Here is a 144,179-nt window from a genome sequence, read left to right as displayed (position 1 = left end):
AGACATCTCTACATTTCCTATTACAAGCAGTATTCCGTGTCAATTTTCCAAGCATCGAACACTATCTCAGCACCACAGATAGGAAATGAAATACAGGACACATCCAGAAACATCTGCCAGTCTCCAGAGAATACGTTGCAATCAATCTGTGCTATCGTAAAATAGGAACTGAGGTCTTTGCTCAGAATTACTTGTGCACACTCCCTCATTAACTAACCCAGCCAGTCCGTTAAAGCCACTGAAAGGGGCAGAGCAGGACTTTGGGGGAAGATCACCATGTTCCTCATTAGGAACTAACAAGCGTGGCTGGAAAGTGAGTGTCGGTGACATGACCTGCATGGAAACTGGAACAATGACAAGGTGCATTACTGAGGTCAGGACGTGTCCCACCTATGACAACATTCCTGGTGTGTGGCGGCTGGTGGGCATAGCGAAGGTACGGTCAATTTGCATGAGATAATTGGACGGGAGCTGCCCTGTGAACGAGTGGAGGGCACTGTGTTTACACGCGGACTCTAATGATGTCTACGCCAGTGCTGAGAACTTGTCTCAGTTTCAACAATGGGACATAAAAAAGCTGTGGCAGAAATACCTTGCACAGTGGAAGTGGGAATGCACAGTAATTAAAGGGCTTGCTATCAAGAATGCTTTTCTTAAATTAGTGATTTTTTTTTAAAGCAATTTAGTTGACAGAGGAAAAGTATGTGTGTTGAGTCTGTGAATGGAGCATATAACGCTGCATGCGAACATGCATTTTTTTAGGCAGATTTGCTTCCTCCCTCCCTAACTTTCTGCTCCTCTAACACACCTGCCTCTCCCAATTTAAAGATGTGTGCTGAAGTTTCACAAGTAGTTAGGAACACTGTAGATGGTCTTCAGGGTGCCTGAATTCTTCCATAGGGGACAAGGTTCCTATATGAGCATTCCTAAAAAAATGTGCCCAACTTGTTTTACAAAGAGGAAGTGCAACCTGAACTGGTCATTTTTGTTTCCTTTTCTTTTTTTCTTTTTTAAAATATATTTTATTGATTTTTTACAGAATGGAAGGGAGAGGGAGAGAGACTTAGAAACATCAATGAGAGAAATACGTTGATCAGCTGCCTCCTGCACACTCCCCACTGGGTATGTGCCCACAACCAAGGTACATGCCCTTGACTGGAATCAAACCTGGGACCCTTCAGTCTGCAGGCCAATGCTCTATCCACTGAGCCAAACCTGTTAGGGCTGTTTGCTTTTCTTTTATCAGTCTTCTAACTTACATAAAATTAGCTTTTTGCTTACTATTTCTCTAAAGTACAAGAAAGTGTTAGGGAAGTTAAATATTAGTTGATCTCTCATATCATGTTACTCTCAGTGCCCTTGGCTGGGTAGCATCTGGATGAGTCAATTTGTTTTCCTTATCATTTTGAAAGTCACAGTCAAGTATCCTTATAGCTCACAGAAGGGCCGTCCAGTGTCTAGACAACATGGAAAGTGGTCATTTGGTCAGAATTATCTAAATAGTTTCCATCACTTCCTGGATTTATTATAGACATCTTCTCCACACAAACCCAGTAAATGATGGCCACTGATACTAAATAATACACAGTAAGTGACTAATAAGTAATATCCCATGAGTGGTTTTGCATGAATTTAAATAGCTAGTACATTATCATTTAACAAAATTTACTATTTAGCATGTTTACAAAGTATAGTTATCACACATAAAACAGAAAGAATATACATCGCACTAATAACTTCAAAGATTTATCATCGAGATACAAAATATTTATCAGGAGCAACCTGTTTCCAAATAACAGAATTCTTTAAATAGTGGTTACCTTGTACAGTGACAACAATATCAGTAAGTGAAAGTTTTACTTACTTATATATTCAAGTCATATAAAGTGACAAAGATAATATTTAATATAATGCCCTCCAGGTTCATCCATGCTGTTGCAAATGGTAGGAGTTCCTTCCTTTTTATAGCAGCTTAGTATTCCATTGTGTAGATGTACCACAGTTTTCTAATCCACTCAACTGCTGATGGGCAGTTAGGCTGTTTCCAAATCTTAGCTATGGTGAATTGTGCTGCTATGAGCATAGGGGTGCATATATCCTTTCTGCTTGGTGTTCTGTTTTCTTGGGACACATGACTTTTGAAGGCAGTGTGCATATTTATCTTATGCCGTTATCTGTATTCACACAGCAGCTCTTTCTCCTTCTTTCCCTTTCTACAATCTCTAGCTCATTTCCTTCATTTCCTTCCCCACTTAGTAGATTGTAGACTGTGGAATGGAGAGAAGTTTGCTCTGCCTGTTCCATGGTAAGGGCTTAATAAATATTTGGTTAATTGAATTACATTTTTAAAATTTATTTATCTAAGATACGAGTGAGATGCCTGTGCTTTTCATTATTTTCTAGCCTTCAGCATTCATGCCAACTGTTGCCTTAAATCATACGGAGAGCTGAGCATGGTAGTGGTTGTTTACTGCGAAGCACTCCTTTCTGATTGTTACAGATGAGGAGGGGAAGTAATTTACATTTGATGTATAGCTTCCTTATCTCAACTGGAGTGACAGCTGCCAGAGAGACAACTTGTTAATATAAACTGTGTAGTTACGTGTTGCTTGCACAATATGCTTGTTTAACACACTGGGATGTAAATATAGGCCTGTAATTACTTTTTGTATGCTTAGCTGAATTTATGGTACTGAACATATACAAGTGTTAGAACAAACAAATGACTGCATAGTTTTCTGCCTCCAATTTGGTGACACAAAAACATTTATTAGGGGTTTAAGATGCCTCCACAAGTAAGGTGACTTCAGGAATCTTCTAGCTAATGTATTCCCATCATTAGCTTACAGGCAAATGAACTTTCATCATGAAATGTCTGACTGGCCATGGGAATTCAGCTCAATAATGATTCTATAGCTGTGAAGATATTTAATGGCTCTAAAATGATTTGAGACATGGGCCACAAAAAAATCTATTTGCAAATTCAGAAACCTGAAATGCTGTTTAAAAAGCAAAGTTAATTGCTTCTCAGCCTTTTGGCTAAGATCAAGTGTAAAAAGCAAAGTGAAATTTTTGCACATTTCAATTATGAACATATTTATTGGTATTCCTCAATATATTGCTCTCCTTAGGGTCTTGAATGTGAACATGATATGCCTGTGGCATAGGATTAGATATATTATACTTAAGCAAACTGGATTGAATGACTTTCAACTAGAAATTTAGTAGATGAGGAGGCATTTCCTATTATACAGAGAAGTTAGGATTCCCATGATTTCCTAAATGAAGTATTTTGAAGCACAGAGGCAAAGGGTATCTCAAGCATAGTATTACTGTTTAATATATGAAAAATTCTAAAATACCCTCTCCATCTGGCTTATCTCTGACTGTATACCAGTGTCAAGCCTTCTGAGCACAAAAGATATACTACTAGAGATTTTAGTGACAAAGGCTGGATAGTTTATAGGAGATAATGCTTTGAGAACTTCATTTAAGTCTTCCAGGTTAATTAAAAAAATTTTTTTATTGATTTCAGAGAGGAAAGGATGGGGATAGAGAGACAGAAACATCAATGATGAGAGAGAAAAATCATTGACTGTCTGCCTCTTGCATGTCTCTCACTGAAGATCAAGCCCACAACCTGGGTATGTGCCCTGACTGGGAATGGAACCATGACCTCCTGGTTCATAGATAGATGCTCAACCACTGAACCACACGGGCCACACCCAGGTATTGTTTATGTTACCTTATTTAGAATTACAGAAATTAAAAAGAAGGACAACGTAGTATGTCCTCTCAGTCGTTGCTTTATAAAGAGGTTAGTTAATCTTTTGTAGGAAAATTTCTTACAATAGTACTTTTGAAAAACATTTATATTTCCTACATTTTAGTAATAAAAAATTTTGTTTCTGGACAGGTTTTCAGCTGTTTAGTATAGAGACATTGACTGTAACGGATGACTGGGTAACAGACACAACTCAGCTGAAGGTGGAAAATCGAGGGAACAGACTTAGCATTTTGTCTTTTCCAAATAATGACTCTAGGCTTAAAGTAGTTATCAAATCTGAGTTTGGAAGGCAACCAGCCATACTAAAAAATCTGAACATGCAGGAAGAAAAGCTTACACTTGCATTCAGCTACAGTTTAGCCTGCACTTGGGCCAACTTTGAGAGCCAGACTTGCCTTGAACAAAATTGGTTTGCCTTTTTACTCTGCTTTATCAGTTCAGTGTAACTTTGCTTAGGATAGTCATAAATTTGTGTGTGTGTGTGTGTGTTTCCATGTGAATGTGTTTAGATAGCTTGATGACAAAGCATTCTTCTACATATTGACTTCGCTATTATTATATAAAAATTGTATACAATATCTTTGTGCCAGAATTAGCATGGTTCAAGATTTATCTCTGTAACCCAAAGCCAGGGATAATGTTTCATGTGCAAAGAGAAGCCTAACCTATTTTGGTTTCCATGGTCATAAAGCAATTTATTTTATTTTCTGCTTATATTTTCATGATTTCTCCATTATAGGTAAAAGAAACCCATCTTGTGGATATGTACACTTAAGTATAGCATAGCCTCCATGCCAGCACTTAGATTTTGTATTTATACTGAGTGAAATATGCAGGGATGTCCCTGTACTAATTTCAAGGATACTCTCCGTAAAGTCCTCATAAAGGTGGGCCCTGTCTTTTTATTACAATCTCCCTTCATTGTGCTAGCTTATTAAGCTATAGCTGTTGAATGAATGATATCAAACTCTTTAATTTAATTGTAAATGCAAACTATCATGAAAGGAATCAGCTCCTTGAAATTTTGGTGATGTGAATAATTTTTGAACTGTGTTAACAATGAATACCATGGCAGATAATTCTATATAATAAAAGCCCAATATGCTAAGTGTCCAACTGTTCATTCAACCTTTCGACCAGTCGCTATGACACACACTGACCACCAGGGTGCAGTCGCTCCAACTGGTAGGTTACCTTGCTGCTGGGGTCTGGCTGATGGGGACTGGGCAAGATGAGCTGGAGCCCTGTATACCTCCCGTGGCCCCTCCCCGGCCCCGGTTGTGCATCGGTGGGATCCCTTGGCCTGGGCTGTGCACTCTTGTAATCCAGAACCCCTCTGGGGATGTTGGAGAGCCAGTTTCAGCCTGATCACTGCAGGCCAGGCCGAGGGACCCCACCGGTCTATAAATCCGTGCACCAGGCCTCTAGTTAATAGTATTACTAGGAAACACATTGCATAGAATGGTTTGACCACTGCAATGCTTTTGATGAGTATTAATACATTTCATTATCATGGGGACAAAAATATAATGATTTTATTCTCATTTACAGGTGAAGAAACTGAGGCTCAGAGAGGTTGAGACACTGGGCAAATCTCATAGCTGGTGACAGAACTGGGATTCACATTTCAAGTGGTTGACTCAGGAATCCATGTATCTCCAAAAAACCATCTTGCTTTAATAATAGGAATAATAGTAATATACTGTATTTTTAAAAGATTGTCCCTTTCTATTTGTAAACTATATTAAAGTAGAAACATCAGTTGTCTGTTAACATAACTTTAATGGAATACACTCAGTAGCTCAGCGATTCAATTACTTGGTGACCTTAACTTGGTTGAGAAGTTTATATGTTGGTAAATTCAGTTATTATTGAGGAACTTTTATACTTTTTAAATAGCAGCAATTTATATTCTTCTATTCTCTATAATGCAAATGTATGACACTTAGAACAGGGGTTGTCAGAAAGCTTTTTTTGTAAAGACACAGATCTACTTTCGTCTCTGTGGCCTACATATAGCCACTGTCCCATAATCCCCTGTGTTTGTCAGTTGATAATTATACCATAAGTTTTCTTTTCAGAGCCTGACTTTCATGATAAATTTCTTTATATCTTCAAGCATGTATACAATAAACATACACACATGCCAATATTTCTTCCATTTCTTAATGGTTTAATATTAAGAAATAACTTAAAATTAAACCATGTTGTTTTGTTTTGTTTTGTTTTTCTCATGAGATTCTTAGAGACCCTTTTAGAAAATCCCTTGTCTAGCTATCAGTTATGTCACGGATATATTCAAGCAGCGTATTATCAGTTTTGCGAGTGATGTCTCATCAGGATGCCTTGCTTGGTGACACTCCATAGTGATTTATGAGTGGGACGTCAGATGCCCACAGCAAGCATTCTAAAGGTAGTACCTAGACTAGTGCATTTAAAAAAAAAATCACAAGCATGTTGATCTTCAAGTTTCAGGTTGATTTAAGAAGTGAAAAGATGCTTTTGATATCGAAGTTTCAAAGATTTTCAGAGTCTTATCATCAGATGTACCAGTAAGCAGGAGGAATAACTCAGCAATGAATCAAAAACATATTTTCTGCTAAGACTCTAGTTTCAGTATTATTTAGAAAGTTCAATTTTCTCTGAAATCTAATCTTGAAATGACTACACATTTTTAAAAATTTCCCTGAACTGCCAATTCTAAAGCTAAATGATGTCCAGATTAGTTTATCTTTTATCACTTGTTTTCTGATTAGAAAGGGAATATACACATAGCAGTAAATACATACGAGGTTAAAGAAAGAGGAGAAAAATTTTATTTTAGATAAGAAATCAACTTTAATATTTTCATGTATTTTTTCAAGTATTCATCTCAGAATATTTTTCATACTGTAAAAATTATAATACATATAACATTTTATGTGAATTTTTAATTAATATTATAATACTGGCATATTTCTGTTATGAAATGTTATTTATTGTATCAATGAATATGATTACTTTTAAGGCTCATGATCATGATGCCAATTTTCTTTTAATATTGCCCAAAGAGCTGAAAGGGCAGTTAATCCTATATAATAAAGGGGTAATATGCAAATTGACCATCAGTCAGACATCCCAGGAGGGCTCTAGGACTTCGACTGTAAGAGGTCATCGGAGCTAAGGGACCCTCTAACCAGCCCCCCTATCCCAAGCACATGGATTTTGTGCATTGAGCCTCTAGTTTCAGTATAACGACGGTTCAACTCTAATCAGTGTTAGTAACAGTATAATACAGTATAAGTAACTAGGATAATATAGTAAAAAAGAATGGACCTCAGATTCCGTATTATTATTTTAGAGTCACCACAAGGGACTCCTCTCAGCTTCCATATTATTACATTTATGAAAATCCAGTGGAAACATACAAATTAAGTATTAGTGTTAGAGATAAAGCCCCCCCCCCCAAGTACTAATTCTACATAATATAATTTTCACCAATGCAGCATTTCTCAAAAAACATTTTGATAGCACTGTTTTTATGTCACCATCTGCTTTGGTTTAAGCCAGTGGTAGGCAAACTCATTAGTCAACAGAGCCAAATATCAACAGTACAATGATTGAATTTCTTTTGAGAGCCACATTTTTTAAACTTAAACTTCTTGTAACACCATTTCTTCAAAATAGACTCGCCCAGGCTGTGGTATTTTGTGGAAGAGCCACACTCAAGGAGCCAGAGTCGCATGTGGCTCTCGAGCCGGTTTGCCCATGAGCCGCAGTTTGCCAACCATGTGTCTAGGCCAATGAACCATCTCACACAATCACCATGGAAGCTCATAACCTGACTGCAAAAACACTTGCTCAATCAGGTCAAGTGCGAGAGTAAATAATAAGTTTGTTCCCTTCAGTAGAGCAAAATTAGAGCTCAAAATTAGAGGTTAGCAAGGGATTATTGATCATTTGATTAAATGGGTCATAATAGCTACTAAAGCCAACTTTTCCTATCTCGTATTTATCTATTACCAGAGTTATCTTCCTGATTAATGCCATACATTATCTGATAACACAAATTTTTCTTTAAAAATTTGACCAAGATGTCATCATCACTTTTAATAGGAATGATATGATAGGTGGTGCTTTCAAGGACTGAAGGGACACAACTGGTTCCTAATTTTTTGACCTGTCTTTCTACTACCCTTCTCCTTATTTTGATGTGGGCAAACTGAAAGTCACTATTTGATTGTATACAAAGATTTAACGTATTAGCATTGGTGTATGCTATCCACAAAAAATTCAGTTAGGTTGTACAACAAATTGCTAACATTTCTTAACCTCTCTATTGGATGACTACATTTTCTATAGCAATTATTTTTTTTAACAACCTACATTATTTTATTTTCATTTTTATCTGGGGAAGGAGATGTTCATAGAGGTACTATACTTCCTCCAAGGTCATTTATGAAGGATGAGTAGGGCTAGTCTAGCAAACTTACTGATTTTATATATGGTCTTTTCAATACACTATACCAATGGTTGGTAAACTGCGGCTCGCGACTGCAGTTTGCAGCTCTGTTGACTAATGCGTTTGCTGACCACTGGGATAGGGGCTTAATCACAAGGAACAACAACAGCCTGCAATTATTGGAATCGAGAGTCTAGGTCAGTGGTTGGCAAACTCATTAGTCAACAGAGAGGCAAACCACAGCTCGCGAGCCACAGTTTGCCGACCACTGCACTATACCAGTGATAGTTTCTGAACTCTCCATTATTGGTCTCTTAAAATTTTTAATAAGTTGACATCTTGAGAAGTGTTAGACGGGTCTGTGTTGAAGAGGAGTTGACAAAAATGAACGAATGAAATGAGAGCCCATGGGGGAAAAGTCATAGAGTGTTACAAATAAGCAGAATGTCATATTTGTTGTTTACAGTCAGAATCTTTTCAGATTGATCATGGTGTCTACAGGTTCTGATCATTTGGTGATTATTATGTTTTCCTAATATTTTGAGTTTCTAAAAAATATATGCCTAGGAACATTGAGAAAGAATAGGCATGGAGAAAGTCCAACTATTGACTTAACCCAGATAATAAAATACTTATTATTTTGGTTTCTTTCCTGAACTTGCTTTTTCTCTACCAATACTGAAATGACCATTCAAGATTAAAAAAAAAAAAGGTCAACGTGACACACAGCATCTGCTATTACAATATGACCTGAACAATGGAGTTATCTATTTGTTCCTCAATTTTGATTTATGTTCCTGAGGTCATATTCATTCACACACATTAAACAGAAAGCCAGTTATTTTCTTAGATTTTGTTGTATTTACCTCTTTCTGCCTGACACCCATTGTCATCCTTGGTAACAACTTCACTGACAAACCCACAGCTCACCGAGTGACCAGACTGCGCCCACCTCCTGGGCAGACTGTACGCTGCCAGTTACCAATCAGTGCCTGTGGATTCATAAAGAGCTACCGCCTCCTGAGCGGTAAATTGAATACAATATATTCAATTTAAAAAGAGATGTATCCCAGCTGGCATGGCTCAGTTGACCTATGAACCAGGAGATCACAGTTCGCTTGCCTATCAGGGCACATGCCCTAGTTGTGGGCTCGATCCCCAGTACAGGGCATGCAGGAGGCAGCAGGTCGATGGTTCTCTCTCATCATTGATATTTCTTTCTCTCTCTCCCTCTTCCTCCCTCTCTTTGAAATCAATGAAAAATAAAAATAACTAAAAATGAGTTGTAGGAACAGAAGTGGAAGAAAGTGTGAATAGGTCAGTTAACCAATTCGCCAGTTTAATCCTGTGATCAAGCAAGTTCAGAAAACATTCCACAAGAGAAGAATGCCTGCCAGATTAGTAAGTAGTGGTTTCAGATGAAAGTGCTATTACTTTTGTAAACAAAAATGTCCTTTCTTTTTGATGCCAATGCCACTTAGCATCCTATTACCTTCTGGTACATTACTTTGTGGGGTAATTATAGCCAAATGGGTAGTTAGACAGCATTTTACTTCAGAGCAGTAACACAGTCATGTCAATTACTTCACAATAAGGTGTTGATGGCTTTATTGAGCTAATAATCATGTAATGAAGACTCAGTAATATTATTTTGTATCTCAATGGAATTGTTCCCCTTCATCCACTGATGTGATATGCTGTGTTGTGCAGTCGGACAAACACAGAACATTAATAGATCTTTAGAAAGAGAAGCTTATGCGACTTTCCTGATTTTGCTTCATAACAATCTCTTGTTGATTGCCTACCAGTCACTAGAATAACTGAACTTTGAACTAATTTAAAAATTCACATCATGCTTTCTTGGCTGTTAGTCTCTAGCACTCCATAGATTCGTGTAGAAATTGTTTTACCATTATTTCAAACATTAATCACACAAAAAGGATGTCTTCAAGGGAGAAAAAAGCAGCTATTTAAATTGAGGTAGTTCATTAAATCATGCGAAACATATTTTAGTGGAAATATCTAAATAATAAAACACCTATAACAAAGAATTTTATTTCTCTACAAAGCCCTAGTGTGAAATTGGTTATGCAAAAATAAATTTTCCACCTTCCCCCTGCTTTTTAAATAGCATATAAATTTTTATTTTAAATATCAAATCACTTTCTTTTTCAAGTGCTTTTTTTTTTTTTTTAATCATCATGTCTGGAATATAAATGATGCAATTTTTTTTTCCCATTTGAGGACATTTTCCTGCATTTCTTAATCCTTAACCAGGTATTTTATCATGCTATTTTCTTAGATCTTTTAGCCTTGTTTGGTAGAACTAAAAAATGGCTGCCATTGCAGAATTCCCTACAGTAACCAGGTTGACAATGGTCTCACCTTTCTGTATTCAAACATCCTTGGTGCTCTAATTTGGGGATCCAGATGGGGTCTCTTCATTTGCAAATTGATGCATTCAGCAGTAAATCACTTTTAATTCGTGATCACATTATTAATATGTAGGACCTATACTTGGAGTTAAAATAGTGTTTCAACTCCAAGTATATAATCAGAGAAATAAAACATAAGTACAAAGAACTAGGTTTTTTCACCACAGAACCTGTTTGCTTTTATTTTAGGAGATCAAGAGGTGATGTATTCAGGAAAAAAACGAAACAAAACACAGATAAATGATACTAGTTTGAGAATCCTAAATGTCATGAAGACAGTATGGGATCATGGGTAAGAACAAGCGGATGCTGGGGTGGTGTTAGCAATGGGCAACCATTCCAGATAGGAGGGCCAGGGTGACTTGAGACACAATGGCTGGGATTTTAATAATATAACTGAACTATAAAAGTCAATTACTAGTCGAAACCAGTTTGGCTCAGTGGATAGAGCATCAGCCTGTGGACTGAAAGGTCCCAGGTTTGATTCCGGTCAAGGGCATTGGTTGTGGACACATCCCCAGTAGGGAGTGTGCAAGAGGCAGCTGATCAATGATTCTCTCTCATTGATGTTTCTAACTCTCTATCCTCTCTTCCTCTCTGTAAGAATATCAATAAAATATATATTGTTTAAAAGTCAATTACTAAATTGAACTATTTTTAAATTAAATTATATATATATTTCACTGTTTGGAGGAAATCGAAAGGGTGTCCAGAACCTACACTTTCTAATTGATTTTTGAGACTCAAGTGAATCTTGTGCTCGAATATATGTGAGCAATGACTTTTCATTAAACTGCTATGCATTGGGTGGAAAAAAGTTCCAGTCAAAGAGAATACCAATTGCACAGGACCCAATGTAAGAAATGGCTTTGAGTGTTCTGTGGGGAAATGATACTGGTCAAGATAGTATTGTTATATTCAACTCGATAGGTGCCTCCTACAATCTTGGCAGTTTTTCTTACTGAAAGCAAATAGTCTTCCATACTGAATAAGAGACACAGCCAAACTGTTCTAATCCACCCGTGAAATGATAAGGAATCCTTACATAAACATTAGGACATTTATTTGTATAATTATCACAGAGCAAAATTTGCTTTAAAAAATCAAATTATTTATACAGGAAAACTGTCTTGGAATCTGAACATTTGAGTGTGATTGTTGGCTTGAAATCTTGTTCCTAAAATAGTAAAAATATTCTGATTTGTTGCAAAATGTGTTAAAAGGAAGCATATTTTTCTTGGCGATTAAATATTACCTATTCAATCTCTTGATGAACTGAATAAAAATGTTTAGTAATGCTATGACCATTTCAAGATAGAGGCAAGAAGCAACATTTGAAAAAAACATGATGTTTGTGGCAAAATAACTAAAATAGAATGAATATTAAAAGCCAAAGATATTGAACATTTAAAGAAAAAATTAAGATATTTCATTTCCTTTTAGAACCATCAAAATGCCTGAAAAAAACAGGTTATTATTGCCCATATTTTATAGATGAGAAAACATGGATTTTTTTTTTAATAAAAACTAACAATATAATGCAAAAGCAAGGTCAAAGGTAAATAACAAGACACTATTAACATTCTGTTTAAAGGCTCTAGAGTAGGCACAGGTCAACTAAAGAGACTTGAATCTTCTTAAATCTTATGAAATTTAATTTCATAGAAAATAAATTTATCTGACTAAAAATGATAAATGCTGAGATGCTTTGTTTTTACAAATACTCACTCTTTTAATTCAATTTATTAAAACAAAACAGATCTGCTTAAAGAAAACAAAACATGCATTGTATTATCACACTCAGAGGCAGCCACTGTTCACTGTAAAGTATATATTTAACAAATATTCCTATAGGTGCACAAATATTTCTACTACTATCTTCTTTTGAAAAAGGATTATATTCCATTTGTTTTTACTTAGCCTTTTTCACTCAAAATATATCATAAATATACTTCTGTGGCATGCAGTGTTATTCTACAATATTACATTTAGGAGCTGTGGTTTCATATTGCATAGATGTGTCATGTACTATTTGACAATTTTCCTCATTGAAACCTATGTGGTATTTAGTACATATTTCTATGAGAGATACAGCGGCACAAGTTTCCTTTTTAGAAACTATTAGTGTCATCTGTGCATCTTCTCATTAGATACATTTCTAGAAGGGGTATTTTAGAATAAAAAAATATATCTTCACTTTTAAGACTTGATATATATTGACGCATTATCTTCCAGAAAAGTTTTATATTCTCAGCCACAGCATATGGCAATTCCTTCCTTGTCAAAATGTATCTGTATGTATTTGACTGTTACTGTCGGCTCAGAACAAAAGAAAAAGAAAACTCTAAATGAAAGCAAATCATAGGTGTGAGTTGGGGAACAAGTCAGCTTACCTTTTCTTACTAAGAATCGTCTAACAACAGCTTCTCAAGGGAATGAATGCCTTTCAGACTTGCTGTGTTACATTTATTTTTTGAAAAGTCAATTTATGATTCTCAGCCATTTCAGAGTTCCAAGGCAAGACCCTGGAAGCTAGTAGACACTGGGTCCTCGCCCGGCCCCGCCCCCCACCCTCTCATCGCACACTGAGAGAGCTTTGTGCACAATCCCGTCTACGTGTTGGTGTTCCTAATTCCATTCCCACCCCTCCATCAACAGCTTCTCCTTGGCCATCCTCTCCCCAGGATGCAGGAACCAGTGATGTGGCTCAGAGAGTGGGGGTAAGAAATGTTTGGGTTCCTGGTGTTTGGATCTTGGTCTCAAAGGGAAGGCCAGTCCCTTCCTGGTCGCCATTGCAGAAGGGCAGTGCCAGGAGGGAGCTGGGGGCATTATGGAGTGTGACTCTGCCATTTACTTTCCCAGAACGTGTGTGGGGTTTTTACGATTTCCTGGGGGTCAGTTTTGCTTCTGCTGACAATGAGTCTTATTGTGCCTTGCAGAAAACAGCTTAACTACTAAATTTACTTAGCTCATTCTGAAAATAAAAAGTTTGCATTCCTGTGAATTAAAAATATTCAACTGCAAAGTTCTCTTCTCTTGGTGGCATTATGCTCTGTAGTTCCACACACAGTACTTTCTGGGTCCAATACAATGGAAGGAAAGGCAGTCACTAGAGGTGGCTGTTGATTCTATTATGTTCTGCTCCCTTTTATTTAGAATTATTACTTACGGGATGGTGACCAAGCTCAGAAAGCAGGTCCATCAATGTAGACAGTGCTCAGACTCCTTCTAAGGATATACAGTTAATCAAAAGGCCCGAGGCTCAGGGGTGCTCCCCTAACCTCCCCTGCAGCTCAAGCAGAACACGGAACACACAGAAGCATAGAGACAATGACCCTTCAACATTTCCACACACGTTCCAGTTATTCCTGGATTTCCTGTATCCACTTAAACCTGGATAGACAGGGGACAAATCCTGAAAGATAGAATGAGAAGTTGAGATCGCTTTGAATTACCTGGAAAGGAAATGCCAGAATAGGCAACTTGGTGCCTTCAGTAAGACAGTGGCTTCTTGAAGAATTGGAATTCAGAAGGCATGATGATAAGCAGTAAATTCCAAAGAAAGGGACCTGGCCATGTTTGGCCTCTTTCCTCCTGAGTCTCATCTCCTCAGAAATAGCCCGTTTGGGCAGCGAGGACAAATTGGAAATTAGCAATGCTTTCTCTTCAAAAGAGATTGGTTCTCTTCTTTCTCTCTCTCTCTTTTTTTTCTTCCTTTCTTCCAGGAAACTAGAAGTTAGAAAGCAATTTCTTTCAGATAGGAGAAAGAAAAGGAGTGTGGGGTGTGTGTGTATGTGTGTGTGTGTGTGTGTGTGTGTGTGTGTGTGTGTGGTGTGTACCCACTACCAAAGTAGTGCTTCTTATGTTTGGCCCCTTACCGCAGGTTTCATGTTTGCTGGACTTCAGAACCCATCTACATACTTAAACTGGGGAGAAGGTTCAGAGTGGGAGTGATTCACACACCGCTTTCTGTTCCACACTCCTTGTACCGCCAGGCCCATCAATGTAGACAGAGAGCTCAGACTATTTCTAAGAAGATGCATTTAATCAAAAGGCCTGAGGTTCTGGGTGGCCGAGGTTCTGGTGTGCCCCAAGAAGATATGTCCCGTGGTTGTGCCGAGTTCACGATGGCTTTCTGGTAAGTTCATCCTGTGACAAAATGCTTTCTCATTGTTTTTCTGCCCAGTCATTTTTACTATGTATGCTGCTAGAAGAATTCCCTCAGCTTTCTACCACTGTCCAAATCCCTGAACTTCCTATATTATCACCACCACCCCAAGAGCAAGTCTATCAAGAGGTCTCTCTCGCTCTGCTTCAGCTCTACTCATTTATTTTTTTTTAAGATGAAGAAATCTTATTTTACAAATATCCCCCAGCAAGCCCCTGGAGCTGCTCTGGGGTCAGTTTCAATCATGTTGGCTCCAAAATTCTGCATTTTCCATTTCTCTTTCAATAAGGAAGCAAACGTGGCTCGTGAAACCATACTGAGAAATGAGAAATGTCCTCTTTCCTCCTGCAGCCCCTACCTGGTTTGGCTTTAAGAGCTTTTGCTCTAAATAAGTAAATGCATGACTCCCGAGGAAGTAAAAACCCTGCATAGACATGCCAGGTCTGTTGGAGCAGGAAGAAAAAAGTCTTTGGAATAGCCTGAGGTGAGCAGCACAGCCTGCGTCTTCACCGATGAAGAAAGACCTTATTCTATCCACATTTAATTTTTATCATCCAGGAAATAGGACTAATACACATACTCATAAGTTAGTTATGGAAGATAAATACACAAATATACATGGGACATTGCATATGGTACCTAACACAGAGCATGCTCAGGCAATGTTTTATTCTCTTATGTTAGTATCCCACCTCCTCAACGTCCTCACATCACTTACACTGAGTTCAAAATAGAAAATGTACAAGCAATTGTAACACAACGGACGGATGGGAGTCCCAGTATCTGATCATAAACCATGAAACCATACCAGTGTTGATATGAATCATCTTCTTCCAAATATACTCTGGTGATCAATGCTATGACTTCTGCCCCCCAATCAACTCAATTGATCTGCTTTTATCAAAGAAAAATATACTAATATGTTTTAAAATTATACATAAATACTTATTCCAAAGAGATGCCCTTTAAAAAGTTCTGAACAGCACAGGTCTTATCTCCAAGAAAACTGGAGATTGCTTAAAATTTGCTTCCCATTTTGGACACTTATGAGAACTGACAGAAAATCTTTGCAATAACCAAAGTGCAATTCTCCCTTGATATTTTCATTTTCTCTACTATTTATTGAGAGTAATCTGGCATAAGTTAGAAAAGTAGTTGGCAATCAGCAAGCATGTTGGTTCAGGATGTTATAAACTGTCAAAAACCAAACTTTCCAATGTGATTACAAATTTCTCCTCTTTGGCCCTATTACATCGCATAATTGAACAGTCACCTATTTGTTTTATTAATTACGATAATGGATGCAGCTGGTAAAGGTATGCAAAGTGTAGCAAGCAAGGTTAGGGACTGTTAGGAAGACAATTTGATATGTCCTGCCTTTCAGCCATTGGAAGACATGAGTCAAAATCTGAGTTCTGTGTAAACAGACATCTGAGCTCTGATGGGAATGACCAGCCATTTACCATCTCTGCCATGATCCAAGTGCTACTTTACCTCCAGATGCTTGTGGCGTTAACAATGTGTACTTCTACAACCACTGAAGATAACTACTTTTCCTTCTTCATCCATCTTCTTTCTATTTCCTGTTTCCTACTCTTCCTCCTCCCCTTCCAACTCTCCCTCTTTCTTTTTCTCCTTTGCCCCAGAATTGTGTAGAAAAGACTACCTGCCAACTGCCTATATATTTTCACTCCTCCCTTAGTTGCACAATCCAAATTTTATTTGGGGTTATACCATACTCCTCTGAAGTAGAAATCATTTTCAAGTAGTTCTGGCTGATTATTAACAAATGAATTGTGTGAGCTTTCTGGAAATGCTGCTGGAAAACAAACAACCACAAAAAAGTGCTGCCTCAATTGCTTCCTGGACTGGGACCAAAATGGAATAAACAGTGGCACCAAATTTGGTCTATGAACTGACCTTCAGCATAGAAGCCACAGGTGAGGAGGTAGAACAGAAAGACGGAAGGAGCATGAGTCCTGAGGACTCTGGAACCTCACAGTTTTGACGCTATCTTCCGTTTTCCTTTGCCTGAGAGAAAAATAAAATCCTATATTGTGTAAGCCTCTTTTATTTATTTTTCTTTAATGGGGAGCACATAAAAATCTAAGTGATACAAATAGCATTGTACGCTCTTCCATGAAATACTATTATTGTGTTTTGATATAAAAAAAATAATAAACAACCCCAAACCACTACTAAACAAACATGTAAAAAAAAAAAAAAAAAGGATAAAACACTAAGCTTGTGGAAGTCAATTAAGTTTGAAAAACAATTCATTCTAATACATACATGGCCCATGTGCATGCCCACAGTCTACAGGAGCAAGTTCAAGTCCCTGTAGCTGCCATAGAAAACTAGTACACTTTGATCCAGCCCTTCCCCGAATTGATTATTTGTCCATGGATCCTTTTCTTGCAAAACCCTTGTTAGTACACTATAGAAGAGTACGTTGGGATCCTTGTAGGGAACATCACTTTTGTGATGGTACAGAATACTGGCATGATGAGGTCTCTCTCTAGGTGAGTCTGTCCTCTGAATTCCACTGGCCAGGTGCTTTCAGCACTGACATTCTGTACAGCTGACAGATGACGCCTGGGTAACTAGCTATCTTTCGGGTGTCCCTGGACCTAAGCATCTGCAGATAACCTCCCTCATATATACAAAAGCAGAGAACGAAGTCTCAAATTTTAAATTCTTCTCTAGTTTCAAACACACCTCACCCAAGAATTAAGATACTGCAATTTTCTCATGGTTCTGTTTTCTGACTTCTTTTACATTTAACCATATGTGTGTTCTGTCATGGGTATGTGTCTAGTGATTACATTCATGATTGAATTAGAAACTGGAGTGGATCATTTATTCAGATGAATATTTTGAGATTATTATCTTTTAACTAATTTAAAACCATCCACATTCAGAGCTGAAGTGGTTAACTAACACAATTGCAAACTATCACTCCTAATAACACAGGTTAGTTTAGGGTTGTTGCAATCAGTGGGACTATGATTTTTTAATACTAAAGAGAAAAGCCTTCTATCTAATCACTCTGAACTAAGCAACTTAAAAAACATGAGGAGAAAGAATATCCAAGTGCATTTGCACTTTTTGCTGACCTTCTTATATATAAAATTGCAGTTTTGCTTTATAAATGGAAAAAGTAAAAATATACATTAATTTTTCATAAAAATCTACTTTATGGATATGTAGACCCACAGATTAATGTGGACTTCAAAAATTTAATTGAATTTTCAAATGTTTTCATTATTTTTATCTTTAGAGTTTAACTTTATACAGATGATAGCAGGTTATTTTATTTTATTTTTAATATATTTTATTTATTTTTCACAGAGAGGAAGGGAGAGGAATAGAGAGCTAGAAACATCAAAGAGAGAGATACATTGACCAGCTGCTTCCTGCACACTCTCTACTGGGGATGTGCCCGCAACCAAGGTACATGCCCTTGACCAGAATCGAACCTGGGACTTTTCAGTCCGTAGACCAACACTCTATCCACTGAGCCCATACCGGTTTTGGCTGATAGCAGGTTATTTTACATGTGAAATTATTTTAACACTAGAGACCCAATGCACAAAATTTGTGCAAGAGTAGGCCTTCTCAGCCATGGTGGCTGCCTCGATTCATCCTTGAAGGCAAGATGGCTGCCTAGATCCCTCCCTCACAGCTGTGGTGGCTGCCTTGATCCCCAGGCTGCAGCCCTGGCTTCGTCCCAGAAGGTTGTCCAGAAGGACTTCTGGTCTAATCAGCATATTATAATTTTATTATTATAGATGCAGCAATCTAATCACTCTGAACTAAGCAACTTAAAAAAAATATTAGGATAAAGACTATTCGGTCTACAATAATAAAAGTGTAATATGCTACTTAGGCTAGACATCCTTCTGGATGACCTTTTGGACAAAGCTGGTGGCTGGAGGGAAGCCCAGGTCCCGGATTCCCACCAGCAGCTGGAGGAAAGCCTGCGTCCAGGAGGGAAACGGAAGGGAAGGAAGGAACTGGGGGAAGGAAGGCCTATTTTTGCATGAATGACATATGCAAAATGGCATAATGACCATGTACACAGACTCTTTACACTGTACAGAACAGCAAAATTCTATCTAACTGAACATAAAAAAAGTTTAAAATAGACAAATCTAAATTAGGACAAAAGAGGAATTAAGAAGAGATTCTGTAGTTCACGGGGATTTTCTTCATTTACCAGTTTCTCCTACAGTAGGGGTGTCGAACTCAATCAGAGAAGGGGCCAAAATCTAAAATCCAGCCTAAATCGCAGGCCAAATGGTTTACTGAACAGTCATAAACTGACAATGTCATAAACTGACAGCGGAGTGCAGTGATGACAGCGCGGTGCAGGCCACATGGCAAGGCCTGGCGGGCTGGATTTGGCCCGCGGGCCTTGTGTTTGACACATGTGTCCTACAGTTTTACTCTAGACAGTAACTCAACAATCCACTGGAAATGTATTTTGACTAACAAAACATAGTTTCATTGATCTCTTTTATAAGCATGAAGCAAGATAGACTGAAGTGCCTACATGAATAGTCAATTTTTAAAGGTGTCTGTGTATACTAAAAATCTGGTATGAATGCAAGCCTATCAAATCCAGCTCTACAGAAGTGTTTCTAAACCCCTTGAAGATCTCATGGGACTGATGAAGAGTGTTACAGATGCAGGTAATACACCAAACATATTTGCTATGGCCACCAGCACAGAACAAGGCTGCTTGTTCTCACTGTTATTTATCATGTTTTTGGTCATGTTCCTGGTTGCCTTCAGAGACTGTAAGTCCAGATATGAACATTGAGTTTCGGTTACATAAAGCTCTGGTCATTCTATGACACTTTAATTGCCGAAATAAAGTGCCTCTCATTTAAAAAAAATTTTTTTTTTTTTTTTTTTTTGGTGGGCCACAGTGGGAATGATGGATGAATTTGTGGATTTATTCTAGCTGTAATGAGAAATTAGTGGAGGTGTCTGAGCAGGGGGGTGGCCTGATCCAATAACACTGCACCATGACCAGAATGTTCTTCTCTGCACTGCCCAGTGTGGTTGCCAACGTGGACACAACATGTAGCTACTGGGCACTTGAAATGTGGCCGGTGTGCCTAAGTTATTGAATCTTTTATTTTATTTCATTTTAATGTATTTTAATTTAAGTAGCCACCCATGGCTTGCTGCTACCATATTGGGCAGCAGAGCTTCAGAAAGACCTTTTTGGCTGATAGGTGAGGAATAAATAGTGGGCAGAGGGAAAGGCACAAAAATGGATACAGAGATGTCACTTAGGAAACTACTGACATGGTCTCGGCAAAAAACAATGGCTGCCTGGGCCCTGGCGTTAGCACCCATGGAGAGAGGTAGATAGTTGTAGGGTGTTTGGAAGTAGCAGGTAGGACTTGTTGGTGAATTAATGTGGGGGAAGAATGAAAGACCACACTGACCCAAAAATGACTCTTAGTTTTCCAGTTTGTGCAAATGAGAGGGGAGTGTCGATTATTCAAGAGTATAAGACCAAAGAAGAAAAGATTTAGGGCTGGAAGAAAGTGTCTTTTCAGACATGTTAAGTTTGAGATGCTTATTTTTATTTTCTCAAGATATCTATATGTTTTTTAACTCTCCTTGTTCTCAGTTGTTCAATGATTTCAATAAATGAGACAACTCATGACCTGTGTAGCCCAACCTGTCTGTGCTTTAAAACATTACCTGTTTGAAATACCTCATCTTTTATCTGATTATATACTTCCTATTGGTAATACCCTCTGACATTTTATATTCTTTCAATTTGATTTGATTCTTTAAAATACTGCACATACTCCATTAATTGATTTCTCTCCCATAAAAGGGTCATGACCTAGAGTTTGAAATTCACTTAAAACGGAGTGCAAATCTTGCCTTCTTTCATTCTTCTCAAACTGCTGGGATTCTCTCTGCAGAAGCACATGCTGTCTCTCTTAGGGTACTTACCATCCTCTGCCTTTTTCTTAACAAAGCGCCTTTATTTTTCTTATCGATCTAATTTACTACAAGTTCTGTTGTGGCAAATAACAATTATCTTTCACACTGTACAGAATAAAGCTGGTCTTCAAAAGGGCGTGGAGTTGCGTATAACGGGAAGATGCTTCTATTGCACTGTGTGTGGTCCCATGACACCTAAACCCCAACACTTCCTGTTTCAGAACTCATAGCTGGTCCCTGACCATGACTCTGTGTGAGACTCCCATTCAACCAGCACTTGGCAAGAACAACTTCCCTAACCTACTCTTTTTCTAAATGCAGAGCTCTGGAGAAGGCCATTCAGAACAACCAAACAGGGCTCAATGGTTTTTAACTTCTGAGTCATGTTTACCCTGTGATCACATTTCGTAACACGAATGCAACAGGGTGATTCATTAGAGGAAGCCACATCTCCCCGGCTTACCCTTCTTCCCTAGGACACTTCATTTTGAAACTCTCTAATTCCAAGAGTAGGGAGTGAAGGCGTGTGTGTGTGTGGGGGGGAGGGAGGATTGAAAAAGGTGAATGGGGGAGGGGGAGGGGACATATGCAATACTTGCAACAATAAAGATTTTTAAAAACAAATTATGTAGTTTACACACACGTGCACACACATGTCTTTTTGTGCATTTGTCAGAAAAGAGAAAGTTCAGATTTCCCAGAAGAAACCCTCTTTGGAGGCTTTGTTGTTTTGGAACTGAGTAAGCTGAACTCTTACAAAGTGAGAGGAGATGTGGTCATGGGGAGACACTGAGGGGGCTGCATTGAAGCGCCCAGACTGGGAAGGACACAAAGGCTTGTCTGAGCGCCACAGAGAGTCCTACCTGCCCAAGCAGGTCCTTTGAGAGGGATGAATTCTGAAGGCTGCAAAACACTCGATTGCTTCGTGCATTTGTAAAATACAGGACCTACTACATGTTCCTGAGGGCTATTTGGCATTGTCTGTTCTCTCCTCTCTTTTCCCACCCATACAAAATTAGGCCAAAGTATCCAGCAAGTCTATCCATGGAAGGACCATGGTTTAAGGAAGGTTATATCATTTACATGCTCTCTTCCTCTTGCTTTTCTGTATTAAAAGAAATCTGGCATGTGTCTAGGTGAGAGTGGGAACACACAGTGCCAGCACAAGGCACTTAATGGGGGCATCAATCACACCCAGCGCGATGGTCTGTGAACGCACAGCACTGGAGAAGAGGAGCACACACGAGGCTAGTTTCTGTTTCAGTGAAAAGTTCAGCACAAGATGTTTTCTTGAAGGTGGCACATTTTTCATATTGTGTTTATGACCACAGAAATGGGTTTGGACAGGTTCCTGCTTTTCTTTCTCTTTTCCAGGACAATTTACATAAACTTAAATCACAATCTCTCCCTATGTCTTTCCCTCTCATTACATGACTTTTTAAAAATATATTAAATATATTTTATTGATTTTTTTTTACAGAGAGGAAGAGAGAGGGATAGAGAGTTAGAAACATTAATGAGAGAGAATCATCGGTCAGCTGCCTCTTGCACACCTCCCCCACTGGGGATGTGCCTGCAACCAAGGTTTATGCCCTTGACTGGAATCGAACCCGGGACCTTTCAGTCCGCAGGCCGATGCTCTATCCACTGAGCCTACAGGTTTCGGCTACAAGTCGTATTTAATTATTTAATTCTGAGTTTCATTCTCCAGCAAGAATTTTCTTAGTGTTGAAATCTCATCGCACTGTTCGCTGGTTACTTTGGGTGTTTGGAGATTATGACTGAAGGGACATTAGCTATAGCACCCTGCTTCAAAAGGCTGTCCTGTCTTTCCGGACAGCTCATTTTCCTAGACGAAGAAGAAGAAAAAGGTAACTCAGGACAGAGAGCACAACAGAAGGTGAAAACTTCTTTGCCAGGGAGTCAGGATGGCCAAATCACGATAAGCAATCAATGGACTGAAACATGGTGGAGACATATAATCCAGTCTCCTACATTAATAGTTTTTAGAAGAGTTTCTATCCTCAAGAAGATAGGCTAATTCAAATAAAAGAGTTGAACTACTTGTTTATATGTAGAGCCTCTGTTTCTTAAAGTACTGGCATGACTGTTGTAAATGGCTCTGGCTACTTTTTTGATTCCTTATTTCTTGTTTATCTCACATCTAAATAAAAATAATCTGTATATTACTTCTTTATGCCACAAATATTTAAAAAAATCAATGCTACTAATATTTCTTTATATACCATCTATTAAGTTATTAAAACAGCTCTCAGTTCCCTGTAGTGATGATTATTTATTTCCCCATTTTATATGTTAAAAAGTAATTCTTAAGACTATCCAGTAGATGCCTGTTGATAAATAATACTTTAAAACAAATAGAAGGTAAATGTATGTTTTAGTAAGGTAACATTGAGCATATTGAGTTTATCTACCTAGGTCCTCCAGTCCAGAACTTCTTATAAACCCTGACTCACAAACAACAACAAAACAAGTGTTGCCTATATATTTATGTGTTATTATGGACGAATCAATAGTTTCATGTGCAACTCCTTCCTGGGTTCTAAATCCACAGGGTGTACAGTGCCAGGTCATAAACTCGGAAATATTTGTTTTATATTTAGCTCATTAAAATTCTATTTTAATTAATTGGTTATTTACCAAAAATAGTTATGTTGTATTTATAAATAATAATTTGAAGCATTTCATTCTTCCTCTACCAAACTACCTACTTTCAACTGGATCCATATAATCTGTCCTTCCTCAAGCTTAAATAAGAAGAAAAAGACAAAATTATTAAGTCATATAGTACTGTTCCAGATGTTTTCCTCAATTATCTGTTCAAAAGGCTTCTGGCCTTTTCTGGCAGTTTCCTACCTTTCATGAGAAATGTTGGCAGTTTTTTCCCCATTGCTCTTTTTAATTAGACAGCCCCTCTCTTCCTTCCTCCACCTTTAAATGTTGGCGTGCCATAGGGTCATGCTTTCATGTGACACCTTTGGGTAATCTCAGTTCTTACAGCTCCTTAATGTGTAATTATTCACTGATGACTCCCCACACTTAGAGTGTGCGAGCTCCTGACTAAAAACTCCATCTGCTTATTTGACACCAGACGACCGGCTTGTGAGATCGTATGGCCCCACCCACCCGCGTGCTCTGCTCACCCACGCCAGTCTTTGGTCAGCGTTAAGGCCACAGGCTTTTTATATAATAGATATGTAGTAGGATGTCCAATAAGTAGCTTAAATATGATACACCTAAAATAGAACTCTTGATTTCTCATCTCTACAAGTATCACTACACAAAATGTGGAATCCTTCTCCATGCTTGACTTGAAGGTTCTAGGTAGTTTCAGATTTTTAGACCTAGAATAGTATCAGAATTTCCTATACAGTGCATCGTGTTCACTTAAGGATTTCTTATTCAGAAATGTATTGTACTTTCATCCTTTGCTTTATAAGACTGAACGATTCTTTCGGTGATAGGAGACAACACCATGACACTCAGAAGGCAGGCAGGACCCTTTGTTACCCGCAGCTCCAACTGGGAGAAAGCTAGGAGGCAGTGCCACTCAGGGGGTTGCATCAGGACCAGGGGAATGGAACAGTACGCAGAAGTCTATATATGGCAAGTGGTGGCCTAGATTTTGCTGTATCTGTGGAGCCTGGCCACTTAGAATCATTTATCTGGGCTCCGGGGCATAGGGGCTGTCCCTAGTTGTCTAGCACTGGCCCTGGGGAAATTAGGGCAGGTGTGTACAGTGGTCCAGACTGTGAGAGCCAGACAAGGGAAGTGTTTGGCTTATAGACTTAATCAGCTGCTGAAGAAGAGGAACTAGCTAGGCCCTCAACACTAGGTACAAGATACCATTAAAAAGAGGAAAATAACTGTATCACACATTTGACCTAGTATCATTCACATCGCACGTATTTGTATGTGTATGTGTCTATGTCTACACATAGAGCATCCTAATTATTTTCCACTGACTTCCTGTTCTGTCATCTTTAGGTTTCTATTCTGATGTGTTTAGTTAAAACACTTTAACGAAAGTTAAAAACTAAAGTGTTTTTTGTTTGTTTGTTTGTTTGTTTTTTTTGTGATTGTTGTTTGTTTGTTTTTCAGATAGAGTACTTGGATGTTGGTTTCCCATGTGGTTTCTCAAATATTTTTCTGTAACCCTGAAATGAAATAAAATCCTCACGGAGCACAGGATTCTTGAACTGCACCATTTTTGCTCAGTGGTTGGTAGCTGCTCTTCCGGCTTCCACTACTGTAGATGAGCATCCTGACTCTTTGTCCCTTTGCCTTTTTGTTTGCCCTGAATCCTACTTTTTAATTTTTTCCCCTTTTTTTCTCCCTGAGAGTCAGAAATTTACAGGGTGTCTTTAGGTGCCTTTTCTCATAACTCTGGCCTGGAGCTCTAAAAGCCCATTTAATCTGTGGCATCAGGTTTTAGTTTCCGGGAAAAAATTCCCACCATTTGTCTTTTTATTGACTCCCCACCATTTGTCTTTTTTCTCTTCCTGGTACTTCTTTTAATCGTATATTCAGTCTCCTATTAGATCCTTCAAGATTCTGTTATTTTTCTCATGATTTTGTTTTTACTTCTTTGTTAGTTTTTCTCTGTGCTTTGGACTATTTCTTGCACTTCATTTTTTAGAACACACATTTGAGTAATAAACATCTTCTCTTTCATGTCATCTCCTGCATTGTTTGGTTGATAAATTACTAGTATGCTGTTAATTTATTTTTTTAAAAAAAACCTTTTATAAGGTGTTTGTTATACTGGACTCTCTTTACATATTCTTGCTGTTTGACATCAAATTATCATCTTATCTCTCAGTAGCTTTATTCTCCGGATATGCGTTCTGCTTATTCTGGCCATTCTTTCTTTGAACGTTATTCTTTTTCTGATAGGTTGTTATTTCTTTTGTTGGATGCTGAGGTTGAGGACACTAATGGAAACAATCCCACAAGTAGAAGAAATCCATACTGTCTCTACCCTAGAAAGGACAGTACATAAGCAGATGACGGTCAAGTCCTGCAAAGGCCCCTGGGGGTAAATCACCAAGAATGTGGCTTTCCCGGTATCTCCAGGCCTTCAGAACAGCCTAATTAGCAATCACCTCTCTAGCTTCTTCTTGACAATTTTAGGGTGAGGAAGATCAGTTCTCTACAAAGGTAAGAGAGTTCTCATTATTTGAACCCCAAAAGACCTCTCCTAGACCTCAGAAGTAATTTGGCTCACTAATTACTCTACAATCTTGTATTTTGCTTTATTTTTATTAGGTCACTTATTTAGATGTATATTATCTTATCCCCTCACCAGAATAAAAGGCCCCTGAGAGCCAAGACTCTTGTGGTTCAGGGCCCTCTGACTAGTGCTTGGCACATAGATAGTATGTATTCCATAAATATTTTGGAAAGTTTGATGAACTACGGAATAAGGAGAGTTTGGAAAGAGAGGGGCAGAGCGGATATGGGAGACTGAGAGACATGGAAAGAGTAACTAAGGGCTGCTGCTGTGGGGAATGTGTAAGGAAGAAATGTCAAAAAGTGCCTGAACCATGTGGAGATTTCTGGAGGTTGCTTGTTTCTTTGTCTCTACAACATTCCTCATGGATTTCAGCTTCAGGAGGCCATCGATGCAACTGAACTGATTTGACTGTTTTATGTAGTTTGTATATTATTTTAAGTGTAAAAATAAAAAGCATTTTATTTATATATGTAATCAACTAGGGCTAATAAGAAACTTTCATACAGTCACATCGTTAAATCACAGATTTGATTTTGAAAAGTTAAAACCATTTGAGACAGACGCAGACAACCTCAGTTAAATTAGGGGGCACATATCTGTAGTTATATACATCTACTATGGTATTTAGGGGACAAAAACATGATCCTAGAGATTGGGCATTACATGGACAGAGTCAGAAGGATGAAAGGGACAGAAAGACTAGAAGAAAGTTTTGAAAGAGGTTCAAAGGCAATTTCTAGTAGATTATGACTTTAAAGAAGACCCTAGATAAGATGATGCAGCACTGACTTTCTCAAGGGGAAATACACACACACACACATACACACACACACACACACACACACACACACACACACGTACATAATGAGTGGCCAGATTATTATGATCTCTGATGCATAATAATCTGGCCACTCAGTGTATATCCTATATAATAAAAGGCTAATATGCACATTGTCCCCTTAACCAGGAATTTGACCAGCAGGCAGACTGGCCAACCGCCCATGTCCCCTCTCCCTGGCCAGACTAGCTGGACGCCACCATAATAATCTGGCCACTTAGTGTATATAGGTAGATAGATGAATGCCTATTGTTTGAAGCAACTGAAAGAATCTGGTGAGAATTTATGATTTTGACACCAAGGATGTCAGAACGTTTACATGTTGGTTTGACATCTTTCATCACAGTGCTATGATTAGAATTGTCTAGCTTATTGCCTGAAATACGCAATCAATGAACTATGTTGGCAAACTTCAGCAAATAAAATGAGCCATATTTACTATATTACCCACATCAATAATGCTCATAAGCATTATCTTTCCCAAGAATTATATGCCTATGAATGTTAAGCAGGCAAAAAAGGTATGATGTTTTGAAGTAAATCAGAGTCATTTGTAATTTTGTCAATTTAAACTTTTTCAGTCTTCAATAGCTGTTAGAGTACTATAATACATACATTTATAAGGCGAAAGTAATTTGTTCTTAAAATGCATGTTTCCCCCCCATAAATTTATTTCTTTCCTATAGAGTAAATTGATAACAAATGTGTTGTGTTTTTCCTTTCTTGTATAAAATAGAACTTGAAGATTATATTTTAATGAGGACTGTGGTTTCAACACGTGAGGCAAGTAATTGCTCAGAAACCCTTTTGCAGTCTTATTCAGATCAGATTAAATATCTGAAAAGTATAACAGAAAAATAAGAGACCAATTTTCAACCATTCTCTGTCACTGAAAAAATAAAAATAAAAAACAAAAATGCTCACATAACCCCTTATAGTTATATCTCCCCTGCTGAGGTATAGCAAAAGGGGCAATTAAAAGATAACTATACAGAAATAAAGGCTTAAATTTAGTGTTGAAATAAAAACCCAATGATTCTGAGATTCAGAAAGAATGTTTTTCTTGCTTCTCCCTCATGGCCATCTTCCCCTGCATAAATTCGTCTTTCTCTTCCTTGAACTAAAGTGGTATTAATGAGGAATAACCTTCAGATGGCATTCTGTGGTCTCCTTTGAACCCAGTATTCAGAGAACATCAAAGGTTATATCAGAGATATGCTAGGACTCTTTCTTTTCTGTATTCTTTTTCTCTTTAGAGCATATGTGGTCTTTTTGTTTTTGTTTTTTGTTTTTTACTTTTAAATATATATATTTTATTGATTTTTTACAGAGAGGAAGGGAGAGGGATAGAGAGTTAGAAACATCAATGAGAGAGAAACATCGACCAGATGCCTCCTGCACACCCCCTACTGGGGATATGCCCACAACCAAGGTACATGCCCTTGACCAGAATCGATCCTGGGACCCTGGAGTCTGCAGGCCAATGCTCTATCCACTAAGCCAAACCAGTTTTGGCTGTTTTTTACTTTTAGGGATGAGGTCAAAATAGTAAATGCATTTAGTTAGGCTAGTATATTAGTTTTCTATTGCTGCTATTAAAAGTTGCTACAAATTTAGTGACTTCAAAAAACACACATTATTAGGTTCCATTTCTTTGTGTCAGGAGTTTGGAATGAACATTGCCGGATTAAAATCATGTGTTGACAGACTTGTGTTCCTTCTGGAGTTCTAGGAAAGGATCCTTTTTCTTCTCTCTCCTGTATCCCTTGGCCAATGTGTATTCCCTTCCTGTGCCTTCAAAGTCAGCAACAACAGGGGGAGTCTTTCCATGTGGCCTATTTCTCAATTTGATGTTTGTGGTTTTTTTTTAATCTTACTTATAATGTTTTAAATGCACGGAAACATAGTCACCTACTGTCCACTGCCTTTACCAAGTATTAACCCATATACACATTTTGCAGAAAGAATAAATAGTGACAACTGTGAGGTGTATGAGTGAAGTTAGCAATCACTGTTTCTCTGCACAGGCTTCTCAAGGGAGCTAAGTACAGGAAGAGACACAGCAACACTGCTGGGCAAAAAACAGCCATCCCATTATTAGCTGGGCTAGTGTGGCATACCTCAAGTTCAGAGTCTCATAAAATACACTCGAAGTATACAGACTTCAGAGGCATTGCTTGGAGTATACAAACTTCAGAGGGAACAGGTCATCTTTCCATAAGCAGCAATGCTAGTCCTATGGATTTACTTCCTTCTGCTTGGCTGCACAATCCAAAGTGATAACCAGCCTGAGTTAGCTACGGGTACAAAAGAAAGCGTGCATGACGGAAAAAATGGTTGGCTTACCAACTTCACCTGGAGGTGAGAGGAAGCTGGAATGAGGGTACAACAATGTTGGGCACTTCAGTGACTCCACCCATTAATAAATACAAGCCAAACAATGCCTTTGAATATAATCAGGGGATGAAAGAAGTGATAGGAAAAAGGAACAGAGAGCATCTCACCCTACAAAAAGATCAAGATTTCACAACAGCTCAATCAGAACATATACTAGTAGGAATCATAGTCTAAACTCTATGGGTAAAATTTCAAATACATTTACTTGTTAAATGTCTGAAAAAAAAATTCCCAATTATGAGATAACTAGAGGCTTATTGCAGGAAGATTCCTGCAAGAACAGGGCTTCCAGTGGGCTTCCCTCCCACCACTGCCACCCTCCCCCCCATGCTTTCCCTGCTGCCTCTGTCCCCCAACCTGTCCTGTGCTTTCCCTCTCACTGCCACTGCTGCCCCATGCTTTCCCTTCTGCTTTGCCCTGCTCTTTTCCTCCGTGGATTCCTCCCTTCCCACCTGTTCCCTCCTGCAACCACCACAGCTGCCTTGCTTTCCACTTTCCCTCACTCTTTCTTCTATGTTGTCTTCAGTCTTCACTCCTCATTCGGCTGCATATGCAAATTAACTGCCATCTTTGTTGGGTTAATTTGCATACTTGCTCTGATTGGCTGGTGGTGTAGCGGAGTGATAGTTAATTTGCATGTTTCTCTTTTATTAGTGTAGTCATGGAAATCATAAACTATCACAACAGACGGAATTAATGGAGGATAAACTTATTTGGAGATGCTTCAAAAGTAAACATAACATTGCACTCTGTGGAAAAGACTTTTTACTTATATCCACTGATCTTACATCTTAAATTTTTTACATGCAATATATTAAAGATACAAGTAAACACACAAAATAACCCACAAAGTATTAACTCAGGAAAACTATATAAGAAAACAAAATTGTGCCTGAAGAATACTATACTTAACTCCAAGATGAATATAACTATATAAATAAGTAATAAAACAAAGTTGGCCTTCATTTATATGTTCAGAGAAAACAGCTCCAGGCCATTACAATTCATGTACCTTCAACCATATTCTTATTTTTCATATCCCTAATATATCTGGCAGTTCTCTGAGTTGGGACTTGGAAATGAGCACATTGTCTAGGAATCTCTCCAGCAATTATCTCATTGTATATGAGAGTGCACACTTAATTGATTTTCTATTTGTAGGCTATTTTATAATTTTGTGGGTTAGAAATTAATTTGTATAGAACAATAGGTAATGCAAGCAATATTTGTCCATAGTAATACACATGAATTTTGTTCAGCAAGATACAAATAATTTCTGCTGTAGAAGATAACCACAAATATCTAATTTTATTGCCCTAAAGGATAAGAATCTGTTTAGTATCAATTAACATTCATTTCAGCATAATACACAGGTGCATATATGTTCTTCAAATTATCTTTAGTCAATTTTTGCATATTGCTAGTTTGCTCATTAACTTCTGAATTGAATGAAATTGCTGACTTCTGTTTATTCTGTATTTGCACGAGACTCAAAATTTTAACTTTCTGAAAGTTATAAATAGCTATACACATAAATATAAATAAAGCTCATATTGATTTGAATGAATGAATAATGATAATTAGTGTTCCTAGAAAGTGCTTCGGAGCAGTCATAATGGGCACTGAATTTCTTTGTGATCAAAACAATGAGAATATGTTTTTCATCTCTACAAAAACAAAAAATTTTTTGATAGTTTTTTTGCCAGATCCATTAAAGCCCAGAGCCAATCTTGCAGCCATAGCCTGTGTACTACTATGTAACCATGGGGATGCCATTTTTACCATGCTCCCCCAGGAGTCTGGTGACATTGTGGCTCTATGAAAGTAGGATAATAACATTTTTAAAACTCTTATTATGCTACAGACATTGTTTAAATGTCTTACATATATATTAGTTTATTGTTTTGATTGGTAAGAAAGACAGTTTAGTAGTATGGGAGAAAGTAGGCTGATGTGAATTACTTATGAACCTAAGGATTACAAGAAATCTGGGGAGGTGATGGTAGAAATGCTTCCTGGAAGCAAGCATTTGGACAAACAGAAGTAGCTTTTGTTCTTCCTGATTATTTAATAGTTCATTTATATCATCCCAACTGTTTTATTTTTTTTTATTTTTTATTTTTGGTATCTTTTTTTTCAAGGACTCAAAAGTCAAGAATTAAAAAATAAAGTTACACATCAATAAATGTAAGCTGTAGCCAAAGAGAAAATATTTCTTTCTTTAATATGTGCTTTTAAGATGATTAAAACTTCACAAGAATACGGAGGCAATTTATATTATAAAAGTCTAAGCAATCATTACAGCAGAACGACCAGTTTCTATGATGCGCACTGACCACCGGGGGGCAGACACTCAATGCAGGAGCTTCTGGGAGCGCTGCTCAGCCAGAAGCCAGGCTCATGGCTGGCAAGTGCAACTGCGATGGCGGGAGCTTCTCTCCCCTCCATGGCAGCACTAAGGAGCAGCGAGCAGGCGGGCTGTAAGGAGCAAGGGCTCGCGGACTGCGAGAGGGCACAGGCCAGCTAAGGGACCCTATCCCGCATCCAGTGCACAAATTCCATGCACCAGGCCTTTGTCTAAAATAATTCGGACAGGTAACTTACTACTCATGCTGACATTAACCCATGCTGACTGAACATCAAGGTCAACTGTCTAGCACATTTTAAGTTAATTTCAGGATTCTGGAAAAAAATGGCAAGCTATACCCTTTTTGTAGAAATTACTGTGGAATTTAGGTTTACAATACTGCATTTAATAACCCTTGAGGCATTATATGTAAAATTATTTAAATGTTACTTCTTTGAAATAATAATAGAACTTCAAAATTTGGAATAAATTAAAGATCATCTTAAAAATTCACCCTGATCATATTTAAATATCATTAAGAAGAAATTCTTCATGCATACCCAGACTCCACACAAACATTTTCAGTAATAAAAATAAAATCCTCACTATTTCCTTAAGGCAATGTAGGATATTTTAGAAATATCTAATTTTTAATCAGTTCTTTGTTGGTCAAGAAAAATCTATACCCAGTTACCTCCCAAAAAATTGAAGGGAGAAGGTTGAGTGAGTATGAGCCCACCTGGAATTGCAGAAAGAGATAGTAGAGGTGGAAAAAGAAAAATCCCCAGATTTTTGTAGGAGAAATAAATGCCCAGATTCAGACATACGAGCAAACCTCAGTTAGTAAAATAAATCAAATCAGCACCTTGGCACATCGTAGTGAAACTGCAGCATACCAAAGACAATAACCTTAAAAGCAACCAGAAAGAAAATAATTTACTTGAAAATAGAGAATTAGATGAAAAGCTTACTTCTTGCTACAAAATAAAAGCCAGAAAACTATGCAATATTTTCAAAGGACTGAGAAGTAGTATCTGTTGATAGAGTCCTATTACACAGTGAATATACTTAAAGCATGAACGTGAAATAAAGATTCTTGCAGATAAAAATCTGTGAGAGTTTTCAACCAATATATAACTACTAGAGCTTAGTGCACAAAATTCATGCACTCGAAGATGGGGGGTGGGGGGAATAGGCCTCAGCCTGGCCTGCACCCTCTCACAGTCCAGGAGCCCTCAGGGCATATCCTACTGCTGTGGAGGCAGAAGAGGCTCTAGCCACCACTGCTGTGCCCACCAATTAGGATAGAGAGCTAGAAACATCGATGAGAGAAACATTGATCAGCTGTCTCCTGCACACTTTCTACTGGGGATGTGGCCGCAACCAAGGTACATGCCCTTGACTGGAATTGATCTTGGGATCTTTCAGTCTGCAGGCTGTTGCTCTATTCACTGAGCCAAACCAGTTAGAGTGAGCAAGGAATCTTGATGGGATTTCTTAATGGATCAATTTCCTGGGATATTTCTTTTCTTAGATATATTTCTTATTGGATTCAGAACTGAAATGGAGTAAGGGGTAATATTAGTAGAGCCACCCTGAATCTGTCACATCAAGTACAATGCTGTGCATCACAGATAATCAAGATTGAATGAATAAGTTCAAATCTGCCCTTTCTGTCAAGGTTGATAATTGTAACACACAACTTCTAATACCAGAGATTTAATCTACATTAACAAATACTGATGTTTTCAGACAGAAGACGATTCTATTACTTTTTTTCACCAATCATTCACAGAAAAGGGGAGGATTTTGCCAGTTGCCTTTTTTTATTTTTGAGACTCTTATGTAGCCAACCACCTTGGGAAAATGCTATATACATTTGACTTTTTCAGTGAAATAAAACCTCTTTTCCTAATTAGGTAATATCTGCTGTCAAAAAGGAAACCATTGAGACATAATATTGTGCACTTTGGGAGACCTTGCACTGATAGGTCTCTTGTTGCAAGACTGCTGATCCATGCAGATGCATCAGAAAAGAGAATTGTGTTTAAAGAAAAAAGCATGGATTATTTCCTTGTCCCATTCCATTCTGCACATTTTCTTCAGTCCCACTTTGTAATTTCATTCTCATTAACATGGAAAGTGTTCTTAAAGCTTCCAGAGGTTTTCAATCTATATCCTCCTTTATAACACAGCCTTCTTTGTGGGGCTCTGTTGTAAAGGTGGCATCACATGGTCCTTCTGAGCTCAGGTCAGCCAGGAGGGTGCTCTCTGCCACCCTCTCTTTCCATGATGTTGGCATCTGACTGAGTCCTCAGCCTTCTCTTTACATTTCATTCCCTCTTCAGGTCTTTGTGTTTCCCTTTGAGGTGAGAAAGCTTGACATTCAAGTGGGGCTGGAGTGTTTACGACCCAAGTTGCTGAGTCTCTCCTATAAAAATGGGCTTTGCTTTCCTTTTTGTTTTCTCCTGTTTTCAGTTTAAAACTTTCCCATGAGTATAGCCAGATAAAACAGCCTGTCTTCAAATCCAGGAGCAGAGTGGTCAAACCTATGGAGACTTAGAAGACACTACCATGGTCATGTAGAGGATTTCCTAATATAAGGGGAACAATTATGCAAATATATAATTTGTAACATATGGTAAATAAATGGTTTTAAATAAAGATCCCAATTTTGATGGAGTTGGAAAATTTGGAGGAGTGGCCAGGGATTCCTCACATGGATCTCTACCTGTGAGCCTATGCAGACTCAGCTTAGTCTGAGCTGACTCAGCATACTTCATAACTCATGTCCAACAAACAAATGAAAATTAAACTATATCTAGGCAGGGACTATTTTTAATTTTTAACTGGCTATCTGGGTCTTTAAAAATGTATAAATCTGGAGGTTGAGAATATTTCTAATGGAGACAAATATTTTAGTGACTAAAAGTAAAACTTTCATCAAGATGAAATATGGGGAACATGTCTAATTATGCATGTAGTTGCATAACTTTCAGTTTTAGAGGGCAATAACGTTAGATAGTACCTCAATAAATCATCCAAACCAGCTTCATTTTAAGTATCAGACAACTGAGATTGGAACTGGTTAAATAGCTAGGAGGCACACATTTAGACTATTTTCACAGACCTGAAGTAAGAGTCAAATCTCTTGTTTCTCAGGGCAGGGAATTTTATCATATACTTTCAGGATACTTTTCTTTATTGCTTAAAATAGCAAAATAAATAAATGTATGTTATTGGAGCTAAGTATATCTCATTTAGATCAGGCCCAGTGATAGGCCCAGAGATGCCTACTGGCATAGAAACGGACTAATCAGAACCAAATCAGGGTAAATTGTGAGCAGCCAATGGCTGCCTAGGAGGTGGGAGCTTTTGACACTGACTGGCATATAAACTGACCAATCAGAACCAAATCTGGGTGAAGTGCGTGGAGCCACTGGCTGCTTAGGAGGCAGAGCTTTTGATGCTGACTGGCATAGACACTGACAAATCAGAACATAGTCTGAGTGAAATGGGAAGGCAGAACCTAAGGTGGGGGCTGAGGAGGGATTTTATGGGCAATAGCTATTTGGTGTAAGATGTAAGAAAGCAGTTCAATTTTTTAATGACTGGTTTGGCAGTACTGGCTATCAGTCCAGATATAGGGATTATGTGTTTTTGTCTGCCAAGAGCATCTCCTCCTGTTGAAAGATGCCTCTCCTCCCCCCCATTTAAGCAATCCTATTCTATACAATCTATCTATACTAATAAAAGGGCAATATGCTAATTAGACCGGGCCAACCAGTCATTTTCCAGATGTCCAACTTCCTTCCAGACAAAGCCATGGTGGTGGGGGCCAAGGCAGAGAGGGCATTTGGGAGCAACATGCCAGCAGGGGAGGGAAGTTGGAAGTGAGATCAGGCCTGCAGGGGAGGGCAGTTGGGGGTGAGATCAGACAGGCAGGGGATGGCAATTAGGGTGACTAGGCAGATAGAGGCAGTTAGGCATGATCAGGCCAGCAGTGGGGCAAGGTAGGGGCAATCAGGTCAGCAGGAGGGCAAGGTAGAGGTGGTCAGGTTAGCAGGCAGAGTGGCTAGGGGCCATCAGGCAGGTGGGCAGGCAAGTGATTAGGAGCCAGTCATCCCGGATTGCGAGAGGGCTGTCCAACTACTGAGTTAGGCCCAATACTTGTGGGATCAGGCTTAAACAGGCAGTCAGACATTCCTCAGGGGGTCCCAAATTGAAGAGGGTGCAGGCAGGGCTGAGGAATCCCCCTCCATGCACAAATTTCATGCACTGGACCTCTAGTGAGTTAACATTTTTCCCAGTAAACAAATAAAATAAAGATTAAAAAAAAACTCGTTTCCTCTTTGAGATCTCAATGAAAAAATGGCTGAAATTCAGATTAAATGTTTCCACCAGCAGTGTGCCCAGCAGGTGAGATAGTTCCAAAGCAGAGCATGAAAGAGATGGTAGACAGAAACAACAGAAATTGCAAAGCTTACAAAAATTAATAGTATGGTCTGTGGGAGAGGAGCAGAAATTACTTTTAGGCGAATTATTGGAAAACTGTGTCTAAGGACAAATTAGCCTTACTTTTAAGAGCTAAACGACTTGGAAGCATTCGTTTAATACTTCTTTATTTGGGCGAGGCCTAAGTTAGCAAAATTTAGTGGACAATTAAGGCTTGTCCTACCATGCATCCATTATCCACTAGGCCTTGTCTGAAATGTCTTTTGCTATGCTTTCAGGCACTCTATTTCCTCCTTCGGAAACACAGCTCAGTAGTACAGCTGGTACTTTAAGAAGTTTCACTGTTAATTCATGTAACTACGGTGATTTCTTGATTTGATGACACTCTTTACAGGGTGGGGCCAAAGTAGGTTTTCACTTGTGAGTACACAAAATAGAGTTTATTCTTGTATTATTAGATATTAACTAGAGGCCCATGGCATGAAGAGATTCGTGCAATAGGCCTTCCTTCCCTTGGCTTCCAGCGCTGGTTTTCCTCCAGTGCCTGGCCCCCAGGCCTTCGCTCTGGCCAGAGACTGCCATCTTCATCTTCTGTCTTCACTGCGGCATCCTGCTCCTATAGATCCCTTCACCCCCGACTCTCCCTCTTATAGCAGGTGTCCTGTCCCGCCTGAGCACTCTGCACCTGGAGCAGCTGGGCGGCTGCCATGTTTGCCCTTCTAATTTGCATACTCACTCTGATTGCCTGTGGGCGTAGCGGAGGGATGGTCAATTTACATGTTTGACTATTATTAGGTAAGATTATTGACTTAGTGTCCATACAAACAACTATAGATCTAGTTTTACCCAACCCTGTATATCAATAATATGTGTATGTTTTCCATTTGTTATTAGGCTATTATAACTATCTCTGAATATAGCAGAAAAAAAGATAATCATCTACTTCATTACATTGATAAATCAGGCCAACCAATATTTTCTCACAAAATGCAAAGGTGATGTTTTGGGTTAAATTATTGTGATTACAGTGTTAGCTCTATTATTTGTTATTTTATATCTTTGCAATGATAGATTTTGTTTTAGACAAATATACTGGGAGAGAAAAGATAATTTGTTAAGAGAAATATTATTTCTTTAAAGCTTGCTAAATCTGTTTTTAAATTTGATGCTTATAGCTTAAGGATATAATTGAAAACAAAAATAAATCAAAATTTTGAAATTTGAAAATATTTAATAATACACAATTTTATTTTCTGTTCTTTTAGGGAAAAAGCATGAAAAGCCACAGAAATTACATTACAAATAACAGAAATAATATTTCTTTAGATTATATTGCCATCCAGGGTTAGCCAATAGTGAGCATATTAACCTTGGCCCTAATTTCTATTGGAATATTTAATATTGTTTTCTACTCAAGAAAAATATGCAAAAAAAAAAAAGCTATTTCATCATTAGTACTATTAAACATGAAATCTATCATTTCTCCAGATCTTATCATGTTAATTTTTATTTCATCCATTCCATTTCAAAAACATTGAATGCCTACTGTACTCAGTAGCAGAGGTCTGCAAACTATGGCCTGCCATTCACTAGCACTTGTAAAGTATATTTTATTGAAACACAGTCACACCCATTCATTCACACTCAAGTTGAGTTGTTGTGGATGTTTTCATACCATCACACTGGAGTTGCATTATTGAGACAGAGACCTTATGCCTGCAAAGCCTACAATATTTATTATCTAACCTTATACAAAAAAGGTTCACTCTCCCCTTCTCTAAAGGAACATGAAAACTGATAGTGAACAAGGTAGCTGGAGTTCCTGCCATCGCTAGACTAGATGTAGTAGGTATTATATAATCACAGGAGAGAGCATGACTGCAGTAAGAGCGATGTAGAAAACTGCAAGTGTAAATTCTTACTTATGTAGGTTTTCAGATTAGTAATTTATTGAGAGATGAGACCATTATTCATAATACAAAATATATAAAAGTGTTCTGTGAAAATCATGTAGAATTTTCAGACATATTAATAGATTGAAGGAAAATGATACTATTTGCTAATTTAAATGCTTCTATTCTATAGTATATGATAAAGCTAAGGAGAAGAGGGCTATCATAGATTTTTCTCTTATTAATAATTATTTTATTCATAGGATCATTTCCAAAATAAAAGATTAATAAATATTATTCGAATGACTGAAATTTTATGTTTTATTATATATTACAGAGGCCCAATGCACAAAATTCATTCAAGGGGCTCAGCCCCCCGCTGCTGTGGCAGTTCCTCTGCCTCAGCCCAGCCCCCAGTGGCAGCTTTGTCCAGAAGGTCGTCCAGAAGGACATATGATCTAATTAGCATATTACACTTTTATTATTATAGATATATATAAATACATCTTCACATAATTACAACATTTTTAGTTGTTCAAAGAAATTATTTTTATACAAGAGGCTAAATGCACAAATCCATGCACCAATGGGGTCCCTCATCCTGGCTTGTGGGATCAGGCTGAAACTGGCTCTCTCACATCCCCTGAGAGGTCTCAGATTATGAGAGGCCACAAGCCAGGCCAAGGATCCCCAACAGTGTACAATCAGGGCCTATAAGAGACAGGAGAGGTTGGCCAGCTGGGGAGGGACTGCCTGAGGGCTCCAAGGCATGTCCAGCCCATTTCTCCCAGTCCTGATCAGCCAGACCACAGCAGGAAGCTAACCTACCAGTCAGAGCATGTGCCTCCTGGTGGCCAGTGCATGTTATAGTGAGTGATCGACTGGTCAACCCCCTCCTGATGGTAAGTTCATGTCACAGTGAGCAATTGAGCAGCCTTAGCATATCATTAGCATACTACACTTTGATTGGTTGAATGGCCTACCAGTTGACTGGACACTTAGCACATTAGGCTTTTATTATATATGATTCCAATTTTTTATTACAAAGTTCTATTATAAATGGCTTATAATAGAAGATAAATACAAGTAATAATGCTATAGAAATAGAAAATCAGGACCTAAGACAATGGGGATACCATGAAATTCAATATAATTTTAAATTTGGCTCTGAGCTTCTTCAAAATTATTACGCAAAGGGAAACCAGATTTGTTTTAAAGTTCTCAATTAGGGAGAGAAAAAGCAAACCAAATCCTTAGAGAAATGTTAAACGTTCCTAGAGTAAAATTATTTTAAAACGTTATATCTTCCTTGGTAAAAATTAAACAGTTTAAAATGTTAATTTATATAATTGATCTTCACTATCTTTTAATATAGAAAAATAAGATATTTTGTGCATAATTATGTACATAATGCTTACAAAAATATTATTACACTTATTTTATATTATAAAAATACTTTTCAATTGTCCATACATTTATAGTTTGAAAACCTATTATGTAAGAATTGGTAATTCAAGTTTTCTACATTGCTCTTTTGCAATCATACTTATGTCTGTGAATATCTGCCTCTAATGTGGGCAGGACACACACACACACACACACATTATATTGTATTTCAACTTTCCACACCGAAGAAAGTAGTTTTATATCAGTCAATTATAGTAAGATAGAAGATCCCTGAAGTAACTAGTGAACTCTTTTCAGTGATTTTTGTAAAGGTGTTTAGGGTGGTGACAATTTTGTGGATATAAACAGAGCGTATGGATCCCTTATTCTTTCAATCCTTAAGATTCTCCAAGATTTTAATGTTTATGTTCTCTAAGAGGGTGAATTCTCTGGTAGTTTTAGAAAGATCATCTTTTCCTTGAACCTTTTTTAGTTCAGAAAATAATTGCTTCTGGGAATCTGGTCTCCTGTTTTATTAAAACAAGGATCACGAAATTCTGCTGCTGGTTTGCAGTAAATATCTATAGATGGTTTAGTTGTCACGCTTCAAATAAAATTTGTCAGTGAATCCATCATGTTTTCTGATACTTTCTCAGCTGTACTTAGGGGGGAAAAGGCTTCTTAAAAATACAAAGCTTTCCCTTTGTCCATACTGAAGATATTCAACTTGTAAATATTTTTTTTCTAATGACACTTTTTGAATTATCTGTTCTTGCTTATAGTAAACCAAATGAGCTGATTTTTTAGCTTAAATGTAAAAGAGATGTAAAAGAGCTAAATGTAAATCAAAGTGTCTTTGCATGTGAAAATTATAATTATGAGGCCATTATTTTCCATAGCATTGCTTATAGCAATTTAGAATTAAAAGAAAAATAAGTGTGCAAAAATTGAGTATTTGTTAACTAAATTAAGAAACAGAGATATAGTGGAATTTACAGTGAAAAGATGTATTTTTTCAAAAAATTCCAAAATATAATAGCTAATGCTGATTGGTGAGATTTTTATTAATACTTTCTTCATTGTGCTTTTCTGCAGATAATAAATAAATGTATTTTCTACCTATAAAAGAAGATTAATATTTTTTTTAATTTAAGGGGTGAATTGACTTTGGAATATGCTGTGTTGAGAATACGTGTTGATCATGGTTGTCACATAAGAGAACAAAATGACTTGGTTTAAGAAAAGGACAGTCACTTGATTGCCGGCAGGAGTAGGAGGAAAGGTAGAAAAAGGCTGCAGTGGGAGTAAAGGAAGAGAAGGAATTGGTTTGCATTGTGTCAGAAGACTGCATACGCCACAGTAGAAAGCTCCTTGTGAATTCTCGGAAGTTGAAACAGGCTATCAAGTTGTTAGAATTCTTTGTGTGTTTAAAAGTGTGTAGACACTGGTGAAGAAGGAAAAGTGCATTTGGACTTCCATGGGGTGAACCTGAAGCAACATAGGAGGGTTCTGGGGCCAAGGCAAAAGGAGACCCTCAAGAACTTAAGACCGAGCAGAATGGTGGGAAAGATTAGAATCTCCCCACATTATAGAATTTGAGGCACTCTCTTCTGCCTGAAATTGGAAGGGCCTTAGCCATCCCTACATGTGCTTGGAAGCTCTTTCAGGAAATATAAACTTCAAGTACACTTTCCTGATTTGCATCAGATGAAATCCCCAGCCCAGCCCAGCAGAAGAACATTGTCAACACGACTCCAAAACAGTGGATATCTGTGCTTAATAGGCAGTTATGGCTCTGAGAATACTGCCTTGTAAGTATTGGATGTGCAGGCTTTGAGATGGATTTATTTGAGATATAGGTCAGTATTACACATGCTTACAAGAGTGATAAAATTCATGAAGCTCTCCCATGAAGAAGCAAGTAAAGAAGCATTGTGCATCAAGAGAGACATAATTATTTTACTGGAAAATATGTGTTTATTGGTCAAGAAAGACAGCCTATAGCTGTTATATAAGACTAGAGGCCCAGTGCAATGGTTCCTAGGCTTGGCCTGCAATCAGAGTCATTTTCCCCCACCACCCCCCACCACTGTTCCCCATTTGCCATTGGACAATCAGAGCTGCTGGCCAGGAAGGGGCAGGGGAGGGACAGAGAGGTCAGCCATTCCCGCCTGCTCGCTAGCCCTGCCCCTGCCATGGGTTGCCCTCTGTGTGTGGGGCAACAAGTGGGGCAGAGGCCTTGGCCTGGTGCTTCCCACATCCCCCACCATCCACCCCCTGTTCCCTGTTCACCATCAGGCAATGGGAGCCTGCCAGCCTGGGAAAAGGACTGGAGGTGCTCAGTGCACCTCACAGTGACTGGTCCAGTGGTCATTCTGGTCATTCTGCCTTAGGGTTAATTTGCATTATTACCCTATTATTATTATCTAGGACACTCAAATGGTCCCTTTTCAGCTTTAAAGACAAGAAAGAATCCCCTGGAATACTGTTATCTATCATGGCTTTGTTTATTCAGCCTCCTTTACAACATTTCTTCATGAGAAACCAGGGACATTCACTATATGTCAAAGATTGGAGAGAGGGATTTTGAATTGGGAAGAATAGATCACTAAAATATTATAGGATTGTCGGGCTTCAGAGTTAGAGAAAGTATGCTTTTAGAGTCATTATGTGATCATTCACAAGTTAGAAATGTGTCCAGCTTTTTCTGAGCAGAATGTCTGGCCAGCTAACACTGGCATTAATTAGAGAAGCTCTCAGAGATTTAGGCACCTAGGTTTAAACCACTTTCTCTCTTCTGTGCATGGCTAAATTAAACTTTTGCAATAAATCATATGCAGAGTCACTATTAGTGAAATTAGCTTAGGAGGCAGAAGGAAGAAAAGCAACATTAACTTCTACACAGAAAAAGACCCCAAGTAAAGCTGGGACTGCAGTGACTTCACTCAGACACGGGAGTTGGATATGATGGAACATTCATCCTCTTGAGGTTCAACTGACAACCAGCAAGATCCAGGTAGCGAAAGTAAGGCACTCTCCACGTCCAACCAGAGAACTCTCTAGAATGAGGCCCATGGCCTGGTCTGCGATTATGCCTATTGATTAGCCTTCTTTATGGAGAACACCACAAGGCACAGGATCATCAGGAACAATAGACACACATGTCCTGGCATCCAGCAGGCTGCAGTCCATACGTGGCAGATGTAAGGAAAAGCACAGACCAGTGGCCCTGGTTACAGAGAGGAGGGGCTCCTGGGTAAATCTTCATGGTGATCTAGATGGCAGGATTGGAGTCAGAAGATGGGTCAGGGAAAGTTGGTCTTTGCTGCTCTTATTAGCTGAAGGATCCCATTCCTGATACAATTTCTTCACATCTTGGGGCTGGACACGGGTGTGGGCCTTGTTTTATGAATAAAGACTCTTATTATGGGAATTTATCTTTTTCTCTCTCTTAATTACATCTAAAGGCTCTCTCTTGTTTGAACGAAAAATATCTGAACAATTCTCAGCCACTCTCATGGCCTACAGGGCACGAGGCTGCTGCAGAGGGAGAGGGGAACCCGTTGTGGGGCTTGAATAAAGAGGAGATTTGTTACGGGTAATGAATGCCCAAGGAGGAAGATAGTGAGCAATAGTAAAATGCAGGCCCTCAAAGAAGAGCCCTACAGAAACCTAGATTAGAAAGAAACAGGAAAGGCTGGATTAAGACAGAGGGACTGTTTCTCACTGTACTTTTCTTTTACTCACCTCAGGTTTGCAGAGAGAACTTATGAAATACATTTGTAAGGAGCTATAACTGTTTTGCTCACAGGAGAATGTAATGAGGGAGAAAATTGAGTTTTCATAGCTGGTAGGAAAAAACGACTAAGGGATCAAGCTGCCTTGGTTTGGAGCAAGCCTCGATTAGAGCACTCGGGTAAATGAGTGTCTGCAAGGCATGGGCATGACCTGGCATTAGGACTTCGGAGATGGAGGATCTAGGGGAGCAGTAGCACAAGGCAAAGGATAACCTGCTGTGTCATGTGACCGCCTCTGACCTCTACCCTACAAAATGCTAGGCGTGGGTGTGCGTGTGTACTGATAAACAGGACTAACCTTTGTGGAAGGATCAGCAAAAGATAAAACAGAAAAGGTGGATATAAAAATTGAGACAGGAATTGAAGGGAACTATGGACATGCTTTTATAAATTAGCATAGTTTAAGGAGAAAATGAGTTTAGAGCTTTGCCATACTGTGAAATTGGGGTTTGAGGCAATCCTATCTAGATTTAATGAACTGAGAAGACCCCATATTACATCTTGGTTAAATCTAACTAGCAAGTGTACAATCTATTTTAGAAAAAAATGTCAGGCAAAAAAAATATGTAAAGCCTCTGAGAGCACTGATGTTTATTTTCTGGGTAAAGGCTTTTAGTTTACTCATTCATTTCTTACACAAGAGTTTATTGAGCATCTACCATGTGTCAGCATTGTCCTAGGTGCTGGGGATATAGCTGAGGATGCAAACAATGGAATTTAAAGCAGCCTGAAATGTTTTCCATGTGATATTTATACCTTAGCAGATAGGAAGTCTAGAGGTCAAATATTATTGATTGTATTGTTTTTTTACTTCAAAACTATTAGAAAAAGAAAAGTTAAGATTGTCACCTTTGATGCTGTATTCCAACACCAATTCTCTGATATCAACTGGACATTTTACAGTTCAATTAAATTCTGACACTACCCAGAAATAGCTAAGACTCCCCACAAGTTAAAGTCACAGTACTTCACAAGACTCTTCAGGTTGCCATAACAAAATAACATAGATTGAGTAGTTCAAACAACAGAAATTTATTTTCTCACAGTTCTGGAAGTTGAAGAGTACAAGATACATATGCTAGCTGGTTTTGTTGCTGATGAGAGCTCTCTTCCTGGCTTGTAAATGTAGATGGTGGTAGCCCAGATGGTGGTAGTATGAGGTAACCCACATAGAGGAAATTATAAAAAGTTTTCTAAGTTTCATATCAAGCAGCATAAGATTGAGTTAACCAGATAAACATAGTAAGCAGTTTTGAGAGCTAATAATTATGCATTTATAGTGGTATCAGTTCATCTTTTATAATTTTTTGTAGTTGTATTTAGATACCCAGAAACTGGCAACCAAGATGTACACAATGATTTATACAATAACTAGAAGCCCGATGCACAAAAATTGTGCAAGGGGGTTGGCCCTCACAGTCCTGGCTTTATCCGGAAGGTTTTCTGGAAGGATGTCCGGAAAATCATTTGGGTATCTGGTCTAATTAGCATATTATACTTTTATTATTATAGATGTGTATTTATGGCCAGATCTGAATAAAGGATTATGCATTGGGGGACTTTAAATTATTGGGAATAAAGTATCATATTTGTCAATAAAGATTTGATTTCCCAGTAATACTAAGTGTTAAGGTTCCACCAGCAATTCTGTTTGCTATTCACCTTCTATGATCTGGAGGTTTATCAATAAAAAATTGACACAGGGGTGGTCAATAATTTTTTAAAAATTTAATACTAAAAAATGGCCCCAAACCTTTGAATTACCCTGAACTCTGCTTTTTCTCTCACATCCCATTTTTAATCCATTATCTTGGTTTTCCACCTACCAGTTGTAATTCCCTCCACTGGTTTTTCTTAAAGGAAAAATACAATCACAAAACAACTGTGTCTTAAAACTCATGATTTTAACATTATGTAATATAACCTCTTCTCCAAAGGCCAAGTTTATGACCTGCATTTTCCGGGCTCAGTATGAGGTTAGGTTATGTTTTAGATGATAAAGGAAAAAGAGAATACAGCTCTTAAGCAGTGAAGAATGTTTATACCACATTTCTGCTTTGGGCTTTTAAAACTAATGAGATGGAGTTAATTCAAGCTGTAATCTCCATGGAAACATTTCATTAAGAAGCAACATGATGGGCAATATCCTTCTATGCAAAATTATCTAAGAAGCCATATATTTCTATACCTCTTATTCTATGTGAAAGTTATCCTTCCAAATTTAGTGCTCATTAAGTCGAATAGCTTTTATAGTGAACTTATTGGTCTCAAAGCACTTTGGCAGATATTTGGAAACATGCAATAATCAATCATATATGACCTCAATTTTTAAGAGGCATATGTGTTTGAATTATTTATAAAATAGAAATGCAGACTTAGAGATTTTAAAAAAATATGTTCTACCATGATTTCAAGGCAGATACTGTGAAGTTCATTGCAAACTGCTATATGCATTTATTAGGAAGGGTGGGAGGAGACGAAAAGTCCACTTCAGGATGAGGGCGAACCAACAGTTGCTGATTACCTCCCCCAAACATGACGTGCTGGTATCTAGAACAAGAAAACACTTGGTTTATCTCAGAACCTAACATGAAAATGATAAGAAACTGCTGATCAGCTAGTCCGAATGTGAGTTAATGAAACAATGGGTAGAAAGGAATGGGCACCAAATAGAATCCCTTGGCAGCTCTTCTGATTGCACCTGATTGGGCCTTTTACTGTCCCAGCTCTGTATGGGGGGGGGGGGGACCATAAGGAGCACTGACTAGAGTCACTGAGGTAGCATCAGAAACATGCTGACTAATGAGTGGATTGTAAGTGAACTCCACATGGTGTTCATAGGTGGGCAACTATGAATTCATCTTCATCTACCACACCGAGGTGAATCAATCCTTTGCAAAAGCATTGCTTAGAACTGAGATGTTAACAGATGCCCTGAAATACAAGATTGGTCAGTGGAAGAGAACGTCAGGAGAAGTGATAGGAATGGTATCTAATAAGAGAGTAATATGCAAATTGACCACCACTCCAAGACACAAGATGGCCACCAAAGATGTCAGGGGAGGGCAGATGTGGGCAGTTGGAAGTGACCAGGTTGGCAGAGGATGGCAGTTTGGGGGGGACCAGGTAAGCAGGGGATTGCAGTTGAGGGGAAATAGGACTGCAGGGTAGGACAGTTGTGTGGGGGACACTCAGGCCTGCAGTGGAGGGTAGTTGGGGGGACCAAGCCTGCAGGGGAGAAGAGTTGGGGAGGGACCCAGGCATGCAGGGGAGGGCAGTTGGGGGGAACCAGGCCTGCAGGGGAGGACAGTTGGGGGGACGCAGGCCTGTAAGGGGGGGCAGTTGGGGGGACCAGGCCAGCATGGAGGGCAGTTAGGGGTGACCAGACTGGTAAGGAAGGGCAGTTAGATGCAATTGGGCTGGCCAGGGAGCAGTTAGGCATTGACCAGGCTGGCAGTGGAGTGGTTAGGAGGTGATCAGGCTGGCAGACAGAAGTGGTTATGGGCAGTCAGACAGAGGAAGGTGAACATTGGGAGCCAGCAGTTCTGGATTGTGAGGGATGTCTGACCACCCATTTAGGTCCAATCCAGGTGGAATTGGGCCTAAACAGGGGGTCAGGGTCCCAGATTGGTGAGGGTACAGCTTGGCTAGAGGGCACCCCCCGCACCTCTCCCCTGGGGGGCATAATTTTGTGCACCGGGCCTTTAGTATATTAAATATTAAAAACTTTCTGCCCTAAAACAAATTATACTACAATCTCCAAATACTCAGAAAGAGCAGTAGGTAGGACCTGGGTTTTCACCTCATCCTATCTCTCTATTTCCCTCCCTCCAATAACACATTACAAAATATGAATTCAGGGGACTAAATAACTAAAAGTCCCTGAGCAGTATAAGGACCATAAGAGAAAGACCCCAAAATAAACAATTTAAACAAATAATTTAAAGGCAAGCAGAAAAGAAAAATCACCTTTTCCTACTACCCCAGCTACGCCGCTGTCTCAGTGGGGAGCTCCTGGACCTCCTGACACAGAGATGACACCAGGATCCATTCTCATGCTAGAGTGGATGTTGTCCTGACTCTTTCGAGTCCTTGTGCATGTATGCGGACATTTATATGAAAAGCAAATACAAACAAAAAGAAACTATAGCAGCTGTTTTAGTAGCCAGTGAAACTAATTGAAAAAATTATAAGGAATAAAAAGGAAAGCTACATAGTGAAAAAAGTGATATTCTATGAAGAAGAAATTAGTCAAACATTTGCAGCAGAAAATACAGTCTGATAACATAAAAAGGAACACCTGACCAAATTACAGAAGGAAATAAATCCCAATGTATTTTGAGATTTTTAAGTCCTACTTTTCAGAAACTGATGGATTAGTTGAAAAAAGTTTGGGAAGTTTTTTATGTATCGGTGGATATATGCTAATAGGAATGCCTTGTTGAGTGAAAATTCATGGGGAAGAAAAGTTAAGAGTACATGACATGATGACTTTCATGTCAGAATGTGGGGGAAATAAGAATATGTGTTGGATCTTCATATTTGCTTGTATTTGAGTAGAGACAGTGGAAAGGTAAATAAACAAAAATATTTATAAGGGACAGAGGACGATTGTGGGTGTGAAGCATAAAATTAGATTTTTGTGTGCATATTTTAATGCAGTTTTGACTTTGTAGATACCTACGCAAAAAATAAATTTTTTGTGTGTTTTTGTTGTTGTTGTTGTTTTGTTTTGTTTTGTTTTTGTTTTTTCTTAAAGAAGAGGCAGCCCAGGGCTTTCCAAGTCAACTATTTCAGATCCAATGGGAATGGCTCCTGGGATCTGAAGTTTCCCCACTGCAACGGGATTACTATAGGAAGGCTCTGAGACCCAGGTTCTGGAGGCCCTGTTTGTGGGCACTAATGCCCAGCCCAAGATTATAGGTATGAAAAGAAGTCAGAGACGTGAGTCAGATTTGAGGGCAAAGATATAGGGAAGATCCTCAGATAGAGCAGCTCTAGGGCAGGTCCCCAAAGCTACTTGTCAGAGATTTGCTCAGAGGTTGGGGCCCATTTAAGGTTGCAACTATCAGAGCAGAGAGGAATGAGATACATGGATCAAAACACTGATCAATTAGCGTATCACACCATGTGTAACAGACCCACACAGATTAGGAGGAGGTAAGGGCGTTCTAAGACTGGCTTTGCAGGACTTCACTGTGTCTTCAATAAGGGCCACGCCAGTCCTGCTTGACTGCTGGGCTCAAGGTCAATGAGAGGATTATGGAGAGAAAACTATGTATGTAAATCATGTAAGCAGGTCCTAAGGAAAAAGGTGCATCTATTTTTACATTCTGATAGTAATGGTGGGGTTAAAAAGTGTTTATATTGATACATCCATGATGTCATGTGATGCTCAGAAGAACTCATATGTCTGCTACTATTTCTTAGATGAGGAGACTGATATCAAGTAAGTGAAATGGCAGGTACATGTTCACAGGGCGAATCCAAGGTTGTTCAGAAAAAGTACAATTCCTAGTGCTGCTCATTACCTAGTCCAGTGGTCTGCAAACTGCTGCTCCCAAGCCACATGCGGCTCTTTGGCCCCTTGAGTTTCTAGCAAAGGCCAGCTTAGGAGCACCCTAATTAAGTTAATAACAATGTACCTACCTATATAGTTTAAGTTTAAAAAATTTGCTCTCAAAAGAAATTTCAATCGTTGTACTGTTGAAATTTGGCTCTGTTGACTAATGAGTTTGCCAACCACTCACTGCCCTAGTCAATCATTTATTCACTTATCAGTTAGCAAGAAGCAGTCTTTTCCTTCAGCAGCTCACAGACCATTCCTTTTAAAAGGCATTTACTTCTCGAGCCTTTAACTGCCACTGGCAAAATGAGATTCCCTCACCTGTACAACCCCCCCCCCCCCCCCCCCCCCCCCCCGCCCTGCCGTTTGTTCCTTAGAACCTTCTCACTGGTTATTAGCAGCAGCATCAAGGAGAGGACAGGGGAATTAAAAAAGGTAAAAAAGGGAAACTCAAGTCCCTCAATGTTTCTACTTTTTAGTAGCTCATGAGTAAGAGTGGTGAGGAAGTAGCTGGCCTACTGAAAAATGAGGTGATTGAGTCATTTGATGATCATTCAATCCAACTTCTCTTCTCCCAGCATCCCGTTGTCCTGGGTAATAAAGTTGGAGGTTACTCATGGGCACATGACAACTTGCCTTGGATTTATGTTTTTTCTATTCTTTTATGTTAAAACTTATAAAGCCTTCTCAAATATATTGAATTGTTTCCATGTGAAAATCATTGTTTGTTTGTTTGTTTGTTTGGCACTAAGTTAATGGCATAGTGAATGGTAGAGATAAAGTAAAAAATTCTGAAAAAGATAGACATGCCATCAATCTGAGGTCTGCTTACTCAGATTTTTTAAGATGGAAAAAAAAGATTATCAGAATTGAATGAGTAGATTATTTTTTTAAACCATAAATGAAGGCATCAAACTAAAATGAATTCAAGAGCATACTGCTTATAACAGGCTTCTAATATAATACTCTGCAAGTTCATTCTAAAATACAACTTAAAAAATGAAACTGTTGTTAAAATAATTAATTCCCAGGAGACTTTGCTGGTGTGGAACATATTTCCACAGTATAATTTGATGAAACTCTGCAGCGTCTGTCACAAAGAACAGAATATTGAATTTAGAGATATCCACAGAAACGTTATAAATAATACTTAAAGTATTATTTTGTTTGGTCCCTGGAAATTGTCTAAAACCTGCCATCAACGGTCCACTAACAGTGATTCCAGTGACGGCCATAAGCTATTAAAGTTTCCAGAACTGGTTGTTAGCGATTGGCTTCTTTAAAGAAGAAGACAGATGTTTGAAAATGTTGGAAACAGAATATGGTTCCCTAAATAGGCTTCTAAACAGAAGTTTGTGTTGGCCGGGCAGAAAATTGCAGCAAGGTGTTTTAGAAGCTATTCCCTCTCCTGGACTGCCTGTCAAACTGTTCTTCCAGCTGGCTCAGTCTTGCCTATTCCCAACCCAACCCACTGAAAGGCTGCAGAACTGAATGAGAAGAACAGGAGGAAAACAAGCATGATCACTCATCTTTCGTTGTTTTCCTTTCTTAGATCTGACCACAGCTAAGCAAAAATGTCTTTGAACTTTGATAGAGTGGACAAACATGACCAGATTCATTGCAGGCAGGTGGACTAAGATACCAGCATTAACCACAGACAAAAGGTTAAAGATATACACACCCTGGAGAACCAAGCTCTATGAAGTGTGTCCCTTTGGCAATAAGGTAAAGACTGAGAAGGGGCTGGAGTTCTGATAATGGTTTTTTGGATTTTTTCATCTTAAAAAAGTATGGGTTAGCAGACCTCAGATTGATGGTAGGTCCATCATTTTCAGAATTTTTACTTTGTCTCTACCACTAACTATCCCATTAACTTAAAGCCAAACTAACAAACATATTCAACCACTAATCACCAGAGAGATGCAAATCAAAACAACAATGCAGTACCATCTCACACCTGTCAGAATGGCCAACATCAACAAATCACCAAATGACAAGTGTTGGTGAGGATGCAGAGAAAAAGGAACCCCTGTGCATGGCTGGTGGGAATGCAGACTGGTGCAGCCATTGTAGAGAACAGTATGGAGTTTACTCAAAAAATTAAAAATGGAACTCCCATTTGACCCAATAATCCCACTTCTAGGAATATATCCCAAGAAATCAGAAACACCAATCAGAAAGAATGTATGCACCTCTATGTTCATAGCAGCACAATTCACCATAGCTAAGATTTGGAAACAGCCTAAGTGCCCATCAGCAGATGAATGGATTAAAGAACTATGGTATATCTACACAATCCAATACTATGCTGCTATAAAAAAAGAAAGAAGTCTTACCATGTACAACAGCATGGAGAGCATTATGCTAAGTGAAAGATAAATATCACATGATCTCACTCATTTGTGAAATATAATCAACAACATAAACTAATGAACTAAAATAGATCCAGAAACATAGAAGCATTGAACAAACCATTGAACCTGGGAGGGAAGATGGGGGAAGAGGAGGGAGGGAGGGTAAGAGATCAACCAAAGGACTTGTATGCATGCATATAAGGATAACCAAATGACACAGACAGTAAGAGGGTGGGGACATGTGCTGGGGGTGAGGGTGGGGAGCAGACAGGGAGAGATTGATGGGAAAAAAGGAGACTTATGTAATACTTTCAACAATAAAAAATTTAAATTAAAAAACAATGCCATTTTACACACATATTTTGTGATTATTTTGTCTTCAATTAAATTGCAAACATTTCAAACTTTTATTGCAAACATTCCAATCTCCCTTTGCATCAGATGGCTTGTTTTTAATAATCAACAAGAGCAATTGGCTCCAAAATTACATAAAATTTTTTAACTTATAGGTCAGTTGGCACTATTATGTTAAGAGAGTTTTTAAAATATATTAATGCAATAGTATCAAGGCTATAATCTTTGTAATAAAACTCCATTTTCCCCTCTGGACTTAGAATTATGATAATTTATTTATCTCTTAATAAAATACGACCTTGCATTATATCTTATATTCTTGTGCAATTATTTGTGTTGTAAGTTTTCTCACAAGTAAACTGTAAGCACTCAGGAAGCATGAAATGTATGCTGTTCTTTTCTAGTTCCCCGAGCCCTCAGATATTACATGGCATATTCTTTATTAAAAATTTCCCATCAAGACTAAGTATTTTGATAAGAAATTTGTTTCTACTCATTTAATGTATAACCCATAAAAGTAGATTTTCTTATAAATTTATCTATCTTATTTCCTATTTCTCTTGTAATTTCTATTCTCATTTGCTATGAAACTTTTCACTTTTCTGTGACAGGAGGAGCTAAATAGCTTCCTGAAACAGTGAGAGAATAAAATAAAACATAAATCATATTTTCCAGCATGTAAATGGTGATCTGCCCCAAAGTGAGCTATATTTCAAATAGTCATTATAATGCAATATAGGAAAATACACAGAAACATAGGTGAGAGAAGATATGAATGCTGTTAAAATGGAGCAAAGGAGCAAAGAAAGGAAGAAGGAGAGAGAGGAAAACAATCCATTCTGATGAGAAGTTGGGAAAAATTTAAGGATTGACTCTTATAGGAAAGGAGTAAGTTCAGAAACAAATTAGAGGAAATCTAAAAGTGAACTTTGATCATGCAGAGATAGAAATCAACAAATATGTTCCTCCTAAAGATCAAAAATTTTTACCTCCTTAACACTTAGAACTAAAAAATTGTACTTGTAAATTATAAACTCTTATAAGTCAATCAGGGATACTAGAGAAATAAGAAAAGCATATAGGTTAAACAAAAATATATATTGAGCCCAGCTGGGTGGCTCAATGGTTGAGCATTGACCCATGAACCAGGAAATCATGGTTTGATTCCCAGTCAGCGCACATGCCTCCCGGGTTGTGGGCTTGATTCCCAGTAGGGGGTGTGCAAGAGGCAGCTGATCAATGATTTTCTTTCATTGATATTTCTGTCTCTTTCTCCTCCCTTTGAAATCAATAAAAACACATTTAAGAATATATATTGAAAAGGAACTGATGTTATTTGAGAGAAATACCTTTAAATTTTTCTTCTAAATAATGTCAATATTTTTCAACTATAACAAGTTGAAAACATGCTTTCCATGTTACAGAAGAACAAGGAAGTGATTCAATATTATACAAACCAGTCAGGTAAATTTTAGCTCTTTCAATAGCTAGTATTCTCAAGCTTTATAAAATTTGCAGAACATGGTCCATTATTCTGGACCTTATTTCCAGGTAAAATATTAGCATAACTAAAGGGAGGGAAATTGATTTTCTTAAAGAATAAATTAGAGTTTAGGGGAGCAATATGCTTGTAAAATTTAAGAAACTGCTAGCAAAGATACTAATTCGCATCCAAAATTATACGCTCATATAAATTGACATTGTGTTAGAAGTTGAATTCCAGAAATAACTCTCACTCATGGTTTTCATTTAATTGCCAAGCATTGATTGCATTCTTCCCATGTACCAACCAGTATACAAAGATTTATAAGTTGACAAGACTCCCTAGAAATGAGACATTGGGCCCTACCATTGTTTTTTGCATCTGGGGCAACAGCTAATATTGGCACTAATCGAATAATACATCAGAAGAGTATATCAAGGTGATGCTTTAAGATTTCATTGAGCTGAAGATTTTAATATTCTTCCCAAGTACTGAGGAGATGTTGTTTATATTGTCCTTAGAGATAGTAGTATAGAAACTCTTTAGTCTGAGCTGTTAGGAGTGCAGGTGGCTGATATGGATTCTCATCCTCCCTTAGGGCACACATAAATAGAACACAGCCTTTGATACAGATTTATACTCAAGGGAATTTAGCCAAAGGGATCTCTGATTGTCTTTATGGGGTGGTGAATATAAATTGATTACCTATGTCATACCTTACATTTCATTTGTTATTCCATAAAACTCATATAGAGTACTCATGAGCCAAATTCATGAAGAACACTCAATCTTATATTCTCCTTTTTTTCCTAGTTTTTTAAAATTATAATACTAAAACAGAGGATTATGTTAATTAGACAGGACAGCCAAACGACCTTTTGGACATCCTTCTGGATGAAGCCACCAGGGCAGGGGCCAAGGCAAAGGCGGTTAGGGGTGATCAGGCAGGAAAGAGAGCAGTTAGGAGCAATCAGGCAGGCAGGCAGAATATTACAAATGACAAAAAATCAAGTTTTCTCTATTTTACAACTTTTTTTAAATTCCCAGTTTCTTCTATTTGCAGTCTATAAAAGCGATTGAATCAGAGATGCCATCATTCTTATTTGAGAGAATACTTAGCTATAGAAAATGTTTTATAACTATATTATATTTTTCTCTCAACTATTTAAGTTGGAAATTCTTTTCCACTAGCTTTAATTTTTAAGAAGTTCCTTGAAAAGTCAGAAAATGTCCAGAGAGCTCGGTTGACCTGCCCTGGCATCAAGACTCAGGGAAGGTTCTGCCTCCTCAGCTAAGCAGATACGCAAGTCATTTAAAGACTTCTTTTAAAGTTCAAAAATGAAATTATTACTGCACAGGGTTATCAACATGGTACTTAACAGGTACAATAGGAACAAATACCTCTTTATGGCCTATTGACAATTCTGTGAATGAGCTAGTAGTTATTTACATTACCTTCTAAACGGAGCATTGTTCGGAAGCACTGGGCTGTAGTATTATGCCTCCCATTACCAATGAAATAAAGTGATAAAGGAATTGAACTATTTTGGAATGATAGCTGGAGAGATGGTATGGGATGGATGAGTTGGCTGCGTAAGAGAGACAGGTAATGGATAAAGAGAGCTCCATCCCATCTGATTGCTGACTGGAGCACGTAAGCAGGGCTGCTACTTTCATTGGGTAAAAAAATAAGTCACAACACCAGAAGGGGGTATGGTTTGTCCCAGTCTCTCTTGATATGAGCAGGAATATATTGGGGTTTACTGGACCCGAGAACCCAGCTGGCTTGGACTACTTGGGACCATAAGACCCTAGCTGCTGGGGGCAAGCTGGGCAGAGTCTCAGGAAGTCCTGTCACTGATGCAAACATTGGGTGCTTTGGCTACCTCTGCAGCAAGAGTAATAAGAAGACAGCTTTGTAAGGCGCAGGGACACAGCATTCTCAGGAAACAGGATGGATACCAGGACGACAGCTGTGCTCATGATTTTGAGATCACACCTGCTTGGTGCGGATTGCGTCTCTTACACGTGTTCGCTCTTATTTCAAGAACTGGCCAGAATGAGTCATTCAGTGACAGAGACTTGCCAGAGCCTTCTGCAGATTATGAATCATAAATTCAATAGCTCTTTATCCATGGTGATTCTTCCTGTTCATTTCTTACTTACCAGTTATATCTTATTCACTTTTGTTTTTCCCACAGTATGTAGCTATATGCCTGCCTATTTTGACTTTTCAAGTGAATGTATGATAATGCTCTCCTTTTGAAGCCAGCCCATAAAATGGGGGGAATATTGTTTTAGTTGCATATAACAGATCTTCTGAAAGAGAATGGTAACTATCATAATAGGCTGAGGAGGAGGAAAGGGAGACTCCTTAGTCATGAACATAGGGAAAAGCATGAAATGAACACCTGTGATGCTCAAGCAATGACTAGGTATTGGGTGCTAATTGACATCCTGAGAGGACAGAAAAGGGGTTGAGGGGAGGTAGGGAACTGAGAAGCGAAGGGGAAGTAAAATCAACCAATGAGACTGTTCCATTGGTGGACAACAGGACATTTAGTATTTGGTCCTGAGATGCTCATGTTATTGGGCATCATCTCATGATTCTCTGAATTCTCAGGGTTTGTGTCTGACATTTTGGGCATAATGGAATTTGAGCAGTGCCCATGAGGCCATGCAGAAAAAGAAACTGACATTTAGGATTTGTGCTTGGGGCACGAATAGGAACCCTAAATGTAACTAACTTAGAGGAGGAGGAAGAACAGGAGTCTCAGATGGAACTCGTTAAACCCTCTATTCTGACTGTTCACTTCGGTGAAGTTCCTGGAGAGTCTGAAAGGGACGTAGGCCTCCTTTGCTGGAGGGGAGACAGAAATCAATCTGTTTAATGTAAATTTAAGGAATCTGTTAATTTTATAAGACTTCCCTGTTCTAGACCATAAGGGAAGACAATTCTCTAATTTCCTGTACAGCTTATCTTCCCAGTTAGTATGTTTCTGGCATTAAATATATCTGGATCTTTTAAAACTACTGATTACCACAAAGATACATTTATAATCCTTCAAAGTGATGAACTTCTTAAATGAGCCTTCTGCTGTGTTATAAAAGTACTTTTTTGCTTGTTTTTATTTTTAATTCTCACCAGAGGATATTTTCTCCATTGCTTTTTTTTTTTTTTTTTTTTTTTTTTTTTTTTAAAAAGAGTGTATAGAAGGGAGTGGAGGGAGGGAGAGCAGAGAGAAGCATTGATGTGAGAGAGACACATTTACTAGTTGCTTCCCCCATGTGCCCCGACCCAGAATTGACCAGGAATTAAACTGAGATCCTTCAGTGCACGAGGCATGCTCTAAGTACTGAACCACACCAGCCAGGGCTAAAAGTATATTTTTAAGACTTTAGGGGTGGGAGCTAGAATTTCAACACCCCAAGAGTTAAAGAGGACATGCAGAACTCTGCACATTGTCTCCATCCCTAAAGCTTATAACAAAGCTCCCCTAGGTATTATTATTCAATGTTGAGGAAAACCTCCCTTCTGAATGAATCTTACGTAACACCGGCACACCGCCAATGGTCCTCAAATTATTTTATTAAATTTAGTAACAGACCTGCAAGTACTTTTGTTATTCCCACATGCACAGATGAGAAAATGGATGTTCATCGTCTGATGCTTATGGAGTTTAAATTTCCAGCACCAGACTCACACCTCACCATGAGACCTAAGAACAGGGGTGACTGGTAAGTGAGGGAGGAGTCCAGCCTGTGCCCCAAATTCCTTCCCTAAAGCGTTCCTCAGAACACGGTGCCTCTTATACGCCAAGGTGCCCCTTGCATAAACCTTTTAAGGAAAACGTGGAAATGAAAGCAGAAGACTCATTACTATCTATGCTGGCACCTGGCAATGTCATAACATGAATTATACAATAAAGCGAGGCAATTATGCCAACATGATTAATCAAAACGACTAAGAATCTTATAATATTGTCATATATTAAAATTCACCCTACACGTGTCTAATTCCATACTCAACATTACACCAAGCCAGGCTCATTCCTTGAGTATAAACTAGAAACATTTCCCCAGCCCCTCTCTCTCATCTTTTCTTCCTAGGTAGCAATCACAGGAAGGCTAATTTACACATTAGATTATGCAGTTTACACAGATTTTCAGATCAATCTAATTTTATCACAACAGTGACACTGAGAACGAAGAGAGTCGAGACGGAAATATCTTATTTTGAAGATGACACTGTTAAGCACAGAGAGTGTCCGTGGCTTGCTCAGTCTCATTAGGGGCATCCTGACCCTTCAATCCACGTTCTGTGACCTGCTCCAAGTTGCTATAGAGCAAGAAAGGTATCTCTTTCAGCTGAAAGAGGCTCTTTATTAAAAATATATTTTTTATTGATTTCAGAGAGGAAAGGAAAGAGATAGAAATACCAACGATGAGAGGGAATCATTGATTGGCTGCCTCCTGCACGCCCCCCCCCCCCCCACTGGGAACCAAGCCTGCTACCTGAGCATGTGCCCTTGACAGGAATTGAACTCAGGACCCTTGAGTCCACAGGCCGAGGCTCTAACCACTGAGCCAAACCAGCTAGGGCTGAAAGAGGCTCTTGATCCAGCTAAATGGCTGCCTGGTATTAGGCATGCCAGTCCCTCAAGTCTGGAGATGACCACCTTTTCTCTAGCCACCCTCCTTGCTAGGTACCTTCCCTTCTGCAGTGTTAGGGTGCCTCTTACATCCAATTAAACCCTCCTAAACTGGAGTGTCTGTTCTTCTAGCAAACTGTTGGTTTGTTCTCAGCTTAGTGTGCTAATCAGGCTGCTCAAGCTTTATCCTACTGTGGCACCAACATAAAAATGCCCTCTGTGCCAAGCGTTCTTTCTGTTTGGATCAGAACCACTTCCCAAGAAGGGCCCAGGAGTCTTCTCTTTCTTTCTGGTCTCCTACTTGTCAGGAACACCCGACCCACTGGGATGGCTGCTGAGTCAGGTGTGGCTGACCAGCTGCACCAGCAAGTGGTTTGGACCGGGGTCTTGGCTGGCATTCTCCAGGACCAGCCGGTTTTACCTAACAGCGTCTAAATGAAACCCCAGGCCTTTTGGGAAGTGAGAGGGGAAAGAAAACAAAACAAAAATCAGAGGAGACAGGAGAGCACTGATGGGGAGAGAGAGAGAGAGAGAGAGAGAGAGAGAGAGAGAGAGAGAGAGAGAGAGAGAGAGAGAGAGAGAGAGAGAGAGAGAGAGAAAAGCACCCAGCCTCTCTCTCTCAGCCATTTCCCCAGCCTCTCTCTCTCACCTTTTCTTCCTAGGTAGCAATCACAGTAAGGCTAATTTACACATTAGATTATGCAGTTTACACAGATTTTCAGATCAATCTAATTTTATCACAACAGTGACACTAAGAACGAAGAGAGTCGAGATGGAAATATCTTATTTTGAAGATGACACTGTTAAGCACAGAGAGTGTCCGTGGCTTGCTCAGTTTCATTAGGGGCATCCTGACCCTTCAATCCACGTTCTGTGACCTGCTCCAAGTTGCTATAGAGCAAGAAAGGTATCTCTTTCAGCTGAAAGAGGCTCTTTATTAAAAAAATATATTTTTTTATTGATTTCAGAGAGGAAGGGAGAGAAAGAGATAGAAATACCAATGATGAGAAGGAATCATTGATTGGCTGCCCTGCACTGGAGGACTGGAGCTTTGGAAGGCAGAGGGGAAGCTGCTTCTGGACCTGATCCATTAGGATCCGCCTGTGAACATTCCTCTGGTCTTTCTCCGAGTGCCCATGGAGGCCGGGGGCTGGCTGTTCGCACTGCACAAGCCACGTGCCCAGGGCAGCCTTGGGAATGCCCCCCTTACTGTTTTATTTTTATTTTATTTTATTTTTTTAATGTTTTTTGCTTACCAGCTAATCATCTCTTCACCGACATAGACCATGCTGATTTGCACAGCATTCTCCCTAAGGACCCAAGTCAATGAGAAGTTCTAGATACACAATTAACTTTCCTTTGTAATTTAGAGAGCACTATCCCATTTTTAGCCCCAATAAAGCTATCATGTGTGAGGGCCTCAAAGTCACATAAAAATGAAGAGAACACGGACTGGAAAACAAAAACAACTTCAACATAATCCTGTTTCTTTACTTGCATTAACACTATCACCTGTGTATGTGTGGACGGGGGTGGCCGGTAAATATTACGGGGATGAGAAAATGAATGACTTCTGTTTGGCTCTTTACGTTGACCTCTGGTCCTCGCCATCACACGGAGTGACTGAGACACCCTCCTCTTGTGTTTGCCAGGGTTTGAGGATCCGAGGTGAAAGGACTTCCCTAAAGAACACGCAGCAAGCAAGCGGCGCACCCAGAACAGAAACCTGGGTCTCCTGCTGCCTGCGCAGGACACTGACTGCTTCTCAGGGCTTTCTGATAAATATGAGCCTTTTTGTGAAATGATGCTGCTCTCCTGTTCACAAGAAGATCACTTAGAAAATAAGATGGAATTACTTAAGTTTTTTTTTCCTTTTTTTTTATCTCTACAGAAAAAGCATAATCCACAGACAGAATGTTATGCGTTTGCTTTATCTTAATATAACTTTTCTCAATGTAAATGATTAGTTATAATATTGTGATTCTATTTGAAAATGAAAAACAGAGCAGACGGTGTTCTAGCATAGGAAGTGTTTGGTCTGTTGTCTCTAAGTACACATAAGTCAAGTCTACAGGCCATGATTTCCTTCAGTTATAATCCGAGTACACAGCCACCGGTCAGAGCTAAACAATAAATTGGTTCTCTTGAATGCCTTGATTCCCTTACTACCTGTGATACAAAATAAAACTCGGCTTTGCTTAGGAAGTTAACTTTAGAATTTGAATTATTAACATAGAAAGAACTATCTAACTCTACTACAATCCCAAGAGTCACTTTCCCCCAATTAATTAATTTGCTACCTCACTTCCTCTATATAAGATGTTGAAAAATATCACAAACTGGCCTACCTTTTAATTCGGAACTTCGACACATGATGAAGTGACAATCAGCAAATTTGTTATTCCTTGAATCTTCTTTCTTCCGTTTTTCTTGTCCTTCTTTCTTCCTCTCCTTCCTGCTGCCTGCCTCCTCTCCCTTCTCTCCTCCTTCCTGTTTTTTGTGGTTTTTGTTGTTGTTGTTTTTAATTTATCTGAACTCTCTCAGGTTATTCCTTTTCGCCCTCTGATCACTCTGGCAGGTGGTCTGGAGATCAGACAAATTGCTTCTCTGAAAGCCAGCTTGCCTTCCCTAATGCAGTGTTTCCCAACCTTCTCTCATGATGAGAATCACCTGGTGGAGTTGTTAAAACAGATTCCTGAATCCCAACTAAGAAGTGCTAAACTAGAATTTTTGGGAACATATAGGTAAAATTGTATACTTAACTAGTGCTCTAAGACAGATGTTATATACAGAGCACTAAGTTAGGTATGCAATTTTACCTATATGTTCTCAAAAATTCTAGTTTAGCACTTCTTAGTTGGGATTCAGGAATCTGTGTTTTAACAACTCCACCAGGTGATTCTCATCATGAGAGAAGGTTGGGAAACACTGCCCCAATGAGCCCTAATTCAGAATAGTTGCTGTTTTCACTTTATTCTCATTGAACCTTCAGAACAGGACTGTTTTATGAATTTAACAAAAGAAAACATAAGAGCAATTTATGTCATTAATTGCATCAGCCTTTTTAGGGAAATAGCGTAAGTATAAAGCATCAAAGACTTTTCTGAAAGTAATTGGAATGTTTCACAGGTTTGATTGAACTTACTTGGCCCCTAGGGAGATTCTTAATGGGTGATTAACAAATGTATTGCAGTTTGCTTTTCCTCCATTACCTAAAATTACTCTAGCGAGGAGTGTAATAAGAGTTTTTCATTCAGGGAACCTCAAAGAGCTTTAACGGTCTCATTCAATTCTAGTTATTAACAATGATATAGTATATTCCCTTCTTTAAAATCACTTGCGTACTTGATATTTTTATAGAAAAACCTGCAGTGGGAGAGTTTGATACTTGATGTAATGCTAAAAGCCTATGTTTAAAATCTCAGAAAGCACAGTTAAACAGCCAAAATAATTAAAAAACAATCTCATTTCTCTACAAACTAGGATAGTGGTCGGCAAACTGCGGCTCTGTTGACTAATGAGTTTGCTGACCACTGAACTAGAAGATTCTAAATATCAGGCTCATACAGTTAGTGCATGCCCCATGTTCTCTGTCCACTTTGCTGTCTGAGGCCAGTCACTGCCTCCCGCCAAGCAGCTCTTCCTTCATTCCCTTCAACACAGCAGGTCTTGTGCAATTGTGACTAAGCCTGTTTTTGTGCCTGGTGCCGGGTCGTCTGAGTTCAGCAGGGTGGCCGTTTAGCAAGAAAGATGGACAAGAACGTGGGGACAGCAAGGATAACGTGGAAGCCAGGAGGATGCCCTGGAATCTGTATTTGTTTCTCCCTGCCTCCAGCTTTGCTGGTTCCAGGGGCCTCAGGAGAAGGCAGTGAACTTACCGGGGAGCTAATATGCACCTGGCCTAGGAGTATGGGGCACTGAAGGGGGCCCCTGAGGGAGTTGGGGGGTTACAGGCACTTCTGTCCTGTAAAGCAGATCATGGCTGCTTCTACACACTGTTTCCCAATCCCATGCAAAATATCTTCTGTGGTCCATGACAAGAACAATGCAGGAAAGAGAATTCTGGGAAATGTAGCTCTAGCATAGCTATGTGGGTGCAATATAAACCCCGTGTGGTGGTGGGAGGCAGGGACTTGGTGGAAAAACACAGGATAGTTGACACTTCTTTCTGCACTTGAGACATTAGCATGCTGTTCCTTTAGATCACATGTGTCAAACACAAGGCCCGCGGGCCAAATCCAGCCCGCCAGGCCTTGCAATGTGACCTGCACCGCGCTGTCATCACTGCACTCCGCTGTCAGTTTATGACATTGTCAGTTTATGACTGTTCAGTAAACCATTCGGCCCGCGATTTAGGCTGGATTTTAGATTTTGGCCCCTTCTCTGATTGAGTTCGACACCCCTACTTTAGATGGAGTAAGGAGATGTATTTACATTTTAAACACAGTGTATTAGAACTGCAACAAGGTAAGTATTCAACTTAAGTGCATAACAATCTGAGCTGCATGTTAAAAACAACACTTTTGATCCATCCATTATTTATACACAATCTGGCAAAGGTGGGCCTATATCTTTTCTTGCTTTCAACTAACTTTATGATTCGGTAAAAACTGTCAATATGGCCCAGCCCGCTTGGCTCAGTGGTTGAGCGTCGACCTTTGAATCATGGGATCACAGTTCAATACCAGGTCAGGACACATGCCAGGGTTGAGGGGGAGTGGGGTCTATCCCCAGTAGGGGGTGTGCAGGAGGCAGCGGATCAATGATTCTCTTTCATCATCAATGTTTGTTTCTCTCTCCCTCTACCTTTCTCCCTGAAATCAATAACATATACTTAAAAAAAAAAACTCTCAGTACATTACCATGTAAAACAACCACATTATTATTGTTAATAAATATGCTATTAAGTATGTTATTATTTACCATGTTAATACATAATCTTGCAAAACCTTCTGATAAAAGTTTTACATGACCAAAATGTACCATTACAGCCAAGTTATTGCTCATTAGACATCTCGACATATTTTCTTTAAAAATATGCATGAATTAAATATTTTGCGAATTTGACACCAAAGAAATTTTCTCAACCTTCTCATTATTCAGAAAGTTATTCAATTAAAATCAACTAAATAGATTACAAAGAAGAAAAAAATGATAAAAATCTCCTGGTGAAGATATGAATTGGAACCATTGATTGAGATTGTTTCCATATTATTGACATTTGTAATCTAGAACCTTAAACTTCAGTATATGCAATTCAATGTATAAATCATTATAGAATTCCATTGGACAACTTAGATGTTAAAATGGTTCAAAAACAAAATATAGTAAGTATGAAGGTTTTTAATATGTTTATCCAGTGACTTTTAAATATTCTGTATTTTGGGGCAATATTCTTAATCTCTTAAATATTCATTAAACTAATTTTAATGGAGAAAAGTAATAAAAATCACTTTGCAGCAATTTCATAAATGTGAATGAAATATAATACGTTATAAAGCACAAGTGACTCCAGCATCTTCGGCATGCGTACAGGCTCTCACACCCCACTGTCGGATTTTACAGTCCTCGATAGATGATTCTCTCCCAAAGCAAAATATTTCACTCAGCCATATTGGACCAGTACCTACAGAAATCAGATAGAATTGGATTATTAGGAAGTATAGTTTAGTTTTTATATTTGAATGAAACAAAGCCATTTATTTACTCACTAATTTAACAGAATGTGTTGATCGTTAGGATTAAAAAATCAGTATCCTGTCGCAGAAAACTTTATATTTTGTCAATGTGTAAAATACTAAAATCCAAAGAATGGAATTCATTGCAAGAAAAGATAACTTTAATAAAGAAGGTTTTGAAATGTTTTCTAAAAATTTTCTGAGTGTTTCATTTATTAAAATTCTCCTTTCTTTTAGGCTTATGACATCTAGAAACAGAACCTTTGAAAACTTCTAAATGAATGATTTCATTGGGTTTTGTGGAACATACAATATGGCAAACCTCCTAATGAATTTTCAAGAACATTTCATGCCATCAGGAAACTGTTGATTTAGCAGCTAAATTTCAGCAAGCACCTTTGCAAAACTGGTGGAGGGCTTTTTCATTTGGATCAATATGTTAAAAGGTCCTCTTTCAGTCACAAGAGCTATATGAAATGTACTTAGAAATACTAAATTCAACTTGCAAACAGGTCTTTGGGTCACTATAAAACAGAGTTAAATAAAACCTTGTTTTTCAGAGGCACATATAAAGCACATACAATGGCATTATTCTTCCTGGTTTTTCAAATATTCTGTTAGCTCCATAAGTTAACAAGATGTGCATGATTATTAATGTGTATAATATATAGTCATACGTAAATATAATATAGGAATAAATTAGCAGATATTGGGAATTTTGTAACCACAATGTAGATAAAATTTGACCCAATCTTAAAAAGTGGATCGAGGTTTTCATGCATAAAATAGAAGTCATTCCATATAGTGGGGACAACATGACCATGCTGGCATCCAAACACAAAGTATATTAATGAGGAAGAAGGAAGGTGATAGGAAGCTAGGACCACACTATAAAATATTTTGAATTTTAAGTCACAACAAGAAATGACATAATCAGAACTACATTTTAGAACTGTGCCTACCATAAATGTGGAAGTTAAATTGAAGAGACTATAACTTAATAGGATCTTGATGTAGACATTTTCTGTGATGACTCATGTTTTTATTTACTTGTTGAATTAGACAAGAAATTTTGATTTCCACATGTAACATAAATTGGTACAATCACTTAATTTTTGTATAATTTGTACCTTCACTAGAAAGATCCAAATACAAGACGAAATTATATTTTGGTTTACATTACTGAGGGAACTAGGAACATTGTATTTTTCATTTAATATAAGAGAAATGAAATCATTAGGATTCAAACCATCTATTGGAAAAGCAAAGGCTATTCTGGACTGGTCAATTGTAAAAGGGGGACCTGGGGAGCTCATGTGAGCTTGAAATGTTCATACCAGGATTATCTGTTTTTAGAAACCACAGCAGAGGAATCCATGAATGTTAGAATACCATTCTGGAGTCTTAAGAATGAATATCTCAGCCCACTTTTGGAAGACTTTACAATGTAGGCAGAAACACTCAAAGTACTTTTGATCTGTTATCTCATTGAATCCTCAAATAACCTTACAAAGTTAAGTGCTTCTATGTGCCATTTTACTGGAGAGGAAAGTAAAAATCGGAGACAACAGGTAACGCTGGTCAAGGTCACGTAGTTAATGCCTGGTGGAGCATTCCCGGCATCCGTTTAGAGCCAGGTTTCAATCAGTGATTCACTGCAATGCTCTGCATTATTCATTGGGTTGTTCAGCAGATGTTTTGAGCATCTACATGAGTGAACAAAATCAAAATCCATTTCCTCTTGACCTGACTTCCTAGGGAGGACTTCTGCTTTAGGCAAATGGAGCAACTGGGCTCATGTATGCAATTAGTGGCAAAGCTGACCCTGGCATGTAGAACTCCTAAGTCTGACCCCACTGATGTGAAAATCAGATTGTGCTGGCGGGTAATCGGGTCTTTTCTATGTGGAAAAGACTCAGACCCAGTTAACATACTAAGCCTTTTCACATATGATTTAAAAAAATTTACTCTTCTAATAATGTTGTAAAATAATGGTAATTATCTCCATATCATGGGTTGATAAACAGACTCAGAAAGGATGTTTGGCTTTCTCAAGGAGAACAGAGCCAGCAACAGAACATAATGCCCTTTATAGCTTGGTGATATTTATTGACTACCTAGGAGCCCAAATAAGAGTTATAAAAGTAATGTTCAAAGATTTGTCATTTTATTTTTATATTAATATATTCAGGACTATTGAGCCTAAGGGAAAAATTTACTTAATACACATTTCCCATATCCTTCCAAATTGGTTTCTGCATTAAAAATTAATGCTAAGGTGGCATAAAATTAATACAATTTTATCTTCATCTGAACCTCAAAGATAAAAAAGCGAATTTGTTTTTATTTCTTCAGGTAATAACTGTTACTCGAGGATTTTGTTGCGGCTGGTGTCATTTTTATTTTTTGCCTCAAAACTATTCTTTCTTTTTTGTGGGAACTTATGCAAAATTGATGAGTATGTTATAGATGTTTTCATTCTCTAATCCTATCTATCATCTATCTATCTATCTGTCATCCACCTAATCCTCTACACAGCTTCAATTCCTTTAGTATTTGAGGGCTGTGTCGGGACAAACTGACTTGGTATTCCAAAAGCAGACATAATGAAGGCACTGTCCGTGGCTTCTGGGGTTCATGAGCTTGGTCTGTGATGACTGAGAGCATGTTTGACAGACTATGCCATTTTCCCTTCATCTCTTCTTTGAAAAGAATGCAGATAGTATTGTTCTTTGAGGGACTCTGAGTTTATTTAATATACTCATCACTAACTCAAAACTTTTATGGGGGAAAAAGGGAATCAGATTTTATACATTAGCCAGATATATAGCAACGTGATGAGATTTTTAGACTAGCTGCTGAATTGATATCTGTGGAAGTAAAAATCACGTGGTTAACAATCTCTGCCTAAATGTGAATTAAATCCAGTTATGGCTGAGTGACATGCATTTGCAGCCATTTTAAGACTTCTAGTAGGGAAGTACTTTGTCAACAGCATCTCAAGAAAATCATTGTGTTTCAGATCAAAGTGGAAATGGAATGGGAATCAGAATAGAGAATGATGAAACAGACTAACAGATTCTAGCTTTGTGGTTTTAAAGAAGTCACTCATGTCCCCTTCTGTATTAGACATGCAAAATAAAGGGATATGGCTGAAGTACCTCTAAAATTTCATTTACCTCTTAAAAAATCTATGATTTTAAGATTTGAAGAAGCAAGCTCTTCCAACATGAAGTTCTTAAGCATAAAGAACTTAGAACATTTTGTCTAGTGAAGAGACAGGTTATGACAATAATAGAACATCCCTTTCCCTCCCAAAAAAACAAAAACAAAAACAAAACAACACATCATAATAGCCACGTAAACTTGGGCAAATTTTGTGACAGCTTTAGTTTCTCTGTGAAAAATTGGGGCTATAATATCTATTTTTCACAAGCACAATGTGCATTAAATGAAGTCATGTAATCAGCACTTGCTAAACAATATTATTCCTACTTCATACTGTCTTTGTTACCATAGTAACAAAACAGATGTGCTAAGAACTCTATAGGCTCCATATCAGGTTCCATAAGATCCAACATGTAGACTTCTTTTAAAGCTGTCAATATGCAATGTATAGTATGCAGGAATTTGAGCTCCTATCCATTGAGATATTTTACTTATCTTTGATATTGCTTTTACTCCTATTTACTGAAGCTTAATTCAGAGGCATAGCTAGCTATACCTTTGATCTCCTTCGGCTTATTCTTGTATTTATTTTAAAGTCCACTTCGAAATTTGATTATGCCTTGGGAAAGGAGTGATGAATAGCCTATGACATTTACTGGTATATCTAGAACTGTCTTTTGTTTCTGCTCTCAGGTTTGGGGCTTCAGGACAAACTTCTGTAAACCGAGGAGAAGAAGAGATAGTAGCTGCTCCTGGCCCAGTGTATGCTTCCTGCATTAGCACGGGGGCTCAGGTGGACTAGAATATGTTCCAGGAGGTATCACCATTGGCAAAGCTCACCCAGGTTTGCTGCAGGGAAACCACTGGGACAAGGGATGGGAGAGCCTGCCTAGGGCGGGAGTGATCACCCTCTACTTCCCTGCCCCATGCAGTGACAGGCAAAATGCTTCTCAATGCTTCCTAAAGTTAACCTTCTGGTTTACTGAGGGGGAGGGAAAAAGAACATTCCACCTTAGCAAAAGACACAACCAAATGGAGGAACCTATGTAAGGGAGCATGCTTTAAGCTTTATTCCTATCCGCCACTTTCCTTGCAGCTGCAAAACTAATTCTTCTTAAAGCCAACAAGGATTCTCTCTGGTGAGCCAGGTCTGCCATTTCAAAACAGAGAAAAAGACAGAGAGAGAGAGAGAGAGAGAGAGAGAGAGAGAGAGAGAGAGAGAGAGAGAGAGAGAGAGAGATGAGGAGGAGCAGGAGGAGGAAGAGAAGGAGGGGGAGGAGGAGGGGGAGGAGGAGGGAGAAACTGCACGAAGAAAATGGTTTTCTTTCTTTAATGGGGACTTATACAAAGAAAATAAATGCAAATTTTTTTTTCTTCTTGTTTGTATTTTGCGAGAGAGAGAGAGAGAGAGAGAGAGAGAGAGAGAGAGAGAGAGAGAGAATTAATCTGATTATTCTTGCTTTACTAAGAAATTACAAATAATTTAGATTCTAATACATCCTTTTCTCTCCCAAACCATTCCACTCATATTTCTGTTTTCTGTCTCTATGCTGCATTCCAATGGCTTTTCCTGTGCCTCCCCCTCCACCCCAGCTACCCTGTAAATGTAAGGTGGAGTGGGAAAGGAAGGGGGAGCGTAAGCAGCTTTACATAAAAAGGTTGTTTGCTGAGTCTAATCCCAAATCAGCTTACAAAGTAAGCCTGTTTCTTAAAACAAAACATACGATGAGGCAGATCGTGAAATTTATTTCTCAGACTCTTTTTCTTCAGGACGAATAAGCCGTGTCTCATTACCTCTCCCAGCTCATCTTGCTTTGCGGTTTTAAATTTCTCACGATCATTCCTTCCTCGCTTGTTTGGTATGGATTCCACGCAGTGAGCGGAGACTAGAGCTGGGTCTCCTTGGGTGGAGAGGGGCGATTATCCCGGTTCCTAGGACATTCAGTCACACCCCTCTCTGTTCAGTACGAAGTCACGTTCAACTCTGTGACCCTTGGAATGTCACTCTGCCACTGTTCCGTGCAACACAGACCTGGCCCTCCTAACTCTCAGAGGATGGGAAGTAACCTATTGAGGGTGCTCTCCACCTCTGTTGTGCAATGCCACCAGACAGGCCTTATACTACTGGACATATTTGTGTTGTTGTCAATCCTCACCTGAGGATAGTTTTCCATTGGTTTTTAGAAAGAGTGGTAGGGAGGGAGAGAGAGAGAGAGAAAGAGAGAGAGAGAGAGAGAGAGAGAGAGAGAGAGAGAGAGAGAGAGAGAGAGATTGGTTGCTTCCTGCGCCCCCACCAGGGCAAGGGATTAAATATGCAACAGAGGTGTATGGCCTTGACTGGAATTGAACCCAGGACCCTCCAGTCCACAGGCTCATGTTCTATCCACTGAGCAAAACCGGCAAGGGTTTGACACTTTTATATGCCAGCTCTTTTAAGATTCAAAATAAATCTGGCTTGGTATTATTATTATTATTATTACTATTTTCATTTTATTGAAATAAGAGATTGACATCTGAAACATAAGTATCGGCACTAAAGTTTCAACTCATATCTCCTTCGTTATCAAACGCCTGTTCTTTCTGATTCATTTCAGCAGGTGCTTGAAAATGTATACAGACAACAAAATTCTAGCATACCTTGCTGCTTTATCAATAAAACTCTAGTATAATGTATATCATATATAGCATCCCCGAGTCCTCTAATGCACAGCCTCAGTAAAAATGGATATTCATCTTAGAGAACTGGCAAGTTATATGAAGAAAACTGCCTCCATGTAGCCAAGTAAATAAATAAATAAATAAACAAACAAACAAACAAACTAATTTCACATGAGACTAAACTCTATTGTTTCATTACTTATTTAAATAGAAAACATTTTCTTGCCAGTATTCTATAATAATTTTTTTTTTTTTTTTGCCAGTGCATTAGACCAGAATTCCCTTGAGATATAAGCAGGCATGAATAAAAGCTGTGGGACAAAGGATATTTTACTTGTGAGACTAGGTCTTAAGGTGAATGCAATGTTGAAACAGTGGCGATTTTACCACCTGGGATATAAGAAGTTAATAAATTTTACCACGAGGCTTGTTCCTTAGAGATACAAAGCTAAATGCAAAGTTGTCAACTCTTTGGACAATGTAAAGTGTAAGTCATCTTGATAAAAGCTATTTTAGAGTATTTTTCTTTTTTTGGGTTGAGCTATTCAGTCAGTCCATATTGGTTAAATGATCTGGACAACTGGCAAACTATATTCTATTTTGTCAACAAAAGCACATCCTAAGAATTCAGATCATCATCACATGCTGTTATTTCCAAAACTGACGAGTTCTTAGCCATCGCCTAGCAGTGAGTAATCAGCATGGATGACAGCTGTATGCCTTCTATTAGAAATGAGCTATCCACTTTATAGATCCTAAGTCACCTTACTAATTCACTTGTCCTACTTTGCCAATCCCTCTATTTTCCTCTGTTAGTACCCTGCAACTAACCAATTGAATTTACATAAAATTTACATATTAAAATTTGTCTGAGAGCATGTATCACTTGATTTTAATGTCCCTTTCTCTTCTACTTCCTAGGAAAGGCCATTTTAAAAAATCCTAGACACAATTTTTCTTCCTATGCTATACGGGTCTATCTCTACTTGCTTCTACATATTAGAGAATGCCTGCACTTCATTAAAAAAAAAACATTTTAAAAATCTGTAATATTCTTAACAACAATGATAATTTTTTTAAAGTACCTTGTTTGCCCAGCCAGTGTGGCTCAGTGGTTGAACACTGACCTATGAACCAGGAGGTCAGGGTTAGATTCCTGGTCAGGGCACATGCCTGGGTGTGGCTCCATCTACAGTAGGGGCATGCAGGAGGCAGCCTATCAATGATTTTCTCTCATCATTGATGTGTCTATCTCTCCCTGTCCCTTCCTCTATGAAATCAATAAAATATATTTTTTAAAAATTACCTTGTCCAAAACTGGCTCCCTTGTGCACAGTTAGAACACCGTGGTAGCCCAGACTCCTGCAAATGACCAGTCCACTGCGCAGCTCCCAGTGGTCATCACAAACTGTGCCCCACTGGTCATCGTGGAAAATCTCCACTCTGCCTTCATGAGGGCCACTGCCGTCAACCAGTCGTACTGTCCGAGACGGAGCTGTAACCAAAGTCAGCAGGGGTTAGTTACATATTAACACTGTTTCCTAATGCTTTAAAAATCATTTTAGCACTTCTTCTCAATAAGGTCAACTACTGGGATATATTTTAAACTTTCTAGCATCACCCACTGAAGAGTTAAGTTACAAGCATAGCATAAGTCAAAGCTGAAGATTAAAATCTATTCTCTCTGTTTTAACATTTATGTAAGTTATGTATATGAGAACACTTCAAAGATTATATTTCAACGACTATAAAACTCAACAGCTACAAGCTTTTAAATGTTATATAGATTTTGCATACTATTTAGAAAATTTTATAACAAATGATTTATTATATTCTTGACACGCTAACACACAAATTGGAAAACATAGTACAGTGACTTTCAATGATATAGGAGGTGGAGGAGAAGATATTTTATAATATCATAAACACAAAAATAGATGGCCAAACATCCTATCTTCTAGTAAGAGATACAAGATAACTATAGTGACATTTATTTAGAAACTAGAGGGCCGGTGCATGAAATTTGTTCATGGAGGCAGGGGGTGTGCCCCTCAGCCCAGTCTGAACCCTCTCCAATCTGGGACATCCCTCTCACAATCCAGGACTACTGGCTGCCAACTACTTGCCTTCCTGCCTGCCTGATTGCCCCTAACCACTTCTGCCTGCCAGCCTGATCATCTCCTAACCACTCCCCTGCCAGCCTGATTGACACCTAACTGTTCCCCTACAGGCCTGGTCACTCCTAACTGTCCTCCCCTGCATGCCTGGTTCCCCCCAAAAAAAACTGCCCTCCCCTGCTGGCCCAGTCACCCCTAATTGCCTTCCCCTACAGGTCTGATCACCCACAACTGCCCTCCCCTTCTGGCCATCTTGGGGCAGCCATCTTGTGTCCACATGGGGGCAGCTATCTTTGACCACTTGGGGGTGGTCATCTTGTATGTTGAAATGATGGTCAATTTGCATATTATCTCTTTATTATATACAATAGCAAAGATATTTCTTATTATACTAGTAAGGCTACTGGATTTTGTGTCCCAACATGTTTTTCTTTCTTTGAATGAGATACAAAGCAGACAATTTTTGAACTAAGAGAATAAGCTCTCTGATCTCTTAAGGATACTAATTCCATCATGAGGATCCTTATCCTCATAATAACATCTAAACCTAATTATGTCCTAAAAACTCCACCTCAAAATATCATCACAATGGTGTTTTTGATTTCAACATATAAATTTGATAGGGAGAGAAGGATGAGTGAACATAATTCAGTCCATAGCAGCATGCATTAGATTCACAGATGGCTGGCCCCACAGCCAGGGTTTCTGATTCAGTAGGTCTTGAGTGGGACAGTTCCCAGCTGATGCTGATGCTGTTATTCCTGAGTCTTTGAGAGCCACCAACCTACAAGATCACATTATATATTTAAATGAGGAGACATGTTAATCAGACACACCTGCTGATGCTTTTATAGAATTCTTTAGAATGTATATTTATTCCAAACAGAATGGCTGCATTCCCCCCGCCCCAAATTCCTTATGCTTGTGGGATTTTGAAGGGGAATAAGTCCTCTAATGAATTTTCTATGGCTACATATGTTTGGAATGTCTATGCCTATCTGTCAGCTAAATACTTTTCAATTATAAATCAATTACAGAAGTGTGACCATATTTTGTCAACCCTTGATCACCTATGCATGGATACAGAGAAAAGGGGCAGGCCAACAGGCTCTTTCAACTACTCTGCTTTGCTCATGGAGAAAAGTCCATTTTGTCATTCTGAACATCCACAATCAGCATTTTCTCTGCCAGACTGCAGGTCAGAATTTCCTCTGAATTTAGCCAGCTCATTATATGGATGTGAATAATGGCTATGGTTTCTTTGCTATCAAGCTAACCTATTTAGTCAGACAGATTTTTCTCCATTGGGGAATATTTACCTTGTACCTAAAGAATGCTTGTTTGTGTTTTTTGGGTAGCTGTCTTATTTCTCCTCTTAACTTTATCAATGTAGACTCTCTCCAGATTCAAATCAGGTAAATGAAGATAAACATTGACCAGTGTCCCTCTAATGACTCTTTTGTATTAGTCATTACTTTGTAATTGGCTAAAAACAGAAACACAAACCAAAATGGAAGTGATGATGTAGGTAGGAACCACAGGATTTCCTATGATCCTAGGGGTAAGGATATGGGTAGGCATCTAGAACAGCTGGACTAATTCAAATCTGCTTAGTAATCTCTCTCCAAGCTTTACACAAAAGCCTCTCCATAAACTACTGCATTCTTTTCTTTTGTTGAAATATAGATATGTGTTTTCTAATTCGCATGATAAAACATGTGTCTTAATAATGCCTGGGTTTCTATTTTATAGTCTCCTTCTCTGTGACAGGTCTCAATATCCAGGGAACTCCTCCTTTGATTTCATTTGAGTTAGATTGTCCATCTATAGTCTTTTTTTTTTTTTTTTTTTTTTTTTTTTTTTTTTAATGGTTAAAATGGCAAATTTTATTATGCATATTTTACACAATTTTTAAGAACGAATTTTGTTCACATAAACAGGCTAGATTAATGATCAAGAGTGTAGCCATAAAAAGCCTAAATAAATATTGCACACAGGAAATGTTCATTACAGGATTTCTTTGGTTTCCCGAGGTGTCAAAGTATGAAGGTTTTTTTTTTTTTAATATATTTTATTGATTTTTTTTTTTTACCCCCTCCCTCCCTTCCACACATCCCCTCCCTCCCCAGAGTTTTGTGTCCATTGGTTGCACTTATATGCATGTATACAAGTCCTTCGGTTGATCTATTATCTCCCCCAGATCTTCCTCCCGTCCCCACTGTAACTTGACAGTCTACTTGTTCATATACTGTCTCTATATCTATCTTATGGTTCACCAGTTTATAATGTTCTTTATTATCCACAAATGAGTGAGGTCATGTGGTGTTTCTCTTTCATTGATTGGCTTATTTCACTCAGCATGATGTTCTCCAATTCCATCCAGGATGCTGCAAATGATGAGAAATCCTTCTTTTTTATGGCAGCATAGTATTCCATTGTGTAGATGTACCATAGTTTTTGGATCCAATCATCTGCTGACGGACACTTAGGCTGTTTCCAAATTCTGGCTATTGTAGATTGTGCTGCTATGAACATAGGGGTGCATATATCCTTTCTGATTGGTGTTTCAAGTTTCTTGGGATATATTCCTAGAAGTGGGATTACTGGGTCAAATGGGAGTTCCATTTTCAGTTTTTTGAGGAAACTCCACACTGTTCTCCACAGTGGTTGCACCAGTCTACATTCCCACCAGCAGTGCGCGAGGGTTCCTTTTTCTCCGCAACCTCGCCAACACTTGTCGTTTGTTGATTTGTTGATGTTGGCCATTCTGACAGGTGTGAGATGGTACCGCATTGTTGTTTTGATTTGCATCTCTCGGATAATTAGTGACTTTGAGCATGTTTTCATGTGCTTTTGGGCCTTCCTTCTGTCTTCTTTTGAAAATATTCTATTTAGGTCCATTGCCCATTTTTTAATTGGATCATTCATCTTCCTTTTATTTAGTTGTATAAGCTGTTTGTAGATGTTGGAGATTAAACCTTTATCAGTGGTAACATTTGCAAATATGTTCTCCCACACAGTGGGCTTTCTTGTTGTTTTGTTGATGGTTTCTTTTGCTGTAAAAAAGCTTTTTATTTTGATGTAGTCCCATTTGTTTATTTTCTCTTTAGCTTCCATTGCACTAGGGGTAGTATCAGTGAAGAAGTTTTTTTGGCATACGTCTGAGATTTTGTTGCCTGTGGATGCTTCAAGTATTTTTATGGTTTCCCGTCTGATGTTTAAGTCCTGTATCCATTTTGAGTTTATTTTTGTGTATGGTGTAAGTTGGTGATCTAGTTTCATTCTTTTGCATGTATCTGTCCAATTTTCCCAACACCATTTATTGAAGAGACTGTCTTGACTCCATTGTATATTAGTGCCTCCTTTGTCAAATATTAATTGAGCATAGTGATTTGGGTTGATATCTGGGTTCTCGATTTGATTCCATTGATCTATATGTCTGTTTTTGTGCCAGTACCAGGCTGTTTTGAGAACAGTGGCTTTGTAATACAGTTTGAAGTCTGGTATTGAGATACCTCCTACTTTACTCTTCTTTCTCAGGATTGCTGTGGCTATTCGGGGTCTTTTATTGTTCCAAATGAACTTTTGGAGAGTTCTTTCTAGGTCAGTGAAATATGCCGTTGGTATTTTAATGGGGAGTGCATTGAACTTATAGATTGCTTTAGGAAGTATGGACATTTTGATGATGTTGATTCTACCAATCCATGAACATGGTATGTTCTTCCATCTGTTTACATCTTCCTCTATTTCTTTTTTCAGTGTCGTGTAGTTTTCCGCAAATAGGTCCTTTACTTCCTTAGTTAAGTTTATTCCTAGGTATCTTAATTTTTTTGGTGCGATCGTAAATGGAATTGCTTTTTTAGTCTCTGTTTCTATAAACTCACTGTTGGTGTATAGAAATGCCATAGATTTCTTGGTGTTAATTTTGTATCCTGCTACATTGCCAAATTCATTTATTAAGCCAATTAGTTTTTTAATGGAGTCTTTTGGGTTTTTTATATACAATATCATGTCGTCTGCAAATAAGGATAACTTTACTTCTTCTTTTCCAATTTGGATGCCTTTTATTTCCTCCTCTTGTCTAATTGCAATGGCTAGTACTTCCAGTACTATGTCAAAGAGGAGTGGCGATAGTGGGCATCCCTGTCTTGTTCCTGTTCTTAGAGGGAATGGTTTTAGTTTTTGCCCATTGAGTATGATGTTTGCTGTGGGTTTATCATATATAGCTTTTATTACGTTGAGGTATGATCCTTGTACTCCCACCTTGTTAAGAGTTTTTATCAGGAAAGGGTGTTGGATTTTATCAAATGCTTTTTCTGCATCAATTGATATGACTATATGATTTTTATCTTTCAACTTGTTTATGTGATGTATCACATTTATTGATTTGCGGATATTGTACCAACCTTGCATTCCTGGTATAAATCCTACTTGGTCATGGTGTATGATCTTTGTGATGCTCTGCTGGAGCCGATTTGCTAGAATTTTGTTGAGGATTTTGGCATCTATGTTCATGAGGGATATTGGCCTGTAATTCTCTTTCATTGAGTTGTCTTTATCGGGTTTTGGTATTAGGGTGATGCTGGCTTCATAGAAGGAGTTTGGAAGTGTTCCTTCCTCTTGGATTTTTTGGAATAGTCTGAGGAGGATAGGTTTTAGTTCTTCCTTGAATGTTTGGTAAAACTCTCCTGTGAAGCCATCTGGCCCTGGGCTTTTGTTTGCTGGAAGCTTTTTGATGACTGTTTCAATTTCTTCCCAAGTCACTGGTCTATTGAGATTTTTAGATTCTTCCTGATTGAGTTTTGGAAGTTTGTATTTTTCTAGGAATATGTCCATTTCCTCCAGGTTGTTCAGTTTGTTGGAATAGAGTTGTTCGTAGTATTTTGTAACAATCCGTTGTATTTCGGTGGGGTCTGTTGTTATTTCACCTCTTTCATTTCTGATTTTGTTTATTTGGGTCCTCTCTCTTTGTTTCTTGGTTAGCCTGGCTAGAGGTCCATCTATCTTGTTTATTCTTTCAAAGAACCAGCTCTTGGTTTTGTTGATCTTATGTATTGTTTTTTTGGTCTCTATGTCATTTATCTCTGCTCTGATTTTTGTTATTTCCTTCCTTCTGCTTACACTGGGTTTTTCTTGTTGCTCCTTTTCTAACTCTTTGAGTTGTAGAGTTAGATTATCTGTTACTATTTTTTCTAGTCTTTTGCAATAGGCTTGTAAGGATATGAACTTCCCTCTCAAAACTGCTTTTGCTGTGTCCCAAAGATTTTGGATTGTTGTGCTTTCATTGTCATTTGTTTCCAGGATGTTTTTAATTTCTTCCTTGATTTCTCTGGTAACCCAGTCCTTGTTTAATAGCAAGCTGTTTAGTCTCCATGTGTTTGATTTCTTTGGATTATTTTTATTGTAGTTAATTTCCAGTTTTATGCCATTATGGTCTGAGAAGATACTTGATATGATTTCTATCTTCTTGAATTTGAAGAGACTTTGCCTATGTCCCAAAATGTGGTCTATCTTTGAGAATGTCCCATGTGCACTTGAGAAGAATGTATATTCTGTGGCTTTGGGGTGGAGTGTCCTGAAGATGTCAATTAATTCCATCTGGTCTAGTGAGTCATTTAGGATTGATATTTCTTTGCTGATTTTTTGTTTAGATGATTTGTCGAAGGGTGACAGTGGGGTATTAAAATCTCCTACTATGATTGTATTGCTATTAATCTCTCCCTTAATGTCCTCTAGCAGTTTTTTAATGTATTTGGTTGCTCCTGTATTGGGTGCATATATATTTACCAGGGTTATTTCTTCTTGTTGGATTGTTCCCTTTAGTATTATGAAGTGGCCTTCATTATCTCTTGTTATGTCCTTCACTCTGAGATCTAATTTGTCAGATATAAGTATTGCTACCCCAGCTTTTTTTTCATTTCCATTTGCCTGGAAAACTTTTTTCCATCCCTTCGCCCTCAGTCTGTGTGCATCTCTTTTCCTGAGGTGGGTTTCTTGTAGACAACAGATGTATGGGTCTTGTTTTCTTATCCAATCTGTTACCCTATGTCTTTTGATTGGAGCATTTAATCCATTTACATTTAAGGTTATTATTGATAGGTACTCATTTGACGCCATTTTTATTCTATACCCGTGTTCCTTCTTCACTTTTTATTTCTTTATTTTTACAGTAGACCCTTTAGCATTTCTTGCATTGCTGGTTTGGTGGAGATAAATTCCTTCAGTCTTTTTTTGTCTGTGAAGCTCCTGATTTCCCCTTCAATTTTGATTGATAGCCTTGCTGGGTACAGTATTCTTGGATTCAGACCCTTCCTTTGCATGACTTTGTATATTTCATCCCATTCCCTTCTGGCCTGATAAGTTTCTGTTGAGAAATCAGTTGCTAGTCTGATGGGGGTTCCTTTGTATGTAACTTTCTGTCTCTCTCTGGCTGCTTTTAAGATTCTTACTTTGTCGTTGTTGTTTGCCAATTTAATTATAATGTGCCTTGGAGTCTGTCTTCTGGGATTCATTTTGCTTGGGACTCTGCGGGCATCTTGGATTTGTGTGGGTTTTTTCTTTTCTATTTCAGGAAAGTTTTCTGTCATTATTTCTTGAAATACTTTTTCCATGTCTACCTCAGTTTCCTTTCCTTCTGGAACCCCTATTATTCGAATATTATTTTGTTTTGTTTTGTCCCAAAGCTCCCGTAGGCTCTCCTCCTGCTTTTTAATCTTTTTTTCTAGAAGTTGCTCTACTTGGGTATTTTTTTCCATCTTATCTTCTAGCTCACTGATGCGGTCCTCTGCTTCATCTAGTCTACTCTTGATGCTTTCTATTGAGTTCTTCATGGTAGCGATGTCACTTTTCATTTCTTCTTGGTTCTTCTTCAGTTCCTCATGGCTCTCCTTCATTTCCTCATGGTTCTTTCTCATTTCTTCTTGGCTTTTGTCAAATTTCTCTTCCATTCTTTTTAGCCATGCTATGATCATTACTCTGAATTCTTGCTCTGGCAGGCTGCTTACCTCTGGCTCGTTTACTTCCTTTTCTGGTGATGCCTGCTTTTCTTTCAAGTGCGGACTATGTTTTTGTCTCCCCATGGCCTCTCTTTTCAGGATGTCTGGTTATGTGGTATTCCTTCTCCTGAGTTGATTTTGAGGTACAAAATACAACACTACCAGGTACAACACAAGCGGCACTTAACAGGAATGTATTTACAATATTAATAACCTCTAATAAAGGTGACCACTAGAGAAAGGCAACTTAGGGGATAGGAGAGAAGGAATAAAGGTAAAAATAAAATAAAGAAAAATTAAAAAAAATAAAATTAAAATTAAAAAAAAAAATTAAGTAAATTAAAAAAAAAGAGGGATAAAGAGATAGAAAAAGAAGAAGAAGAAAAAAGTAATGACAAAATGAAGTTGGAAAACAGGGAAAAAAAGAAGAGGGAGAGAGAGAGAGAGAAAGAGAGAGAAGAAGCAAACTAAAAGAGAAATGGGAAACAAACTATATATATATGTGGAGAAAATTGCCATAGAAAAACCTCTGGACCCAGCCAATGCCAGTAACAATACTTGGAGATTAATACAAACTACAATATCCACTATTATTAAGTAAGGCTATGATATACAGAAGTAAAATAAACAAACAAAAACAGAGGATTTAAAAAAAAATACAAAGCAACAATAACAATACAGGAATAAGCATAACAATTTCACTAAAAGGCATAAAAATTCACAATAATCAACCTTCACACATACAATGCGAAAAGGATAGAGGGGAGAATGGATTTTTTTTTTTTTTTTTTTTAACTAGTTAATATAGTGCAGAGATTGGTATTTATACACTTGGATCAGGGGTTGGAACTTAGGTCTATAAGTATAGTGAGAGCTTTAGCAGGGGGTATAGAGAGAGAATAGAGGAAAAACTAAAGCCGGAAAGGGATAGGATAAACTGTAGACTAAAGGGTAAAGTTTAGTAAGAGAGTGATAGTGTAAAGGTTGAGTTGAGATAGGGTTGAATGATGCTATAGTAGAGATTAAAATAGAATGAAGGTTACTCCCAATGTAAAATAAAGAAAAAATAAAATGGTACTAGAGAGAGAAAAAAAAGAAAAGAAAGAAAGAAAAAAAAAATAAATAAAAATTTTTTTTTTAAAAAAATTGCAAAATAGCAGTAGTAATAGTGATAGAGATTGAAAAATGTAGTAATTGAAAAGGTAAAATCAAGTAAGGAAAAAAGAAAAAAAATTGTTTCTTAAGTAAAAGATATGAAAAATGAAAATTAAATAAAAGATGTAAAAAATGAAAATAAAATAAAGTATAGCAAAATTAGCATAAAAATGACCAGTACTGGTCACTCACTTCCTCAGTTAATGTATTTGGCACTTCTGATTCTCGGACCAGACAGTCTTGCAGTTCCCAGCTTTCCACTGCACCTCAGTTTTGTAAGGTAGTCCTTAATTTTTAGTAGACTATATCTTAGATATTTGTGTCCATTTATTTTTGATTAATTAAAAGACAAAAGAAAAGAAAGGAAAAAAAAAAAAAAAAAAAAGAAGGGCAGTTTGTAATTCAGCTCTTAGGTGTCAGTGTTTCCGGTTTGACCTCCCAGTCTTTTTGGTTGCTCCGGCCTTCTTTCTCTATGGCTCTAGCTGGCAGGGTGCCAGCTGGCTCCCAGACTATCTCTTCTGGCTCCGATCCCTTGTTTCCAGGGAGGCACTTCCTCCCTGCAAATTCCCCGGATATGCCCAACTAGGCTGATCTTCCCTAGTATTCCGAAGCTAGGGGGTGAAGGGGATCAGGCGCCGAGGTGTCCAGATGTTCCGCCCTTGGCGGGACAGCCGCGATTCTTAACACTCTGTCCCGTGTCCCCTGGCTTTTTAAAAAAAAAAAAAAAAAAATTCCCGCTTCTGGGGAAGCTTATGCCAAACCCAGCACTAGATGTCGCTGCAGCCTTCTTAGGGCTCAGCTTTGCGGGCGCTCCATGGAGGCGGGGCCGGAACTCCCCGGCTACTGTGGCTGCCTGCACCGCGGGACCGCGATCTCTCAGGCTTTCCCTGCAATTTCTGACCTTTCCGTGGGTGACCGAAGAACTCCTTTGAATCCACGCGCCAGCGCCAAGTCGGGCGTCTCAGCTACTGGATGGATCTCTCCGCAGTGGGCTTTCCAGGCCTCAGAGAAGCCACTCCTTTCTCACAGCACCGCCGCCGCTGCTTCTGCCGCCGCCGCAGCCGCCGCGGCCGCCGCTGTGGCAGTGTTGGCCACCGGCTGGAAATCCTGTCCAGCGGATCGCTGCCTAGCTTCCTTGAAACCTCTGCTGCCCCTCAGCTGCCAATCAACCCTCCCTGAGCGACTCAGATGTTACTTTTATCTGTTCTGGGACCAGAGTCAGAACAAGTCCGACTGTTCGGTCGCCATCTTCAAGCTCCGCCCCTCCATCTATAGTCTTAATAGCTTGGGCCAAAGACAGTGTCACTAGCATTTACATGGTATTTCTGGAGTGAGGGTCAGACGCATTTCCTAGTTGAAGAGTTTTGAGCAAAGACAATAGCTCATTCCATGAAAGTCATTTTAATAATCTTTGTGTATTTATGCAATATTAATTATACTACATGGTTAGCTCTGTGTTCTTTTTCATATCTGTGACTGTAGATATGAAAAATAAATTAAAATCCAGGAGACAGGTTATTGGACACTGGTTCTGTCTCTGACACTGTTTGTTTATGGGCCTTATTGGGACATTTAACCTAATAGCTGCTTAAAAGGGAAAATGATATTTGCTCTTAAATGTATCTTCACATAACTTTTCTGTACCAGGCATTTAAATGGGTTCCTGGAAAAATTTGAATAATATACGAATCCTGCTTCAAGATTCATGCATTTTTCAGATCATTATGAAAGTTAGAAGAAATAGTGCATTCTTTAAAATGGTATACAAGTACAAAGTTTTTATTTTTACAAGTTTTGAAAATTTTGAGGTTATCGTTTTCTGTTTGAAAGCATTGGAATAAATATGTTCTATGTGATATTAATCACCTTACTCATTAATGTTTCTTTTTATTTGACCTTTGTTACTTAAAAGCATGATTACCTATTATTCTGAGGAAAGTCTGCTATACCAGTGAAGAATAAATTATGGCCCAAGGCCAATTTCAGCCTGTTGTCTATTGTACTAATGAAGTATTATTGGAATGCAGCCACACCCATTTGTATGTTGTTTAGGACTCCTTTCAGGCTAAAACAGCAGGTTGAATAGCTGTGACAGAGACCTTCTGGCTTATTTGCTATCTGGCCCTTTATAAAAAAAGTTAAAAACACAACAGACAAGGATTTCAGTAGGGATAAGCCTGCCAAGTGATCTTTGAAATAACCAAGGTCATAATTCATCTCTGCTTCCCTCTCTATTCGAACCCTTTGGGAACCTCTACACCCCTCACTCCTGCTTTTTATTTTATTTTATAATATAACGAGAGGCTCGGTGCACAAAATTCAAACAGTGGTAAGGTCCTTAGGCCTGGCCAGCGATCAGAGTCATTTGAGGCCTTCCGACTGCTAGCTGGGACCTCCCTTCCCAGGCTGCCATGGGGATAATTTGCATATTAGGCTTTTATATATAGATTATTCAATTTGCCCAAATAAGCCTTACACTCCTTAATTCCTGGAGCTTTGGTCCTTTTCTGAAATGTTCCTTCTATTCCCCCTCACCACATCCCTGCACCTTTCCCTCCCCCACACACAAATCTCCCATTTCTTTCTTTTTTTTTTTTTAATATATTTTATTGATTTTACACAGAGAGGATTTGAGAGGGATAAAGAGTTAGAAACGTTGATGAGAGAGAAACATCGACCAGCTGCCTTTTGCACACCCCCCACTGGGGATGTACCCGCAACCAAGGTACATGCCCTTGACTGGAATCGAACCCGGGACCTTTCAGTCAGCAGGCCGATGCTCTACCGCTGAGCCAAACCGGTTTCGGCCAAATCTCCCATTTCTTCATCCTCAATTCTCTCTCCCCCCACCCCCTCAGTTTGTACAGGATTCCCATTTCTAACTCCCACAGCAAGCTGGCCTATCAAAACACTGTCAAATAGTTTATTTTCTTCACTAGACAGAAATCCTTATTGCTATCTTTTTAGCACTTGACAAAGTCTATATTTTCACTTGATAAAGAGTTATGATATAAATGAATGAATAAATGAATGGTGAGCTCTTCTTGATATGCAAATTGCATTAACTGAATGAATTAAATTGGTAAGTGCTTAAAATATCAAACAATAGAAATAATAAAATTTAGTATTTTACAAGTCTCTAGAGGGAATATAGTCTCTATATGTAGAAGCAGTAAGGGAAATTGTGAAGGAAAAGATTGATTTAACTGAATTAATCGTGAGTATTTTTATGGAGAAAAACGACATAGCTGTCTACTGAAAGTCCCCAAGGCAGCAGGATCTGGTGGGAAGGTCTCACCAAAAGCCTTACATATTCCAAAACCTGATTTTGTAGGGTTAGAGAATTTATCTCTTAGTGGCAGACTAATGTTAAACAGAATCTTGAGACTAAATGTCAATTCAATTTACAAGGAGAAATGTGATTGCCTCAAAACCCGAAATATTTGTATCTGCTTGACAAGGCCATTTTCTCCCCATGGGCAATCTTTATAGGAAGTCATATTACAATAAGTGAATTCTTCATTTAATTAATTTATTAATTTACAATGAGACATAGCAATGAGATTTTGCCTCTGGGACTGGACAGCAAGCTCTTCGGTTAACACATTTTTCTTTATATATGTTAATACATCCAGTCAGGTGAATTGATTTGACATTTATCTCTGCTCTGATTCATTGTAATTTAACTTTTTAAAGGCAATCTTACTATTTCTACTTCCTAATTCTGGAGGGAAGAATGTAGTACTATAATTTCTAAAGTGTGTATATAAAATAAATCAATATGAAATATTTATTTAAATAGCACATTCATATTTCTATGACCACATGATACCAAATAAAAATATGTAATAGAGCAGATACTCTATAAAATGGCTTATAACTTAATCTGAGGAAATGACACCAAATATAATAAAAGTTAACAAGTTCAGAAGTTATTTTTATTTTTTTATTACAGATTTATTTTTAAAGGGGGAAGTAAAACAGAAATATATTATCTCAAAATAGACAGTTATACAGTAGATGGATAGTTTTTGAGACATTAAGACCAATTGTCAAAAAGATCGTGTAGAATGGGGGGAAAGATGATAATAAAATGTTAAATGACTATATTGACACTTACAATTTATTTCAATTATGGAACGACCAGTCGCTATGATGAGTACCATGGCAGCCAACAGGCCCAATCAGGGCCCCAATTGGCCCCTCCAATGGCCCCTGTCTCCAGCAGACCCTGCTCCCAATCAGTCTCCCCACCCCGATGAGGGGCAGGGCCAGGGCCAGCCAACAGCCCACAACCTCTCCCCCCTGCTGGCACCACTCCCAATGGCCCCCCAGACCCTGATCGGGGATGGGGCCAGCTGGCCTGCCTGGCCAGAGAGGAAAGATAATTTTTAAAGGCATTGGGGGGTCAGAGGAGTCTATCTAAAGGAGCTAAGTTCTCCTTGCCTCAGGACCCCTTGCTTTTTATTAACAAAACTTGTCCTAAAGCAAGGTGGAGATATACACTTCACAGGGTAGTGTTTCTACAGAAGCATTGTTAGATTGGGGAATAGCCTATGGTTGTTCAGGTGTTTGGCCAATAGGAGACAACAGCATGTAGATTAAGATGCCCTGAGCTGTCTGGCAGCAAACAATCATCCTTTTCAGGTTTGGGGAAATGCCTTTAGCCATTCCAGCAGGTGATAACATACGTGACTCAGCCCTTGTTGAGTCCTCAAGTTCCATCAACCTTTTGATGAAACTCTTGCAATTATGACATGCTGGAATTGGCTTCCAGCAAGGAATGTAACAGATTTTGAAGCTGACTCTGGATGTTAAGAGAGACAAACATTCTGGAAATCCCAGGACAGAATAAAGTGGAGAAACTAGGGCTGTGGTAACAAATGCTCACAGTGTGAGGCTTAAAACAACAGAAATGCATCTCTCACAGCTCTAGAGGCCAGAGTCTGAAATCACATCCTTCCTTGCCTTTCCCCAGCTCCTAGTGGCTTCTCAGCTTGCAACTGCATCTCTCCAATCTCTGCCTCTGTTTTCACAGGATCCTCACTGTGTCTCTGAGTGTCCTCCTGTTATAAAGGTGTCATTCATTAGCGTTAGGGCCTATCTGAATCCAAATGACTTCATATGAACTTAATTATATCTGCAAAACCTTATTTCCAAAGAAGGTCACATTCTGAGGTTTTAGGTGCCCATGAGTTTTTAGAAGCACAATTACACCCATTATCACAGAGGTGGCAGGGATTTGAATGAGGATATATAGAGGAATATAAGCTTCCTATGTTTTCAAGTAACTATTTTAGACAGGAATCATTCAAATTGTTTTAGAGCATGAGGCTATTGCTCAAATAATTTCATTTCAGTTTTAAAGCACAAACTGACCCCTACGAGTTGAGACTGCAGAATAGCTGGTTACACTGCAAATTAGTTAGCAAAGTCAGCCATGATTATACTGAACACCCATAGTTCAACTGCTGAATAACTAAAGGTTGAGAATTTGTTGCTTCAAATTAACTGTACTAAACTCATGATACTGAGTAAATCAAACTTAATCATGAATAGGAGTGTATTAATTCAATTTATGCAAGTTCAAAAATAGCAGAAGGCTATTATTTTCAATATTGATTTGTCAAGTTTTTTTGAATGGAATCATAAGATAGGACTTAACATATTACTAAAAAAATGGTAAATATTTAAGATGAAAGAACTTGGTATTTCAGAAGACCTTTCTAGTTGAACAGATTCTCATAGGAATGTGATGTTTAAGAATAAGCATATGTGTGGAAAACAAAACTGAAAAATCGAGCGAGTCCAGAAAAGCAGAGCATGGTCCCTGGTGTAAGTTCTCCTCAGAGTGTCATCAGCTATAAACTGCTCCTACCACTGGATTTTCAAAATACCAATTAAATCAAAAGGTCTGTATTTCAAAAATCACATTGCTTCTTCAAGGGATATTTGTCATAATTTTAAAGCAACCTTACTATTTTTAACATGTCATTTTTAAGTGAGTCTTAATTTCTAGAGTTATGTAGGAGAATATTTAAAATTTTATAAAGGGGAATTTTATTTACTTATTTGTAAGGTATTTTAATTTTTGCTCTTCACTTAAAACCCTAAGGCATAAAAATAATAAAGTCATCCATGAATATATGAAACAAAGCTAATTTAGAAAACTCACATCATAAAAAAGCATAAATTACATTATTATTTTTTTTCTGATTTCTGAAAATGTAGGCCTCAGCTAGGTCTCATAGAAGCCTTCATGTCCATCTTTATAAGCTGTTGAGATGTAAGTGACCTAACTCTTTGTGGCTTCATTTACTCATTTATAAAAATAAACATAACGCCTACTTCCGACAATTGAGGTTTCAAATATGACAATATGTAAAAAACTGGTATATTAAACTTTAAAGTACTATATAAATGGTAGTGATAGAATAATTATGCTTAATTCTGAAAGTTATTGTAGAAACCTATGAAAGCATAGACTGTAGGGAATTTGAGCTGTGGATCTCGTGGAGAAAAATGTCCCAAATTTGGCCCACTAACATTTAATCTGTCTGATTCTTGGCAGGGCTGACCACTCAGTCAGATGTTCTGGCTTTTTATGAAGATAAAATAATTTTTAAAGGAACTGAGTGTTTGTACCTTGAATTGGATCCGGAAGTAAATGAAAAGACAGTACCCATTCTCCTGGGCACTCTAGGCTATGTTTTGTTTATGCTCGTAACTGTCCAGAGCTCTGCAAGCTGCTACCAGGCTGACTTATAGGAATTGTGAGAAGACAATAGCGTGAGTAGTCTTTATTACCCTGCACTCGACAGGAGAGGCCATAACTTGTGTCTAACAGCTGTGCCCAGAGGTATTTAAGGACAGATCACTCGAAAACTCAACGAAAATTCAGCCAAGAATGCTCCAGCAAACACTGCTTCCATTTGCTCAGCTTAAATCTTGCCTATTATTTTTTTTTAGAGACTCTTTTATAATTCTAACAAAATTACAGTTATGAAGTAGCAACGAAAATAATTTTATGGTTGAGTGTTACCACAACACGAGGAACTGTATTGAAGTGTCGTTAGAAAGGTTGAAAACCACTGGTCTAGGGAATTTAGTCTTAAGACTCAGGTTGCAGGGCAGGGCATTTCCAGAGGCCAGGCTGAGGGGGCGAGGGATAGGTTGTGAAGCTCTCTATTCAGACTGTGCTTTACTTGGAATGAACTAAACGACCCTGTGCTAGTCTGAGATATGTTCATGCAGAATCGGAAGCAGTGCCCAGGTCTCTAAAGGTCAGGAAACCCGCGTGTCCTCTGAGGCTGTGGAGGAATGTGAAGTGGCACATTGGGTCTCTCCACTCCCACTGCATTCTGGCACATAACTGGATGAACTTCAGGTTTTCCTGGTGTAGAAGACCTGGCTGGAGCTGGAACGAATTTCCCCCTTCTAAGTGGCTCTGTTGAGAGCCGCTGTGAGAATTAGCTGTGCTAAGGACTAAACGGGACAAGTGCTTACTGCTGGATCCATTACTGATTGAAATCTCTATTTCACCTTACAAAGCATATTAGCTACACACACCATCCGGGAACTATTGTGTGAATGGAACACTCTATATGTTTAGCAACAATCTGTAGAATCATACAAAGCTTTAAACATTACATAACTGTGGAGAATGGGCAGCACTTGTCCGAGTTTCCTGGAGCCATTGCTACTCAGGTACGCTCTGCTGTGCTGTCACAACTGGGGCCACGGAGAAAAGTGAGGAGATGAAAAGGAGACTCAGTAAAACAGGGACAACAAAGCAGCCAAATTATATTGGAAAATGTTAAAAACTGAGCCTGTAAGTGAAATAAAGGTAGAATAGTAACAGGTGGCTCCTTTTCCCCTGCACATAACTCTCCCTGCTGATAATGGAAGCTTTGTGTGCATCCTGGGGAGACTGTATTTCTCAGTAATATTCTTTTTAAAAATATATATATTTTATTGATTTTTCACAGAGAGGAAGAGAGAGGGATAGAGAGTTAGAAACATCGATGAGAGAGAATCATCGATCAGCTGCCTCCTGCACCCTCCCCACTGGGGATGTGCCCGCAACCAAGGTACATGCCCTTGCCCGGAATTGAACCTGAGACCCTTCAGTCCACAGGCCAATGCTCTATTCACTGAGCCAAACCAGTCCCGGCAATCAGTAATATTCTTGGGGGAGGAACTGCAGACAATAGATGGAGGGGTAGATGAAGATGGAAACATACACACGTAAAGATTCACTGAGAGTGCTTTCTGGAATTTGATCTAATGGAAGTCGTGCTGTATGAATGTTTATCTTTCTGGGGTCTTTAAATTCATAAGCCCATTCTGGAAAACTGCACTCATGACAAACATGTCTCTCTTCCTCCTTCCTCTCTCCATAGCCTCCATATACAGACATGTGGTATTGACACTAAAGAAGACATAAAACGGGCGTGGGAGTGTTGAATGGAGTGGTAGTTACACACAGGGACTTTGGGGATCGATAGCATGGCTTTAAGTTTCTGCCCTTCCACTTAGTAAGCAGCGGAAGTGTCAGTTTCTAATCTATAAAATGGGAATAATAACAGTACTTACCTCAAACACTCTTCTGAGGGTTAAGTGAGATAATGCATCAAAAGCCCCTGCTGCACAGCAGAAGTTCTCTAAATGCTCGTCATTGTAATTATTTAGTGATTGGAGAAGGTGAGTATGCCACACACTAAGAATCTATTTGTAGTCTGAGGTGTCAGGTAACTTATGAATGGAACCCTCTGGGCTTGTCTCCAGGTTGTCCGGGGTCTGAGCCATTCTGTGGCCAACACGGACCAAGGTCTGCTGGCTAGTGAACAGGCTGCTCGGCTTACACCTGCTCCCCAGGGCAGAGCAGGGAGGAGGTCCTGTCCACTTAAACCATGGACAAAGAGATACAACTAGTAGTTTCAGATGTTTGCACTAACCGGCTAGTCAATGTTGCCAGCTTGCTAATATTTAGGACTGCCTGACAATTGGCTAATTTCTCCCCTTCTTCCTTTTCTCCCTCCTAACCCCTGAGGCTGTGGTGTCATGGAGGCCCAGACCCAGAGTACCACTGACAATTCTGATTTATTTCAACATTTCAGCAGCTTTCTCATCAGCAGTGTCTTGGGCTCATGCTTTGTCTTTCAGAGCCAGAACTATTGTTTTATGAGCCTGACATTTTTTTTTTTTCTTGACCTCTACTGACAGCTTCTGGCCCCTTGCATGCACTCAGGTAGGTTGCTGTTTTTATTTATAATTTATGCTCTTCTGCTTGGCTCAAACTCCTTGATTTGTGATCTGGTCACACCTGCATTGCTCTGTCTAATGTGAAATCTTATCTTATTTTCTAGCATCTCTCTTTCTGTCCATGACATTTCTTTGGCTTCTTGAACTTTCATTTTGCTTTCACTCCTTCGTATTACAGATTTGAAATGTCTACATTATACCAACAAGGAATAGCAATCAGTTCAAAAGAGAACACTGTGAGCCATACCTTATGTATTTAAAGCACTTTATGGTTATATAGAGCACCTACACACAGAGTATCTCACGTGATCCTCACAACAACCCTGTGAGGTAGGTGGTAAGACGTCCGTTTCACAGGGAAGGGCATGGAACTGGTGAGATACATACAGGCACACTACTCAGAGTTCTACTAGATCCTAATGCTGTGAATCCTGGGATTATGTGTTAAACCTTGAAGGAAGGAGGAGTTGTGAAAATGTGACCTATTAATAGAGAGATAGTCAAGAATGACATGGAATCCCACATATTTCCTATTCTTTTTTCTTGATCTTCCTTTTCTAATCTTTCATCCTTTCTCATTTTTAGCCCTTTCTTCACCTACACAAAATATTTCCAGTTCTACTAAAATATTTCTTTTCTCCAGGATCTATATTTGATATTTATAGCACAAGATATAAAGAGCTTTTTAAAATTAATTTATATATATATATCAGCATTACTTTTTAATGACAAAAAAAATCATTACTTGAAATAGCCAGGTAATTTAAGAAAACAAGTTTTGTTTTTTATTCAAAATGTGTTCAATGAATTATTACCTCACTATAAAACTTGGAAAAAATGCTGTAATTTGGTAAGAAGACAAGAAGGTAAACTAAGCAAATCAAAATCAATTTATCTTTTTAAATTAATCTCCTAAGGAATTAAATATTTTGATCTCTTCTAAACACCTATAGAGAGCCCTGTTCTTCCTCCAATACAGTTCCACTATACTTTATAATTGTCTATTTACATGTCTATATCTTTCAGAGATGATTAGCTCAGTAAGCCAGATACAACAGCAATCTTATTAGTTGTGAAGTTCAGCTCCAGGAGGTATAAGAGAAACATATGTTGAATGAATGAATGGATTTTCTCTTGTTATCCCTATTGCTGGTTGAGGCATAATTTTAAAGTAAAGAACCCACATTTAGTCAGTACCCATGGGATTTCTCTTAGAACCCAATGGACAAAATTGGTTCGGCAAGCACTGGATGAGTGGGTGGCAGAGGATACCTTGCTTGGCGCTGAGGGCTGGTTGGAAAAACATGCCAGCCATACAATGGAAGGATACCAGTTAGGAATGCTAAGGGGTGGTAGTGATGGTGGGATACTAGAGTAGGGAGAGGTATGAGCATAAGAACAGAGGCCCAAACAGTACCCAGGACCAGTAGAGGAAACCAGGAGGAAGCTGGGCACCACGCGGGAACCAAGGTTGTTTGGAGGAGCCACAAAGGGATCTTGGAGTCAGTTGTACTGGTGACTTGTCCAGAGGTGAAGGGCCTTTTAATGAGATGGTAGCAGAAGGTGTCCCGTCAGCCCACCTGATCTTAAAAGGGTCCTGCCCTAATATGATCAGGGAGTGATACCGGTCCTGACACGTATATAAAAGAGGAAATCAATTATTATTTGTATTATGTTTAAATAATGCCTGAAACATATAAAAACTGTATATTAAAATAATTTAATATAAATTTTCATATATCAGAATCAATTGAAGATGTGGGGAATCAGGCACTTTCATACAGAATAAATTGGTACAATCTTTTAGGAGCCATTTGCAAGAATCTATCGAATTGCAAAATGCATGTCATTTTTGAACTACTGATTCTACTTCTGGAAAATTCTCTCTACTAAAAAATATTCCCACAAGATCATGTAGAAGAATGCTGTATTTAGCATTGTTTATTAAAGCTATTTCAAAGCAAAAAAGAAAAATCATCAAGTGTTCATGCCTAGTGAACTGAATGACATATTATGATAATTACGGTATGGTTGTACAATGGAATGATGTATATACATTGAGAACAAAAAGGTAGAGCCATGTGTACTGACATGGGCAGATGACTGGCATGTTAACTTTAAGTGAAAAGCAGAACATATTGTATAGATGTTTTTGAAACATCATAGAGTTATATTCTCTCCGTGGAGTCTGGAGGCTATATGTACTTATATACAGAAATATCTCTCTTAATGCTTTGACAAAGAAAGAGTGCACATGAACTTCAAACATCTATGAAAGTATCTGAAATTGAAAACATTTCTGAACACATCTAAAAAGCATTTGATAACCTCAGGCAACAGAAGACTGTGTGAATGTGTTTGCTTTACACACTACAAAATAAAGAAGTCCTGTATTTGCCAAGATTAACCAGTCATAGTTAAGTAGCTCAGAGAAAGTCTCAAGAAAAGGAGAAAAGGAGATAAAGAAGAACCAAAGACAAAGGTAAGATAATGATAGAGAAAAACATAAAGATAGGGAAGAGTGAGTTATATAAGGGGCTCAACTGAAAATAAATGGATGACAAGGAGAAAGGGGGAAAAGTGGGGGGAAAGTATACAGTAGTTCAAAGTGATCAAAGGAAAAAAGATATACTAATGTCTCCACTATCTTAATATAATAACAACACTAATAATCATTGAATAACACTAAAGCACTTTGAGGAGAAACACAATGCTAGTATTACTTAATTCAAGGGCAAAGAGATCAACAACGCAAAATTGATGAAAAAGCCATGTGGTTATACATACTTTAATGTCTGGTATTGACAATGGTGACGCTAAATTTTCTAAAGGTGGCATCCACACACAGCATTAGGTTAAAATAATTACTTTTGTTAATGCAGAGAAATTGGTACTGTATTTTTAAATGATAATTATTATGAAAAACTGATAGATTTGTTTGTATGTTAAAGAATTTGCCATAATTTGTATATTGATTCTACTTCTGGAAAATTCTCTATTAAAAATATTACCACAAGATCATGCATGAGAATGCTATATGTAGCACAGTTTATTAAACCCAAATCTAAGCAAGCAAAAATCTTCAAGTGCTCATGACTAGAGGATTGAATGATATAGTAATTACTGTATAGCTGTACAATGGAATAATGTATAGCCATTGAGAGCAAAAAGATAGAGTCATATTACTGACATGGGTAAGGATTATGATCCGTGTGTATGTGTATCAGCTATTCCCACAGACATACACACAAACATCTCAAGTAGCTCCTATTGCGAATCCAGGGGAGCAACCCTTGAATTCTGAGAAGTAGGAATTCCTTATTCATTTTCATAATCCTTTCATTATATCTGTGTAGATTTGGCCAAGACAGTGATTGCCTTTGGCATATTGAAGACATCTTGTCTAGTATTTAGTTTGGAAGGCCCAACTTACAGATTCTCTACACTGCAATATGAGATTAGCCTCCATTGAACAGAGATTCCTTTTGTGAAATCTCTTCTTTTGCAGTTTTGAAGGCCTCTGACACAGAATACCACTTTTCACATTTTTAGTTAAATAAAACAAAACACAAAGCCCCCAGCCATCTGAGAATTAGTCTGTCAGGGTTCTTACATTGTCCAGGTTCCTATATTAATATTTCTGTTGGCTCAGGTAACAGGTAAGGTGGCTGTAATTATTCCTTCATCAAATAGAAATTGGCTTAACCTGTTAACCAGGGAGTTCCCATTTAATGACGCAACCTGTAAAGGGAGCATACTCTTTCACTAGGACGTGTCAGTACGTCACACCGGGAGGACGTAATTTCATATTATTTTTTTATTTATACTTAATGAAACATATATATATATATTTTTGTTTATTTATATATATATAAAGCACAAAGGAAAATACAAAATTACAAAAAAAAAAAATAGAAAAGAATACCGACAAAAAAAAAATGGACACGTTGAATTAAAAAATTATAAATTTTACAAACAATGATAAAGATTACAAAAAATAGCTGAAACCGGTTTGGCTCAGTGGATAGAGCGTCGGCCTTCGGACCTAAAGGTCCCGGGTTCGATTCCGGTCAAGGGCATGTACCTTGGTTGCCGGCACATCCCCAGTGGGGGGTGTGCAAGAGGCAGCTGATGGATGTTTTTCTCTCATCTCATTGATATTTCTAACTCTCTATCCCTCCCCTTTCCTTCCTCTCTGTAAAAAATCAATAAAATATTTTAAAAAAGAAAAGATTACAAAAAATATATACCGTCCCTCTCGGGGCGCAACATATATTTCAAGGACGTATGCATACATCCTACCCGTTCCTGATATTGTTTACGTTTGACGTATTTATAGGTCCCGCTCGGTTAACAGGTTAAAAATTGAAGTTTTCTACATGGACTTTTTAGAAAATTGTGCTCATCACAAAACCAAAGCACAAATGGGTAATGAGATTCAAAGTGTTGTGCAATTTTAATCTATTTGTTTTACTCCAATTAGCACACTGTATGTGTGGAAAATGGGGCTGACTTCCAGACTCTCTATGGATCAATGTTGAAGTTCTTTCTCAGCTGTTGCCTCAAGCCCAGACCTCTACTATCAAAGCTTGTTTATTACAGAGGTGCACAGAAAAAAACAAAAAAACAAGAAACTATAAACTTACATGCTATGCTTCTACTCCCTTTTTCCCCTTTCTGGCCTTTTTGTCCAGGATTTCCTTGGGGGGAAATAGAAAAAGAAAACAAACAAAAAAAACACTTTTTAAAATACTGACAATTCACACTGCTTACTTTAAATGGAGACAGAACATCACAGAATAATCTAGAATATCACTTTATAACAACCTGCAGAATTCTAATATAATGCTAATGTTGATGATGATAATTATTATTATATTATTCTAGAAGCCCTATTACAAACCTGGCACTGTTCTGGGTAGATCCTTTACACACATTATCTTAAATGATGTACAAGGGCATTAAATATCCATTTTCCTACAAGAAGGCGAAACTAAGGTGTTAATCAACTGGGTTTGGACTTATTCATCTTCTTGTAAAATAAATATTCCTATTTCTTTTTAAAAAAATATATATTTTTACTAGAGGCCCAATGCACAAAATTCATGCATGGGTAGGGTCCCTAGGCCTGGCAGGCAATCAGGGACAATCTGTGGGACAACTGGTGGGGTGATCGGGGTCGGCACTGGCACTCATTGGCCACTGCCACCTCGATAGCCCCTCTGCCGCAGTTCCTCCCTCTGCAGGGTGACCAGCAGGGCAATGCGGGGGAAGGGGGCTGTAGAAGGGACTGCTGGCATCCTCCTTGGCTGGTCTGGGGCCTGCAGGCTGGGGGCAGCTCCTGTGTTGAGCGTCTGCCCCCTGATGGTCACTATACATCATAGCAACTGGTCATTCTGCCATTTGGTAGATTTGCATATTAGGCTTTTATTATATAAGATTGATTTCAGAGAGGAAGAAAGAGGTAGAGAGAGATAGAAACATCACTGATGAGAGAAAATCATGGATCGGCTGCCTCCTGCACACCCCCTACTGGGAATCGAGTCTGTAACCCGGGCACATGCACTGACTAGGAATCAAACTGTGACCTCCTGGTTCATAGATCCACACTCAATCATTGAGCCACGCTGGCTGGTCATTATTCATCTTAGTTGTTCTCTTAACTTTGCCTTCCTCCCTACCCCAGGAATCCTGGTGACTTCCACCTCAATCTAAGCTGTGTTGTTCTATTCCCATTACCATTTATCTGTCTTCTTTTCCATCTCCTTAGAGTGGTTCATCCCAAAGACTGGGCTGTGAACGAATTTCTGGGCATGCAATCCATGACCTACTGAATCAGAAATGCTGGGTATCAAACCCAGCAGGCTGTTTTAACAGCCCCTGCAGTTGATCAAATTCCATGCAATTTTCAGGGTCTGCGCTAACACTAACATGTTTTGCTGCACAGAATCAATCATTCTCTACTCTCTGCTCCCATAGCATTTTGTCCTGCTTCCTAAAGGCTTATGACTTAGCATACTGCATCAGAGCTAACTGCTTCTGCATTTCTCTGTGGCCATTGACAGAAGTGACTATGCTATATTTATCTTACTATGATTTTCCAAGGAGAGTAAATGACCAGCTATTTGAGATACATAGCAGGCTAATACACCATTTTCATTTTAAACTTAGAATACAGATGAAACAGGAACTTTTAGGGGTAAAAAAGACAGGCTTTGGGAAATTTTAGAAATCAAAGGACACAAACACAGGGCTGCAGAGCACCAGAAGATATATTTCCATAGAATAGGGGAGCTAAAAAGCTGCAATAGGTACATTTCCATAGAATGAGGGAGCTAGAAATAGCAGAAGATCTATATTTACAAAATAAAGGGAAGGAAGCCCTTCATCCAGAAGGAGAAGAAGAAACCTGAAGGGGAACAGGAAAACAATGAGGAAGGAGTGGGGGAGAGAACCACATATGTCCCCTGTGAGTTTGACCTCTGAGCTCAGAAGTTACTATAGTAACCAGGCCAAGGAAATAGTGACCAATCAGAGGGGATATCAAGGCACCAAGATCTGCAGCCCTTATTATAAGCCATTAGGAAAAGGAACTCAGCGGGACTCTTTCCCCTCCCCATGTGGGAGTTTGTGCTGTGAGAATCTTTCCCTTTCCCCATGTGGGAATCTGTTCTTCAGTAAATTTCCGCCTTTGCTATATACCACCTTCCTTCCACCCATGGTTTTCATTCTTCGATTCCCACAGAAAAAGAACCAGGAGCCATCTGCCCAGGGGGAATACTGCATGGTGTTCCAGTCCAAAAATTCCGTTTCACTGATACAATATGTTTTCTCACTTCACAGAATTATTTTGAATTGTCTTGGAATCTATAAATAGCTTTGAAATTTTTTTAAATTTAAGATTTTTAAAAACTTTTCTACTGAACCCCAATTGTCATATAGGAAATTCACAATTCCTGAGTGATGCAAATAATTTCCAACAAATGAACAAACACTTCTTCCTAGGATGACAAAAAGGCCTGATTAAAGCTGGATGGTTTGAGAGGTGGTTGGTACCTAAATAGACCACTCAGTTCAGGTACTCAGGTCTCTGGGGAAGACAGTGTGGGTTGCTTATTTGTGGCCCGCTGATTTTCCTCTAAGCCTCATGCTAGTGCCAGTCAATAAACACTGACAGTGACAAAAATACCTCAGTGTACCTATTAGAATTGCTGAAATCCAAAACACTAACAACACCAAATGCCTGAGGATTCGTTCGGAGTAATAGGAATTCTCATTGACTTGACGGGAATGCAAAATGGTATGGTCACTTTGGAAGGACTGTTTGGCAGTTTTTACAGAGCTAAACACGAGTTTACCATGCAATCAGGGAACTGCACTTCTAGGTTCACACAAAAATGTGCATATGTATGCTTAACGCATCTTTTTCCCTGATTGCCAAGACTGGGGAGAAAGTAAGATATCCTTCAATAGGTGAATGGATAAATAAACTATAGTACATGCATACACTAGGATATACTGAGCGTTAAAAAGAGCTAGTAGGCAACAAAAAAGATATGCAGAACTTCAAATGCACTCACTTAAATTGCTAAGTGAAATAAGCCACTCTGAAAAGATTACACATAGTTTGACTCCAATTATGTGACATTCTGGAAAAGGTAAAAGTATGGAGGTAGCAAAAGGAGCAGTAGTTCAGGAGGAACTGGGTGACGATGAGTAAGTGGAATAGTGGATGGTTAGGACAGTAAATCTTCTCTGTATGATATTATAATGGTGGATACATGCCATTATTCATTTGTCTAAACCCATAGGATGAACATCACCAAGAGTGAATCCTAATGTAGCCTATAACTTTAATTAGTAATAATGTATCAATATTGGTTTACCATTTGTAACAAATGCACCACTCTAAGGCTAGTTATGAATAATAGTGGTAACCGGCCGGGTCAGTTTTTGAGCTTTGACCTATGAACCAGGAGGTCACAATTAGATTCCCAGTCAGGACACATGCCCAGGTTGCGGGATAAACCCCAGTAGCAGGTGTGCAGGAGGCAGCCCATCAATGATTCTCTCATCAGTGATATTTTTATTTCTACTTCCCCCTTTCCTTCCTCTCTGAAATCGACAAAATATATATTTAAAAAATAAAAATAATAATGGTAACTATTCGTGGATAGGTGGTATGTGGAAAGTATATATTTTCCGTACAATTTTTCTATAAACCTAAAACTACTCTAAAAACACACTATTTTTTAAATAATAAAGATCATATTTTTTTGGTCATAATTTAAATTGGGAAAAAATAAACCTGCTCAAGTCTAAATGTCTGTGCAAAGTTAATATTTCAAGCTTAAGTTACTGGGTAGTGTCAGGACTAGAAATAATATCATCAAGTATGTAAATCTTAAAGGACATGGATAAGGTTGATTATTAAGTAGTACTATATAACAGCAGGCAGTTTATCTTGCATAGGATAGAATTTCAGGCTCATCTGTATTTTGCTAACTATACCTTAAGAGGGTTTGGCTTGTTTTGGTTAAAGCAGTACTTGTACTTTGCTTGTTTGTCTTTGCCAGTCTTTCCACTCTCTTTGTTCTAAAATAGATACCATTCTTCCTGGTGATTTATGGTTGTGTGGAGTTTATAAATCCTCTGTTGTTGTTGTTTTTTAACTATTTCCCTTCAGGACATAGGAACTTTCCTCAGGACAATAATAACCAGTTTCAAAATGTTTCAGACCACTAAATGTATTGCATTTGAGTGCTACCATTCATAGTGTGATGACCGTTGCTACATAAGAAGCTGAAGAAATAGCTATGATCCAGTATTTATTTTACATATTCTATGAAGAAAATACAATTATCATAATACCTTGCCTCCCAGTCTTCCCTGCTGGTCCTATGAATCCTCGATTTCCAGGAAAGCCAATTGGTCCCCGATCACCTTTAGGACCTGGAGGACCTGCATGGTTAATGAATAAAAAGAAAATGAGTATAATGAAACAATATAGTGTCGTTAATGAATATGAGATAGGTAAATCTCCAAAGAATAGAATATTTCCTAAAATTCCATATGCTATTTCTAAACAGTAAGTAGAAACATCCATTTTACATCTAAACAGTAGGTAGTAACATAAGTGTACTTATTACATTGTAGGTTTTCAATAAATAGCATTGTTATTACAAATAAAAACATATCAGGGGAAAAAAGTCTTGGTGTCTTAACCAGAGGGCTTATGTTATCTAATCAGGAATCTTCAAATGGCAGGATTTGCTGTAACTATAATGATAACTTTTATTTTTATTTATTTTATTATTTTAAAAAATATATATATTTTATTGATTTATTTGAGTGCCACCATCTTGTGGCTGTGAAAGCCACAATCTTTGTTATGGTGTGATGGTCAATTTGCATATTCCCTCTTTATTAGACAGGATAATTATTACCCTGTTTCCCCAAAAATAAGACAGTGTCTTATATTAATTTTTTCTCCCAAAGTTGCACTAGGTCTTATCTTTCCATGCACTAGGTCTTATTTTCGGAGGATGTCTTATTTTCGGGGAAACACGGTATTTCACCTGCTTTTTGTGAAGGCTGCTAAATTTAGTTTTATTTAATGTACGTACATAGTTAGAGTGCCATTTTTTAAATTCATTGGCACAACGTGTATATTTTAGCAAGCACTGTGCTAAGGACGCCTGAGGCGGGGCCTCCCTAGGTCAGCCTGGCAGTAGGATTGGCTAGAATAAAAACATGCCTGGAGATAAAGTCTGATACAATATGGTTCCTGGACTCCAACATCTGACAGGAGGACAGTGTTCCTTTCTCCTCCAGAGGCATGATCCATGGTGGGAAATACAGACCACATAAGAAAAGTGGACAGCCCCAGGGGATGAGAATTTTACAGCCAAGGAGTCTTTGGTCACCTCTCAAGGCATCTTATGAAGGTCGTGCCTCCTGTGCATGCAGGTCAGGCAGCCCTGTGATCCCACAATGGGAAGAATCGGTCCATTGAATGGCTACCAAGAGGTTTCTTTAGGAACTAGGAGGTGTTCTTCCAAGCATTCCCGACATGATGAAATTTCCCCAAAAGTGGCCCCCCAAAAATCTCATGTGAGATCAGGAATCCTTGGTCATGAAGTTTATCACTGTTATATAACTACTCATCATCCTGTATGGTCTGTGAGGGCAGAAACTGTATTTCTGTGCATGGGATCCATAGAGGCTTAGAAAGCACCAGCACAGGGAAAGAACAGAATCTCGAGTAAAAGGCAATAATTTCCCAGGCATAACTCCAAGGAAATGACACTCTGAAATAAATTTTTATCGCATTATTTTGAGGTAAAGCATATTTTAGCATAATATCCACGCTGTACATAAGTAAAATTGTGATGGTATTATTTAAGACCACTAGCATAACCAGTGAAGTTTCTCAGATTTTCATATTGTTGGTGTGAGTTTAAGTGACTTTGACTTTGTCAAGCTGAGTTTAGGGGTTTCATCAGATGTACAGGTGGAATTTGAATAAACTTGCTCAAATCAGGAAGTAGAATTATCCTGACAGTCCATTATATATTCTTAACTTCTTTATTCCAGTACCGAGTATGGCCTGTTTAGGGAATTTGGCAGAGGACAAAACAGAATGCAGCAATTAAGGAAGGAGGCATTCATTAAGAGAGATGCCTGATGACATGGGTACTTCTGCTACAGTCCACCGAACGAAGTGGTGGCCTAACCACCTCAAAGAGTCCACCCCCACAAATGAAATCTTTCTGGTATGAGGGCCTGGATAATGCCTATTTGTGTAAATGAGCAGTACCGACAGCGCTAGACTAAGCCCTCACTCCATGAATCTAAGCAGCTTTGCCCTGGCATCTGTTTATGGTGTTAATGAGAGCTAAGGCTTGTAAATCCTTCTTTTGTGTTTCATGCATCCATACTTCAGAAAGAGCTGCAGAAGATGCTCCCAGATGAGGCTTTCTCCGCTTTTATGGCGGACATAGACAGAGAAGAATCATTTGAAACAGCTTTGCTCTAACTAAAATACAGAGAATGTCTGAAAGCACAGAATTATAAAGCTGTGACAACTGTGCTCTGTGAGGGAGGAGCTGACAGACCTCTGACCATAGCAGCTCTGGCAGCTGACTGACTACTACTGGTTACTTCACCTGCTTATGCCATTAATGCACCATTATTAAGATCTGCTTAATGCTAGTCAAGTAGAAAGACTTTTCTGAACAAAAGATCTTACCTGACAGTACTTTCCAAAGCACACAAACAACCCATTAGATATATAATAGATTTTTTTTCTTTAAAATGATTTTTTAAACTTTTCCCACATAAATGTCATATAGTGGCTTTTTAAACACAATGATGTGAAGGTCAGGCAGGTGTAAAATCCATGCTTTTCATTTTTAAAAATTATTTTTCTGATGTCACCTGGGGTGGTCAATACATTGATTGTGGAGGGAGGGGGGGAAAGAGAGTATTTCATATACTCAGAAGACAGAAAAATAAGATGAAATACATGATACTTAGACACTTTTGTCTGCACAAACCACCTAGTTATAATTAGACCATGCAGTATACTCCCCACTTTCAAAAAGCATGTGGGTAGTTGATTTCTAGCCAAGAATAACATGACAATCATGTTATTGTTACTGTCTTCTTTATTTTCTTGCGAGCAAAGAAAGTTTATGCTCTTTCGCCTTTTCTGTCTTCTACGATCTTCTTTCAAAATATTGCTTTCAAGATTACAACATAGACAGAGAAGAATCATTTGAAACAGCTTTGCTCTAACTAAAATACAGAGAATGTCTGAAAGCACAGAAAAAAAAAAATCACCTGCATTCTAGTCAGTATTTACATTTGGATTTCGTAGGTTTATGCAGATGCATTCCACTTAAGGGCCATACAAGGAATATAAGCGAACTTGCTTTTGACTTATATTAATGAATATGTTTGTATCCTAAAAACCAGGTAACTTTCAAATATATTCAAAGTGAAGATGATTTTAATGTTCTCCTTCACAGTGAGCTAAAGCTAGATCACTGCCTTACTTATACTGTCTTCAGCCCGTGGTAGAGAGAGCCTCCTACATTTCTGAGGTTTATGAACCACTCTGTGTGGCTGCTCTGGCTAAAGCGTTTAACTTTCTTCCAAATCAGTGTTTGCCATTCAGCACATGATAGTGATTAGGCGGCTGGAACAGGTAATGTGCCCTTCAATGTATAGACACTCTGCACACATACATGGACATGTATATGACCGAGAGGTTTCTGTTATCATACCCACTGGACCTGGCATGCCTGGATGGCCAGGTTGTCCAACGAAGCCTCTATCTCCTTTTTCACCTGGGGGTCCGGGAGGCCCTTTAAAAAATAAATTATAATTACAGATTGCAGTTTTAAAACACAGGTAAAATGAACTTGTCATCTATGAAGATAATTGTATAAGTAAATACAGAGTTTGTTATTTGTTATACAATAATGCAGAATAAATTAAGACTAAAGCGTACCCATATTGAGTCTTGCAATGCCCTATCCTGGTAAAAATGAGCCAGCCCTAAATTGGACAACCTAATTATCTATAAATATTTATGAGCGCCTAGCACTTTTCCTGGTTCTCAGAAGCTGAGGGCAGAGAAGAGACAATGAGTCAATGATGGCACAACCCCATGTGGTATTGTGCACGTGCTTGACATAGTTCACTGTATTGAGTTCCATATTGTGTAAGAAATGTATAAGGACTTATAACTCATGACAGATACCCTCAAGGGAAACAAAACCACATGGACTAGACAAACTAAACAATGTTGAAAGTGACAAACTCCGGTATTTGATAGGTTCAGATCAGCATGGGTAGCAGCAATATTTGAAAAGGCTTTATTGAGGGCGTGGGATTTGCAGGATATTTTGAACACCAAGTAGAATGACATGAAAGAAAATTCTGGGTAAGTGGGAGAGATGTGGGGAATGGCAGGCAGGTGAAAATGAATAGTTTTTCAAGTAAAATATTACTTGAAAATATTACTGAGAAATAGATCTATTTATCTATCTAATTGGAGGGGTTGCAGGGAATATTAATGACTAGTTGGCCTCATAATTTTCAAGATGTCCCTGAATACTGAGTAAGAGCAACACTAATACAGTCATTTGAATTTTCTGTGCCCAGTAAAAGCATATATAAGATATGTGTTGATCATTTCTTTAGAATGATGGTACTGAGCATGTCTTTAGAACCTAAAGGTATCCTACTAGTATTCTCTCTTCCATATAGAGTGCACAGGGCAAAAATATTATTCCCTATCTGTAAAGTGAAACACTTAGCAATTTTCTTTTCTGCTCTAAGAAGAAGAAACAAACCAGATGCATCATCCTATACTGTATAATAAAAGGGTAATATGCAAATTGACCATAAAGGTGGACCGACCAGGAACGACTGGTTGCTATGATGCACACTGACCACCAGGAGGCAGACACTCAATGCAGGCGCTGCCCCCTGGTGGTCAGTGCACTTTCACAGGGGGAGCACCACTTAGCCAGAAGCTGGCTCATGGTTGGCCAGTGCAGTAGCTCCTGCCTTCACTGTAGCTTTAAGGATGTCCAATTAATGGCTTAGGCCCAGGGATTCTGGGCTGCCAGAGGGATATCTAACTGCCAGCTTAGGCCTGATTCTCCACTCCCCACTCCCAGAAGCAGGCCTAAGCCAGCAGGTGGACAACCTCCAAGGGGTCCCAGACTGCAAGAGGGCCCAGGCTGGACTGAGGGGGCCCTCCCCCCCTGATTATGAGGGGACACCCCCCCACACACACACACATACCACAAGTGCACGACTTTTCATGCACCGGGCCTCTAGTCTATATATATAAAAAGCTAAGTGACTTGACTGTCCATCTACCCAACCAACTGGCCAGTACAGATGACATGCACTGGCAATTTAAAAATAAGCGTTGACTTGTGCACGCACAATACATATAAAGCTCTTGCCAATTGCATGTGCGTGTTTCAATCTGTCATTGTCAATCGTGAATTTGGTTGACACTCTATTATAAAGGGTGAATAGTGATATTAAAGTATTTCTTCTAGCCCTAACCGGTTTGGCTGAGTGGATAGAGCATTGGCCTGCGGACTGAAAGGTCCCAGGTTCGATTCTGGTCAAGGGCATATACCTTGGCTACAGGCACATCTCCAGTAGGATGTTTGAGGGAGTCAGCTGGTCAATGTTTCTCTCTCATTGATGTTTTTAATTCTTTATCCCTCTCCCTTCCTCTCTGTAAAAAAATCAATAAAATATACATTTTTAAAAATATTTCTTCTAATTAATTTTCTTTCAATGTGCATGAATCCTTGCACCAAGCCACTAGTAGAATGTTTTAAAAGAGGCATTTTCAACTGCTTTGGTTTGGCCACATACAAAGCCCAAGGACAATGCACAACTACAGTTAGCATCATTGGTTAGAGTGGTTTGTTTACAAATTCTAATTACGTTTGGAGATGTAACAATGGAAGAATTCTGAGAGGTGGCCACATAAATAGGTAAAGATTATTTCATGAGTAAGTATATTCATCCATTTCCTTTGTTTCATTTGAAGTCCTTGTTTTTGCTTCTCTCTATTTTTCTGATCTGTTCCATTTTTTTTTAAGGTATAACTTGTGTTTTGGAACCTTCCTTTCCTGCTTACACAGTTTTCACATATCATTGTTCTTCTCAATTGTACATTGTCCTTTTTTTTTCATATGCAACATTGAACAGTAATGTTTTGTTTTATTTTCATTACAAAAGCAACTCTATTCTAGAAAATATAAAAGCCTAGAAAAGACATGAGAGAAAAATATAATTTATAATTCTATCATCTTAAGACAACAGCACTGTACATTTTTCTTGTATTTGTGTATATGTTGTCCATTTTTGCACATTTTTCACATAATCATCATGCAAACTACATACTACTGTGCATTAAATAATTAACTAGCAAATTCTCCTAAGCCATAGCTTATTGTTGGAAACATATATTTAGATGTTCCACAAGAAATATGATTCTACTAGTATATCAGTGGGGATCTGTGTGCATGTCCTAATCTATGTGAAATGCAGTTCTTCCCAACAATGGGAGTTTAATTTCCCACCATGCACACAGCAGCAGGTCATTTCCACACCGTGATGATGGAGGGGTAAGCAGGACAGAGAGATTCAATTTGCATCCTGAGTTTCTCTGATCAATTGAAAGGAAGAAATCCATGGTACCCAAGGATGGTGTTTTTTTGTTTTTTTTTAAAAAGTGGACAAGCAAAAACTTTGATTTAATCACTCGGCCTCTCTAAAGCAGAGAAAATTAGAACGTGTGAGACAAGAAATGAAGGGCATACAGACTAGATCTAGGCTCTTAGCCTCTGAAATAAAAAGTTTTCACCATTTCTGTGGTACGTAAGAAATGAACTTCATAATCACTATCCTTTCAGTTATTTTGCATGTAACTATGTATAATAACCGCATACAACTCTAAGGTTGGAGCATTAGTTCAATCATAAGGAACATTATGCTAAGTGAAATAAGCCAAGCACAAGTTCCATATGATTTAACTAACAAGGAAAATAGAGACAGACTCATAGACAGAAAGCAGGCTGACTGCTTGGCAAGGAAGATGGGGGTTGAGAGGTGGCGGGATTGAGCAGAAGAGAAAAATTAAGAGAAAGAACTCATGGACACAGATAACAGTGCAGTGTTACACTGGGGGAAGGAGGATGTGGGTGAAGGTAAATGAGGGGATGGGGGATAAATGGTGATGGAAAAATATATATATATATATATATATATTGATATATACACTTAAATAAATAAGTATATCAGAAAAAAACATGTTATTTTATTATATTCTGAGTTAAAAATCCCCCTCTTTCTGTTTTAATGTAATCATACTGATACTAATTGGCAGTTACAAAATAGTTGTAATAGGTAAAGTACAGCAAAGGGACTACAGTCAGTAACACTGTAATACCTGTGTACAGTGTCAGGTGGGTAGTAGAAGATTAATCAGGGGATCACTTCATAAGTTACATAAAAGTCTAACCATTATCCTGTATACCTGAAACTAACGTAACATTGATTGACAACTGTAACTGAAAAATAAAAAATAATTTAAACAGTAAGTAAATAAAGGCATTTCTTTAAACAACAAAGACAATAATAATCACCTGATACCAGGTATCTGAATCTCAAAGTAAGGGAATCAGGTTAATGTTTCCCTTAAGGAGTTTTAACTAGGTATGTTAGATGCTACTTCTTTGTTCTTATTTTTCTTTTTTTTCCCTTTTAATATTTTTTATTGATTTTTCACAGAGAGGAAGAGAGAGGGATAGAGAGCTAGAAACATCGATGAGAGAGAATCATCGATCAGCTGCCTCTTGCACACCCCCTACTGAGGATGTGCCCACAACCAAGGTACATGCCCTTGCCCTGAATCGAAGCCGGGACCTTTCAGTCCGCAGGCTGACGCTCTATACACTGAGCCAAACTGGTTCCGGCTGTTCTTATTTTTCATATAACATTAATGTCAGTCACTATATTATATTTTATTTTTAGCCATTGTTATATCTCTTCTATTGCTATGAACAAAATGTAATATTTAAATAAATGTTTTGTGTCTTAAATAGTTTGAGCATATAAAAGTACACAGATCATAAACCACTTTTCTCTTAGCCTCTTGCATAGAACTTTTGAACACATAATGCTCTCATGCTACTTTCCAAAACTGTTTTCCTTTCCATCTCTAGTAGTTCACATGCCCGTCATCCCTCAGCTGACGATTCTAGATATTTTGTAATCTGGTCTGAAAGTATTTTGTATATTTCACCCTCATATTTCCTTCAGTCAGCTTAAAAATTGTGTATCTCTATATCTATCTATCTGTCTATCTATCTATCTATCTCTCCAATTCAACTATAAAGAAATGTAGCAATCTACTCTGCCATGTTATGGGGGGGAAAAAAGAATGAAGATCTTTAAATTAGGAGACTTAGAGTCGATCATAGTCACCTTCTTTGTTCTGAGTTACTATTTTGCCTCTCAAAATTCTGTTCCATAATCACAACAATATCATCTATGTGCATAAGTAAATGGAAATAATGCTAAATGTCAACTCCCTTGCTAGCATATGTCAAAAAAATGAGATTGGTATAGGTCAAAATATATTATTTGCCCTAGTTCAAAAAGCTGTAAGCATTCACATTAATTTTTTTTCCATTTTATACCTCCTAACTGCAAAGTTACAGGAATAATTATTAAATGCTACAGCAAAAATATTCCATGAACAATTCCCTTTATAAAATACACATAAAAATCCACTATTTAGCTCCTTCTCTATAATTTTTTTTTTAAAAAAAAGAAAACAGATTTCTACATAAGTCCAAGAAATGTGCTGATTTAGGACACTCAGTAATCATAAATATTATAGATCAACATTATGCAGTTTACTGACAGAGCAATCCCAGGCATACCATTATTTTAAATCCTCAGATGATAATATAGCACTAATATCTGCAGAAATTTCCAGTTATGTTTCATGTCCTAATTATTATGATAATAAATTATTTGTTCGCCATCTTGCCTCATATTGAGTTCAAATCTTAATAGGGTCTAACTACATACACCTGTCCCCTTGTTTTGTATTCTCCCAGTGTTCATACTCACTGACTTAGATATATTTAATCTGGAAAATTCTTAAAGATTCCTTAGTCAAACATACTTATAGAGGGTCAGAGAGAGTGAGTTATTCAAGACCTTAAAGCTAATTGGGTAAAACCAGAGCTAGAACCCTTCCTTCCTGACATCCTAGGATAGAGTATTCCAAATTTAATCGACTTCATTTTTGACATCTGTTCTTCCATTATTCCTGAGATTAGTTTTTCCTTCATTGTGGCTAAAGACACATCAATCTATTTTTAAATTCCAATAATTAATTGCACACAAATCTCCAAATTTAAATACAATCAATTGCTTATTCTTCTTCCTTACCATGAAATACTGTATATTTATTTGGTGCTTTTAGATGTTGGAATAATGCATTAAAAATTTTCTAAGTGAACATTATGTTAATTTTTTTCACTACAGAGACATATTTTATTTCTCTTAGCTTCCTGCCTCAGTGTTCACCAACTTTAAGTCATGCTGTCCCCTACTCTCCACCAAACTCTGTTTACCATTTTAATAATTTAGTCCTTTACACTTTACTTACTATAATTAGCTGAGAAATGTATTAAAACATCTTTACTTATTTTATCTTTACAGTTATTTAACCATTGTTAATATAAAGAAAAGGACAAAAAGTAATGATATGATCCTACAAACCACAAATGATAAAGAACTCATTAATTTATACTATATATATATATATATCTGGGTTGTAGTTTTAAAATTTGTATTTATAAATGTATTTTGTGGTAAGATGCTATAAATAATGTAGAAATAGTCCTTCATTTTAAGAAACTTACTGTTTCCAAGAAGACCTAACATTTCACTGTTAGGTAGTATGAGATTCTTTCATATATGACAACTAGTAGCCTTACACATGAATCGATGCACCAAGAGCTCTCCGCCACCCTTCAGTAGGTCTCTGCCCACTGCCCCGCCCTCCTGTAGTCCCCCAGGTCCCCGTCATAGCTTGCTGCCTCGTCCTCCTGTAGCTCCCTCTGCTCCCCACTCCCCTCACCACTTCTGCCCTTCCTCCTCCTGTAGCTCTCCACTGCCAGCTTGTAGCTTGCTGCCCCACCCCCCTGCTGATCCGTGATCTGGTCCTTACATGGTCAGTTGTTATACTTCATGGCATAACAACCATTTGCGTATTACATCTTTGTTATATTGGATCATATTAAGAATACTCCTGTGAAAAAATACTTATTGTTCAATATTAAGCAAAATATAAATGTCAGCAATAGTATTACTATGGTGTAACTAGAGAAGGCTTCATGTAAAAGCTCAGATATTAGGTGGACATTGAATGGTAGATATTTTCAGATACTAACAGAAGACAAAAGATATTATTCCAAGTGAAGTAAAAGACCCAAGGAAGGATGTATGAAAGTATTGGGTATGTTATAATTACAGTAAAAGCAATTGAAATATTTGGGATCAAAAAGATAAAAGGAGAGCACGAGACATTAAAAAATAGTTAAGAAACACATTACAGAATACCGTAAATGCCAAAAGGAGACATATGTATAATTAGGAGGAAGTGAAAGGCTTTTTGTAATCTAGGTTCCCTTCAAGAACACTGCATTCTAACAAGAATGTAGAAAGGATTATAGTGTGAAAGATTGAGGCAGGAAATAATTGGGAGTCTATTTCAATTGTCTGGGAGAGCAGTAATAAAAACAGTTTATACAAGTATATAAAGGGTAGAACATAAGAACTAATAGCCTTGGGAGAAAGAATAAAAAATAATTAAATATTACAATATATCCCGGAAACTTGGAAGAATGCTATTGCCATTATAAAGTGTAACTTGACAAGATAGTACTAAAAATTAAAAAAAATAAAAGTACTAGTTTCACTTATTCATTCAATACATATATAGTTGCTCACCTACTATATATCAGGTGCTCTAACATGTGCTAGAAAAGATGGTCAAGACAAGATTCAACTTCCTGGAGCTCACATTCTACTGAAAGATATATGATAAACAAATAGCAAATGAAAGTGGAAAACAATTTCATATAGCAATAAGTACTATGAGGAACTTAAAGTAAGTAAGAGATGGAGAGAAGAATGAGAATGAGGAAGGGAGAACTTATCTCTAAAAAGGTGATTTTGAGTGGAGGCAAGAAAAAATGATGAGGTAAGGGAAGGACATTTCAAGACAGAGAGAGTCTAGTGTTCATTCTAGATAGCAACAAGTGAAACTAGCACTTCCTCCTTATTAACTTACACTTTTTAAAAAAAATGCTCACATGAGAATATGTTCTTATTGGAGAGAGAGAGAGAGAGAGAGAGAGAGAGAGAGAGAGAGAGAGAAGAGAGGAGAGAGGAGAGAGGAGAGAGGAGAGAAGAGAGAAGAGAGAAGAGAGAAGAGAGAAGAGAGAAGAGAGAAGAGAGAAGAGAGAAGAGAGAAGAGAGAAGAGAGAAGAGAGAAGAGAGAAGAGAGAAGAGAGAAGAGAGAAGAGAGAAGAGAGAAGAGAGAAGAGAGAAGAGAGAAGAGAGAAGAGAGAAGAGAGAAGAGAGAAGAGAGAAGAGAGAAGAGAGAAGAGAGAGAACCACGGATGTGAGAGAGAAACATTGATTGATTTCCTCCCACACAGACTCTGACTGGGGACCGAATCTGCATCCTTTAGGTATGTGCCCTGATGAGAAATCCCTTTTGGTGTATGGGAGGACCCTCCAACCAACTGAGCCACTGGGTCAGGGCTTAACTCACACCTTTTAATGGCATTTTCATTCTTCCAGATTTCTAAGCTAGGCAGAGGGAAAATTAGAAAATAAGGGCAGATAAGGAGATGAGCGCCAGACCAAGTAGAAATTAAGATTTTCTTACATGTCCAATAGCGAGATATTGGAGCATCTTAGCTTGAAAGAAGGAAGTTCTAACGATATTTTTAAACTAGAGGCCTGATGCACAAAATTCGTGCAAGAGTAGGCTGCCAGCACAAGGTTCCCTCTGGCATCTGGGTCCTGGGCTTCCCTCTGGCACCTGAGACTGGTGCTCCCCTCTGGCCACAGACAGTCACCCAGGTCCGGGGCTTCTCTCACAGCCCTGGCTTCATCCAGAAGGTCGTGTGGAAGGAGGTCTGATCTAATTAGCATATTACACTTCTATTATGATAGAAGACTAGAGGCCTGGTGTACGAAATTCGTGCACTTGGGGTGGGGGGCCCTCAGCCCCGCCTGTGCTCTCAGGGAGCGGGGCCTAAGCCAGCAGGCGGACATCCCTAGCACTGCACCGGAGGCAGGAGACTCCCGCCACCACCACTGTGCTCACTAGTACTGAGCCCAGCTTCTAGCTGAGTGGTGCTGTGGGAGCGCACTGACCATCAGGGGGCAGCTCCTGCATTGAGTGCCTGCCCTCTGGTGGTCAGTGAGCATCATAGTGACTGGTCATTCCGTCATTTGGTCAATTTGCATATTAGCCTTTTATTATATAGGATATGTTTTTATTAATTTTAGAGAGAAAGGAAGGGAGAGAGATAGAGAGATAGAAATATCAATGAGAGGAATACTGATCAGTTGCCCTCTGCAATGCCCCCTACTGGGGATTGATCCAGCAACGTGGAATGTACCCTGACCTGGAATCAAACCATGACTTCCTGGAACATAGGCCAACTCTCAAGCACTGAGCACCCCAGCCAGGATAATGACATTTTTTTATAGCACCCTTTTGCTCTAAATTATGTAGAATGAATTAAGAGTACAGTTAGGCCAAACAATTGGGAAACTGATGGAGTGCATCAAATTGGAGTATAGTTGCTTGAATTAGAATAGTAGCAGAGGAGATAGTAAAAACAAATTTTATTTGAAATATTGTGAGTTAACAGGACTTATAGATGGATTTGATGTAGGGAGTGAGAGGAAGATGTCAAAGATAATTTCCAAAATGTCTGAGAGAGTAACAAATTGAACAATGCTACAATAAACAAATACGACTGGAAAAGCAACAGATTTGGAGGTGGATAGAGCGGGATGCTCAAGAATCAATGATTTAGATTTGGATTTTTAAAGTTTAGGATCTTTATTTGAAATCTAAAGTGTAGTTGTCTAATTATTAGAGAGAAATCTGATTAATTGAAAATTCTCTTTATCATCTATTTTAATGTAATAATTAAAGAATATATATGTGTTTTCTATAAGTAAGCTACACTACAGAGTAATAAAAAAAAAATCCCTGCAATCTAAGAAATAGGTTTCTAATCTACATTCTACCAGACTCATTCATCTACTTCCATTTCAAAGATAAATATTTAAAAACATAATATGAACTTTGTATGTTTCATTAACCTGAATTTAAAAATAAGCTTTCTTATTGTATATGTATATATCTATAAATATACATTATTTACTTTCTCTGAATTGTGAGCATTGGAAGCAAAAATGTACTCTATATAGTCTTCTGGGACTTATTACTAAAAAGAGACGAACCTAAAAAAAAAATCCCAAAGGTTGAAAGTAAAAGGAAAAATACTAACAATTAATTAATTAGAAACTAGTGTAAAAATATTAATTTGCAAATTTACCTTGCTTTACAAACCAATGAAAAAGAAATGAACAAATTCACTTATTTTGGAGAGTTCAAAGACTTTTCTAATTAATAATACAATAGGGTAAAATATAAGAAAGAATCTGGAAGTTTTGAAAAAGAGAATTAACAAGCTTGATTTATAGACAGATAGAGAACTTTGTGCCTTACAGAAAACTTGGGATAATGACTCATTAGAACTCATCTCTTACTATTTAAAGGATACCAGGATACTGTTACCTTACCATGTCCTAATATGATCTGAAGATTTCTCTCTACATATTTGTAGTAAATGTATGCTCAAAAACTATTTTTAAAAAATATATATTTTACTGATTTTTCACAGAGAGGAAGGGAGAGGGATAGAGAGTTAGAAACATCTCTGGGGATGTGCCTGCAACCAAGGTACATGCCCTTGACCGGAATTGAACCTGGGACCTTTTCGGTCCACAAGCTGACACTCTATCCACTGAGCCAAACCAGTTTCGGCTGTTCAAAAACTATTTTAAGTCATAGGATTTTGGAGATCAAATCTCATGTGTATCATTACATTTTAAAATATCATTTTCTGGAAGAAAGAGAAGTTATTTTACCTTGAATTAAAGTGATATTTTTCAGTGTCTGAGAATGTTCCCAATCTTTCAGTCTAAGATCATTAGTGATGTTGTTCAACAGTTTCACTTCTCCTTTGATTTCCTGTTCCAAAAGTGCTTGTTTTTCTTTCATAGACATAATTTCTGCTGATGCATTGTGCACACGCTCCTCTAATTTAGTCCTTTCCTGTGAAGCATAAGCAAGCATCCACAATTTTTGTTACACCATTATTTATAAAATATGTAAGTTTAAGAAATCCTGGAAGCCAGGCTTTTAAAAAAATATATATAATATTACAAGAATATTATGGAATAAGAATACAAAAATTAGAGAACCATTTTAAAAGATTCTTTGGTTTTAAGCATTTCCTCTTTTGACTGAACAACTGAATATTCACACCCTCTGCCCTGATCCCACCTAGTTGAATATATCTAAGGTATTCTAGTTCCAAATATATAGATGTCAAAACACAACCAACTTTAAAACACTTGTGATATGATTTTTAATTTATCTCAAGTAAGGCTTTTTTATACTGTACTTATAGTAAAATTTAGTATTCCAATTCTGTGAATTTGACAGATTTGAATATATAATTGTTTTATATCAGTAACAAAGTTTAGTGCCATATTTCCCAGTGGAAATGAACATTCAGGATCGCTTTTCATATTCAATATAATTTCAACTAGCATATTAACAATATCTTATTTTTAATTTTTATTGCCTCTGTATTTGAGATTTCATTATTATTTTGATTTTAATGGCATTTAATACCTGCATGCATATATGCATATACTAGTATAGAGAGATTGTGAACAAGCGAGATAGTACTTGTTTGATCTGGGACATGCTTTAATTTTTTAGTCAATAATATATTTAATTTTTTATTCAATAGTATAGGTACCTATTATAATACTGAGAGGCTGCCTTATATTTAATAATTTAGTAGAATTATACTGTATGTATTTTTCATAGTTTATTTGATTCCTATTAGAGTTTTCAGCTGCACCTATCTTACAACTTTAAATAATGCTATAATGAACATCTTTAGAAAATTTTTTATTGATTTCAGAGAGGGAGAAGGAGAGAGAGATAAAAACATCAATGATGAAAAAGAATCATTGATCGGCTGCCTTCTGCATGACCCCTTCTGGGGATCAAGTCCACATCTTGGGCATGTGCCCTGACTGAGATTGGAAACATGACTTCCTGGTTCATAGGTCAACAGGTCAACGTTCAACCAGTGCACCACACTGGCTGGGCTGAACATCACTTTATATATATGTGTGTGTTTCTGTTTCTATAAGGCAGCTTCCTGAAAGTGAATCTGATCCAAGTGTGTAAATAATTAAAATTTTTGTTCAATACTCTCAGCCTGTCATCCAAATACTTGATATCATTTAAAAATCTTATTAATTGTACATTAGTGCCTACTTTTTGCACATAAATTCTTGGCATTATCAATATATTTCCCTTGGCAGAGTAAAAGTAGACACAATAAATTCTTAATACTTAATTTGCTTTTCAACTATGATAAAGTTAAATACCAAATCATAATTTTTTTTTATATTTTTCTTTATTACTTTTTCTTTCAGGTCTTTTCTTGGTTTTCTGTTGTGCATTGGCCTTTTCTCTTGCTGATCTACCAAACCTTTTTATCTATTTTGATAATGTTTTGTTTCTTTGTTTTACTTTTATCACAGAGTGGAGCAGTTTTGACATAGACCATGTAGTCCCAAAGCTAAATATTTATCTGACCCTTAAAAAGAAACTTTTGCTGGCAATTGGTCTAGAATATATCCTGCTCTTTTGTCTTGTATATTTGATGCTATTATGATAATACATTCAAATTTTAATTTTTAAATTATAGTTAATTTACACATAAAAGTTATGTATACTTCCTAGGAGTGACAAAGTAACTATTTTAAACTAGGTTTGTTAGGTTATCCATGTGCAGGATGAGGATAAATGGGGGGGGGGGGGTGTAAAATTTACAGTGCCCACCTCCCCATATCTGCTAAGGTAATCTAAAAATCATAATTGGTTTAGGCAGCCACAAGAGATGCTATACCAGGTTTTATTATACTAAAATACCTTGAGAGGCTATATCCAATGGAAAAACATTTTCCTTTTTGCTGGGAATCTAGAAAAGAAACTAGATTGAGACCTGGTAAGTTTCTGAATGGAATCTAAGTAGGTAGGATGATGTTCAATCAGGGTTTATAACGTTTGATCTCCTGCTCCAATGAGGAGATAGGAGCTAAATGAATTCAGTGTCAGCATGCGGCCTTCCAATCAGAAAGTTCTTACCTCTTGTTGTTTAACTGCATTCTGTTGGACTTTGCCATTCAGTGTTTCAATACTGAGCTGCAAAGCAAGTAATGTGCTGTTCAGACTTATTAATGACTTGAAGATTTCGTCTATTTCATTTCCATGTTCCTGGACTGAGGAAGCCACGGTTCTCAGTTGGAGAAGAACATCATCAAATCTTTCATTAGTCATTGCACTGACATTTTGGAAATGCTCTGAATCTAGGAGATTGGCTTGTGCATCTGAAATATACTGGATTCTTTTCTCCATGCTGCTCAAGTTTCCTGTGACAACTTCTCGGAATTTTATATCCTCTTCACGGTCATTTCCTTTTCCCATCAGACTCTGAGATGAATCACTGGCATTCATTGAACCAACTGTGCAATTCTTCCTTTCCCATTTTAGGAGTTGAGCTATGTATTTAAGAAAAAATAAGCAGAGTCATGGCCTGGCTCCTTAGATGCATACCAGTATATCATCCCATTCTAACATTCTGAACGCTATCCCAAATCAGGTATTTATTTTAAATAGACATGTATGAACCACAGTAGGTATATTGCTGAGAGGGTGACAGTCTCCTATTCCCAATTTACTTTAGAATTTATTCCAGGATTAAGCCATTCTTTTTGAATTGCTGCTTATAAGGATCTCCTGGACCATTGCATTTGGCTTTCCCAGTAAGAGAGATTCACAGATTATAAAGTGCATTTAACCCTACTCCTTGGGTCTGTCATTAAGATAAAATAACAGAGTATCTGAAGTTAGCATGTTGAATATAGTAGTTCTTATTAAGATATATGATGATAATAACAATAAAGTTTGTAAAGTAGAAGTATTAGTGCTATTTACTAATAAATTAGTACTATTTACTAATAAGTTTATGAATAAATTGTTGGTTCATCTTCCTCATCATATCATTAAGAATTGTCATTTTCAGTTTACACAGGCCTAATTTATAGTTGGTGGAACAAAAAATTGGGCAAATAATATTCTTACTTTAAAAGGTATTGTTTTTCTAAGCTTAGTCTTTATCTACTATGAAATATTTATTCATAGCAAAAATTTAGAGAAATGAATAATAAGAAAAAACTATTTAACATTGATCTTCTTCCAAGTTAAATGCTAACATTTTGGTGTATAGCAAATCTGACTCTGTTTTCACTATCATATTATTATTATAAAAGCAAGATTATATTTTGGGGACATGTAGAGCTGAGGATATGTACTTCCAAATGGACATATATTCTCTAAACAAGCTAATTATCCTTCTGAAATGACCTAGAGCAATATAATATGCTTAAAATTTCAAAAAATGAAAAGCATAAACATTAACTTTGCAGATAAAATAATACATATTTATATAAAATAAAGAAAACATTAAATACCATTTTACCACTAACCAGTGATGGTTAAGATTTTCTTGTTTTTTCATATCTCTATATATTTTTCTCCATCACTTATACCTTTTATCTACATAAATATGTCCTTCATTTATATTTGTTTTATTATATAAATTTTTCCATATCTGACCATTATTAAGCAATAAAAAAATAACTTCACATAGTTTAAAAATATATCTGCATAATCAGTTGTACCTGATCTGTGAGTTTTCTGAGTAAAAATTATATAGCAATAGTATCATCTTTATAGGTTTTTGAGAATTAAATGAAATAACACATGAGAAAACATTTAGTTTCCACCCTTAGCTCAGGATACCTGTTTTATAAATAAGACATTGGTGTTTACACAGGATTAAATTGCCTGATTCTGGATTCTAGTTATACTTCTCATTATTAGTTGGGTTACTCTGGGCAAGTTACTTATCTTCTCCATGCTTAAGTCCTCACAAAGATCTAGAAATAGTAACTATCTCAACAGTAATACTAAGGATGAATGAGATAAGGCATATAGTATATGCAATTAAATCCCAATTTTTAGAAACACACATTATATCCTATTGTTCTAGTTACATTCTCTTTACAATTAAGCGAAATATGACTACATTTTTATATGATCCACAACAAAGGCCATTTTAAGTGTGCATAATTTTATACTTCTTAATTTATCAACAAGTTGGACAAAAAAAAGTATATTTCTTACTAAGATTTTATCCCATTTATTAAGTTAAGTGTGGGGAGTAATTTTTGGATTGACAGCCTCGTTTATGAATTCATCAATACTATGATTTATTTATTAAGCACCTACTAAGTATAAAACACTGGGAATAAGATAGACTGAAATTCAAAGTTGTCCCTAAAAATTTTCCTTTTATGGTGATTATTATTGTTGTCGTTTTTTGTTTGTTTGTTTTTTAGTTAAGAATTCAGGTTCTGAATTAGAACTGGGTTAGCAATTCTTGCTCTTTCCTTTACAAATTGTGACCTTGGGCAAAATAAGGTGTCAATGCTTTCATTTCACTTTTATATAAATGGGGTATTAATAGTCAGTGTTCAAATAATTAAATGAGCTATTGTATGTGAGGTCTTTAGAATACATCCTGGCACATAATAAGCTTTTGGCAAGTTTCAGCTTTTTTGTTATTATTAATATTTTGGATTCACTGGTTGTGACTTGTGCATCTATATGCACATCATTGATATTTAGGGGCAATTAATATTGTGTAATACAAAAGACTGGAGGAAGTTCCATATTGTAATGAGTATAGTAATCTCTGTGCTTTTTTTTATTAGGCATATGGATATAATTATTCAATCATGTAATTTTACTTATACTGGAAAAAATTTCTGTATTATATGGGTAAAGTAACTCTTGTTCACAATATAAGAGAGACACCTGATTTAACAAAATGTAATATGACCAAAGGTTTTTTTTATTTGACATCAAGTTCAACGTGGATTGACAATAAAGGTTACATTTTATTAATATATTTAAAAACAAAACAGTTCTTATTTTCCCAAATTCTGAATGAGAACTAATTTAATCCCTACATTTTTAAAGAATGTTTAATTTTGTATCATAAATCTAGGTAAAGAACACAAGAGTTCCTATTTTCAGATCTTCATTTATCTCACTATCATTGGAGAGATGGCATTTTTTTTTTACTTTTCTATTTCACACTTAAAGGAGACAAGATTTTAGGACTTGTGTTAAAGGCCTAGGGAGAGTTATATTTGATTCCATGGATCACATTTACTCTTTTGTGTTGGTAATAGCTTTTCCTACCAAAAACATATATTATTATGAGCTAAAGAATATAAAATATTTCAGTGACAATTTATATACATTGATACTGAGTTATATTTCATTGTCCAGAGATATTATGCTGTTCTATTAAGCCAGTGATCCAGTAGGTTCTTAAAGAAAAGATAGCATATAGAATAGATTTTAAAATTAAGGAATATCTTTTTTATGAATATGACACTTTAAATTTAAGCAGAGTCTTTATGTACAACATTTTACTTCACCCACCAACTCTTATTTGCCAAAACAAAGTGATTACTATTATTTTAGTAGGGATATATTTGGTCTATAATTATAATTTTTTGGTATCAGTAGAGATATGTATTGCATTTTAGTTCTTTTTTTGGAATATATTCTGATCTACAACTTAATTAAAGCTGTAAATGGATGATCAATTGTTTATATTTCAAGAGTGGTAGACATGGCAAGATCTCCCTATTTTTATGAATTTGGGTGCTAACATGAGCATATAATTTGAACATTTTAAACTTCTCGTCAATCTTCATAGGTCCTATTATAGTTTTAGTAAACAAAACCACTTCAGATCAATCATTGTCAACCCTAAATTAACTGTGCTGACTGGATAGTATTTTCTAATAGCCCAGAGATCCTGAACTTGCTGAGAACCCAGAGTTCTTTTCAGACGTCAGTCCACATTCTACACTGGCCTATTAGAAAGTAGTTGCACTCTTGGGTTGGCGCCACAGACCATGGTTGTATAAAGGCAATTAAATTAACCTAATCATAACTGGCAAATTGCTAATAATCCCAAACAATAAAGTATCTTTCTGTTATGTCTTTCAAACTACAGATAAGCATGTATATAAACAGCATACAGATAACCTGAGTTCATCAGGAAGTTCATTTCATGAGAGATAACCAGGTTCTTTTATTTAGATGGTTGTGGTTGGTTTGAGTGAGTGACTGGTTTCGTTTCTTGTTGGTTTTGTTTCTTATTTTGTTTCTAATGGCCAAAATAGGAGTTGATCTTTATCTGGGAAAAAATATTTTCCTCGCTAAAATTACAGCGACTCTTCTTTGTTTTTTTATTGGTCAAGCATATTTTGTGCTAAAAACCCAATTACCCTGGAAGACAGTAGGACACAGAGGTTAGGAGTCAAGTGTATGGGTGGGAACTGCAGCTCCAGTACTGAACACTGTCAGATTCTTTTTGTGGGTAAGGAGGGTGAGTTTATGTCTACTCGGGGGTAACTGGAAAGGTGTATTTAGACAATCTGTGGATAATTTATAGCCCAGCGCCTGAACATAGTGAGTGCCTAAAATCGATAGCTACAGTTACAATTGTTGTTTTATTATCATTTCTTTCTTAGCATAGTTTTGGCTCTGTCTTGGAATATTCCCTTAGATTGCTTCTTAGCAGAGAAGGTTTGGCCTTGTATTTAGGAGCATTTTCTCGTTAAGCTGATTAGTGTGTGCACAAAAAATGTATCTTACTCCCAGCCTATCTCTTAGTATATCATATGCCCAGACATGTCTTCAGTCATAGAGAAAGAAGAGCTACACGGTATATAAATGCAAATGCCAATCAAATACATAAAAAAATGCTTCTGAGGGGAATAATACTTACAAATTTCACTGAGTTAGTATATGCAAGACACCTCTATAGAAACCCTCAGATTTATCCCCAATTTAAGTCAGACTCTCCAAAGAAATATGTACCTGGAAAATGTTATGTTGAGCCCAAGTAAAGTGTTCTAGTGTTTAGAGATGTTTTAAATAATGGCTTTATGAAATATGTGGCCATATAAACTGTAAAGATATTACTGTCATGTAGGCCACTGTTTTTTTTTTAAGACTTATAGGAATATTTCTTTCTGCTCTCAATACTAGGAGTAGATCTTTACCCAAACAACTGGCTTGCTTTTATATTTTAGGCATTGTTAATGTAAATGGTCATATTCATATTTTCACATTGGCAACTAGAATACTTACCTTGAAATTTGTGACTCACCGCTAGATGTCTATAGGACTTCAGAGGATAATCTATTTTTGAAATAATCCTTTCCACAACTATATTTTTATCTTAATATTTCATTTCCTATTCTATTTCATTGTTTCTATTCTTTGACTTACCGTGTTTCCCCGAAAATAAGACATCCTCTGAAAATAAGACCTAGCACATGGAAAGACAAGACATCCCCTGAAAATAAGACCTAGCGCAACTTTGGGAGAAAAAATTAATATAAGACACTGTCTTATTTTCGGGGAAACAGGGTAGTAACTTTGAAGAATCCATTTTTTCATTTATTAAATTTGAGGAACACTTTGTGATATGAAGTTTACCTTATGAATCTCCCAAATACAAAAGACTGAGTGCTTCTCTTTTGCTTTTATAGCAACTAAGTCACCTGCTGAGCTGCTGGGTTTCAGAACTCTAGAATACTGTACCTGCCACTATCCCAAGGATAGGTATGAGAACTATAAACACAAGGAGATAAAGGGCAATCAGGGCAGCTTTGACGGACTTCAGTTTCTTTGGAAAGGCAGGACCATTTTTAAAACCTAAAAAACAAAAGCCCAAACTGTTGTTAGAAAACTTACTCTTACTCAATTACAATTTTTATGACCTGTAACTACCAAGCTTATTTAAATAAAAGAGGGGGACAGGGGATAGGTCTTTGTTTATTCAGTAGGAAGAAAAAGGGACAATCACAGTCTAAGCCAATATTGGCATCACTGCAGACATTTTGATTTACTTAGCCATGCACTAAGTGAGTATCTTCTACAGTTTGTACTTGTCTCATTTGGGGCTACTGGTTGATACATTTTAATATTCATACCAACATATGCAAACAATTTTATTCTTTTGTTTCATATGGGAATATATTCTGGGTGAAAATATCCCCTCCCCTCCAAGTAACTATGTAATTATGATTTTTTTTCTTATATTAAGTCAGATAGAAACATTTATTTTCTATGATGATTATACTAGTACAATTTTCTTTTAAAAATCCAATCTCTATAACTTTGTATTTGGATACCTCTTATGATGTGAATAAGATGTAAAATAAGCAGTAAACAAAATATTCACATTTTGACTAAATTTTGAAATAAATCAATGAAGTTCATCCTCTGTATATATTAGAAAATATTAACATTTCAGTATTATTAATTTAAATAAACAGTGATTCACATAATGGGTAGTAATTATGGAAAAGATAACTTGGTGTAGAAGGAATCTCAATAGAAGAGGAAGACATATATCAAATTAAGTTAATAAAACCATTTATTAAAATATTTTTCTGATAGCCATTGCTCTTGTTGCTCAGTTTCCTAAAAAAAGTAAATTTTATTTTCAGGTTGTAAACTCCAAAATTAAAAACAAAAGTTCAGACAGTTCTCAATAATGTTCTATGAGGAAAGGAAAGGAAAAGGAGAAAAAATTTAAGAAGTAAAGCTAAGCCCCAGCTGGTTTGCTCAGTCGAGTGAGCATCAGCTTACGGACCAAACGGTCCCAGGTTCCCTTCCAGTCAAGAGCCTGTACATTGACTGCAGGCTCCTCCAGGTCTGAGCCCTGGTTGGGGCTTGGGCAGGAGGCAACCAATCCATGTGTTTCTCTCACATCAATCTCTCTCTCTGTCTTTCCCCCTCTCTTCTACTCTCTCTAAAAAACAATCAATGGAGATCAACCAAAGGACTTGCATGCATGCATATAAGCACAACCAACAGACACAAGACACTGGGGGCAAGGGGGAAGAGCAGGGTAGGGGAAGGATGAGGACAAGTGCCAGGGGATAGGGGAGGAGGGAAAAATGGGGAAAAAAGAAAAAAAGGAGACATAAGTACTACTATTTATAATACCTTATACAATAAAATGAAAACAAACAAACAAAAACAATCAATGGAAAAATGTCCTTAAGTGAGGACTAACGAAACAAAAGAAATATAAGAAAAGTAAAAAAAGAAATATAAAAACATTAAAAAAATAAGGATAGATCTAGCAGGGGTCTTCAAACTACGACCCGCGGGCCACATGTGGCCTGCAGAGGAGTCTGATCCGGCCCGCCAGGTTTTTTGGGCAGTGAGCGCAGCCGAGGTGTTACAGTAGGAATTAGTAGTTCATATAGTCCGGCCCTCCAGCTCTCTGAGGGACCGTGATCTGGCCCCCACTTTAAAAAGTTTGAGGACCCCTGATCTAAGGAAAAAGAACAACCCCACAATACAAGCAAGATGGGGTATTCCACCCACCAGGTGGAGTAAGCCTGAGACCCAGGAGTCATCATCTCCAAGCCTCCAATTTATAATCACAAATTATCCATATGCTGCCATTTAAAAACCCTCAAATGTGTTATTGTGTGTGTTTGTTTTTGTTTTTGTTATTTTGCCTTTTTTTCTGTTCCCACTGACTGTTCTCCTTCCTCAATCTTTCAACATCTCCACCTTTAAAAGCTTTTACTGTTCTCTTTTTTTCTTGTCTCACTGGTGTCTCATCATCTATTGTGAACACAGCATATAAGATCCATCGTGTCTTGCAGTTGTGATCTGTATTTCAGGTTTTTCTATGTATGAATTAATAGACAATCCTGTAACTCTGCATTTGCTGCTTCCTCTAATTGAAATATCTCTATGTCTCCTTCCCCACCCACCTCAGCGCCTGGTAAATACTTAAGGCTTGGCAGAATTAAAGCATCTCCATCCTCACATTAAATGGACCTATCCAGATACAGTCAAATACTTCTTCTTTTGAAGTCTTCTGGTACCCTGAACAAGCATCTGTTTCAGGACTGTTATGTGCTGAATTGTGTTTCTCAAAAATATATTTGTTGAAAACTAATGTGAACTTATTTGGAAAAAGGGTGTTTGTAGATATGATCAAGTTCAAGGGAGGCCATACTGCATTAGGGTGGGGCCTAATTCATTGATTAATATCTTTAGGATAAGAGGACTTGGAGACACCCTGAGAGAAGGCCATGTGTAGATGGAGGCAGAGATTGCAGTGAAGAAGTTACAAGCAAAGGGGCGGTACTAAATATTACCAGGAGTCACTAGAAGCTAGAAAGAGGCAAGAAAGTATTCTGAGCTTAAGAACTTTCCAAGGGTGTATGGCCTTGCTGAGACCTTGACTTAGACTTCTGGCCTTTGGAAGTGTCAGAGAACAAATGTCTGTTGTTTTAGGCACCTACTTTGTGGTATTTTGTTACTGCAGCCACAGGAAACTAATATAAGTACCAACCACCTATGTGTTTCTTTTTAAATTTATCTTTATTGTTGAAAGTTATACAGATGAAAAAAAACACACACACAAAAAAAATAAAGTTATACAAATGTACCCTTTATTTTCCCTATTGACCCTTCTAGCCCATCCCCTCCCCCCTAGGCCTTCACCACCCTATTGTCTGTGTCAATGGGTTATGCACATATGTGATATAAATTCTTTGGTTAATCTCTTCCCACCCACCCTCCTTCCTTCATGGTGCTACAATCATAGACATCTCCAGGATCTAGTCCATGGCTGGGAAATCAGATAACTCAATCAATCTCAGATTAATTTAATATATTATAATGTTTCCTTACTTCAATTTAAGTTTATTTTGTATTCTCTCTCAAGACAGGGAAATACCTACTTATCCAGTCTTATAGTCTTATTTTAACATTCATACACATTTAAGGTAGGCTACAAGACTAATTTTACATAGTGTCAACAACTCTTAAGGACACCCTCCCTGGGATCCAACCCTTCCTCTACTTACTCAGAGGTAACAGAGCTGTCACGGATCGAGCATCAAATTTCACAGATTCTGAGCAGCTGTCAGTGTCCCCGTCTCGATCAGGAAAGCTATCCCACTGTGCCATACCTCTATTAAACACATGGAAAAACATTAATTACACACAAAATGCTTAGGACCCTTTGGAATAATGTTTCCAACTGAATTTTAGAATTAAAACTCAATTTGAGCAAGAAAACTAACTAAATTTACATATCTACCATATATATATATATATCAATAAGTTTTCATTGTAACAGTAAGATAGACTTACATAGGACCTACTCATGTATCTTTCTACATACACATGTACATATTTCCTGTGGTCTTTTATCAGAACTTTATGAGCCAGTTTTTCTTTTTCCAAGGCATCTGTTTATCATTTTGGACAGAAAAAAAAAATCTAATCACTAGGTTAGGAATTACAGAAAAAAACTTAGTTTTAGTTTTTCTTTTTCTTACTTGTGTTTATTTATTTCTTTTTCAGGAGTCCTCATTATACACTGGCAGCATCGTAAATATGTCTTTGTACCTGTTTTAAAATTACTGATTTCAGAGAGAGAGGAAGGGAGAAAGATAGAGAGACAGAAACATTGATGCCATGACCTTGGGCCTACCCTCAACCATTGGGCCACACTGGCTGGGCTATCCTTGTACCTTTTAAAGCACAATCCATATTCAATGATACAATCTATACCTATGTGTCTTGAAAATTCATCAGAATCATTTGAAAGGCTTGATTAAAACAAATTGATGGGCTTTACCTTCAGTAAGCAGGAGGTTGGCCAGCCAGGGACGGACTGCAGGAGGGCTCCTGGGCATGTCCAGCCCCTCTTGCTCAGCAGGACTTCAGCAGCAAGCTAACCTACCAGTCAGAACATCTGCCCCCTGATGGTCAGTGCATGTCATAGCAAGAGGTTGAGCTGCCTTAACATATCATTAGCATATGATGCTTTGATTGGCTGAAGAGCCAACTGGTAGACAGGACACTTAGAATAATATAGGACTTTTATTATATACGATGATAAGTATTGGGATATTTTTCAATCAATAACTTTAAGATAGAAATACCTATTCCTTCATGTAAGCTACTCCAACAATTTCCTATCATGTACCATCACCTCATATACTGTGCAAGTCACTAGACAGCAAAGATCAATGTGTATAGAACATTTTCAAGCTACAAAGATCTTATGTACCAATAAAAAAGGCTAATATACAAATTATCATCAGATAAATTATATATATATATATATATATAGTACTTATACATATATCCAGCTGTGATCTTATTTCTGATCCAGCTCAGAATCATTTCTTTAAATAATACAACTAGCTGCAACAGTGTGTTTTCCACATCAACCTAATTTTTATTCTTCCCAGGTATTGGTGTTGGCATATGTCTATTTATATCATCTGTTTATTATAATAATTTATTTCTATTTTTTATGCAGAGAGAAACACATGATAAAGTCAGATGTAAAGATAAATAGAGATGCTAGACAAGCATAGTCACTTCAACCAAAGGCCAAGGTCTATTCTAGTTCACTCTCATCCACCAGACCCATATCTGATTGCATCGCAACTCCTGATTTCCTCCTCCATTCCTTCCACTCTATTCCATTTTTTTTTTTTTTAATTTCAGCTCCTTTTTCTCTACCCCAGCTAGGCTCCTAGGGTAGCAAAATGAAGTTGGCAATGAAAGGGGAGAATCCAAGAGATATTTAAAAAGAGAAGGAAATGAAAAAACTTGGTGAACAAGCATCAAAATATAACACTTTAACAAATACTAGGAGAAAAATATCAAACAGAAAATATGTTTCAGGAAAAAAATATGGAGAACAAAACTTGAGAACAAATATATTTAATGATCAAGTAAAGGAAGATGAATCAGCATTAAGGATAAGTAAGAACCTTTGACACTATATTAGAAGAAGCCCGGGTCATGAAATAGGACAAAAAATTCCAAGGCATGTAAGAACATCCATAAGCTGCTTGCTACCATGGAGTTTGTCTTGCTTCTATGGTAGAGAAGCAGATTCTTGAGAAATCAAGAAACAATAAATGTATAAAAATGATAGGCCTTGAGTGTGTAAACCAGAAATTTGGTCATGTTCATGCTCTTATATTGAGAAGAGATACTGAAGATTGGACTGAGATAGTACATCGAGGGAAGTTTTATTTTTCCTTCCTTATTCTTCCTCATCTCCCAACTTAACATTGGATTGTGCCAGGTCTCAGTTCTTGTCCTCTTTCTGTATTATTCATTCCCTCAGTGTTCTCATTAGCCACTGCTTTAAATACAAACTTGAAGGCTGCTTAATGACTCTTACATTGATGCCTGTTGCCCAGAACTCTCCTCTTAACTCCCGACCTTACTAGTACATGCAATGGTCTTACAGCATTGCAACTTGGATTTCCTTTGGCCCAAACCTCGGGGTCTTCCTTATCTCATACTCCACATCCAATCTATTGTCACCCTCCCTTCTGCCATCCTGGTTGGAGCCCCATCATCTTTCTCAACTTGCCTCTCAGTTTCACTCTTACTCTTTCCATTTTATATGCTTACTTATTCTCCATACTACCTGTAGAGTGTTCCTCTCACAAAGTAAGTCAGATCATGTCACTCCACTGCTCAAAACCTGTGAACACTCTCCCATCTCACTCAGCTCCCCATGAAAACCTCACTTTCTTAGAAAGACTGACATTTCTTGAGCCTCATATGTAAAATTACAGCATATCTCTTTCACTTCCTCAAGTCCTTCCTGGCTAAATTTTTTGTTTGTTCTTCAAAATTTTTTTTTTCACTATCTAACTGATATGAAATACATTTTTCTTATTCATCATGTCTATTGTCTGTCTCCTTTCACAAAAGTTAGATCTATGATTCTGGAGTGTTTATCTCTTTAGTTCAATGACCAGAAAGTTCTTTGCAGTTGGTAGATTCCAATTACATACATATACATTATAAGAAATTTCATAAAATAAATGAAAGACTGTTTTTTGCAAGATGACTAGGTTTCATATATAAGATTATGCCTCAAGCAAAGTTTGTATTTCACCATTGTGGAAATTTTTAAAGTTGTTCTATACGTTGGAAAATGAAAATGTTATCTCTGAATTGTGTGTAAATAGGAAACTGAAACAAAACATTTCAACCTCAAAGTTCCCATTTTGCCTCAAACACATTAATTAGATTTACTAGATTACTTCAGTTCTTTTTAAAAATATATATACTTTATTGATTTTATACAGAGAGGAGAGAGAGGGACAGAGAGTTAGAAATATCCTGCACACCTCCTACTGGGGATCTACTCACAACCAAGGTAGATGCCAGTGACTGGAATCGAACCCAGGACCTTTCAGTACACAGGCAGACACTCTATCCACTGAGCCAAACCAGTTAGGGCTACTTCAGTTTTTTACTGTATTATTATTATTGTGATTTTAAAATAATTTTAAAGAACATATACATATGAAGTTAGCAGCCAGTTCACAATTTATGCAATTCAAATGTGCCTTTAAATGTTATTTCCAAGGTTAAGAGGAAAAGTAACTTCACATAAAGTTATCATTCCAGCCAAATATCAATGCACTGACAAAGGACTGTGAAATTTTCTGAGTTTGTATAATCTATTAAAAGCATGTTCTCATGGGAAGTGAAACACATCTCTGCAATATCAGCTTTTGGTAAAGTGCGTGAAAAGTTTACAGAAGCTGCCACGGGAAACCCACGTGAAAGAATTTCAATGTTAACTTGTTTGGAAACATGCCTTTTACGTTTTTCCTATTGTTTTTATTATAAAAACATGATAACAATGTTTGAAGTAAACTAAAGGAAAGTTTCTATCATTCTTTGTCCTAATATAAGGAAAATATACTTTCACACTTTTACATAAATTTTGAGTTTTGTACCTAAATATCCATGTTACTTAGTTGATTTATAATGACATTACCATTTGGTCTTATATATTTCCCTTAAAATCATATCAATATTTTATATTTCAAATTATTTTAATTTATAATCATGGGCTACATAACAACTCAGTAAATATATGAATCTTATTCATATAGTCATTTTTCTATAATGTGATCATTTTTAATTTTTCCCTTCTCCTTTAGAGGACAATATTTACTAATATAGATAATGTAAATATTTTCATAATATCTGTCTTCTTTTGAAATGTTATTTTAGGATAATTCATTGTATGTTAAAACTACCAGTTAGCAGAAAAACTATTTTAAACTTCTTGATATCTACTGTCTAACTGCTCTTTATAAAGATCATGCAAATTTACAAAGATTACAGACAAATATAAGTATGGTAGTATTAAAACCAAATTCAACACTATTCAGTAATAATATTTACTTTAGAATCATTTTGACTTTGATAAGAGTTAATACCTCATGGTGGCTTTTTCTTATATTTTTTGTTATTAGTCTGTAAGAGATATTTGCATATAACTATTTTTCTTCTTGGGTTTTGTGTATTCATATCAGGAGATCTTTATATAGATATGAATAAACTCTTTAATGTAATATATATTTTATGCAGACTTCCTTCTAAGACTGTTCCCTATTCATATTTGTCATCAAATGATTAAGGTTAACTATATCCTTAAGATCTGGGGTAAATAATTACTTTGTAACTTTTATTATTAATAAAAACTTTGATTTTGCATTAAAAGTTAAAAAAAAAGTGTATAGAATGAAAATAACTAACATATTTGAGAAACAAATAGCTCTACACTTAAGAAATGTATCCATAAAAGGGATTAAGGTAAGAAATGGAAACAACTATATTGTGCCTGGTACTACTGATGCTCATTCTTGGTAGTGAAGGGAAAATGGTATCTTTTTTAAAATATATAAAATCTAGGATTCAATATTGGTTGTGCAATTTCTGAACTATGTGACCTTTGACAAGAATTTTAATTTATTTTATTGCAGTTTCTCTATATATGTAAGATATGATTATAATTTAAATATTTATTATGAGGATTTAAAATAATTTTTGTAAATTGCCTGGTACATGGACAACCATAAAAAAAAATGAATCACCTTTATTTTAAAACAATTCCTTTTCTATTTTATCCTCACAGCAGCTCCATGAGGTATAGAGCAGCATTGTCTCCATTGTACAAGGCAAGAAAACCAAGACATAAAAGTTTTGTATAACTAATTAATGTTGTAGAACTGAGTGAGGAAGCTTAGATTTGTGTGTACTTCCAGAAAATCAGCTTTCTAACTATTGCATAAAACATTAATAATCTGAGTGCTATAACTTTTTTTTTTATCTGAGAACACTTACCCATTCTTTAAGATGAATCTAAATTCTAACAAATTCGTGAACATGTTTTTAATAGTTCTTTCTCTCTTTGAAGTAATTTTGGCCTTTCCTATATTCCCATAGTAGTTGTCTGTACACTTTCACACTAGTCAATGTACCTAAATTATATGTTGTTATATTATATCATATTATATTATATTATATTATATTACATTATATATTATATTATATTATATTATATTATATTTATTATATTATATTATATTATATTATATTATATATCATATCATATCAAGATGCTCAAGTTAAATCATAAACTTCCTTAAGATAGTAACTGTGTATTCTATATTTTGAGTGTATACTTCCCTATAACTAGTCTAGTGAAGTGCATATATACACAACCAATAGTTCCTACATAAGCATGTAAAGCTAATAAAAGATATTAAAGCCACAAGTATAATGTGAAAATTAAGGAAATGTGTCCAATTAAAGTGTTTAATCATATTTTTAATAAAGCTGATATTTTTCAATAAAATATACAGTTATATGCTCAAAATTTCTTACCAGTTTAACCTGCAAAGTATTTTGTATATTTTAGGTATATATTTATGTACACACATATAGTGTCCATTCATGGAACATCTAGCACAAGTTTCTATTTTTTTTTATTTTATTATCATTGAAACAACTAAACCAAACTATTAGTGCTACAATAAAAAAATCCACTAGAAATGATTGATTTTGTATATACACACCTGTATCTCACATATCCTATACACACACCCAGATACAAAGAAGACACATATAATTAATAGAATTTTGAAAAAACATTAAAATAAACTTACTTTACTGTTTGTCCTAAAGACGGCTGAACTGATTTATCCACTTCCCACTTTTTACAACTGAAATGTGAAAATCTTTATCACATAGTATTTCAGCATCTGATACATGAAGAAAGGAAATGACACACTGAGTGTTGAAAATCTTTCTTAACAATGCAATTCAATTGTATTCTCACCAAAGCACAAGTTTGCAAAATCTAAATCTGTCTTCCCATCTAGGACATTACAAAATAAAAAGAGAAGTAAGATGAAAAAGGAACAGGGATTATTATAATAGGGAACAGAATATATGGCAGATGAATTCTTCCTTTCTATGATGTGTATGCCTTCTATAAATTCCTATTCTCTATTATCTTCTACTAGAGGCCAGGTGCACAAATTCATGCACCACTGGGGCCCCTCAGCCTGGCCTGTGAGATTGGGCTGAAACTGGTTCTTTGACATCTCCCAAAGGTTCTGGGTTCAAGAGGGCACAAGCCAGGCCGAGGGACCCACCAGTGCACGATCTAGGCTGGCAAGGGACACAGGAGGTTGGCCATTTGGGGAGGGACCACTGGAGGGTTTCAGGGTGTGTCTGGCCCATCTCACTCAGTCCTGATTGGCTGGACCCAAGCAGCAAACTAACCTATCAGTTGGAGCGTCTGCCTCCTAGTGGTCAGTGTACATCATAGGGACTGGTAGACGGTCTGCCCCCTGGTGGTCAGTGTATGTCATAATGAGCAGTTGAGGGGCTTTAGGATATTATTTGCATATTACGCTTTGATTGGTTGAACTGATAACCACACAACCAGATACTTAGCATATTAGGCTTTTATTATATAGGGTTCTCATCATATCCTTTTTCATATGATGTAAGTTTGATGAGATAGTCCATGTTTACGTAATTTTTTTTTTGTGTGTGTGTGTGTGTTTTTTTTAATATATGTATTTTCATTAATTTCAGAGAGGAAAGGAGAAGGAGAGTAAGACAGAAATATCAGTGAGAGAGAGAGAGTCATTGATTGGCTATATTCTGCACAACCCACACTGGGGATGTGCTCTGATCAGGAATCGAACTATGAACTGCTAGTTCATAGGTAGACGCTCAACTACTGAGCCATGCCTGCTGGGCAAGTGAGTTGTTTTTCTTAACCTTTTCTCCCCCTACATTCTTATCTCTTGCTTCAAACACAAAACACATGAGAAAAGGAAACAAATACTAAGTAAAAGTAATAATAGAACAATGCTCACTTCAGCTCTATCTATACTGATGTTAGCATTATCTATAGATCTCTTTGGAGCATCTAACCAATTATTTATTTTCCCAGAGGAAGAGATCAGGAAAGGGGGTCTCAAGTATTGAGTCAGAGGAAAGAAATGTCCTTCACCTTCTACCACCCTGAGTTTGCAGTTTTTGTCTCATTTGCTTGATCACATTCAACAAGTTCCAGTGTGACAAATAGAAAAGGCAAACATTACCTTAATGAATCTAATATTTAGATCTAATTCTTCTAGGGAAAGGTGTTCAGATTTTATTCCATAGGCACTTCTTAATCCTCGGAGAGATCATATTTTCTACCATACATGGCCAAAATGATATTGTGATGCCCTTGAGTACCACAGAACGCTATGTTCTCCAAAGACAGTATGCCTGCGAGAAAGAATGCAGAAACAGAGCACTGTGCTTGAGAAAGTAATAGTATCATACAATCATTCTTATTTCTCAAATATTAGATAATATTTCAATCGCTTCCTTATTTATTTACTTTTATTTATTTATTTTGTTAATCCCTACCTGAGGATATTTTTTCCATTGATCTTGTAGAGAGCGAAGAGAGAGGGAAAGACAGAGAAACATTGATGTGAGAGAAACATTGATTGGTTACCTCCTGCATTCACTCCAGCCAAGCCCAGGCCAGGGAGGACTCTTCAACCAAGGTACATGCCCTTGATTGGAATTGAATGCGGGAACCTGCCATCCACAGGCTGACACTCTATCCACTGAGATAAACTGGCTAGGGCCTTTATAAATTGAATTTATTGCAGTGATATTGGTTTACAAAACCATACAGGTTTCAACTTGATAAAATATCATCTGCATACTGCATCGTGCACCCCCCAAGCAAACTCTCTTTTTTTTTATCCCATTTCCCCCACTTTGCCCACCTCCACCTCCACCCGACCCCCATTTTCCTCTGGCTACTATCAAACTGGTGTGATTATGTGTTATGTATATATGGGTTTTTTTGCTTAATTCTTTAACCTTCTTTCATCCAGTCCCCCGACCCTCTTCCCTCTGACAGCTGTCAGTCTGTTCCATGTATCCACGTCTCTTTCTTTTTTTCAAATCCACCTGACATTCTAATAGTAAATTCTTTTTAAAAATATTTGCCAAAATTTCCATGAACCACATAGTAAGTTTGTCTATAGTTTCATTTATATTTACAAAAATTTTTTAAAATATATATATATTTTTGTTGATTTCAGAGAGGAACAGAGAGGGAGAGAGAAACATCAATGATGAGAGAAAATCACTGATCACCTGCCTCCTGCACGCCTCACCGTGGGGATGGAGGCCACAGCCTGCGCATGTGCCCTGACTGGGAATTAAACTGTGACCTTCTGGTTAATAGGTCAATGCTCAACCACGAGCCATGCCAGCTGTGCTACAACAGTTTTTTGAGATAGGTACTGTTAGTGCCCTCATTTTATTCATGAGGAAAATGAGGGTCAGAGTTTAAATGGTTTGCCCTTGTAAATTGTTGGGCCAGAATTCAAATCCAAACATTTGACTTCAGGTCCCATACACTTATTTCTTCTTTTTTAAAGTAAATTTATGGGATTACATTGGTTAGTAAAATTATACAGGTATCAAGTGAAAGGTTAATAGTAATAGTATTGTAACAGGTATGCTGTGAGAGGTCTAGCCAGGTAGCTTCAGACAAGAAGTAGGGTCTCTGAGGTGGACAAGGCTGACCTGCAGGAAGGCTATTGGGCTATTCCTTAACCACACTAAGTTTATCACGAAATTCTTAGTGAGGAGGAACTTATGCTAACATCGAACTCACTCTATTTCCTATATAATTGCGTATAAATCTTGTTTTAGATGTACATATAAAATATGACCCTTTTGTGATCTTTAACAAATCTGTAATTTGAAAAATCTTTAACTTGAATACCCCTATCAACACTTTAATATTAAAAAAGTCAGATTGGGACTAATAAGCTAAAGCACAAACTTTTCAAACTTTTAGCCTAGTGAGGTTTAATTTTGTCAGAGTAGGCTATATTTCTAGCATGTCTCTGTAATGTGTATATCTTTCTTTTCATAATGCTAACCACTTCTGTTTGATTACTTCCACATTCTTCAAAAATGAGATTATGCCGTGTGTGTGTGTGTGTGTGTGTGTGTGTGTGTGTGTGTGTTTGTGTGTGTGTGTGTGTGTGTGTAAAAGTAATATGTAACGTATTACATTACATGATATTCTCCATTAGGTTTTTCTATATGTAACATAGCTCACTTGGGAACCATGTAGAAAATATATTCAAGTCAACCTAATGATTAATTGAAAGAACAGAGGTAATGTCTAAGGAGTTGGAAGTTTATATTCATGGTTTCATTTCATTTCACAGAAACGTTGCCAGGTCATCTTTCTGATTAAGATATTGAGGCTTAGAGATATTAAGCAAACTTGGCAAGAATAGAGTTATGAGTCATCGCACATAGTATTCAAACCCAGTTAAGTTAGATCTCAAATCTTGGCAAAATATACATTTTTCTCAATCTAAGAGCAGTGAATGCATTTTTAGAGGGTTTCTATCAGAAATGTCATATTGAAAACAAACCACAACCATGGACATATTCCAGATCATTGGGATAGTGGCTTTACATTCAGTTACTGCCATTGGATACCAATGACTTTGTTTTTGTGGCCTGAGGACATATGTGTCTAGAGTGGAGGCAATATAACATTATCCCTGGTGTTCAGATAAAGTTTTACAATCAAAGGGAGAAATGGATTGGAAGAACTGACTGGGGTCTCATAGGGTTCACTGTGGTAAATGAATGCATGCTGAACTCAAAGGAAGATATATTTTATACTCAGTAAGAGATACTTTCATATGCCCCAAAATGCAACACGTCATTAGTTAACCTATATAATAAAAGCCTAATATGCTTATACTCATGGGCAAACACTAAAAGCATTTTCCTTAAAATCAGGAATTAGACAGGGACATCTACTTTTACCACTCCTATTCAACAGAGCACTGGAAGTTCTAGCCATACCAATCAGTCAATAAAAATAAATAAAAGGCATCCAAATTAGAAAGGAAAAGTGTCATTATTTAAAGATTACATGATACTGTATATAAAATCATAAAGACCCCCACCAAAAACCTACGATAGCCCAGCTGGCATGGCTCAGCAGTTGAGTGTCAACCAAAGAACCAGGACATAACAGTTCCATTCCTGGTCAGCGCACATGCTCAGATTTCAGGCTCAAGGCCCAGGTTGCAGGCTTAATCCCCAGTGTGGGGCATGCAGGAAACAGCCAATCAATGATTCTGATCATTGATGTTTCTATCTCTCTCTTCCTTTCCTTCTTCTCTCTAAAAAACAAAAAATAAGTAAGTAAATAAACAAATAAATAACTACTAGAACTGATAAATAAATTTAGTAAAGTAGCAGGATACAAAATTAATGGTCAGAAATTAATGGTATTTTTATACTCCAATAATGAACTATCAGAAAAAGAAACTAAGAAAACAATCTCATTTATAATTGCATAAAAAATAAGGGATAAATTTAACCAAGGAGTTAAAAGACTTACACTCAGAAATTACTAGTAAATGGTACGGAAGAAAGAAATTGAGAGAGATGCAAATAAGTGAAAGCATGTACCGTGTTCATGGATAGGAAGAATTAACATCATTAACATTTCCATACTAACTAAAGTAATCCACAGATTCAACTCAATTCCTATCAAAATACCAATGATGCATTTCACAGAACTAGAACAAACATTCCAAAATTTTATATTTTACATAAAGATCCCAATAGCCTCAGCCATCCCCTGCCCCCTCTCCCACAGCCCTGACCACTCCACTGGATCTGCTGCTGCCACCTGCCCAGCACCCTTTCATTTACAGCTTTCAACACAAAGTTACAAATCAAATGGCAGGAAAAAAAGTTATTTTCAAATGGCAGGAAAGTGTATCCCGGGCCCTAAAAGTCACACTCCTTGGACAGTTGGGGAAGTGCACGGGGTAAGAGTATGCACAAAGTACTAGTGACTAATTTCCTTACAAGCTCAGCTGACTCCCAAAAGCAATATTAACAATTTACCCTTTCCTTGTGACTTGTGTCTTAATAAAAAGACAGAAAAATGCCAGTCAAGGAAAAAATTAAATGTGAAGTAATTTCTAAGAGATATTTTTAAAAACATGAATGTGCATTGCACTTGGTATGGGGAAGTGCAGCTTCAGAATTTAAGTGACAGACCCATGTAGTTTAAATAAGCTTAAAAGTGGTAAAAGTGTCACTTAATTTAAATCTGAACAAACTTCATTAAGGAATTCCTATCCAGATTTTTCCTGGAATCATTATGAGATGTCAGCCTAGGAGCTCTGTATTAGAGCCAAGGGAATTGTAGATATCATTTACTTTATAGCAATTTTATATACTTCCTACCCTTTTCTTCTTACAGCAAAACCTCTTCATTTTAAAATGAGGGAACTTAAAGAGTCCTCAAAAATTTACTTAGAGTCACTTGGCCAAAGGCAGAGCATGAACTAAGTCTGTATTCTATAGTTTCCTTTCCATTTCCATGACAGATGGATACTTAGCTTTCGTGAATATACATAATTATCTATACTTCTCTATTTTGTCTCTTAAAATCTTCAGAAGCCACTGCTGATAATTTTCAGGAGTGCTTCCAAAGCTCAGATCTGTCTTTTGCTGTTGGATCTGCCTGCAATGGCTTTTAGAGAATAAAGGAATCTTTCTCTTTTGTCTTCTGTATTTCTTGAGGGAACCACTCAGTGATGAACTCTAACCGGGAAGCATATAGTGAAGGTGATTCTGAACAACATAGTTACTAGCATCTTCTCAAGGGCACAGAAAAAAAAATGGTAAAAAGCAGAACAGCAGTTTGTGTAGTGAGGCAAAAAGCAATACTACATACTTACTTAGACTGGGAACTCAGAAAGGGACACTTATCCAAAGAAGGACCGGAAGTTGAAATGCTGCACAGGAAGAGAAAATTCTGAATGGAAGAAGCAGTGTATCCAAATGCCTGAAGAAGGGAAGAGCATGAAGAGTATCAAAGAGAAAGGAAGGCCAATGTGGCTGGAGAAAAACAAAACAAAAAAACAAAACAAAAACCCAGAAACTGGCAAGCAAGGTTCCAGATAAAGCTGAGAATTACTAGGAGGCTAATGGATTGAGAAGTTTTTCTTGATCTTAAGAGTAGTGGCAAGAGCCGAAACCGGTTTGGCTCAGTGGTAGAGCATCGGTCTGTGGACTGAAAGGTCCCAGGTTCAATTCTGGTCAAGGGTATGTACGTTGGTTGCGGGCACATCCCCGGTAGGGGGTGTTCAGGAGGCAGCTGGTCGGTGTTTCTCTCTCATCAATGTTTCTAGCTCTCTGTCTCTCTCCCTTACTCTCTGTAAAAAATCAATAAAAATATATTTTAAAAAAAGAGTAGTGGCAAGACTTATTATTTTGAAATGGGATATTGGGAAAAGTTGACTCGTTTGCAATGCAATGCAATGAGGAAAATAAATTAGAGGTTCGAAGTTATATTAAGGACAAGTACACTAGTTAGAAAGTTAGGAAAGCTGAATGACTTGGGTGGTGTCATGGCAATGGGGAGAAGTGGATAGATATTAAAAGGAAAATTTAATGGGGCTTGATAATGGGTTAAATGGTGAGAGATGGTAGGCTTGGCATTTTCTCATTTACTACTCAAGATCTACTTTACCTCTTTTCACCCTTCTATTTTCCCCAACAGGCTAACCTTTTCGCACTAAATAAATGCCTCCCTTGTCCTCTGGCTTCTAATTAGGTTTGGCAAATCGACAGCCCAGCAGATTTGTGAAAGGAAGGATGGTTCGTTCTTCATGTTTATTGCCTAGAAATAAAATGAATATTTATTGTCCGGGAATGTTAGGTGGCCTCCTAAGGAGCTACTTGAAATAATTAAGCAGAACATTTCTGGGTCTGGTGGGCAGAAACCTCACTCTCATTATGATGATGATTTCAATAACGTACCCAGTTCCAGAACTGTAACCGTTTAAAAAAAAAAAAAAAAAAAGTCCACTACGTACTTTTTTGAGTTATGGGGGCCTTGTGCAACCCACAAGTGATAGGACTTACAGAGAGCAGAATAATGCTCTGGCCCAGGAAGATATCTACATCCTAATTCCAAGAACAATGTTATGTTGCAGAGCAAAGAAGAATTAAAGTTGCTCACGGGATTAAGGTTGCTAATCACCCGAAATTAAAATAGGGAGATTATTCTGGAGTATCTGAGTGGGTCCAATGCTATAATCAGGATTCTTTAAAGTAGAAGAGGAAAGCAGAAGAGAGTCAGAAAAAGAGATGTGGTGATCAAAGGATAGCTAAATAAACTTAAGGAAGGTTGCTGGCCTTGGCAATGAAGGAAGAAGGCTTCTAAACACTGTGGTGCCTGCTAGAAGCTGGAAAGGGGAAGGACAGATTTTCCCCAAGAGCATCCATAAGGTAGTGCAGCCCTGCCAACTCTTGATTTTAGCGCAGGCAGATCCACTTTGGACATCTGAGCCATAGAACTACTAGTATAAGAAAACAAGGTTGTGTTCTCTTAAGCCACTAAGTTTGTGTTGTTATTTCAGCAGTAGAAACAAACAAACGAACAAACAAACAAATATAGGAGTGTGTTCATTTCCTAGGGCTGTCATTCAAAATACTACACTGGGTTGTTTAAGCAACAGAAATTTATTTCTCACAGTTGGAGACTGAAGTCCAAGACCAAGGTGTCAGCAGGACAGATTTCTACTGAGGCCTATCCTTGACTTGCAGATAGCTGCCACTTTGCTTCTTCTTCACATGGCCATCCCTCAGTGCTCACTTTCCAGTTGTCTCCTATGTATTCAACTTTCCTCTTCTTATAAGGACACCAGTCAGGTCAGATTAAGGCCTTAATCATTTTACCTTAATCACCTCTTTCCAGGCCCTATCTCCAAATTTGGTCACTTAGGTACTAGGACTTAGGGTTTAATCATGGACTAGAGGCCCTGTGCATAAAATTCATGCATGGGGGGAGGGGGTCCCCCTCAGCCCAGCCTGCACCCACTCCAATCCGGGACCCCTTGGGGGATGTCCAACTGCCAGTTTAGGCCCAATCCAGGGATCAGGCCTAAACCAACAGTCAAATCTGAGACCACTGGCTCCTAACTGCTCACCTGCTTGCCTACCTGATTGCCCCTAACTGCCCCCCTACCAGCCTAATCACCCCTAACTGACCCCTCACCCCCACCAACCTGGTCGACCTTAACTGCTGCCCTTGCCAACGTGGTCACCCCTCATTGTCCCCTTCTGCTGGCCTGGTAGTGCCCAACTGTCCTCCCCACCGGCCTGGTTACCCCTCAATGCCCCCCTCTGCCAGCTTGGTTGCAACCAACTGCCTCCCTGCCAGCCTGGTCACCCCTCACTGCCCTCCTTCCCCCTTCACTCCCCCCTCCCCTCCCTTGCTGGCCTAGTCGCCTCACTCAGCCTCTGTTCAGTCATTTGGTTGTCCCTCATAAACCCCTCTGCTGGCCTTGTCACCCCATGCAGCCTGCTGTTCAGTTGTTACTGTGAGGGTGTCCTGAACAATTTTCATATTATCCTTTTATTAGTACAGATTTTAGGAGAAAACAATTTAGTGGATAACAAGGACTATATTATAAACCTCCTCTGATGCCATCTTCACAAGGTCCTGGGGAAAATATACTCAGGTGACTTGCTGAGCCTTGTTAATTAGAGCTCAGAATTCATGCTATTTGGGATGCTTATGAACTGTCTTGGCCTAAGTTCATCTAATAATCATGTTGGTAAGCTGACCTCCTCTGGGGGAAGCCAGTAAGTCTCTTCTACAAGCCACCAGCACATGTACAAAGTGATCTCGCAACAGAGGTGAGAGCTGAACAAGGACGATCTGGATATTGTAGCTAATGCGCTTTCAATGCATCAACAGCAGTGGTAACCCCTGATACCTCATTTTTGTGACCCAGCCCATCATCTGATAGCACACTGCTTACACAAGACTCAACATTTATCATCATCTTAGAAAACAGAGGCTCAGAGAATTAACTTCATAGTCAATATCATGAGGATGGTAAATGTAGAGTTTCAACTGGAACCCAAACTGTTTGTTAACTGGTCATTCTTTGCAACATTGTACTACCTACCTGTGAATATAATACTTATGACTGAAGTAAGCCATTACCTGTTGACTAACAGCATGAAAGACCCTTTCTGTTTCTGGTAATTTCCTCACTGTGGGTATCATTTGGGGAGGCAAGGTCCTTGAGGCTGCAAACTCCAGCATCTCTCTCTTCCTTCCTGGATCTCAGCTATGAGTTAAGCCAGGCCAGTGATTTAATCCTGCCTGGGTTGTGAGTCTTGAGAAAAAAATAAGACAAGATGTTAGGATAGGTCAGAAATGATTGATAGCAATGGTAGGAATGAGAGTTCAGAGGAAGATTTACTGTTAAGAATCCTGTGTTGGTGGTGCTGTGAGCATCATCCTTAAGTAAAAGAGGCTCTGGGCCTGTGTGCTTAGCCTTCTCTACTCCTTGCTGCATTTGCCAGCCTTCCTACGGATTCCAGGAGGGATCAAATAGACTTTCCATAAATTTCTTTGCTGAAATTAGCCAGAGTTCTTACTACTACAATAGAGATGATAATTGACGTAACCAAATAAAAGTAGATATAAATATGGTCTCAATAGTACTAAAAACTATTCTGGCTAATCACCATTGTCTAGAACTTTTTCTTTACTTTCCAATTCAGTTAAGAGTTCAAAATTTAATGACTTACCTTATTCCAAGGATAACCTTGTAAATCGCCTGCTATCTCTATGAAATCATTGACGACATAAATAAATTGAATTTTACATGAAAATTGGTCACATTCTATTTATCTCCTTTAGATGTGTAATATGATATGTAATAAAATATGAGAAATGCTTTATGACTGTTAGTAATGTCCCATTTTAAAATATTCACTTAATCCTGAATGACTTGGAGGAAAACACCTTAACTTTCCAAATCTACAACAATATAAAGAACAGTTCAAACTTCATTAATGAGGCTCAGATGACTGAGCAGATCTGATGGAGTCCTACAGCTCTCTGCAGGACCAGAGTGTCATCCAAAAAACAACCAGCTAAGAACAGTGACTGTGGTAATAAGGATGAAAGAAAATGCCAACTTTTCATCATTAGCCACCATGAAGGATATCCCACAAAAGGACAAAAAGCACTACCTTTTGAATAACAGTTCAAAAAAAAAGGGTGATTCAGGAAAAATGAAAAATGGAATTAATGTAAACTGCTCGAGGTTGCATTTTTCTCTATCATATATATGACCCTTTCAGTGCTTAACCTTGAACTTTCTATTATTTATATATGAATAAAAATTATCTTAAAGGATTCATTCACAAGCAAATGTTTTTTGAAATTTAAATGACTCTTTGTCATCTGTCATAATGCTTACAACAAATTTACACAGATTCACATGGCACTGACTGTTTTACATCCCATAAAAGGTATTTTGTTTGTTTATTTGTTCATTTTATTTGTTTTACTGTGAGAGACACCGGCATATCAAATATTCCAGTCTGTCTCTAAAACCTGTACCGAAAACACAATACATTTTAAAATATGCACTAGCTAGGGCAGATTAAGGAGAATTGTTAGAAAATTGGTTACGGGTGTTATTATGTTTATGCCTCAAAATAAACTCCTTGCATCCAAATCGCGGGCTATATTCATACAACACAGGAGAACATGAGCTGGGTGAGGCCGCTAATGATAAACTAGTTGTTGCAAACTGTTCAGGAAAGAAACATGGTGTTATTTATTTGAGGAGCACACTCTAGAATCCTCAATGTTTTTTAGGAACTAAACATTTTTATTTTCTTATGATAATTTACTCCTTGTTATACACAACATCCTTATTTAAATAGCATGATAGGTAAAGTACAGATGCTAATGCAGGCTGCTGAGACTGAATCATGCCTCTGGAATTTGCTGTGACATCAGGCAAATTCTTTTGCCTTGGTTTTTTATCAACAAAATGAGAATTTAAGAAAGATCCTATTAGAATCGAATAAATTCATATTTATGAAACATGTTTAAGAGTGCTTGGCAACTAGCAGCCCTCTGTTAAGAGTATTATTAAAAATAAATAGAAGTGTTGCCAGGACCGGTTTGGCTCAGTGGATAGAGTGTCGGCCTGCGGACTGAAGGGTCCCGGGTTCGATTCCGGTCAAGGGCATGTACCTTGGTTGCAGGCACATCCCCAGTTGGGGGTGTGCAAGAGGCAGCTGGTCAATGTTTCTCTCTCATCAACGTTTCTGACTCTCCGTCCCTCTCAATTCCTCTCTGTGTAAAATCAATAAAATGTATTTTTTAAATAAACAAATAAATAAATAAATAGAAGTGTTAAAATGTAAAAATGTAAAACACTGAATCCTCTTCATTACTATTACAACTTTTTTCCTAAAAGAGCAACCTCTTAGAAAATATTAACTGATTAGCAATATTCTCTCATGTTTAGTACCTAGTTTTTAATATTACTCAGAAAACTCAATAGTAGGTTGTTTTTATGTAAATTCAATTATCTGTTATATTTTCTATTCTCTTATCTATTTCTCTCCTGACATATTTTTCCTTGATTATTCAACAATTTAAGTGAATAATTTAAATCTTATAATGAGTGGGAAGATTCTTATTATGTATATTATTATGATTGGTTTGCTTAGGAAGGCTAATATCATGGGGGAAAAACAATCACAGATTCCAGAGCTGAACTAACTGGCTGCAAATTCTGGATCTACTCTTATTTACCTATGTGGTTTTGGGCAAGTTATTTAACCTCACTGTGCCTCAGTTTTTTGCTTATCTCCAAAACAAGCAAAAAAGAAAGTTGTCTCATAGGTTTGTTGTGAAAATTAAATGAGTTTATAGCTGTGTTTTCATAAGTGTTAATTGTTATTACTGGTATCACTATAATTCTTATTATGAAATAATTATAATTCAATTTTTAGTATCCATCCCTGAGCCTTTGAAATGTTCATTTGCTATAACTTTTGATAAATGCCTACTACTTTGACATTGCCCATATTTCAAAAATATGTTTATGGAGGATCTACTAGGAGTTAGTTATTTTGGTAGATATGTGGGCAAAATAAATCCTATATAATAAAGAGCTGATATGCTAATTAGACCAAACAGCAGAATGACCTTCCTAAATGGAATGACCAGTGGCAGATGGAGCTGGGAGGGCCCAGGCAGCCAGGGCTGTGAAGGCTTACTCTTGCATGAATTTTTTGCACTGGGCCTCTATTATACAGTAAAACATTCCTTGTGTTTAGGTTTAAAATCTAGAAGGGGCATACAAAAGATATTGTTAGTATCCATCAACAGTTGATCTTTCTTTCCTTCCTGGGTCCTTTCCCTTTCTCATAAATACCAGTTGCTTTCACCTCCTATTCAGAACACTATTTAGTTTCTGCCTGAATCAGTGTTTTCCGATTTGCTATTCTTTTGGATCTCAAATTAGTGATTTTTTGCCTCTTATCTGAAATTAATGCTTGATGCCTCTCACTTTGGTCTTTTATTATCCACAAATAGTTGGAAATGGTGGAAAGGGGCCAAATTAATTTTGGACTGTTGGAATGTCTCCCAGACAATTTAAAACTGACCTAGCAAGGGATTTTGAGGACCTGTGAGGAAGTTTGAAGGATCCAGCCCAAAGAAGCAGGCTCAGGCCCCTTCTTATCACTGGTTCTCTCACCCAGAGAGCTGTAAAATGAGCACCATTCCCCAGAATGTTCCAGGAAAGTCGCACAGCAACATGTACTGGTTTGTCAATAGCAATGGATAAGGACCCTGATGGCTTCTATCTCACTTTTGACTTTTAATCTGCAAATTCGTCAAGCTAATTGGAAAACCTGCACTCAGGCTCAGTCAAAGAGTCTGAAAGAGGTTAAATATGGTGTTTTGATTATCTTTGGCTTTCATTCTTTCCATCTAGAAGAAGGTGGAATGGACTGATATTAAGTGTCAACACACCTGATAACTTAATAAAGTAGCAACTATACTCATTAAAATTATTTAATTTGAGGATGAACATGCAATAATATTTCATAGAATGTGTTATCAGTGGAGAGAGGGCCTGGTACTCCCACCAGTTCCTGGTGGGAGCGGGCTTCCAAGAAAAGGAATTTTCTGATACTCACACAGGAGGATGAGGTATTACAGAAAGCTTTATTTCTGTGGAATCAAATGCCTGAGTTTCCAAGGTCCTATTGTGCTCCCCACCCTTCCCAAGGAAGAAATGTAGCTGTAACTTCAATAGGGATGGAATGAAAAACAATGTCCACAAATTGTGCTCCATGTTGGAGCAGTGCCCAGTGCCCAGTGCAGCATCAGGCTAGCTTAGTTTGTGTTCCCAATTTCAGTCCATCAGTCCATTGTGTGCGGGATCCACATCGCCATGGGCCACATGGGCGAATGCAAGACAGCCAAGGGAACCAAGAGCCAACAGAGCCAAGAGCAAGCCAAGAGAAAGCAAACTCCTTTGTTTGGGGGGTTAAGTTTCTCCAAATTTTCTCTGGCTTTCATTGGCTCCACCTCCTCTAGCCAATGACTTGTTTCCAGGTTTGGTTGACATGTACATCCCAAGGTCACCCAATTTCACTGTGCATGCATCCATCTTCCCCTTCATCCAGTCCCTTCCCCCAGTAATGTGCAGGGTTTGGGCCTATGGGTTCCTATGAAGCCAAGTTTCACTTCCTGGTGAACTGCCCAAATGACATGCCTATAACGTCTGACCTTCCTTTTGCTCCTTGTCTATCTATAATAACAAAAGTGTAATATGCAAATCGACTGAACAATAGAACAGCAGAATGACCATCCTGACAACCTGCTGGACAACCACGCTATGACATTTACTGGCGCCAGGCAGCCAAGGTGGGTGCAATGGGATTGGACAGGGGGCCCTGCCATTGCCTCACAATTGCCCTGCAGAGGGAGGCCCAGGCCATCCTCTGTGGGGCGATCAATGGAGAGCTCCGAGATAGATTGCCCCCAGGCCATCCTCTGTGCAGTGATCAATTGTGGAGCCTCAGCTGGGTGGGCGGGGCCTCCCTCTGCGGGGCAATTGATCTGGGGGTCCCATGATTGATCGCCCCACAGAGGGAGCCTCAGGCCACCCAACTGATTATACCCCACGCCTATTGCATGCAGAGGGAGGTGACTGGTGGCCTGGGAGAGGAGGGACAGCACCACACAGATGACAAGCAGTGGCAGCAGCAGGGGTGGGGCCAGCTGCTAGCAGCTGGGAAAAGGAAAGCCCCCGAAAGGTCCTGATTGCTGGCCAGGCCTAGGGACCCTACCCAAGGGGTCCCAGATTAATAGAGGTTGCAGGCTGGGCTGAGGGACACTCCCCTCTGCCTTGCATGAACCTAATGCATCAGGCCTCTAGTTATTAATAACTAGATAACTGCAATGTACCAGATGGATTTTCATTTAATATATATATAATTGATTTTTTTTTTTACAGAGAGGACAGGAGAGGGATGGAGAATTAGAAACATCAATGGGAGAGAATCATCTATCAGCTGCCTCCTGCACACCCCCTAATGGGGATGTGGCCAAAACCAAGGTACATGCCCTTAACTACAATAGAATCAAACCTGGGACCTTTCAGTCCACATGCCAACGCTCTATCCACTGAGCCAAACCTGTTAGGGCTGGATTTTCATTTTAAAAAGCTTGACAGGTAACATGGGTTATACCTTAACATTTTGGGTAGTTGAAATTGAGAACAGAAAAAAAAATTCAAGTTAACCTAAAACTAATCATAAGCTCTTTAACCTTTGCAGGCAATCCCATCCTTGGTCTTTTAAATTTTTTCTGAATTTTTTATTCTTTACTGCCTTCATCATTCCTTTCCATCCAGAAGATAAAGTTTAATCACTAGAACTACTTGATTAGTAACACTTTCAAGAAACTCCTTTATCTTTTGAGTGGCTGTCTTTCAAATCTCAACTTTAATCAAAACTAGAACCTAAAAATTCATAATAATTTCCAATTGAATTGAACCCTTATAACCTGTCAGTCTTTTTACTGGACTTTACTTTTTCCCTT

The 144,179-nt window shown here is 37.8% G+C and overlaps 1 protein-coding gene across 1 annotated transcript; it reads right to left on the bottom strand.

Annotated features, from left to right (window-relative positions):
• Positions 1-62,445: 62,445 nt before the first annotated feature.
• On the bottom strand, positions 62,446-128,907 carry MSR1 (macrophage scavenger receptor 1; the record flags this gene model as incomplete). Its single annotated transcript, XM_084877013.1, is given in 11 exon segments — positions 62,446-63,211; positions 70,396-70,584; positions 93,267-93,320; positions 97,492-97,581; positions 100,911-100,991; positions 111,433-111,619; positions 113,741-114,153; positions 119,351-119,464; positions 122,653-122,759; positions 128,803-128,867; positions 128,869-128,907. Coding segments are annotated over 11 exon segments (1,473 nt in total). The 3' UTR covers positions 62,446-63,077.
• Between the last annotated feature and the right edge of the window lie 15,272 nt (positions 128,908-144,179).

Source organism: Pipistrellus hanaki, assembly GCF_964339955.1.
Source record: "Pipistrellus hanaki genome assembly, chromosome: 3".
NCBI classification, from domain to species: Eukaryota; Metazoa; Chordata; class Mammalia; order Chiroptera; family Vespertilionidae; genus Pipistrellus; species Pipistrellus hanaki.
This window is presented reverse-complemented; position numbering and strand designations above follow the sequence as displayed.